This window comes from Channa argus, chromosome 1 (assembly GCF_033026475.1).
Source record: "Channa argus isolate prfri chromosome 1, Channa argus male v1.0, whole genome shotgun sequence".
NCBI lineage: Eukaryota > Metazoa > Chordata > Actinopteri > Anabantiformes > Channidae > Channa > Channa argus.
The window spans coordinates 8,216,518-8,357,797 of record NC_090197.1 but is presented as its reverse complement, the minus strand read 5'-3'; the positions used below and the strand labels follow the sequence as shown (position 1 = coordinate 8,357,797).

The window sequence follows — 141,280 nt, the reverse complement described above, 5'->3', positions numbered from 1 at the left end:
TAACAGGAAATAAGGATAAAACCCAAAAATACCAGTGAGAGAGAACTAAGAAATGATCTGCAACAGTGATGGGAAAAACAGGATACACATATACAGGATAACTGTGGGAACTGTGTGGAAACAGTAAACAACATAACTAAGCAAACTTATTCAAACAATCTGAGTCCTCAAACAAATGCAGACAGAGAGGGACAAACAAAAAGCCAAACCTCAGACCAGAAACAGAGGAAACAAAGTCCAAAGACAGGGGTCAGGCAAACAGGAGAGCACAAAGTCCAGGAGCATAAGTAGACGAAGGAGAAGGCTTTCACAGTCCACAAACACAGAAGTACTAACTGCTGAGAAGGTGAGAGGAGAACTGGTTTGATGAGTGGTTAAGCTATTGGGAGAAACTATGAGAACAGGAAGCTGCTACGAGTGACTACAAAATAAGAGGAACAGGAAGTGAAGTTGGTGAAACTAAGACAAACTGAAGCTCATGACCAACAGTAAAGTTAGTTTTTTTATGTAGTGGAGATTAACAAAAATTATAAGTAATAAACAAATGTGACTATTTGTTCTTTTGGAACCAAAAAGCTTTTCAGTGAATTCTTATTAAATGAACATCATCACTGTGATGTAATATTTGAAGGATTTTCTTCTACAGTAAATAACCTTCTGTTCGGGTTCTGAAAAAAACAGATGATTCTGATGAATAACTGATTAAATCTCTCTACAAAATAAGTTCAGTGACCTTTTTTAAAAACTCTGTAAATCACATCAACATCTATTAATCAAATCTATGAATATGAAAATGCTCTTCTACTGTATCTTCTTCAGCAGATAAATATGAAGACAATCTGAAAGTGTCCAACTCTGCACAAACGTCAATCTCCCTTCAGTCAGAGCAACGTTTAGCTCCTGCTTTCTGGCCATAAGGATCTTTGTGCAGAGTTTCACGCTACAAGCAAAGTTTCTCTTTACAGCACAAACATGATTTTTTTAGATGTCAGATGTGTTCAGTCAGTGAGAAGCTGGTGGGGCAGGAATATCTGGAAAACCAGCAGGACAGGGGGTCTCTGGGACCACAGCTGATAACAATAGTTCTTTGAAATTTCTTGATGCATGGAGGAGACATGTGAACTTCAGTTTTTTAAGGGTGAGTATATTTTATAAAACTAAAAACAGATTTGTTGGTGATGTTTTTAATGTGCTCTAACACACTGGTTTACTCTTTGCTATGTTTGTTGAATTCTTAGTGTTCTCACGTTGTAAACTTCAAAATGGTTCCTGAAAAAGATCTGAATACAAATGGTTCTACGGTTAAAATAAAATGATTTAGACATAAATTAACTGTAAATATAACGACATATCATGTTGTAAATGTGAGTATTTAAACTATAAGTACACAAATCCTGCGTGTTCGGTTTGAGAAGTTTCTTATGTAAAAAAAAGGACAAAATAACCGAACATTATTATGAAAGAAACTAAACTGTAAAAAAAAGTGTGAAGAAATGATCGTTGAGTTTGGGGAAGTGGTTTCTTTTCCATTTATGGCTTTATCATCAGATTTTTGACACTGATGGTCACTTGGTGTTAAAGGGACATGTTGATGGAAACTTTATGAAGAGAGAACTGTAGACTTCTGTAGTGAGTTCTGTATAATATGATCAGACGTTTTTACCTCTGCCTTACTGTAACAAAATATGAAGTATTGTGTGACAGACTATTAGTGACTATATAATAAGTAGATTTGTTTTGAAGTGATCTGTGAGGTTAAAAAATGATGAGCTCATATAAATTATTATCATAGTCAAGAAGCAGAAGAAACAGGGCAACGTGTTTTCTGCTGCTGTTGGTGAAACACGTCATCTTTCAGTAACAGGGGTCAAGTTTTAAAGTGTTTCAGTGTCAACTCAAACTTTAAAAACCTTGTTGCTAACCTCATTCTCACTTCTACAACATTAAACTGAACAAAAATTAAATTCCTCTTCTTTAAGACTAAATCTGAAGATTGAATCATGTTAACTGGACTTCTTTTTCTAGGTTAGAAACGTTTTGCTACTTATATAAGCAGCTTCTTCAGTCTGAATAAAGAGGAACCCAGGTATATCGTCCAGGTTGGACAGGGTCAGGAATGAGGACATCAGAGGGACAGCTCATGTTGCTCATGTTTCCCTGTGGTTGACCCCTGAAAGGGAACAGCCAAAAGGAAATGAAGATGACCCCCTGTTAGAATGACCAGAGGACAAAAAAACAAAAAAACAAACAAACAAACAATTAACTATGTTTGTCCATCCACTGTCTAGTTATCAGTGTTATCACTTGTTCCCTTAAAAACATATAAACACAGTTGGTGTCTGAGAACATGATTTGTTTGTGTACACAAAGAAAGTGAAGCATTCGCTTAAGAGTAAGAAAAGAAAATGCATTTTAGGGAAGAAGATGCTTTTAATTCCTTCCGCAACCCTTAAGTGTCAGGGTAAGTGATCTAACTCTATGTTGCGAGTCTTCTTAGTTCTTCATAAACCACACTGATGGTCACACAGTGGGAAAATGTCCGAACCTGAAGTTTTATATTCTGATGTCAGGTTCACGAGAGCGAGGGGAAATGGCAAAGGTGAGTGTTTAATTCCTTATGTGTCTTAATGATTTATAGAAAGAAAATAAAGATATAAAGTGAATGAAAAAAGGTGTTTATACAGATAACAACTAGTCTTATGTTCATGGTAACATAAAACACACATAAATTAACTTAAAGAGATGCTTCATTTGTTTGACAGAGTTTTGGCAAATCTGAAACATCTGCAATGCATTTAAAAGCTGTTTGCTTTTGTGTTGCAGAGGCCACTTCTTCATCGGAGGAAACCACTTACTCTGAAATCAAGATGTTGAAAACTCAGCCACCTGCAGAGCAGCCTGGTGGGTGATACACTGTATTAATAAACAGTCATCATGAGATAAAGAGACACAACTATTGACTGTATTCACAAAAAATGTGTCAGAGCTCAGTACCTGTAAACAAAAACCATATGATTGTATTACAAACTGGATTCCTTTTGTTGTTTAGTTATTTCAGTGTCTCAAAAGTAAATATTTCTTGCCATTGCTGGAAATATTACATCCTAATACTATAATACAGTTTACTATATACTGCAAGGTTGAGTTCAGTATTTCTCACCTGAACAATGTAAAACTAATGTAAATGAACATTCTCTTTCTATCTCTGTCAATATTCTCTGTTTTTAACAAATGTTTTCATGGAAAAAATGAAAGAACCAGTCAGCTGTCAAGTTTAGTGTGAAATGAAGTGTAGAGAAGAAGTTAGTGCTGAGGAAAACAAATGAGGAAGTGACCATGAAGAGAACTTATGGTACATATACATTTAATCAACTGCTACACAAACTTTCAAACCTGTTTGGTTTCACCTTCGAGCTAAAAACGGATTATGTATAAATAAATAAATAAACTGAAGTTAAAGTTGATCAATGACAATAGAAACAGCTTCCGTTGCTCTGTTGGTAAAACAAACTGTGTCCTGCCACTGTAACAAGTTAAAGGACTAATTACATGCTCTAAACTGTGCTTTAGCTTCAAAAGTACAACTTTAACCTAATTGGGCATTATAATAATAATAATAATAATAATAATAATAATAATAATAATAATAATAATAATAATAATAATTATTATTATTATTATTATTATTATTATTATTATTATTATTATTATTATTATTATTATTATTTTGTATTATTATTATTATTATTATTATTATTATGTTACTCATAAATAACTCATTAATAAAACATTTTTTAAATTATTTGTTTATTTTTGGTAATAAAAAATAAACACACATGAACTTGATAATGTTGATGACATGAACATAAAAATATATTGTGGATTAATTCCAGGTGTCATGTTTTTGCAGAAATCCACTGTTTCCCTCATGTACAAACTCAAAGAGAGAAGAACTTCAAAAGCACAATATCTTTTAATTTACTTCTATAAATTTACAAACACTTTTAAATTATGAAGTGTAATTTAGCTAGTAGCAATAATAAAATCAAATTGGGGAAAAGGTAAAATTTACTAGATGAACTTCATCTCTACTGCACAACAATTTCCATAATAATAAATAGAATAAAAAAGACATAAAACAAGAACAAACAGAAAAAAACCAGCAGGAATCAGTTTTTAAAAGATGTTTAATTTTAATTTAACTTCTAAAGTAAAACAGATGATAAAGATGGCTGCTACAATAACAAGAGGAGGCAACATATGCAGCAGGGACATTTTCATTTGTTTTAATTCGGAGAGAAGAACAAATTTAACATGTTCAAATGTTTATTGTAAAAATTAAAAGTCTGTCACAATATTAATACACTGTGGTTCCTGCAATGAACATGTTTAGTGTCAAAACACAAGGGGAGACAAATTCTGCATTAGCATCAAGTTTTGCAGAAGGGAGATTAGACTTGTAGTGTATTTTTATTTGGAGACTAAAGTTTAACATGTGTTTAGAAGCTTATTGTAGGACTCGAAAGTCGCTCATGAAAGCCACTTAAGAGAGGTTCCTTATGAACTTGTTATACCACATGCACAAGACAACTCCTAATAGATCTGAGTTGTTGTTAATTAGGTTTTGATCATTTCCAAACCAAGAAAACTCTTCAAACAATGAAAGAAAACAATGAAACAATGATGAAAACTCTTCAAACATTGAAAAATGAGAATGAACCAATGATGAAAACTCTTCAAACAATGAAAGAAAACAATGAAAAAATGATGAAAACTCTTCAAACATTGAAAAATGAGAATGAAATAATGATGAAAACTCTTCAAACAATGAAAGAAAACAATGAAACAATGATGAAAACTCTTCAAACAATGAACGAAAACAATGAAACATTGATGAAAACTCTTTGACAAACATTGAAAACTGAAAACGAAGCCATGAAGAAAAATCTCACAGGTAAGACTGTCAGGGTTTGAATCTGTACAACAATCTTTCATCTTTATTTCCAACAAATGACCAACATTAATAGATTATTTTTTTACTTTTTGTTTGTTTTCTGATCTGCTCATTTGAAAAAATTGTAAACAATTGTGTTTTTGTTGAGGTTCATAAAAAAAGTGATAATTCTGATAAATGATTGATTAAAGTAAAATCTTTTTGTCTTCTTTCATAACAGAATGTCTCTCTGAAATAAATCAATGCACCAGGCTGCAGCCTATGTGCCCAGAACCTACTGAAGTTAATACCAGTAAGTTATGGATTTGTCTTTTTCACTGATGATTAATAAACAGTAATAAATAACAGACACAGTGAGTCAGTCAGTGATGTATTTATGTTGCACTAGTTCAGACTGTATACTGCAGTAACTGGAGTTGTGAGATAGTAAAACTGCATCTGTAAAAGAGAAAACTTCACTTTCTCTGATTGTCTCAGTTAAAACTCAAACTTGTGTCACCTGACTGATGTCTTTGCTGTAAACTTTTACAGATGAACCATGTCAGAAGTGTGAAGAAGGCTGGGAGCTACATGGAGGAAAGTGTTATTATTTCTCCAACAATCGTTCATCCTGGAAGCAGAGCAGAGAAGAATGTGTCCATCATGGAGGAGATCTGGTTAAGATCGACAGCAGAGAGGAGCAGGTATAAAACACTGCAGCAGCTTCATGTTCTCACATATTTGATCACATAAGTTTTATTATCTCAGCACAGAAAAGTCACAGAGTCATTTTCACTCCTCTGATTTTTCAGTCATTCCTGGAGGAACGTTTGAGAAACAAAATGAATGAATCTGAGGACAAGTTCTGGATCGGACTGACAGACTCAAAGGAAGAAGGCAGATGGTTGTGGGTGGACGGATCAAAACTGGACACAAGGTTTAACTGTTGTAAAAACCAGTTTGTTTATCTTTAATCTCAGTTTTACCAGTTTTATTGCCCCTGATCTTTGTGTGTCACATCTTTTAGTTTGACTTTTTGGAGCTTTAAGGAGCCAGACAACTGGAACGGAACCAATGGGAAAAATCCTGATGGAGAGGACTGTGTGAGGATGGGGGAGAAAGCAAGAGCTGTTGACCTGAAGTGTTGGTTTGATCAGTCCTGCAACAACCCTCACAAAAGTATATGTGAGAAAGCAGCACAAACTATATGTTATGTTTGTAATTGTAGTTTGTAATACAGTGAAGCTTTAGTCATCAGCTCCATTAACAATCTCAATACAGGATGCAGAACATGGAGCAATGCTGTTTGTAGAAAACTAATGTCACAAACAATGTGAGATGTTGCAAACATTTAAAGATCCACAGTCAAAACTAAAAATACTCAGTTTGATCTTTTTTCACTAAAGAAATTCTGTGACCCTTTAAAAAGTCTGTAAGTCACATCAACATCAAATCTATAATTATACAAAATGTCTCCTACTTTGTCTAAATCGGGGCCTTTGAGTTTCCACATCAAACTTGTCTAAGTTGCATATTTGATGATGAACTGGTTTCTTGGTCATAATCATATATTCACACATTAAACTTCAAAACTTAAGATGAGCACAGAGAAACGTTGTTCTGTTTCCTCTGCAGATCAAAACAGCCTGAAAGTGTCAAAATCTGCATAAATCTCCCTTCAGTCAGAAACATGTTTAGCTTCTGTTTTGTGGTCAGAATGATGTTTGTGCAGAGTTTGACTCTACAAGGAAAGTTTCTCTTAGTTTGTCTGACTTTATAACCTGAAGACATCATTTGTTCAGTCAGTGAGAAGCTGGAGCTGATGACCAGTGTTCTAACCTGTTAAATCTCTTGATGCACAGAAAAAACTGCAGTTTTCAAAGACAATTACATTTTATAAAACTACCACATGTAAAAAAAGACCAGAGGACAAAGACAAATACTGAAGAATCAACAGACTTTTAGTGATGTTATTAACATGTGTTTCAACAACCTGCTTTGCTCTAATAATGGATAATAAACTATGTTTGTTCACACAGTCTAATTTTTCGTGTTCTCATTTTAAAAACTTGTTCCATGCAAACATTTAGACAAAGATGCTACAGTTCATAAAAACAATACAATGTTTTAGACATAAATTAACTGTAGATATAACATTGTTGTATTATGTTGTGTGTAGTAAAAGTGAGTATTTATACTATTAGTACAACAATCCTGGGGGTTTCAGTTTCAGCTATAGAAACAAGAAAAACATAAGTAAATATTCAGAAATCTGGTTTTTGAAGTGATTCTCTGCTTGAATATTACATTTAACAAGACCTGAACATTTTAGATTTCTGCAGGAACTTTATTTATGAAACACATGTGGAACAAATCTGAACCAGAATTAATTCATAGTATCAACATTAATAATATTTCAAATATTTTGTTTTCTTTGTGAAGTACTATGGTACAACATGTACATTTAGGAGCATTTACTTAGTACTTTAACTTGGGAAAAGAATTTAAATGGGTACATCAACCACTACTGGAGCAGGTTGTTAGCAACTACTTCCCTCTTTGCTTGAGTACTAACTAACTAAAAACTAAAACGCTTTGTGTCCGTAAAAAAGGTAAAAATAACCATAAAAAACTTAAAAACAACCATAAAAAAGAAAGTAGCAGTTTAGTTACAAGCTAAATAAAAATAATGCATAATAAATAACTGTGAAGCAAGAAACAGCATAAACCTGAGTTTGGGGAAGTAATTTCTTGTCCATCTTTGACTTTACCATCAGTTTCAAGTGTTTTTTGACAGGAAACTGATCTTTGACACTGACAGTCTCTTAGTGTTAAAGGGACATGTTGATAGAAACTTTATGAAGAGAGAAATTTAAATGTGAGTTCTGTGTAAAAATGCTCATGTTTTTTTCTTACTGTCTCTATTAGTGACTATATAAAAGTAGATTTGTTTTGAAGTGATATGTGAGGTTAAAAAATGATGAGCTCATATAAATTATTATCATAGTCAAGAAGCAGAAGAAACAGGGCAGCGTGTTTTCTGCTGCTGTTGGTGAAACACGTCATCTTTCAGTTACAGGGGTCAAGTTTTAAAGTGTTTCAGTGTCGACTCAAACTTTAAAAAGCTTGTTGCTAACCTCATTCTCACTTCTACAACATTAAACTGAACAGAAATTTACTTCCTCTTCTTTAAGACCATAGTTAGAAGCTAATGAAGTCAGTTCACTAAGTGGAAACAGTAGTCAGTGTTTTTACTGTGTAGGTTTGAGATATTCACTGATCAGTCAGAACTATAACCACCTGGTGGTCTGAATGTTGTGGTGGACTGAGGTCAGGATGGGAAATAAATAAATGTGGCCGTGACCAAGAATCAGAGAACACACCACAGCACAACTTCACCCAAACAGACTAGAACAGATGGCTGCTAACAGGTTTTACCTTAAACACACAAATCCACAGTTTGTTTAATCTGTCTGTTCCACACACACACTGGGAGCAAGGAGCTGAAGAGCAACCTGTCCCAGGTGGGACTGGCTGACCTGTAGGGAGGGGGGAAGCCTAACAAGCCTCATCTGAAGCTTCATCAGGATTTAAGGTAGACTGGCCTTTAAGGTGGACCTGTGTCCACTGCTACAGATGGGACTGAGAACAAGCTCAAGATTCAGCAGAAACTTTATGAGACACATGTAGATGTTCACATACATGGTATAAACATCATCCATAGTGTTTGAAGTTACTTTGTGGAGTACTTACACTTTTGTACTTTAACTAGTTTTTTAAGCATGTACTTAGTAGGTAAACAACTTAAATGGTTACATCTACTAGTGATGAAGTAGTTTTTTTACAAACTTTGTGTTTTTCCCCTCATGAATAAAAAAGCAAAAGTGTTACAGTCAAGACAAACATAAAAAACAAAAAGTGGCAGCACATAATAACTGTCACAATAAACCACAGGGGATCTGAAATGAATTAATGAATATTAGTCACAGTGGTGATGGTCGTGGAGACTAACAGCCGAAAGAGCTACAGGATAAATTGTCCAATTGTTTGTTTGTGCTATTAGCAAAATCTTTTGAATAAAAATTTGTGTGTCAGTGCTGAGGTGGAAAAACCAGTATTTTTAATGCAATGAGTAAAAAGAAGTGTCTCCAATGTTAAACCTCAGAACTTGATTTGAAACAATCAGCAGCAACAAACTGAACCCTTCCAGAGAAAACAGATTTAGGGTTGAACTTTTTTCAATGGACAGTGTTTGATGAGGTAAAATCAGAAGGTTGTTATCATTTCTGATGACGGCTGCATTTTATAGAAGAGCTGCTGATGTTACTGTGTCCACCCTCTGAACTCTTCTGTGTTCTCACATGTGTCTCCTCTAAATGTTCAACAGGTGAAGCTGCTGCGAACAGAAGGTCAAAGGTCACATCAGAGAGAGTGGCCCTGCTGGTTCTCAGTGGTCTCCTGGCAGCTGCTGCCATTGTCATTTACCGTCTCTGTGAGTTTGTACAGTTTTATTCATGTAGTTGTAATTTAAAAATGATGTAAGTAAGTAATAAACAAATTTGCTCTTTTGGAACAAAAACTCTTTTCAGTGAATTCTTATTAAATAATCATCATCATTATGATGTAATATTTGGGGCATCTGCAGCTCAGTTGGTAAAGGCAGTGGTCCACAGACTACAGGGTCAGGGGTTTGATCCCTGTCCCTGGTTATATGTCAAAGTGTCTCTGGGCAAGACACTGAACCCCTAACAGCCCATTCCCCTCCCCAGCTGTGCAGTGCTGGTCCAAGCCCAGTAGAAATTGGGGAGGGTTGCGTCAGGAAGAGCATCCAGAGTAAAAATTGCGCCAAATTAACATGTGGACAATGATCCGCTGTGGCGACACTGAACTAACAGGATAAGCAGAAAGGACAACAACAACATTGTGATGTAATATTTGAAGGTGTTTCTTCTACAGTAAATAACAAATTGTCATCACTGTATATTACAAAGAACTAACATTTACTGATTTTCAGCTTTTGATCATTTCCACAACAAGAAAATTCTTCAAACTCTGAAAACTGAAAACGACGCCATGAAGAAAAATTTCACAGGTTTGTCTGTAAGAGTGTGAAACTGTACAACATCGTTCGTCTTTATTTCCAACAAATGACCAACTTTAATGCATTTTTTTTAACCTTTGTTGGTTTTCTGATACGCTCATTTGAAAAAAAGTGCAAACAATTGTTTTTTTCTGTTCATAAAAAATTGATGATTCTGACAAAAAGATTTAATTTTAATCAGTAATTTATCTTCTTTCATAACAGAACATCTCTCTGAAATAAATCAATGCACCAGGTTGCAGACTATGTGCCCAGAACCTACTGAAGTTAATACTAGTAAGTTATGGATTTGTCTTTTTCACAGATGATTAATAAACAGTGATAAATAACAGACACAGTGAGTCAGTCAGTGATGTATTTATGTTGTACTAGAAGTGGGACACTGAGAGGACTGAAGAGAGTAGACAGGAGTACAGGGAGATACAGCGTAAGGTGAAGATAGAGGTGGCAAAGGCCAAACAAAGAGCATATGAGGACTTGTATGCTAGGTTGGACACTAAAGAGGGAGAAGTGGATTTGTACAGGTTGGCCAGACAAAGAGATAGAGATGGAAAGGATGTGCAGCAGGTTAGTGTGATTAAAGATAAGGATGGAAATGTATTGACAGGTGCCAGGAGTGTGATGGGAAGATGGAAGGAGAACTTTGAAGAGTTGATGAACGAGGAAAATGAAAGGGAACAAAGAGTAGAAGAGGTGACTGGTGTGGAGCAGGAAGTAGCAAAGATTAGTAAGAGTGAAGTGAGGAGGACATTGAAGAGGATGAAGAGCGGAAAGGCAGTTGGTCCTGATGACATACCTGTGGAGGTATGGAAGTGTCTAGGAGAGGTGGCAGTAGAGTTTTTGACTAGTTTGTTTAACAAGATCTTGGAGAGTGAGAGGATGCCAGAGGACTGGAGGAAAAGTGTACTGGTACCAATTTTTAAGAACAAGGGAGATGTGCAGAGCTGTGGCAACTACAGAGGAATAAAGCTGATGAGTCACACAATGAAGTTGTGGGAAAGAGTAGTGGAAGCTCGGCTAAGGGCAGAGGTGAACATTTGTGAGCAGCAATATGGTTTCATGCCTAGAAAGAGTACAACAGATGCAGTATTTGCTTTGAGGACACTGATGGAGAAGTACAGAGAGGGTCATAGGGAGTTGCATTGTGTCTTCGTAGATTTAGAAAAAGCGTATGACAGGGTGCCGAGAGAGGAGCTGTGGTATTGTATGAGGACGTCTGGAGTGGCAGAGAAGTATGTTAGAGTGGTGCAGGACATGTATGAGAGCTGTAAGACAGTGGTGAGGTGCTGTAGGTGTGACAGAGGAGTTCAAGGTGGAGGTGGGTCTGCATCAAGGATCGGCTTTGAGCCCCTTCTTGTTTGCTCTGGTGATGGACAGACTGACAGATGAGGTTAGACAGGAATCTCCCTGGACTATGATGTTTGCAGATGACATTGTTATTTGTAGTGAGAGCAGGGAGCAGGTGGAGGAAAATCTAGAGAGGTTGAGGTCTGCTCTGGAAAACAGAGGAATGAAGCTTAGCCGCAGCAAGACAGAATACATGTGTGTCAATGAGAGGGACCCAGGTGGAATGGTGAGGTTACAGGGAGCAGAGGTGAAGAAGGTGCAGGATTTTAAGTACTTAGGGTCAACGGTTCAGAGCAACGGAGAGTGTGAAAAAGAGGTGAAGAGGCGAGTGCAGGCAGGTTGGAACCGGTGGAGATAAGGAGGCCGAGGTTGGAGCTGCCAGGCAGGAGGTGAAGAGGCGAGTGCAGGCAGGTTGGAACGGGTGGAGAAAAGTGTCAGGTGTGTTGTGTGACAAAAGAGTATCAGCGAGAATGAAAGGAAAGGTGTTCAAGACGGTGGTGAGACCAGCAATGTTGTTCGGCTTAGAAACAGTTGCACTGAAGAAAAGACAGGAGGCAGAGCTGGAGGTAGCAGAGCTTAAGATGTTGAGGTTCTCTTTGGGAGTGACGAGGATGGACAGGATCAGGAATGAGTACATCAGAGGGACAGCTCATGTTAGATGTTTTGGAGATAAAGTCAGAGACGACAGATTGAGGTGGTTTGGACATGTTCAGAGGAGAAACTGTGAATATATCGGTAGAAGGATGCTGAGGTTGGAGCTGCCAGGCAGGAGGTCTAGAGGAAGACCAAAGAGGAGATTTATGGATGTAGTGAGAGAGGACATGAAGTTAGTTGGTGTGAGTGAAGAGGATGCAGAGGATAGAGTTAGATGGAGGCACATGATTCGCTGTGGCGTCACCTGAAAGGGAGCAGCCGAAAGGAAAAGAAGAGTTCAGACTGTATACTGCAGTAACTGGAGTTGTGAGATAGTAAAACTGTAAAAGAAAAAACTTCACTTTCTCTGATTGTCTCAGTTAAAACTCAAACTCTCTCTCTATGTGAATCAAACATAAAGAGTGATTTTGTCACCTGACTGATGTCTTTGCTGTAAACTTTTACAGATGAACCATGTCAGAAGTGTGAAGAAGGCTGGGAGCTACATGGAGGAAAGTGTTATTATTTCTCCAACAATCGTTCATCCTGGAACCAGAGCAGAGAAGAATGTGTCCATCATGGAGGAGATCTGGTTAAGATCGACAGCAGAGAGGAGCAGGTATAAAACACTGCAGCAGCTTCATATTCTCACATATTTGATCACATAAGTTTTATTATCTCAGCACAGAAAAGTCACAGAGTCATTTTCACCAACTCTGATTGTTCAGTCATTCCTGGTGAAACGTTTGAGAAACAAAATGAATGAAGCTGAGGACAAGTTCTGGATCGGACTGACAGACTCACAGGAAGAAGACAGATGGTTGTGGGTGGACGGATCAGAACTGGACACAAGGTTGAACTGTTGTAAAAACCAGTTTGTTTATTTTTAATCTCAGTTTTACCAGTTTTATTGACCCTGATCTTTGTGTTTCACATCTTTTAGTTTGAAGTTTTGGAGCGGAAAAGAGCCAGACAACTGGAAAGGAACAAATGAGGTAAATCCTGATGGACAGGACTGTGTGAGGATGGGGGAGAAAGGAGGAGCTGTTGACCTGAAGTGTTGGTTTGATCAGTCCTGCAACAAACCTCACAAAAGTATATGTGACAAAGCAGCACAAACTGGACGTTATGTTTGTAATTGTAGTTTGTAATACAGTGAAGCTTTAGTCATCAGCTCCATTAACAATCTCAGTACAGGATGCAGAACATGGAGCAATGCTGTTTGTAGAAAACTAATGTCACCAACAATGTGAGATGTTGCAAACATTTAAAGATCCACAGTCACAAATAAAAATACTTTGCTTTGAATCATTTTGTGTCTGATGTTTGTGCAGAGTCTGAATGTACAGGGGAACATTTCTCCGAACATTTCTCACTTTCTCACAGATTTACAGCCCAAATATGTTTTCTGAGACGTCAGTGAGAAGCTGGTGGGACAGGGATGGTTTGAAAACCAGCAGGACAGGGGCTCTAGAGGACTGGAGTTAATGCCCACTGTTTTAATAGTTATTAATAAACTATGTTTGTTTATATACTATCTAGTTATCAGCAATTTCACTATGAAAATGTTTCCTGAAAACATTTGAGAGTCAATATCATCAGAAAGTGTCTTTCAACCCTCACAATACTCACATATTTTGATTTTAATTTACCATTCACTTTCTGTCATGTCATAAATAGTAGACACTCAAGTATATAAGAAATATATTATCTGAGCTCCCACACATTATTTTAGACAATTATGGGCCATTTTTCAGAGCATAAACCATGGGATATGTCCACCCTGTCATGGACATACTGTATATATTACTGTTAAATACATTTTCATTGCAATATTAAGCAGTAAATGATACTTTCTGAAAGGTATAATGTCCAGGGTTATTTGTTTGCTTTTAAATTATAAATACATAAAAGATTTTACGTAAAACATGTGTTTTTAAAGAAACTCATATAATTTGCACATGTATTTTTTTCTTATTTGGAGAAAAAAATTATATTTGGACACACCTAGCTATTGAACACACTGGATTATATAGGTATGTTTGAATTATTATTTTAAATGTTATTTGAAAAGACCAAGATGACAGGGTGGACAAGCACACGACGGGGTGGACACAAAGCAGAACACAAAAAGCAATGACAAAATATGGCAATGAAACATTTAATCAACTTAAAAAAAATAAATACACAAATTAAATTCTCAATCACATTGATATAACGAAACACTTAGAACGGCCTGCTGTAGGGTCATGTCGTCGAATTGGGGAAATGGAGCAGAAGGCCAGAGGTGACTGGTCTTCAGCAGTGTAAAGTGACCCTGTATGGAGAGTTGTCTGTTGGTGGGATCCTCCAAAGTGGACTGCTTGAATTTCCTGGCTGTATTTCACTCATGTGGTTTTAGGGTCTCCCTGATTTTTCTGTAGGCTGTGTATTGCCATCTGATGTTGAAGATGTGTTGCTTAAATCTTGAAATTGTCTAACCAGGTCAGACTCGGTTGTTACGAGATCTCTTTTGACTGTAATCATGGAGGATTTGTCTTCTTTATGGATCCTTCTTGTGGTCCATTGGTTCACACAAACCTCTGCTTCCCCAGGTTGTTTAAGGGTTTGATATGCATTGAGCAGGCTCCCTACACTCACTGTAAGCACATGCCTTTCCCTTTGAATCACACACGACTGAATCTGCCATATCTTCTATACTTTTGGTAAACAATATACCACGACTGTGGAGGACATTTGCCATGAGTTGTGTGTTCTCATGTGTTTTGCACAAACACGTGTTGTGGTCAGCGTCTGTGGGTGTAACAACCCAAAATGGCCTAAGCCAGCGAAACGTGCTGTGTGACAGTTGGCCCTGCTGCTCAGACAAAAAGTTTACTGTGTAGACTATTTAATGTGAGTAAGCGTTTTTCAGTTTTTTCTATTGTCGTGTGATTGTTTGTCATACAGCTAACATCATAAAAAGAGAGAGAGATAAAAAGACCTCACTTTCCTCTTAATCTCCAGAGCTGCACCACTTTCTTTTCTCTTCACGGTTTCACAAAGATCCAAGAGTAGCCAAAAGCCATTTGTGTGTATTTCTGGAGTTTTTTTTCCTTTGTGAACATTCTCCTCTATGTGTGAGGTCATTAATAGCTTTCTTCTTCCCTGTATCTCTTTCTTTCCTCCATCTCTCCTTTAATTTCTTAAACTATGCCTCTCTTTGTTCAGGGTTTGCATCCTGTGATTTTCTGTATTGCCGTGCACTTTCTGCCGCACTCAGAGCCATGTCCTGAGAACAGCAATGATTTTATGTTTTTTAATTTACAAAATATTATCTACAGCAGATGTTTTCTATAAAATGTAACATAACATTTCTATAAATTACAATATTAACTTCAAATGAATGCTATGTCCACCCTGTCATATGTATGTCCATCCTATAGAGTCTAAGGGGCCGACAGGGTGGACATTTTGGATATTTTTCAATTAGCATATTACTTTACAACAAACTGTGACTAGTTAAATAGTTAGTCTGGTTGTTGAAGAGAATTTGGTATATTTAAACTCACATATTTTGAAAATATTGTATTTTACTCACTGCTAGTATATTTTATACCGACAGGGTGGACATGTTAAGCTTTGGCAAAACAAGTAAGCAAACTCATATGAATAAAATTTGTCAGTTGGAAAGTCAGCAGCTTATTCACCTCAGCAGTTGAAATTCCCGCCACTGAAGAAATAAAAAAAATCTGTTGTCCTGATGTCACTAATGGCCTTTTCTTAAAGGGGCAGATTCTGCAATACGACAGGGTGGACAACCATTCAAGGGACATGGACAGTGTTTTTATTACACATGATCAATACACTCAATGTGAGTAATATCTTATTTAACAAAATATTAATAAGAATTATTATTTTTTTGACTGGCCTATTTTAATCTTATTCAGATTTAATGAGCAATGCCTGGGACATAGCAAAATAACATACATCCTCTTATACAAAACAAAAAAATATCTTGAAAATGTATCTAAAGAGCCAAGTAATGCTTCTGTTATGAATAAAAAACTTACCCTAATACAACACACACCTTCATAGTCATTTGTATGTTATCATGGCAAATTACTTACTTATGTTCAGGACACCAAAAGGCACCTTACAGTGATATTTACCTTTTAATACAACTGGTGCTACAGTTCATAAATACAATAAAACAATTTAGACATAAATTGATTAAAATGTAACCACTGTGTATCATGTTGTGTGTAGTAGTGTGAGTATTTATACTATTGTGAGTACGCAAATCCTGTCTCCTAAAGCTCACGGTGAACAGATGGGGCTGCAGGTCTGGTTAGAAATCAAAATAACACAAGTACATTTACAGCATACACCTAGTACTTCAACTTAGTAGTTCTTTTTACCAAGTACTTGCACCTTTGCTTGTGAACTTCCCCTCATGATCAAAAAGGAAAAACAGTTAGGGCCAGTAAAAACAGCTGAAGAACACAAGGCGGCAGCACATCTACATCTGCTTTACAAAGGCTGTATGACAATAGAGTTTTGTCCATCCATTATCTGTAACTGTTACAAAAAATGATCTTTAACTGTCATGGGGGGCTGGAGCCTGTCCCAAGCTGTCATAGGGCGAGAGGATGGGTGCAGCATGGACAGTTCTCCAGTCTATCTCACAGTGAGACATACAGAGACAGACAACCATTCCCACTTTTAGAGTCACCAATTAACCTAAAACGCACGTCTTTGGGAGGAAACCAACACAACCATGCAAACATACAAATTCAACACAGAAAGGCCACGTTCAGCCGGGGAGCAAATCAGCAACCTTCCAGCTGTGAGGTGGCAGCTACAACTGTGCTGCCCGAGTTTTGTTCCAACCTAAACAAAAATCCTCTCTAATAAATGTCAGCAGTAACCTTGTTGTTACAGACTAGAAACTGTGAATTAAAACTCGTTTAATTCAAACACTGCAAAACCTGTGTTTGGGGAAGTAGAGCCTTGTTTCTATTTTTGACTGGGACTTTTTTCTACAGAGATCTGTCGGATCTGTGACACTGATCGTCACTTGTTAAAGTGACATGTTGGTATGTGCTTCACAGTACTGTTAATTAGTGTGAGAGCTGTAAGCACAGCTCTCACACTATTGAGATCCTTTTCTTTATTATTATTATTAGTGTGATTGCTTTCAGCAATCACACTATTGTTGTTTCCAGTATTTAATTTTATTATTATTATTATTCCGGATTCTTCCGTCCGTTTTTCGGCATGCTAAAAGTCCTAAGTGCTAAAAGCTGTAAACATGGTTCCAACTGTAATATGTTCAGCATGGTTGGGAGAGGTGTGCTATTACCCTGTGTGCTGATAGCTAATGTACTGTAATTATTATGAATATTAATATGAATTTTTTTTTGAATGGAAAGTCTATGGGAGTGATGTTTAAACTGCAATATCTCAAAAACTACACATGGTAGCATGATGCAGCTTTGTGGGATGCTGTCCCATGATGAAGTGCTTCACATGTTACAGCGTGAGCTCCATAGCGCCACCGTGTGGTCAGCTATCAGCATGTTTTTGTGCGTTTTTTGACATGCTACTACTCCTACACGCTTACAGCTAGAAACATGGTTCCAACTGTAATATGTCAAGTACAGTTAGGAGAGTAGATGTATTACTCTGTGGGCTGACAGCTGATGTACAATAATTGTTATGAATATTTGTATGATTTTTACTTTGCATTGCCGTCTATGGGAGCAATCTTCACATGGGTATATCTCCTAAACTACACGTGATATCGTTATGAAACCTTGATTACTACTGCCCCATGATGAAGTGCTTCACATGTTACAGCGTGGGCTCTCTAGCGCCACCGTGTGGTCAATTGTCAGCATGTTTATGTTAGTTGTTTTGACATGCTACTAGTCCTACACGCTTACAGCTAGAAACATGATTCCAACTGTAATATGTTAAGTACAGTTAGGAGAGTTGATGTATTACTCTGTGGGCTGACAGCTGATGTACAATAATTATTATGAATATTTGTATGATTAGTTTTTTGCCGTCTATGAGAGCAATCTTCACATGGCTGTATCTCGGAAACTACACGTGATATTGTTATGAAACTTTGACTCATGATGCCCCATGATGAAATGCTTCACATGTTACAGTGTGGGCTCTCTAGCGCCACCGTGTGGTCAGTTATTTAACTCGTTTTTTAACTCCTAAAAATTGTTTTTTTTTTTCTGATTTCACTTCTATGTTGTACAGGGCCTTTAGTACTACCACGTGCGCCACCTGGCGGCCGTTCGCGGTACTGCAACTGTTTCGATATTTTTTTTTAAGCTAATGCAATGACTGACTTGAATGAAACTTTACAAATATGTGCAGGACACTGCCCTAAACACGCGTGTTAAACGTTTATCCACTGGGGGGCGCTATTGTGGGTGGTTTTTTTTTTTGGTATTTTATCCTCAGAACTTCATTAGTGTTGAGAGGGCAAGATGGCAACAGTTGATTCCTTTGGACAGGCTGCCATCTGCTGGAGAGTTGGTGAATAACAATTGAAAACTTCTTCATTGTTTCATGAGCTTTCACTAGTTGTTTAATATTTTAAAAAACTACACATGTTACAGTGTTGCCTGTCGCTTCTACAACTTTCAGAGCTGCAGATTCGGCGATGGCTGCAGCAGGTGCAGCGGCTGGCTTTCAGCAATCACACGCATTTTCTGCAGGAAATGCCCATTCTAGTTAGTGTGATTGCTGAAAGCAATCACACTATTGTTGTTTCCAGTATTTAATTTTATTATTATTATTATTATTAGTGTGATTGCTGAAAGCAATCACACTATTGTTGTTTCCAGTATTTAATTTTATTATTATTATTATTCCGGATTCTTCCGTCCGTTTTTCGGCATGCTAAAAGTCCTAAGTGCTAAAAGCTGTAAACATGGTTCCAACTGTAACATGTTAAGTACAGTTAGGAGAGATGATGTATTACTCTGTGGGCTGACAGCTGATGTACAATAATTATTATGAATATTTGTATGATTTTTACTTTGCATTGCCGTCTATGGGAGCAATCTTCACATAGCTATATCTCCTAAACTACACGTGATATTGTTATGAAACCTTGTTTACTACTGTCCCATGATGAAGTGCTTCACATGTTACAGTGTGGGCTCTCTAGCGCCACCGTGTGGTCAGTTATCAGCATGTTTATGTTAGTTGTTTTGACATGCTACTACTCCTACACGCTTACAGCTAGAAACATGGTTCCAACTGTAATATGTTAAGTACAGTTAGGAGAGATGATGTATTACTCTGTGGGCTGACATCTGATGTACAATAATTATTATGAATATTTGTATGATTTGTTTTTTGCCGTCTATGAGAGCAATCTTCACACGGCTCTATCTCCTAAACTACACGTGATATTGTTATGAAACTTTCAGGAAAGCTGCCCCATGATGAAATGCTTCACATGTTACAGCGTGGGCTCTCTAGCGCCACCGTGTGGTCAGTTATTTAACTCGTTTTTTAACTCAAAAAACATTTTTTTTTCTTTCTGATTTCACTTCTATATTATACAGGGCCTTCAGTACTACCACGTGCGCCACCTGGCGGCCGTTCGCGGTACTGCAACTCACTAGTTGTTCAATATTTTAAAAAACTACACATGCTACATTGTTGCCTGTCGCTTCTACAACTTTCAAAGCTGCAGATTCGGCGATGGCTGCAGCAGGTGCAGCGGCTGGCTTTCAGCAATCACACGCATTTTCTGCAGGAAATGCCCATTCTAGTTATTATTATTATTCCGTATTCTTCCGCCCGTTTTTCGGCATGCTAAAAGTCCTAAGTGCTAAAAGCTGTAAACATGGTTCCAACTGTAATATGTTCAGCATGGTTGGGAGAGGTGTGCTTTTACCCTGTGTGCTGATAGCTAATGTACTGTAATTATTATGAATATTAATATGAATTTTTTTTTGAATGGAAAGTCTATGGGAGTGATGTTTAAACTGCAATATCTCAAAAACTACACATGGTAGCATGATGCAGCTTTGTGGGATGCTGTCCCATGATGAAGTGCTTCACATGTTACAGCGTGGGCTCTATAGCGCCACCGTGTGGTCAGCTATCAGCATGTTTTTGTGCGTTTTTTGACATGCTACTACTCCTACACGCTTACAGCTAGAAACATGGTTCCAACTGTAATATGTTAAGTACAGTTAGGAGAGATGATGTATTACTCTGTGGGCTGACAGCTGATGTACAATAATTGTTATGAATATTTGTATGATTTTTACTTTGCATTGCCGTCTATGGGAGCAATCTTCACATGGGTATATCTCCTAAACTACACGTGATATCGTTATGAAACCTTGATTACTACTGTCCCATGATGAAGTGCTTCACATGTTACAGCGTGGGCTCTCTAGCGCCACCGTGTGGTCAATTGTCAGCATGTTTATGTTAGTTGTTTTGACATGCTACTAGTCCTACACGCTTACAGCTAGAAACATGATTCCAACTGTAATATGTTAAGTACAGTTAGGAGAGTTGATGTATTACTCTGTGGGCTGACAGCTGATGTACAATAATTATTATGAATATTTGTATGATTAGTTTTTTGCCGTCTATGAGAGCAATCTTCACATGGCTGTATCTCGGAAACTACACGTGATATTGTTATGAAACTTTGACTCATGATGCCCCATGATGAAATGCTTCACATGTTACAGTGTGGGCTCTCTAGCGCCACCGTGTGGTCAGTTATTTAACTCGTTTTTTAACTCCTAAAAATTGTTTTTTTTTTTCTGATTTCACTTCTATGTTGTACAGGGCCTTTAGTACTACCACGTGCGCCACCTGGCGGCCGTTCGCGGTACTGCAACTGTTTCGATATTTTTTTTTAAGCTAATGCAATGACTGACTTGAATGAAACTTTACAAATATGTGCAGGACACTGCCCTAAACACGCGTGTTAAACGTTTATCCACTGGGGGGCGCTATTGTGGGTGGTTTTTTTTTTTTGGTATTTTATCCTCAGAACTTCATTAGTGTTGAGAGGGCAAGATGGCAACAGTTGATTCCTTTGGACAGGCTGCCATCTGCTGGAGAGTTGGTGAATAACAATTGAAAACTTCTTCATTGTTTCATGAGCTTTCACTAGTTGTTTAATATTTTAAAAAACTACACATGTTACAGTGTTGCCTGTCGCTTCTACAACTTTCAGAGCTGCAGATTCGGCGATGGCTGCAGCAGGTGCAGCGGCTGGCTTTCAGCAATCACACGCATTTTCTGCAGGAAATGCCCATTCTAGTTAGTGGGAGAGCTGTAAGCACAGCTCTCATTAGTGGGAGAGCTGTAAGCACAGCTCTCACACTTATGAGATCCTTTTCTTTATTATTATTATTATTTCGCCGTTTTTCGGTCACTATCTCCTCCTAGACGGTTTGTCGTAGAAACTTCGTTCCACTTCCTAAACGTAGGTCTCTTTTAGGAGATCTATGCTATTACTTTTCTCATTAATAACTTTTATACTTTTTATTATATTTCACTTTTTATGAACTTTTTTTCCCATAGAAAATGAATGGAAGGCACTTAAAATTTCCCTTCAACTTGCCACTTTTCATCTGCCTCTTGTGTCGTCATACTTTGGAGTAGAAACTTCATTTAAACTTTATACGGGTCTAGTCCCTTTCAACTTTTTCTGGGTGGATCAGCTTCTTTCTATCTTTTATACTTTTTGAATAATCGCAGTTTTAGTTTTAGGCAACTTTTGGAGCTTTTTCAACTTTTCCATTAGTGTGTATTGCGGAATGTTGGAGCAGCTAGAGTGGGTGACATCACACGCACTCTAACTTTTCAGCTTCCACTTTTAGCAACTTTTTTCCTTCTTTTCCTTCTTTCCTTCAGTCAACTTTAATCTTACATAAACAAACTATACATCAGAATGTAGGTATTTTTGTCTTCTTTCAGTAAATGTAACTCTCATAGTGACAGGACTGACGGTTCTTTCTCCAAGTGTCCAGAAGCAGAGAGAGTGCCGTCAAAACTCCCATTGGAGCCCATTATAACAGAGGTTCTTAAATTCTAATCAAATCACAAACGGGGGGCTGTTTTAAAATCGCCACCACGCCTTCATTTTATGGAGTATCTTCAAATAAAGTACATCAGTGTGTTCATTGAAGCCTTTTGTCACTCACAGTTTTTGAATTGTTTCGATAGGACTAATACTTTTTCATATTTTGAGCATTTTGCGAGGCATAGTCTCAGCACTTTTCCAGCCTGCCTTTGCATTTGGCTCACATGACTCAGCAGGCGGGCAGCGGGCAGCAGTCATTGTCATGGTAACGGACACAGCTGCATGACGTCATGTAATCAGCCTCAGAGCTGTGTCCACACACTTTACCTGAGTTTTTCTCCCTCAACAGACACAGTGGAGACACACACAGACACACACCCTCACAGACAGGAAATACCCTTTCAAAATAAAAGCCTTTCATAATACTTTATCCACTTTTTAGCATTTAAATGCTAAAATGACTTTGTGGTGAAGTTTCCCTACACACACACCCTCACAGATAGGAAAAACACTTTCAAAATAAAAGCCTTTCATAATATTTTATCCACTTTTTAGCATTTAAATGCTAAAATGACTTTGTGGTGAAGTTTCCCTACACACACACCCTCACAGACAGGAAACACACTTTCAAAATAAAAGCCTTTTATCATTCTTATTTTAATTATTTAGCATTTAAATGCTAAAATGAGTTTGTTTTGAAGTCTCCCTACAGTGGACACACAAACTACCACACAGACACAGACAGGAAACACACTTTCAAATTAAAAGCTCTTTTCAACTTTTTTTTCTCAACAGTTTTTCAGCATTAAAATGGTTCCTTCATTTCTAAGTAGTTACTTCTAGCTTTTTTCTTTACACTTTAATAGCAACTTTTTTACTTTGCTTCTTTTTTTGTTTCTTTTAACTTTGGGAATATTTACCTTTTCCTTTGTTTCTTACTACTTCTTTCCACTTTTGTTAATCAAGTTGTTGCTTTTTCACTTCTTCCTTTACACTTTTAATAGCAACTTTTTTACTTTGCTTCTTTCTTTGTTTCTTTTAACTTTGGGAATATTTACCTTTTCCTTTGTTTCTTACTACTTCTTTCAACTTTTGTTAATCAAGTTGTTGCTTTTTCACTTCTTACTTTTTTCTTTACACTTTCAATAGCAACTTTTTACTTTGCTTCTTTTTCTGTTTCTTTACACTTTAAATATCACCTTTTTAGCTATTTACTTCCTCCATTGTTACTTTCTACTTTTTTTCTTTTCTGAATTCAACTTTTCTTGGTATTTTGGATTTTTTCTTTTATTGTCATCTTCTTTCTTTCTCTTTTTGTTCGTATTTATCTCTCTTCAGCGTTTGCGGCTTTGAACGTGCAAACGCCTCTGCTCTCAGCAGCTTCTGAGCGGTCGGCCTCTACCGGGCGACTTAACAGCTCTCCCACGTAATTTCCTTGGAAATTGCCTTTTCTAGTTATTATTATTATTATTATTATTATTATAGCCCGTTTTTCGGTCGCTATCTAGTCCTAGACGGTTTGTCGTAGAAACTTCGTTCCACTTCCTAAACGTAGGTCTCTTTTAGGACAGGGGTGGTATTACTTTTCTCATTAATAACTTTTATACTTTTTATTATATTTCACTTTTTATGAACTTTTTTTCCCATAGAAAATGAATGGAAGGCACTTAAAATTTCCCTTCAACTTGCCACTTTTCATCTGCCTCTTGTGTCGTCATACTTTGGAGTAGAAACTTCATTTAAAGTTTATACGGGTCTAGTCCCTTTCAACTTTTTCTGGGTGGATCAGCTTCTTTCTATCTTTTATACTTTTTGAATAATCGCAGTTTTAGTTTTAGGCAACTTTTGGAGCTTTTTCAACTTTTCCATTAGTGTGTATTGCGGAATGTTGGAGCAGCTAGAGTGGGTGACATCACACGCACTCTAACTTTTCAGCTTCCACTTTTAGCAACTTTTTTCCTTCTTTTCCTTCTTTCCTTCAGTCAACTTTAATCTTACATAAACAAACTATACATCAGAATGTAGGTATTTTTGTCTTCTTTCAGTAAATGTAACTCTCATAGTGACAGGACTGACGGTTCTTTCTCCAAGTGTCCAGAAGCAGAGAGAGTGCCGTCAAAACTCCCATTGGAGCCCATTATAACAGAGGTTCTTAAATTCTAATCAAATCACAAACGGGGGGCTGTTTTAAAATCGCCACCACGCCTTCATTTTATGGAGTATCTTCAAATAAAGTACATCAGTGTGTTCATTGAAGCCTTTTGTCACTCACAGTTTTTGAATTGTTTCGATAGGACTAATACTTTTTCATATTTTGAGCATTTTGCGAGGCATAGTCTCAGCACTTTTCCAGCCTGCCTTTGCATTTGGCTCACATGACTCAGCAGGCGGGCAGCGGGCAGCAGTCATTGTCATGGTAACGGACACAGCTGCATGACGTCATGTAATCAGCCTCAGAGCTGTGTCCACACACTTTACCTGAGTTTTTCTCCCTCAACATACACAGTGGAGACACACACAGACACACACCCTCACAGACAGGAAATACCCTTTCAAAATAAAAGCCTTTCATAATATGTTATCCACTTTTTAGCATTTAAATGCTAAAATGACTTTGTGGTGAAGTTTCCCTACACACACACCCTCACAGATAGGAAACACACTTTCAAAATAAAAGCCTTTCATAATATTTTATCCACTTTTTAGCATTTAAATGCTAAAATGACTTTGTGGTGAAGTTTCCCTACACACACACCCACAGACAGGAAACACACTTTCAAAATAAAAGCCTTTTATCATTCTTATTTTAATTATTTAGCATTTAAATGCTAAAATGAGTTTGTTTTGAAGTCTCCCTACAGTGGACACACAAACTACCACGCAGACACAGACAGGAAACACACTTTCAAATTAAAAGCTCTTTTCAACTTTTTTTTTTTCAACAGTTTTTCAGCATTAAAATGGTTCCTTCATTTCTAATTAGTTACTTCTAGCTTTTTTCTTTACACTTTAATAGCAACTTTTTTACTTTGCTTCTTTTTTTTGTTTCTTTTAACTTTGGGAATATTTACCTTTTCCTTTGTTTCTTACTACTTCTTTCCACTTTTGTTAATCAAGTTGTTGCTTTTTCACTTCTTCCTTTACACTTTTAATAGCAACTTTTTTACTTTGCTTCTTTCTTTGTTTCTTTTACCTTTGGGAATATTTACCTTTTCCTTTGTTTCTTACTACTTCTTTCCACTTTTGTTAATCAAGTTGTTGCTTTTTCACTTCTTACTTTTTTCTTTACACTTTCAATAGCAACTTTTTACTTTGCTTCTTTTTCTGCTTCTTTACACTTTAAATATCAACTTTTTACTTATTTACTTCCTCCATTGTTACTTTCTACTTTTTTCTTTTCTTAATTCAACTTTTCCTGGGATTTTGGATTTTTTCCTTTTCTTGTCATCTTCTTCTTTCTCTTTTTGTTTGTATTTATCTCTCTTCAGCGTTTGCGGCTTTGAACGTACAAACGCCTCTGCTCTCAGCCGCTTCTGAGCGGTCGGCCTCTACCGGGCGACTTAACAGCTCTCCCACGTAATTTCCTTGGAAATTGCCTTTTCTAGTTTACTGATCATTTTCTCTTTTGATCGTCCAGTTTCTAAAACATTCACACCTTCGAGGTTTGTTCTAAAGATTAAAAATAGCAAAGGAAAATAATTATTAGATTTCCTGCATCAAAACCAACAGTGTCAGTCGACCTCACACATTAGAACCATCGTCCTTTACAAAGACTGAGACTAAAAATCAGGTTAATTGACTCACTGATCCTCAGTCAGCTGCTTTTCTCTGTCACTTCATTAATGTGGATTCTGACTTAAATTCACTCGATGCTTGTTTCCCTCCCAGTTCTTCTTCACACTGACTTACCGTCACATTCCTGCTTGTTGCCTTCTCTGTAGCTCATTGTGCTCAGTCTTCAGGATCCTGCCTTCAGTGAAAACTTTCTCTGCAACAAAAAAACACCATTTAACAACATTTAACAAATATCTGACAGACTGGGAACCTGTCCAGTGTGTCCTCCTGGACAGCTGAAATTATGAGCATCATATTCAGAACTCAACTTTCTTCTTCTTCTCCCGTCTTTTTATTTTAAATTAACAGTCATGTGAAGCACATATCAACACTTCACTTTAACACAAAGTGAGCGTCAGTGTCACAGACCTGATAGGTTACTGTAGAAAAAGTACTGATGATAATCTACTTCCCCACTTGTTTAATTCAAAAACTTGAGCAACTCGTGTGCTCAAGTTTTTGAATTAAACAAGTTTTAATAGTTTTTGTTCTTTACAACAAGGTTTATGATGACATTTATTAGAAATTATTTTTATTTAGCTTGAAATAAACCTGTTTTATTTTTACAAACAAACTTTGCAAAGCAGATGTAGATGTGCTGCCACTTTTTGTTTTTATGTTTGTCTTGACCGTAACACTTCTGCTTTTTTATTCATGAGGGGAAAAACAGAAACTCTTTAAAAAACTACTTCATCACTAGTAGATGTAACCATTTAAGTTGTTTACCTACTAAGTACATGCTTAAAAATGCAGTTAAAGTACAAAAGTGTAAGTACTCCACAAAGTAACTTCAAACACTATGGCTGATGTTGATACCATGTATCAGGTGAGGCTTGTTAGGCTTCCCCCTCCCTACAGGTCAGCCAGTCCCACCTGGGACAGGTTGCTCTTCAGCTCCTTGGTCTCAGTGTGTGTGTGGAAGAGACAGATTAGACAAACTGTGGATTTTTGTTCTTACATTTACATTACATTTACATTTTGTCATTTAGCAGATGCTTTTATCCAAAGCGACTTACAAGTGAGTTACAAGGCAGCAAAATCTAAGTCAAGGAGAAAACATCAAAGCAAAGTCCTATCAGAAAAGTGTTCACAGTTCATGAGATGCAAGTGCAAGAAAGAGCAGAAAGGAATTTTATTTACTTATTTTTTTTAAAGAGATTTAAGTATATAGGAAGATGCGGAAGAGTTTTGTTTTCAGCAGTTTTTTGAATATTGGGAGAGATTCTGCTGAGCGTGCAGAGTTTGGTAGCTCGTTCCACCATCGTGGAATCATTGCGCTAAACAGTTTTGCTTGGTGTCTTCTGTGCGGTGCTGGGACCACCAAACGTCGTTCGTTGGCAGATCGCAGCGGGCGAGAAGGATTGTAGACTTAAGTGAGTGAGTTGAGGTAAGCGGGAACTGTCAAATTAACCACCCTGTGAGCAAGAGACAGAGCTTTGAACCTGATGTGAGCAGCTACAGGAAGCCAGTGTAGAAATCTAAGGAGTGGTGTGACATGGGTGTAACATGGGTGTTTAACACCATCAGTGTCAAAGATCAGTTTCCTGTCCAAAAAACCCTTAAAACTGATGGTAAAGTCAAAGATGGACAAGAAATACTTCCCCAAACTCAGGTTTATGCTGTTTCTTGCTTCACACTTCATATTCTGTAAAAAGGTCACTGACATTTATTACACATTATTTTTATTTAGCTTGTAACTAAACTGCTACTTTCTTTTTTATGGTTGTTTTTACCTTTTTTACGGACACAAAGACTTTTAGTTTTTAGTTAGTCAGTACTCAAACAAAGGGGGAAGTAGTTGCTAACAAACTGCTCCAGTAGTGGTTGATGTACCCATTTAAATTCATTTCCCAAGTTAAAGTACTAAATGCTCCAAAATGTACATGTTGTACCAAAGTACTTCACAAAGAAAACAAAATATTTGAAATATTATTAATATTGATACTATGAATGTAAAGTCTGGTTCAGATTTGTTCCACATGTGTTTCATAAACAAAGTTCCTGCAGAAATCTAAAATGTTCAGGTCTTGTTAAATGTAATATTCAAGCAGAGAATCACTTCAAAAACCAGATTTCTGAATATTTACTTATGTTTTACTTGTTTCTATAGCTGACACTTCTCAAACCAAACCCGCAGGATTGGTTTACTCATAGTATAAATACTCAAATTCACTACACACAACATGATACAACAATGATATATCTACAATTAATTTATGTCTAAATCATTGTATTGTTTTTATGAACTGTAGCATCTTTGTCTAAATGTTTGCAATGGAACATTTTCAAGTTTTTAAAATGAGAACACAAAAAATCATCACTAAAAGTCTTTTGATTCTTCAGTATTTGTCTTTGTCCTCTGGTCTTTTTTTACATGTGGTAATTTTATAAAATGTACTCGTCTTTGAAAACTGCAGTTTTTTCTGTGCATCAAGAGATTTAACTGGTTAGAACATTGGTCATCAGCTTCAGCTTCTCACTGACTGAACAAATGATGTAAGACAACACATCCTCCTTTCTCCCCCATCCTCACACAGTCCTCTCCATCAGGATTTTCCCCACTTTTTCCTTTAAAGTTGTCTGGCTCTTTTCCGCTCCAAATCCTCAAACTAAAATATGTGAAACAGAAAGGACTAAATCAATAAAACCACAAATGTGGATTTTAGAAAAGAAAATCGTTTTTACATCAGTTAAACCTTGTGTTCAGTTCTGATCCGTCCACCCACAACCATCTGTCTTCTTCCCGTGAGTCTGTCAGTCCGATCCAGAACTTGTCCTCAGATTAATTCATTTTGTTTCTCAAATGTTTCTCCAGGAATGACTGAACAATCCGAGGTGGTGAAAATGACTCTGTGACTTTTCTGTGCTGAGATAATAAAACTTATGTGATCAAATATGTGAGAATATGAAGCTGCTGCAGTGTTTTATACCTGCTCCTCTCTGCTGTCGATCTTAACCAGATCTCCTCCATGATGGACACATTCTTCTCTGCTCTGCTTCCAGGATGAAGGTTTGTTGGAGAAATAATAACACTTTCCTCCATGTAGCTCCCAGCCTTCTTCACACTTCTGACATGGTTCATCTGTAAAAGTTTACAGCAAAGACATCAGTCAGGTGACACAAGTTTGAGTTTTAACTGAGACAATCAGAGAAAGTGAAGTTTTCTCTTTTACAGATGCAGTTTTACTATCTCACAACTCCAGTTACAGCAGTATACAGTCTGAACTAGTGCAACATAAATACATCACTGACTGACTCACTGTGTCTGTTATTTATCACTGTTTATTAATCATCTGTGAAAAAGACAAATCCATAACTTACTAGTATTAACTTCAGTAGGTCCTGGGCACATAGGCTGCAGACCTTTTGTTATGGAAGAATATAAATTACTGATTAAAATTAAATCTTTTTTTCAGAATCATCACTTTTTTTAAGAACAGAAAAAAAACTATTGTTTGCATTTTTTTCAAATGAGCAGATCAGAAAACAAACAAAAAGTTAATAAAAAATACATTAATGTTGGTCATTTGTTGGAAATAAAGATGAAAGATTGTTGTACAGATTCAAACCCTGAAAGTCTTACCTGTGAGATTTTTCTTCATGGCTTCGTTTTCATTCTTCAATGTTTGAAGAGTTTTCATCATTGTTTCATTGTTTTCTTTCAGTGTTTGAAGAATTTTCTTGGTTTGAAAATTATCAAAACCTGATTAACAACAAAGAAACCACATAGATCACAGCACCTTGTATCACATCCCCCAAGTATCTTTACTGCAAAGTAAAGTATTCAAGTGGACTGACACTTCCAAAATGTCTGGAAGTGACAGTGTATGAACTGCACTAGGTTTCATTCCAGAACAACACAAATAAGAACAAGAATTTCTTTGGTTTTGTTTGTTAAATGTCCCCTAAAGTCAATTTCCACGTAACGACACAACTCACAGACAACGCAGAGACCAATGACAGCAGCTGTGAGGAGAACACTGAGGACCAGCAGGGGCACTCTGTCTGATGTGACCTTTGACCTTTTGTTTGACTCCACTTGTTGGGAAGCTGCTGAAAAGGTCAAAAAGACAGAAAATGGTAAAGATTTAATAACGTGTCCTCCCCTTGTGTTTTGACACAGGAACCACAGTGTACAGACATTTAATTTCTACAATAAACATTTGAACAAAAAACTCACGGATCTTTTGGTAAAAGAAAAACTAAAATGAGACTACAATGAGCTGTAGACAAATTCTACTGTGGGTCAGCAGAGCAGAGACACAGTCCCCTCCCCCATCTACACCTTTAGGGTCAAAAGGATCAGGGTATGATTATATCTCCTCCCCTATACCATAAAGTATAGAACCACCCACCACCACCTTCACAGCTTCAACCTTCACTGTTTTCAGACTCATAGTGTTTGGCACAGAAAAAAACACTGTGTACATATCGATTTGCTCACTATTAATAATTTATTATAATATCAACAAACTTCTATTTACTACACTTGAACTTTCATTATGTCAGTATGAACACAGCCCATGTTCCCATACAGAATGTAACTATTCTTCATCTTCTTCTTACTATAATTATTATTACTGTTACTGTATTGGGACTATACCACATTGACCAAGTCGCCCCAAAGCAAAATTACCTCATTTGGTTTCCTCTTTTTGCTACAACTTCTTACCCAGAGTCTGCTGACAGTTCTGTCTTTTGTTGTCATTTCCTTGTTGACTTTTAAATTATGTGTGCTGTCAGTTTCAATCACACTCAAATGACAAATAACAAAACTTTTTTCATAGATCACACATCTGTTTGTGAAAATGGTAAAAATAACCAAAAGAGCATCATAATTAGGACTTTTAGGAAGGAAGGAAGTTTAGTTTTCCTTCACTGCTTTTTTTCCGATGTTTAATACAGTTTATCTGTTTAAATAAAACAAAATGATTCAAAAGCACGGTGCTATGAGAAGAAATGTTTCTGTTTCATGAGACACACATGCTGGATCTGACAGATTGGAATTTTATTTTAATAGTTTAAGTGCATAGGAAGTTTTGTCTTCTTAAATACTGGCAGTCAGGCTGCAGACTGTGGTGGCTTGTTCCACAGTGATGGACCACTGAACTGAAGAGGTTTGCTCAGGATCTTTTACTGTGTGGTGTAGGGACCACCAGAGGTTCTGATGTTGTAGAAGTCAAATCTGCTGCCTAAGAGATCAGTAAAACTCACTTGGTCATCATTGATGACCCCGGACTTTGTAGAGACAATCACTGAGGTTCCTAACTTGGTGTGGATGCTGTACTGAAGGTCTGGCTGAGACTAGAACTTCTGTCTTTGTCAGAAGTTAGGTTTTTTGTTTCTTTAATTAAGATTTTATTTGTTTCTGTCTCTTTGTTTTTTTATCTTGTGTCTGTATGTCTCCCCGCAGTTCTCCTTGCTTCAATGATTTCAGATAGTTCTAAAAAGTTTTCTTAAAGGGGAGTAAACTAGTGTATTTGAAGTTAGTATTAATCTGCTTTTACGGGTGAAACTCAAGACTATAAAAATATTCAAGTAATTAAAATTGTGTTTAGAGCTAAGTAAAAGAACTCAGGGCCCCTCATACACCTAAAAGAGAGTAGACGGGCTACATAAGGACAGTTGCCACAGACCGGAAACAGTTGCACAGGTTCTTAGACTTTGCAAACTTTTACAGACGATTCATCAGGGGCTACAGTAATGTAGCGGCCCATTTGTTTCCTGTGTGTGTTGGCATCTCACAGTCTTGGGGGGGATTGAGTTGAAGATGTTCCCCTCTCATCCAAACGGACATCAAGTGGAAAGGACAATGGGAGCCTTGTGTCTCCTGCACGACAATAGGAAAATCTGAGTAAGTGGACTATGGAAGGCAGGGATGACCTGCAGCACACAGGTGGAGAAGCTGTGAGGGTTTGAAATGTGCCCCTGTCAAGAAACCTTGAAGATTCATCCAGATGGATAAGACCTGAGCCAGGTCAGAGCTGCACCAGTGATGCCAAAGTCAGAGTGTGGACAGGAGGATCTGGTAGTTCACATGGATTAAAAGGATGACGCTATTTCCAGTAGTTGGCAACTAGAGCCTGTTTAAATGTGGGGAAGGTGTCTGCTGTGAGATATTTTTTAAGGATTTCTGTAATGGTTTGGATTTAATTTTAATTATTTTTAATTATTAATCATTTGCTAAATTTTGTTCACACTTCAATCAAATGAGCAGAAAAGAAAACAAAACAATGAAAAATAGATTGATATTGATCATCTGTTGGAAATTAGTATATAAAAAAAAAAAACTCTGAACCTTGTTACCTGGTAAAGTTGTAAGACAACTATGACAAACTGAGATTTTTCTTCATGTCTTTGTTTTAATTTTTCATTTTTTGAAGAGTTTTATCAGTTTGGAAATGATCAAAATCTGATTACTATCAAAGGAACTCAACTATCTTTACTGCAAAGTAAAGTACACAAGTGGACTGACACTTCCAAAATGTCAGGAAGCAAATAAAAAGTTGATAAAATAGATTAATATTGATCATCTGTTGGAAATGATTATTTAAAAAAAAAATTAAGTCTGTAGTTCACGTGGTAAAGTTGTCAATTCAAAAATATTGTTTTACTATTTATGAAGACAATGGTGAAATCGTGAGCATTATATTCAGAACTCACCTTTCTTCTTCTTGTGTCTTTAGGAGTTTTATTGTAAATTAACAGTACTGTGAAGCACATACCAACATGTCACTTTAACAAGTGACGATCAGTGTCACAGATCCGACAGATCTCTGTAGAAAAAAGTCCCAGTCAAAAATAGAAACAAGGCTCTACTTCCCCAAACACAGGTTTTGCAGTTTTTGAATTAAACGAGTTTTAATTCACAGTTTCTAGTCTGTAACAACAAGGTTACTGCTGACATTTATTAGAGAGGATTTTTGTTTAGGTTGGAACAAAACTCGGGCAGCACAGTTGTAGCTGCCACCTCACAGCTGGAAGGTTGCTGATTTGCTCCCCGGCTGAACGTGGCCTTTCTGTGTTGAATTTGTATGTTTGCATGCTTGTGTTGGTTTCCTCCCAAAGACGTGCGTTTTAGGTTAATTGGTGACTCTAAAAGTGGGAATGGTTGTCTGTCTCTGTATGTCTCTCTGTGAGATAGACTGGAGAACTGTCCATGCTGCACCCATCCTCTCGCCCTATGACAGCTTGGGACAGGCTCCAGCCCCCCATGACAGTTAAAGATCATTTTTTGTAACAGTTACAGATAATGGACGGACAAAACTCTATTGTCATACAGCCTTTGTAAAGCAGATGTAGATGTGCTGCCACCTTGTGTTCTTTAGCTGTTTTTACTGGCCCTAACTGCTTTTCCTTTTTGATCATGAGGGGAAGTTCACAAGCAAAGGTGCAAGTACTTGGTAAAAAGAACTACTAAGTTGAAGTACTAGGTACATGCTGTAAATGTACTTGTGTCATTTTGATTTCTAACCAGACCTGCAGCCCCATCTGTTCACCGTGAGCTTTAGGAGACAGGATTTGCGTACTCACAATAGTATAAATACTCACACTACTACACACAACATGATACACAGTGGTTACATTTTAATCAATTTATGTCTAAATTGTTTTATCGTATTTATGAACTGTAGCACCAGTTGTATTAAAAGGTAAATATCACTGTAAGGTGCCTTTTGGTGTCCTGAACATAAGTAACTCATTTGCCATGATAACTTAACATACAAATGACTATGAAGGGTGTGTTGTATTAGGGTAAGTTTTTTTTATTCATAACAGAAGCATTACTTGGCTCTTTAGATACATTTTCAAGATATTTTTTTGTTTTGTATAAGAGGATGTATGTTATTTTGCTATGTCCCAGGCATTGCTCATTAAATCTGAATAAGAATAAAATAGTCCAGTCAAAAAAATAATAATTCTTATTAATATTTTGTTAAATAAGATATTACTCACATTGAGTGTATTGATCATGTGTAATAAAAACACTGTCCATGTCCCTTGAATGGTTGTCCACCCTGTCGTATTGCAGAATCTGCCCCTTTAAGAAAAGGCCATTAGTGACATCAGGACAACAGATTTTTTTTATCTCTTCAGTGGCGGGAATTTCAACTGCTGAGGTGAATAAGCTGCTGACTTTCCAACTGACAAATTTTATTCATATGAGTTTGCTTACTTGTTTTGCCAAAGCTTAACATGTCCACCCTGTCAGTATAAAATATACTAGAAGTGAGGAAAATACAATATTTTCAAAATATGTAAATTCTTCAGTTTGTTGTAAACTAATACGCTAATTGAAGCTCAAAATGTCCACCCTGTCGGCCCCTTAGACTCTATAGGATGGACATACATGTGACAGGGTGGACATAGCATTCATTTGAAGTTAATATTGTAATTTATAGAAATGTTATATTACATTTTATAGAAAACATCTGCTGTAGATAATATTTTGTAAATTAAAAAACATAAAATCATTGCTGTTCTCAGGACATGGCTCTGAGTGCGGCAGAAAGTGCACGGCAATACAGAAAACGCCAGGATGCAAACCCTGAACAAAGAGAGGGATAGTTTAAGAAAGAAAGGGAGAGATGGAGGAAAGATAGAGATACAGGGAAGAAGAAAGCTATTAATGACCTCACACAGAGAGGAGAATGTTCACAAAGGAAAAAATGGAAGGAGGCAAAGAAAGCTGCCAGAGCTAAAGCCAGGACAATTGTGGAGTTGTCCTGGATCCTCCTCCAACTCCAGAACCACTGGAGCTGAACTGTCCTCCACAGCCAGGTCCCTCAAGGCAACGCCTTCAAGGAGAAAGGATTCGAGAAAATACAGAAACGCAAAAACTGAGAGAGAAAGACAATCGATTGCCAGGGTGACTTCTAGAAGTATTTTTAAAAAGTACAAACTCAAGAAATATACACAAATGGCATTTGGCTACTCTGAAAAAAATAAATGCAACCCTCAGTGTGGATCTTTGTGCAACCGTGAAGAGAAAAGAAAGTGGTGCAGCTCTGGAGATTAAGAGGCAAGTGAGGTCTTTTTATCTCTCTCTCTTTTTATGATGTTAGCTGTATGACAAACAATCACACGACAATAGAAAAAACTGCAAAAACGCTTACTCACAGACACATTAAAAAAACTACAAAGAAACTTTTTGTCTGAGCAGCAGGGCCAACTGTCACACAGCACGTTTCGCTGGCTTAGGCCATTTGGGTTGTTACACCCACAGAGGCTGACCACAACACGTGTTTGTGCAAAACACATGAGAACATACAACTCATGGCAAATGTCCTCCAGTCGTGGTATATTGTTTACCAAAAGTATAGAAGATATGGCAGATTCAGTCGTGTGTGATTCAAAGGGAAAGGCATGTGCTTACAGTGAGTGTAGGGAGCCTGCTCAATGCATATCAAACCCTTAAACAACCTGGGGAAGCAGAGGTTTGTGTGAACCAATGGACCACAAGAAGGATCCATAAAGAAGACAAATCCTCCATGATTACAGTCAAAAGAGATCTCGTAACAACCGAGTCTGACCTGGTTAGACAATTTCAAGAAAGGCTCAGCAGATTTAAGCAACACATCTTCAACATCAGATGGCAATACACAGCCTACAGAAAAATCAGGGAGACCCTAAAACCAGATGAGTGCATGCTGCATATTGATTTTAGTGAAATACAGCCAGGAAATTCAAGCAGTCCACTTTGGAGGATCCAACCAACAGGCAACTCTCCATACAGGGTCACTTTACACTGCTGAAGACCAGTCACCTCTGGCCTTCTGCTCCATTTCCCCAAGTCGACGACATGACCCTACAGCAGGCCGTTCTAAGTGTTTGGTTATATAAATGTGATTGAGAATTTAATTTGTGTATTTATTTTTTTAAGTTGATTAAATGTTTCATTGCCATATTTTGTCATTGCTTGTTGTGTTCTGCTTTATGTGTCCACCCCGTCGTGTGCTTGTCCATCCTGTCATCTTGGTATTTTCAAATAATATTTAAAATAATAATTCAAACATACCTATATAATACAGTGTGTTCAATAGCTAGGTGTGGGGCAATAACATGTAAACAAAAAATTGTGTCCAAATATAATTTTTTTCTCCAAATAAGAAAAAAATACATGTGCAAATTATATGAGTTTCTTTAAAAACACATGTTTTACGTAAAATCTTTTATGTATTTATAATTTAAAAGCAAACAAATAACCCTGGACATTATACCTTTCAGAAAGTATCATTTACTGCTTAATATTGCAATGAAAATGTATTTAACAGTAATATATACAGTATGTCCATGATAGGGTGGACATATCCTATGGTTTATGCTCTGAAAAATGACCCATAATTATCTAAAAAAAATGCTCAGATAATATATTTCTTATATACTTGAGTGTCTACTATTTATGACATGACAGAAAGTGAATGGTAAATTAAAATCAAAATATGTGAGTATTGTGAGGGTTGAAAGACACTTTCTGATGATATTGACTCTCAAATGTTTTCAGGAAACATTTTCATAGTGAAATTGCTGATAACTAGATAATAAATAGACAAACATAGTTTATTAATAACTTTTAAAACATTGGTCATTAACTCCAGTCCTCTAGAGCCCTGTCCTGCTGGTTTTCCAACCATCCCTGTCCCACCAGCTTCTCACTGACGTCTCAGAAAACATATTTGTGCTGTAAATCTGTGAGAAAGTGAGAAACACTCAGAGAAACTTTCCCCTGTACATTCAGACTCTGCACAAACATCAGACACAAAATGATTCAAAGCAAAGTATTTTTATTTGTGACTGTGGATCTTTAAATGTTTGCAACATCTCACATTGTTGGTGACATTAGTTTTCTAGAAACAGCATTGCTCCATGTTCTGCATCCTGTACTGAGATTGTTAATGGAGCTGATGACTAAAGCTTCACTGTATTACAAACTACAATTACAAACATAACGTCCAGTTTGTGCTGCTTTCTCACATATACTTTTGTGAGGGTTGTTGCAGGACCGATCAAACCAACACTTCAGGTCAACAGCTCCTCCTTTCTCCCCCATCCTCACACAGTCCTCTCCATCAGGATTTACCTCATTGTTTCCTTTCCAGTTGTCTGGCTCTTTTCCGCTCCAAAAAGTCAAACTAAAAGATGTGAAACACAAAGATCAGGGTCATTAAAACTGGTAAAACTGAGATTAAAAATAAAAGAAACAAGTTTTCACAACAGTTAAACCTTGTGTTCAGTTCTGATCCGTCCACCCACAACCATCTGCCTTCTTCCTCTGAGTCTGTCAGTCCGATCCAGAACTTGTCCTCAGCTTCATTCATTTTGTTTCTCAAACGTTTCACCAGGAATGACTGAACAATCAGAGGTGGTGAAAATGACTCTGTGACTTTTCTGTGCTGAGATAATAAAACTTATGTGATCAAATATGTGAGAACATGAAGCTGCTGCAGTGTTTTATACCTGCTCCTCTCTGCTGTCGATCTTAACCAGATCTCCTCCATGATGGACACATTCTTCTCTGCTCTGCTTCCAGGATGAACGATTGTTGGAGAAATAATAACACTTTCCTCCATGTAGCTCCCAGCCTTCTTCACACTTCTGACATGGTTCATCTGTAAAAGTTTACAGCAAAGACATCAGTCAGGTGACACAATCACTCTTTATGTTTGATTCACATAGAGAGAGAGTTTGAGTTTTAACTGAGACAATCAGAGAAAGTGAAGTTTTCTCTTTTACAGATGCAGTTTTACTATCTCACAACTCCAGTTACTGCAGTATACAGTCTGAACTAGTGCAACATAAATACATCACTGACTGACTCACTGTGTCTGTTATTTATTACTGTTTATTAAATATCGCTGAAAAAGACAAATCCATAACTTACTAGTTTTAAGTTCAGTAGGTTCTGGGCACATAGGCTGCAGACCGGTGCATTGATTAAATTCAGAAAGACGTTCTGTTATGAAAGAAGATAAATGACTAAATAAAATTAAATCTTTTTATCAGAATCATCACTTTTTTATGAACAGAAAAAAACAGTTGTTTGCACTTTTTTCAAATGAGCAGAAAACAAACAAAGGTTAAAAAAATGCATTAATGTTGGTCATTTGTTGGAAATAAAGATGAAAGATTGTTGTACAGATTCAAACCCTGACAGTCTTACCTGTGAGATTTTTCTTCATGGCTTCGTTTTCAGTTTTCAATGTTTGAAGAGTTTTCATCACTGTTTCATTGTTTTCTTTCATTGTTTGAAGAGTTTTCATCATTGGTTCATTCTCATTTTTCATTGTTTGAAGAGTTTTCTTGGTTTGGAAATGATCAAAACCTGATTAACAGCAAAGAAACCACATAGATCACAGCATCTTGTATCAGATCCCCCAAGTATCTTTACTGCAAAGTAAAGTACACAAGTGGACTGACAGTTCCAAAATGTCTGGAAGTGACATTGTATGAACTGAACTAGGTTTCATTCCAGAACAACACAAATAAAAACAAGAATTACTTTGGTTTTGTTTGTTAAATGTCTCTTAAAGTCAATTTAAATGTATTGACACAACTCACAGACAACGCAGAGACCAATGACAGCAGCTGTGAGGAGAACACTGAGGACCAGCAGGGGCACTCTGTCTGATGTGACCTTTGACCTTTTGTTTGACTCCACTTGTTGGGAAGCTGCTGAAAAGGTCAAAAAGAAAAAATAATAATACAATAATAAAGATTTAATAACGTGTCCTCCCCTTGTGTTTTGACACTAAACACGTTCACTTGCAGAAACCACAGTGTATTAATATTGTGACAGATTTTTAATTTCTACAATAAACATTTCAAAATGTTAAATTTGTTCTTCTCTCCAAATAAAAACAAATGACAATGTCCCTGCTGCACATGTTGCCTCCTCTTGTTATTGTAGCAGCCATCTTTACCATCTGTTTTACTTTAGAAGTTAAATTAAACTTAAACATCTTTTAAAAACTGAATCCTGCTGGCATTTTTTTTTCTTTGTTCTTGTTTTATGTCTTTTTTATTCTATTTATTATTATAGAAATTGTTGTGCAATACAGATGCAGTTTATTTCCCCTGTAGACTAAATAGTGAATATGGGGACAAATATACAATGAAGTTCATCTAGTACATTTGACCTTTTCCCCAATTTGATTTTTTTATTGCTACTAGCTAAATTACACTTCTGAATTTAAAAGTGTTTGTAAATTTATAGAAGTAAATTAATAGAAATTGTGTTTTTGAAGTTCTTCTCTCTTTGAGTTTGTACATGAGTGACACAGTGGATTTCTGCAAAAACATGACACCTGTATTTAATCCACAATATATTTTTATGTTCATGTCATCAACATTATCAAGTTCATGTGTGTTTACTTTTTATTACCAAAAATAAACAAATAATTTAAAAAAAAAATTATTAATGAGTTATTTATGAGTAACATAATAATAATAATAATAATAATAATAATGGGTTAGGTTAAAGTTGTACTTTTGAAGCTAAAGCACAGTTAGAGCATGTAATTAGTCCTTTAACTTGTTACAGTGGCAGGACACAGTTTGTTTTACCAACAGAGCAACGGAAGCTGTTTCTATTGTCACTGATCAACTTTAACTTCAGCTTATTTATTTATTTATACATAATCCGTTTTTAGCTCGAAGGTGAAACCAAACAGGTTTGAAAGTTTGTGTAGCAGTTGATTAAATATATATGTACCCTAAGTTCTCTTCATGGTCACTTCCTCATTTGTTTTACTCAGCACTAACTTCTTCTCTTCACTTCACTTCACACTAAACTTGACAGCTGACTGGTTCTTTCATTTTTTTCCATGAAAACATTTGTTAAAAACAGAGAATATTGACAGAGATAGAAAGAGAATGTTCATTTACATTAGTTTTACATTGTTCAGGTGAGAAATACTGAACTCAACCTTGCAGTATATAGTAAACTGTATTATAGTATTAGGATGTAATATTTCCAGCAACGGCAGGAAATATTTACTATTGTAACAAGGTGCTGTGATCTTGTTACTTTATCTCACGATGACTGTTTATTAATACAGTTTATTACCCACCAGGCTGCTCTGCAGGTGGCTCAGTTTTCAACATCTTGATTTCAGAGTAAGTCGTTTCCTCCGATGAAGAAGTGGCCTCTGCAACACAAAAGCAAACAGCTTTTAAATGCATTGCAGATGTTTCAGATTTGCTTAAAACTCTGTCAAACAAATGAAGCATCTCTTTAAGTTACTTTTATGTGTGTTTTATGTTACAATGAACATAAGACTAGTTGTTATCTCTGTAAATACCTTTGTTCATTCAGTTTATATCTTTATTTGCTTTCTATACATCATTAAGATACATAAGGAATTTAACACTCACCTTTGCCATTTCCCCTTGCTCTCGTGAACCTGACATCAGAATATAAAACTTCGGGTTCAGACATTTTCCTTCTGTGTGACCATCAGTGTGGTTTATGAAGAACTGAAACATGTTTCACAGAGTAGAGTTAAAATACATCTTTAGTCTGAGGAAGGAAGAAAACGAGAGCTTTGTTCCTAATAATATCTCCTTTTTTCTTACTCACCAAGGTTTCTGAATAAATTTTTCACTTCCTCTGTTTACAAAAATCATGCTATCTTACATCTATCGGAGATAATAGAAGAAGTGAACTGTAAAAATAGTTGAGGGTTGGGTTTGCAGTTTTTCTTCTCTATATTTAAACAAAAAAACTCCCTCCTCCGCTGATCCAGAGACTAACAGTCTGCAGAGGAAGCTTTTGGTAAAAGAAAAACTAAAATGAGACTAAAATGAGCAGTAGACAAATTCTACTGTGGGTCAGCAGAGCAGAGACACAGTCCCCTCCCCCATCTACACCTTTAGGGTCAAAAGGATCAGGGTATGATTATATCTCCTCCCCTATACCATAAAGTATAGAACCACCCACCACCACCTCCACAGCTTCAACCTTCACTGTTTTCAGACTCATAGTGTTTGGCACAGAAAAAAACACTGTGTACATATCGATTTGCTCACTATTAATAATTTATTATAATATCAACAAACTTCTATTTACTACACTTGAACTTTCATTATGTCAGTATGAACACAGCCCATGTTCCAATACAGAATGTAACTATTCTTCATCTTCTTCTTACTATTATTATTATTAATGTTACTGTATTGGGACTATACCACATTGACCAAGTCGCCCCAAAGCAAAATTACCTCATTTGGTTTCCTCTTTTTGCTACAACTTCTTACCCAGAGTCTGCTGACAGTTCTGTCTTTTGTTGTCATTTCCTTGTTGGCTTTTAAATTATGTGTGGTGTCAGTTAGTTAATTTCATTTTGGTTAAAGTCAGCGTTTAACCGGAAGATTTGTCTCACAGTTTGTGTTCCTCTTCCTGTTGATCTTATTTGTAGTGGAGGCAGTCGCTGAGAAAATGTCGTCGGCCACATAAAACATTTCACGCGTTTCAATCACACTCAACTGACCTCAAACAACTGTTTATGAAACAAATGGTATAAACAACCAAATGAGCATCATAAGTAGGACTCAAGTTTAATTTTTGTCCGATGTTTAATAAAGTTTATCTGTTTAAATAAAACAAAATGATTCAAAAGCACGGTGCTATGTAAAGAAATGTTTTCTGTTTTATGAGACACACGTGCTGGATCAGACAGATTGGAATTTTATTTTAATAGTTTAAGTGCAGAGGAAGTTTTGTCTTCTTAAATACTGGCAGTCAGGCTGCAGACTGTGGTGGCTTGTTCCACAGTGATGGACCACTGAACTGAAGAGGTTTGCTCAGGATCTTTTACTGTGTGGTGTAGGGACCACCAGAGGTTCTGATGTTGTAGAAGTCAAATCTGCTGCCTAAGAGATCAGTAAAACTCACTTGGTCATCATTGATGACCCCGGACTTTGTAGAGACAATCCCTGAGGTTCCTAACTTGGTGTGGATGCTGTACTGAAGGTCTGGCTGAGACTAGAACTTCTGTCTTTGTCAGAAGTTAGGTTTTTTGTTTCTTTAATTAAGATTTTATTTGTTTCTGTCTCTTTGTTTTTTTATCTTGTGTCTGTATGTCTCCCCGCAGTTCTCCTCCCCGTCAGCTGAGGCTTCCCATCACTCAGTTCAACCCCAGTCTGTCTCCAGTCCCTCTTGGCTTTCTGTTCCTCAGCTGGCACCGGTCAACACACCTGTTTCACATCATCCATTGATTCATGTTTTATAAGGACTTTAATCCCTATTGTTTGCTGCTAGTGTGTGTCTCCATGTGTCCTGTTTCCCGACCAACAGCTTTAAAAACCTTCCTAGTGCGTTAGTCAGTCTTGAAGTTTATTTTGTTAGTTATCATAGTGAGTGAGTCTCGGTTTTGTTAGTTCCTCCTACTTTCTGTAATGAGCCTTTTCTGTTTGTTTAATTTCCTTTTCTTGCCTGATGTGAGTTCATTTTATATTCTTTGTTAATAAATCTTCTTCTGCACTTCCGGTCTCCTGTTGGCTCTTGCACTTGAATCACTGAACACGAACTAACCTTCGTGTTCAACCCGTCAGCGCCTCGCAGAGTAGCAGCGTCCAGGAACGTCAGAGGGAGCGTGACTCGGAGGGACGACCGAGTAAGTGTCGTCAGGTTACGGATCCACCTTCCGCTCGCTCCACACTATTTATTCCTCAGCCATTCGAGCGAGTCAAACCCCCTCTCGAGGAACCCATGCAGGTGGGGAGGTCGAGGCTGCCTGCTAGCGAACGACAACGACGGCTAATCAACGGGTTGTGTCTTTGTTGTGGGGAGTCTGGACACAGAGCTCATCAGTGCCCGTTAATCGGCCAGACCAGCCGTTCCTCTCAGCTAAACTCCCCACAAAGACCTGCTGTTCCAGCCCTCATCACTGCTCCCCTGGCATCCAAGGAGTGTGCTGCCTTTATGGACTCTGGCTCTGATGCCAACTTCATCGATGGAAGTTTCTGCCTGACTTAAGATAAAAGCTTCAGATAATCGTGTAAATCACCACATTCAGTTTATTACTAAACCTGCGAAAATACCATCACTAACTGAGTTCACTATTTGTGTACAATTGCCCAAATACACCGCTGTTGCTAGGTTCTCCTTGGTTATTCATTCACAACCCACAAATTAGTTGGCTGAGTCTTGTCCCAGTAATGTTAGCCGTAAACCTGATGAACCCATTGACCTGTCTAGTATCCCCATGGACTATAATGATTTAGCCAAAGTTTTTGGCAAGACCCCTGCTAAATCCTTACTTCCACGTAGACCTTACGATTGCACCATTAAATAGTTGCCTGGTACTAGGCCTCCCCAGGGTCGGGCTTTTCCAGCCTCAGAAAGAAGCTATGCAAGAGTATATTGACAGATATTCACTCAAGGTAGGAAGTATTAGTCCTTCTTCCTCGCCAGCTGGGACAGGGATTTTTTGGGGGGGGCTTAGACCATGTATAGATTACCAGGGAGTAAATTACATTACTACTAAGAATAAGTATCCCCTTCCCCTTATGTCATCAGCCTTTGAGTTGCTGCACGGTGCTACCATTTTCACAAAGCTTGATTTATGCAACGCAACCACCTTTCTGGAACTAGTCATTGCCCCGGGACAGGTCTCTATGGATGATTGTAAGGACAGTTGTGGAGTGGCCAGTTATCACAGTCCGGAAACAGTTGCAAAGGTTTTTAGGCTTTGCAAACTTTTGCAGACAATTCATCAGGGGTTACAGTAATGTAGTGGCCCCTTTGCATGCACTCACCTCCACCAAGACCTCCTTTGTGTGGGGAGGAGGGGCAGATAGAGAGCATTCAACCACCTCAAGACATTATTCCCCCCTACTCCTATCCTCACACTCCCAGACACCAACAAGGCAATTCATTGTCTGAGATTTTTCTTCATGCCTTTATTTTAATTTTTCAGTTTTTGAACAGTTTTCTTAGTTTGGAATTTATCAAAATCTGATTAACATCAAGGAAACCACATAGATCACAGCACCTTTTGTATCAGATTCCCCAACTATCTTTACTAAGTAAAGTACACAAGTGGACTGACACTTCCAAAATGTCTGGAAGGAAATAAAATTTGATAAAATACATTAATATTGATCATCTGTTGGAAAAGATAATTAAAAAAAAAATTAAGTCTGTAGTAAGCCTGGTAAAGTTGTCAATTTAAAAAAATTGTTTTACTGTTTAAGAAGACAATGGTGTAATCGTGAGCATCATATTCAGAACTCACCTTTCTTCTTCTTGTGTCTTTAGGAGTTTTATTGTAAATTAACAGTACTGTGAAGCACATACCAACATGTCAGTTTAACAAGTGACGATCAGTGTCACAAATCCGACAGATCTCTGTAGAAAAAAGTCCCAGTCAAAAATAGAAACAAGGCTCTACTTCCTCAAACACAGGTTTTTACAATGTTTGAATTAAATGAGTTTTAATGATGGATGGACAAAACTCTATTGTCATACAGCCTTTGTAAAGCAGATGTAGATGTGCTGCCACCTTGTGTTCTTCAGCTGTTTTTACTGGCCCTAACTGTTTTTCCTTTTTGATCATGAGGGGAAGTTCACAAGCAAAGGTGCAAGTACTTGGTAAAAAGAACTACTAAGTTGAAGTACTAGGTACATGCTGTAAATGTACTTGTGTCATTTTGATTTCTAACCAGACCTGCAGCCCCATCTGTTCACCGTGAACTTTAGGAGACAGGATTTGCGTACTCACAATAGTATAAATACTCACACTACTACACACAACATGATACACAGTGGTTACATTTTAATCAATTTATGTCTAAATTGTTTTATTGTATTTATGAACTGTAGACCCAGTTGTATTAAAAGGTAAATATCACTGTAAGGTGCCTTTTGGTGTCCTGAACATAAGTAAGTCATTTGCCATGATAAAATACAAATGACTATGAAGGGTGTGTTGTATTAGGGTAAGTTTTTTTATTCATAACAGAAGCATTACTTGGCTCTTTAGATACATTTTCAAGATATTTTTTTGTTTTTTATAAGAGGATGTATGTTATTTTGCTATGTCCCAGGCATTGCTCATTAAATCTGAATGAGAATAAGATAGTCCAGTCATAAAAAAAAAAGTTCCTATTAATATTTTGTTAAATAAGATATTACTCACATTGAGTGTATTGATCATTTTATAATAAAAACAATATTTCTACTTAATAAAAAAGAAGAGTTTGTCCATGTCCCTTGAATGGTTGTCCACCCTGTCGTATTGCAGAATCTGCCCCTTTAAGAAAAGGCCATTAGTGACATCAGGACAACAGATTTTTTTTATCTCTTCAGTGGCGGGAATTTCAACTGCTGAGGTGAATAAGCTGCTGACTTTCCAACTGACAAATTTTATTCATATGAGTTTGCTTACTTGTTTTGCCAAAGCTTAACATGTCCACCCTGTCAGTATAAAATATACTAGAAGTGAGGAAAATACAATATTTTCAAAATATGTAAATTCTTCAGTTTGTTGTAAACTAATACGCTAATTGAAGCTCAAAATGTCCACCCTATCGGCCCCTTAGACTCTATAGGATGGACATACATGTGACAGGGTGGACATAGCATTCATTTGAAGTTAATATTGTAATTTATAGAAATGTTATATTACATTTTATAGAAAACATCTGCTGTAGATAATATTTTGTAAATTAAAAAACATAAAATCATTGCTGTTCTCAGGACATGGCTCTGAGTGCGGCAGAAAGTGCACGGCAATACAGAAAACGCCAGGATGCAAACCCTGAACAAAGAGAGGGATAGTTTAAGAAAGAAAGGGAGAGATGGAGGAAAGATAGAGATACAGGGAAGAAGAAAGCTATTAATGACCTCACACAGAGAGGAGAATGTTCACAAAGGAAAAAATGGAAGGAGGCAAAGAAAGCTGCCAGAGCTAAAGCCAGGACAATTGTGGAGTTGTCCTGGATCCTCCTCCAACTCCAGAACCACTGGAGCTGAACTGTCCTCCACAGCCAGGTCCCTCAAGGCAACGCCTTCAAGGAGAAAGGATTCGAGAAAATACAGAAACGCAAAAACTGAGAGAGAAAGACAACCGATTGCCAGGGTGACTTCTAGAAGTATTTTTAAAAAGTACAAACTCGAGAAATACACACAAATGGCATTTGGCTACTCTGAAAAAAATAAATGCAACCCTCAGTGTGGATCTTTGTGCAACCGTGAAGAGAAAAGAAAGTGGTGCAGCTCTGGAGATTAAGAGGAAAGTGAGGTCTTTTTATCTCTCTCTCTTTTTATGATGTTAGCTGTATGACAAACAATCACACGACAATAGAAAAAACTGAAAAACGCTTACTCACATTAAATAGTCTACACAGTAAACTTTTTGTCTGAGCAGCAGGGCCAACTGTCACACAGCACGTTTCGCTGGCTTAGGCCATTTTGGGTTGTTACACCCACAGACGCTGACCACAACACGTGTTTGTGCAAAACACATGAGAACACACAACTCATGGCAAATGTCCTCCACAGTCGTGGTATATTGTTTACCAAAAGTATAGAAGATATGGCAGATTCAGTCGTGTGTGATTCAAAGGGAAAGGCATGTGCTTACAGTGAGTGTAGGGAGCCTGCTCAATGCATATCAAACCCTTAAACAACCTGGGGAAGCAGAGGTTTGTGTGAACCAATGGACCACAAGAAGGATCCATAAAGAAGACAAATCCTCCATGATTACAGTCAAAAGAGATCTCGTAACAACCGAGTCTGACCTGGTTAGACAATTTCAAGATTTAAGCAACACATCTTCAACATCAGATGGCAATACACAGCCTACAGAAAAATCAGGGAGACCCTAAAACCACATGAGTGAAATACAGCCAGGAAATTCAAGCAGTCCACTTTGGAGGATCCCACCAACAGACAACTCTCCATACAGGGTCACTTTACACTGCTGAAGACCAGTCACCTCTGGCCTTCTGCTCCATTTCCCCAATTCGACGACATGACCCTACAGCAGGCCGTTCTAAGTGTTTGGTTATATCAATGTGATTGAGAATTTAATTTGTGTATTTATTTTTTTAAGTTGATTAAATGTTTCATCGCCATATTTTGTCATTGCTTTTTGTGTTCTGCTTTATGTGTCCACCCCGTCGTGTGCTTGTCCACCCTGTCATCTTGGTATTTTCAAATAACATTTAAAATAATAATTCAAACATACCTATATAATCCAGTGTGTTCAATAGCTAGGTGGGGGGGCAATAACATGTAAACAAAAAATTGTGTCCAAATATAATTTTTTTCTCCAAATAAGAAAAAAATACATGTGCAAATTATATGAGTTTCTTTAAAAACACATGTTTTACGTAAAATCTTTTATGTATTTATAATTTAAAAGCAAACAAATAACCCTGGACATTATACCTTTCAGAAAGTATCATTTACTGCTTAATATTGCAATGAAAATGTATTTAACAGTAATATATACAGTATGTCCATGACAGGGTGGACATATCCTATGTTTTATGCTCTGAAAAATGACCCATAATTATCTAAAAAAATGCTCAGATAATATATTTCTTATATACTTGAGTGTCTACTATTTATGACATGACAGAAAGTGAATGGTAAATTAAAATCAAAATATGTGAGTATTGTGAGGGTTGAAAGACACTTTCTGATGATATTGACTCTCAAATGTTTTCAGGAAACATTTTCATAGTGAAATTGCTGATAACTAGATAGTATATAAACAAACATAGTTTATTAATAACTATTAAAACAGTGGGCATTAACTCCAGTCCTCTAGAGCCCCTGTCCTGCTGGTTTTCCAACCATCCCTGTCCCACCAGCTTCTCACTGACGTCTCAGAAAACATATTTGGGCTGTAAATCTGTGAGAAAGTGAGAAATGTTCGGAGAAATGTTCCCCTGTACATTCAGACTCTGCACAAACATCAGACACAAAATGATTCAAAGCAAAGTATTTTTATTTGTGACTGTGGATCTTTAAATGTTTGCAACATCTCACCTTCAAATATTACATCACAGTGATGATGTTCATTTATTAAGAATTCACTGAAAAGAGTTTTGCTCCAAAAGAAGAAATAGTCCTATTTGTTTATTTATTTATTTTTGCTGATCTCCCAGATGTGAAAAAACCTTGTGCTTTATCATATTCAAAGTAATACTACGTGAATAAAACTGTACAAGCCCTGTAAAATTGTTATTGTGTTTTTAGAAGAAAATCCTGTTTATTTAAAAAATGTTTGGATCTTTAAATGTTTGCAACATCTCACATTGTTTGTGACATTAGTTTTCTACAAACAGCATTGCTCCATGTTCTGCATCCTGTACTGAGATTGTTAATGGAGCTGATGACTAAAGCTTCACTGTATTACAAACTACAATTACAAACATAACGTCCAGTTTGTGCTGCTTTCTCACATATACTTTTGTGAGGGTTGTTGCAGGACTGATCAAACCAACACTTCAGGTCATCAGCTCCTCCTTTCTCCCCCATCCTCACACAGTCCTCTCCATCAGGATCTCCATTGTTTCTTTTCCAGTTGTCTGGCTCGTTCCTGCTCCAAAAAGTCAAACTAAAAGATGTGAAACCCAAAGATCAGGGTCAGTAAAACTGGTGAAACTGCGGTTAAAAATAAACAAACAGGTTTTTACATCAGTTAAACCTTGTGTCCAGTTCTGATCCGTCCACCCACAACCATCTGCCTTCTTCCCGTGAGTCTGTCAGTCCAATCCAGAACTTGTCCTCAGCTTCATTCATTTTGTTTCTCAAACGTTCCTCCAGGAATGACTGAACAATCAGAGGTGGTGAAAATGACTCTTCTGTGCTGAGATAATAAAACTTATGTGATCAAATATGTGAGAACATGAAGCTGCTGCAGTGTTTTATACCTGCTCCTCTCTGCTGTCGATCTTAACCAGATCTCCTCCACGACGGACACATTCTTCTCTGCTCTGGTTCCAGGATGAAGGTTTGTTGGAGAAATAATAACACTTTCCTCCATGTAGCTCCCAGCCTTCTTCACACTTCTGACATGGTTCATCTGTAAAAGTTTACAGCAAAGACATCAGTCAGGTGACAGAATCACTCTTTATGTTTGATTCACATAGAGAGAGAGTTTGAGTTTTAACTGAGACAATCAGAGAAAGTGAAGTTTTCTCTTTTACAGATGCAGTTTTACTATCTCACAACTCCAGTTACTGCAGTATACAGTATACTGACTGACTCACTGTGTCTGTTATTTATCACTGTTTATTAATCATCTGTAAAAGTGAAAAAGACAAATCCATAACTTACTAGTATTAACTTCAGTAGGTTCTGGGCACATAGGCTGCAGCCTGGTGCATTGTTTTATTTCAGAGAGAAATTCTGTTATGAAGAAAGACTAAAATATTTTACTTTAATCAGTCATTATCAGAATTATCACTTTTTAATGAATAAAAGAAACAATTGTTTTTTTTAATTAGCAGAAAAAACAATTCAACAACAATCATGACTTTTTTATGAACAGAAAAAAACAATTGTTTGCACATTTTTCAAATGATCAGAAAACAAACAAAGGTTAAAAAAAATGCATTAATGTTGGTCATTTGTTGGAAATAAAGATGAAAGACTGTAGTACAGAGTCAAACCCTGACAGTCTTACCTGTGAGATTTTTCTTCATGGCTTCGTTTTCAGTTTTCAATGTTTGAAGAGTTTTCATCATTGTTTCATTCTCATTTTTCATTGTTTGAAGAGTTTTCTTGGTTTGGAAATGATCAAAACCTGATTAACAACAAAGAAACCACATAGATCACAGCACCTTTTATCAGACCCCCCAAGTATCTTTACTGCAAAGTAAAGTACACAAGTGGACTGACACTTCCAAAATGTCTCGAAGTGACAGTGTATGAACTGAACTAGGTTTCATTCCAGAACAACACAAATAAGAACAAAAATTACTTCGGTTTTGTTTGCTAAATGTCACTCAATGTCAATTCATATGTATTGACACAACTCACAGACAACGCAGAGACCAATGACAGCAGCTGTGAGGAGAACACTGAGGACCAGCAGGGGCACTCTGTCTGATGTGACCTTTGACCTTTTGTTTGACTCCACTTGTTGGGAAGTTGCTGAAAAGGTCAAAAAGACAGAAATGGTAAAGATTTAATAATGTGTCCTCCCCTTGTGTTTTGACACTAAACATGTCCCTGCTGCACATGTTGCCTCCTCTTGTTATTGTAGCAGCCATCTTTACCATCTGTTTTACTTTAGAAGTTAAATTAAAATTAAACATCTTTTAAAAACTGAATCCTGCTGGCATTTTTCTGTGTTTGTTCTTGTTTTATGTCTTTTTTATTCTATTTATTATTATGGAAATTGTTGTGCAGTACGGATGCAGTTTATTTCCCCTGTAGACTAAATAGTGAATATGGGGACAAATATACAATGAAGTTCATCTAGTACATTTGACCTTTTCCCCAATTTGATTTTATTGTTGCTACTAGCTAAATTACACTTCAGAATTTAAAAGTGTTTGTAAATTTAAGAAATAAATTAATAGAAATTGTGTTTTTGAAGTTCTTCTCTCTTTGAGTATGAACATGAGTGAAACAGTGTATTTCTGCAAAAACATGACACCTGGAATTAATCCACAATATATTTTTATGGTCATTTCATCAACATTATCAAGTTCATATGTGTTTACTTTTTATTACCAAAAATAAAAAATAATTAAAAAACGTTTTATTACTGAGTTATTTATGAGTAACATAATAATAATAATAATAATAATAATAATAATAATGCCCAATTAGGTTAAATTTGTACTTTTGAAGCTAAAGCACAGTTTAGAGCATGTAATTAGTCCTTTAACTTGCTACAGTGGCAGGACACAGTTTGTTTTACCAACAGAGCAACAGAAGCTGTTTCTATTGTCAGTTTATTTATTTATTTATACATAATCCGTTTTTAGCTCGAAGGTGAAACCAAACAGGTTTAAAAGTTTGTGTAGCAGTTGATTAAATGTATATGTACCATAAGTTCTCTTCATGGTCACTTCCTCATTTGTTTTCCTCAGCACTAACTTCTTCTCTTCACTTCACTTCACACTAAACTTGACAGCTGACTGGTTCTTTCATTATTTCCATGAAAACATTTGTTAAAAACAGAGAATATTGACAGAGATAGAAGGAGAATGTTTGTTTACATTAGTTTTACATTGTTCAGGTGAGAAATACTGAACTCAGCCTTGCAGTATATAGTAAACTGTATTATAGTATTAGGATGTAATATTTCCAGCAACGGCAGGAAATATTTACTATTGTAACAAAGTGCTGTGATCTTGTTACTTTATCTCACGATGACTGTTTATTAATACAGTGTATTACCCACCAGGCTGCTCTGCAGGTGGCTGAGTTTTCAAAATCTTGATTTCAGAGTAAGTGGTTTCCTCCGATGAAGAAGTGGCCTCTGCAACACAAAAGCAAACAGCTTTTAAATGCATTGCAGATGTTTCAGATTTGCTAAAACTCTGTCAAACAACTGAAGCATCTCTTTAAGTTACTTTTATGTGTGTTTTATGTTACCATGAACATAAGACTAGTTGTTATCTCTATAAATACCTTTTTTCATTCACTTTGTATCTTTATTTTCTTTCTATAAATTATTAAGATACATAAGGAATTTAACACTCACCTTTGCCATTTCCCCTCGCTCTCGTGAACCTGACATCAGAATATAAAACCTCAGCTTCAGACATTTTCCCGCTGTGTGACAATCAGTGTGGTTTATGAAGATCTGAAACATGTTTCACAGAGTTAAAATACATCTTTATTCTGAGGAAGGAAGAAAACATGAGCCTTGTTCCTAATAATGTCTCCTTTTTTCTTACTCACCAAGGTCTCTGAATAAATGCTAGTTGAGGGTTGGGTTTGCAGTTTTTCTTCTCTATATTTAAACAAAAAAACTCCCTCCTCCTCCGCTGATCCAGAGACTAACAGTCTGCAGAGGAAGCTTTTGGTAAAAGAAAAACTAAAATGAGACTAAAATGAGCAGTAGTCAAATTCTACTGTGGGTCAGCAGAGCAGAGACACAGTCCCCTCCCCCATCTACACCTTTAGGGTCAAAAGGATCAGGGTATGATTATATCTCCTCCCCTATACCATAAAGTATAGAACCACCCACCACCACCTCCACAGCTTCAACCTTCACTGTTTTCAGACTCATAGTTTTTGGCACAGACAAAAACACTGTGTAGATATCGATTTGCTCACTATTATTTATTTATTATAATATCAACAAGCTTCTATTTACTACACTTGAACTTTCATCATGTCAGTATGAACACAGCCCATGTCCCCATACAGAATGTAACTATTCTTCATCTTCTTCTTACTATTATTATTATTACTGTTACTGTATTGGGACTATACCACATTGACCAAGTCGCCCCAAAGCAAAATTACCTCGTTTGGTTTCGTCTTTTTGCTACAACTTCTTACTCAATAGTCTGCTGACAGTTCTGCCTTTTGTTGTCATTTCCTTGTTGGATTTTAAATTATGTGTGGTTTCAGTTAGTTAATTTCATTTTGGCTAAAGGTCAGTGTTTAACCGGAAGCTTTGTCTCACAGTTTGTGTTCATCTTCCTGTTGATCTTATTTGTGGAGCAGTCGATGAGAAAATGTCGTCTGCCACATAAAACATTTCACACGTTTCAATCACACTCAAATAGATCACACAACAAATTTATGAAGAAAATGGTTTAAACAGCCGAATGAGCATCATAATTAGGACTCAAGTTTAATTTTCCTTCACTGCTCTTTCCACAATGTTTAATAAAGTTTTTCTCTTTAAATAAAACAAAATGATTCAAAAGCATGGTGCTATGAGAAGAAATGTTTCTGTTTTATGAGACACACGTGCTGGATCAGACAGATTGAAATTTTATTTTAATAATTTAAGTGCAGAGGAAGTTTTGTCTTCTTAAATACTGGCAGTCAGGCTGCAGACTGTGGTGGCTTATTCCACAGTGATGGACCACTGAGCTTGAAGAGGTTTGCTCAGGATCTTTTACTGTGTGGTGTAGGGACCACCAGAGGTTCTGATGTTGTAGAAGTCAAATCTGCTGAGGTTCCAGTCCATCTTGGCTTTCTGTTCCTCAGCTGGCACCGGTCAACACACCTATTTCACATCATCCATTTATTCTTGTTTTATAAGGACTTCAGTCCCTATTGTTTGTTGCTAGTGTGTGTCTCCATGTGTCCTGTTTCCCGACCAACAGCTTTAAAAACCTTCCTAGTGCGTTAGTCAGTCTTGAAGTTTATTTTGTTAGTTATCATAGTGAGTGAGTCTCGGTTTTGTTAGTTCCTCCTACTTTCTGTAATTAGCCTTTTCTGTTTGTTTTATTTCCTTTTCCTGCCTGCTGTGAGTTCATTTTATATTCTTTGTTAATAAATCTTCTTCTGCACTTCCGGTCTCCTGTTGGCTCTTGCACTTGAATCCCCGTGTGTGTTGGAGTCTCACAGTAAACACTAGCAAACCATGGATTCAGCAGAGTCAGGACGAGTACAGGGAGCATGACGGCCCCAGGAGGCTCAACTGAGCCCAACACAGCAGGAGTAGAGGAAAATTCTGGTAAGTTAGATTCGTTGTGCGGGGGTTTTGAGCAGGCGCGTCTAGTTTTGTTGCTTCCTCCGAGTGTAGGATGGCACCACCTGAACGCTTTTGTCGAGATGCCAGTAAATGCCGCCCGTTTGCTTCTTGGAGCCGCAGCCCCTTACACCCCCCACGGAGCGCAGCAGGGTGACATATATACTATCTCCCTACTCTCGGGGAAAGCGCGCGCTTGGGGGACGCGGAATGGGAGAACAGGTCCGCGTGTTGTCAGTCTTTTGAGGCATTTGGTAACGAACTAACCTTCGTGTTCAACCCATCGGCGCCTCCCAGAGTAGCAGCGTCCAGGAACGTCAGAGGGAGCGTGACTCGGAGGGACGACCGAGTAAGTGTCGTCAGGTTACGGATCCACCTTCCGCTCGCTGCACACTATTTATTCCTCAGCCATTCGAGCGAGTCAAACCCCCTCTCGAGGAACCCATGCAGGTGGGGAGGTCGAGGCTGCCTGCTAGCGAACGACAACGACGGCTAATCAACGGGTTGTGTCTTTGTTGTGGGGAGTCTGGACACAGAGCTCATCAGTGCCCGTTAATCGGCCAGACCAGCCGTTCCTCTCAGCTAAACTCCCCACAAAGACCTGCTGTTCCAGCCCTCATCACTGCTCCCCTGGCATCCAAGGAGTGTGCTGCCTTTATGGACTCTGGCTCTGATGCCAACTTCATCGATGGAAGTTTCTGCCTGACTTAAGATAAAAGCTTCAGATAATCGTGTAAATCACCACATTCAGTTTATTACTAAACCTGTGAAAATACCATCACTAACTGAGTTCACTATTTGTGTACAATTGCCCAAATACACTGCTGTTGCTAGGTTCTCCTTGGTTATTCATTCACAACCCACAAATTAGTTGGCTGAGTCTTGTCTCAGTAATGTTAGCCGTAAACATGATGAACCCATTGACCTGTCTAGTATCCCCACTGACTATCATGATTTAGCCAAAGTTTTTAGCAAGACTCCTACTAAATCCTTCCTTCCACATAGACCTTACGATTGCACCATTAAATAGTTGCCTGGTACTAGGCCTCCCCAGGGTCTGGTTCTCCCAGCCTGAGAAAGAAGATATGCAAGAGTATATTGACAGTTCACTCAAGGTAGGAAGTATTCATCCTTCTTCCTCGCCTCCTCTTCCTCGGTTCTTAGGCTTTGCAAACTTTTACCAATGATTCATCAGGGGTTACGGTAATGTAGTAGCCCCTTTGCATGCACTCACCTCCACCAAGACCTCCTTTGTTTGGGGAGGAGGGGAAGATAGAGAGCATTCAACCACCTCAAGACATTATTCACCACCGCTCCTATCCTCTCACTCCCGCACACAAAGAGGCAATTCATCGTGGAGGTCGATGCCTGTGGCATTGGGGTGGGAGCGGTGTTGTCCCAACAATCGGGAGCAGACAACAAGGTGCATCCCTATGTCTGCTTCTCTGATGCTTGGAGGCTGAGAAGAACTACGACATTGGAAACTGAGAGGTCCTCACTCTCAAACTGGCTTGAAGAATGGAGGCACTGGCTAGTTCATGCCTGGACTGACCTGGACTTTATTTCATTTGCCTGTCTGCTGTAAGTTCATTTAATTGTCTTTGTTAATAAATCTTCTTCTGCAATTCCTGTCTCGTGCTGGTTCTTGCACTTGAATTCCTGTGTGTGTGTGTGTGTGTGTGTGTGTGTGTGTGTGTGTATTGGCATCTCACAGTCTTGGGGGGGATTGAATTAAAGATGTTCCCCTCTCATCCAAACGGACATCAAGTGGAAAGGACAATGGGAGCCTTGTGTCTCCTGCACGACAATAGGAAAATCTGAGTAAGTGGACTATGGAAGGCAGGGATGACCTGCAGCACACAGGTGGAGAAGCTGTGAGGGTTAGAAATGTGCCCCTGTCAAGAAACCTTGAAGATTCATCCAGATGGGTGAGACCTGAGCCAGGCCAGAGCTGCACCAGTGATGCCAAAGTCAGAGAGTGTGGACAGGAGGATCTGGTAGTTCACATGGATTAAAAGGAAGAAGCTAGTTCCAGTAGTTGGCAACTAGAGCCTGTTTAAATGTGGGGGGAAGGTGTCTGCTGTGAGAGATGTCTTAAGCATTTGTGTCATGGCTTGGATTTAATTTTAATTATTTTTGATTAAAAATCATTTGTTAAAATCTAAATTTTATTGACAGTCTAATCAAATGAGCAGAACAGAAAACAAAACGGTGAAAAATAGATTAATATTGATCATCTGTTGGAAATGAGGATTAAAACAAATACAAATTAACTCAACCTGGTTACCTGGTAAAGTTGTGAGACAGTTTCAAACTCTGATACTTAGCTGTGAGATTTTTCTTCATGGTTTTGTTTTCATTTTAGTTTGGAAATGATCAAAACATGATTAACAACAAGGAAACCACATAAATCACAGCACCTTTTTTATCAGATCCCCCAACTATCTTTACTGCAAAGTAAAGTACACAAGTGGACTGACACTTCCAAAATGTCAGGAATCAAATAAAAAGTTAATAAAATAGATTAATATTGATCATCTGTTGGAAATGATTTTTAAAAAAAAAATACAAATTAAGTCTTTAGTTCACCTGGTAAAGTTGTCAATTCAAAAATATTGTTTTTCTGTTTATGAAGAAAATCGTGAAATCGTGAGCATCATATTCAGAACTCACCTTTCTTCTTCTTGTGTTTTTAGGAGTTTTATTGTAAATTAACAGTACTGTGAAGCACAAACCAACATGTCACTTTAACAAGTGACGATCAGTGTCACAGATCCGACAGTTATCTGTAGAAAAAAGTCCCAGTCAAAAATAGAAACAAGGCTCTACTTCCCCAAACACAGGTTTTTGCGGTGTTTGAATTGAACGAGTTTTAATTCACAGTTTCTAGTCTGTAACAACAAGGTTACTGCTGACATTTATTAGAGAGGATTTTTGTTTAGGTTGGAACAAAACTCGGGCAGCAGAGTTGTAGCTGCCACCTCACAGCTAGAAGGTTGCTGATTTCCTCCCCGGCTGAACGTGGCCTTTCAGTGTTGAGTTTGTATGTTTGCATGCTTGTGTTGGTTTCCTCCCAAAGACGTGTGTTTTAGGTTAATGGGTGACTCTAAAAGTGGGAATGGTTGTCTGTCTCTGTATGTCTCACTGTGAGATAGACTGGAGAACTGTCCATGCTGCACCCATCCTCTCGCCCTATGACAGCTTGGGACAGGCTCCAGCCCCCCATGACAGTTAAAGATCATTTTTTGTAACAGTTACAGATAATGGACGGACAAAACTCTATTGTCATACAGCCTTTGTAAAGCAGATGTAGATGTGCTGCCACCTTGTGTTCTTTAGCTGTTTTTACTGGCCCTAACTGTTTTTCCTTTTTGATCATGAGGGGAAGTTCACAAGCAAAGGTGCAAGTACTTGGTAAAAAGAACTACTAAGTTGAAGTACTAGGTACATGCTGTAAATGTACTTGTGTCATTTTGATTTCTAACCAGACCTGCAGCCCCATCTGTTCACCGTGAGCTTTAGGAGACAGGATTTGCGTACTCACAATAGTATAAATACTCACACTAATACACACAACATGATACACAGTGGTTACATTTTAATCAATTTATGTCTAAATTGTTTTATTGTATTTATGAACTGTAGCACCAGTTGTATTAAAAGGTAAATATCACTGTAAGGTGCCTTTTGGTGTCCTGAACATGAGTAAGTCATTTGCCATGATAACATACAAATGACTATGAAGGGTGTGTTGTATTAGAGTAAGTTTATTTTTTATTCATAACAGAAGCATTACTTGGCTCTTTAGATACATTTTCAAGATATTTTTTTGTTTTGTATAAGAGGATGTATGTTATTTTGCTATGTACCAGGCATTGCTCATTAAATCTGAATGAGAATAAGATAGTCCAGTCATAAAAAAAAAAGTTCCTATTAATATTTTGTTAAATAAGATATTACTCACATTGAGTGTATTGATCATTTTATAATAAAAACAATATTTCTACTTAATAAAAAAGAAGAGTTTGTCCATGTCCCTTGAATGGTTGTCCACCCTGTCGTATTGCAGAATCTGCCCCTTTAAGAAAAGGCCATTAGTGACATCAGGACAACAGATTTTTTTTATCTCTTCAGTGGCGGGAATTTCAACTGCTGAGGTGAATAAGCTGCTGACTTTCCAACTGACAAATTTTATTCATATGAGTTTGCTTACTTGTTTTGCCAAAGCTTAACATGTCCACCCTGTCGGTATAAAATATACTAGCAGTGAGTAAAAAACAATATTTTCAAAATATGTGAGTTTAAATATACCAAATTTTCTTCAACAACCAGACTAACTATTTAACTAGTCACAGTTTGTTGTTAAGTAATATGCTAATTGAAAAATATCCAAAATGTCCACCCTGTCGGCCCCTTAGACTCTATAGGCTGGACATACATATGACAGGGTGGACATAGCATTCATTTGAAGTTAATATTGTAATCTATAGAAATGTTATATTACATTTTATAGAAAACATCTGCTGTAGATAATATTTTGTAATTTAAAAAACATAAAATCATTGCTGTTCTCAGCAATGATTTTATCTCATCAGGATTTTCCCCATTGGTTCCTTTCCAGTTGTCTGGCTCGTTCCTGCTCCAAAAAGTCAAACTAAAAGATGTGAAACACAAAGATCAGGGTCATTAAAACTGGTAAAACTGGTTTTTACAACAGTTAAACCTTGTGTCCAGTTCTGATCCGTCTGCCCACAACCACAACCACAACTTCCTGTGAGTCTGTCAGTCCGATCCAGAACTTGTCCTCAGATTCATTCATTTTGTTTCTCAAACGTTCCACCAGGAATGACTGAACAATCAGAGGTGGTGAAAATGACTCTGTGACTTTTCTGTGCTGAGATAATAAAACTTATGTGATCAAATATGTGAGAACATGAAGCTGCTGCAGTGTTTTATACCTGCTCCTCTCTGCTGTCGATCTTAACCAGATCTCCTCCATGATGGACACATTCTTCTATTCTCTGTTTCCAGGATGAAGGTTTGTTGGAGAAATAATAACACTTTCCTCCATGTAGCTCCCAGCCTTCTTCACACTTCTGACATGGTTCAGCTGTAAAAGTTTACAGCAAAGACATCAGTCAGGTGACACAATCACTCTTTATGTTTGATTCACATAGAGAGAGAGTTTGAGTTTTAACTGAGACAATCAGAGAAAGTGAAGTTTTCTCTTTTACAGATGCAGTTTTACTATCTCACAACTCCAGTTACTGCAGTATACAGTCTGAACTAGTACAACATAAATACATCACTGACTGACTCACTGTGTCTGTTATTTATCACTGTTTATTAATCATCCGTGAAAAAGACAAATCCACAACTTACTAGTTTTAACTTCAGTAGGTTCTGGGCACATAGGCTGCAGCCTGGTGCCTTGATTTATTTCAGAGAGACATTCTGTTATGAAAGAAGATAAATGACTGATTAAAATAAAATATTTTTATCAGAATCATCACTTTTTTTATGAACAGAAAAAAACAATTGTTTGCACATTTTTTCAAATGAGCAGACCAGAAAACCAACAAAGGATAAAAAAAAATGCATTAATGTTGGTCATTTGTTGGAAATAAAGATGAAAGATGTACAGATTCAAACCCTGACAGACTGACCTGTGAGATTTTTCTTCATGGCTTCGTTTTCATTTTTCAATGTTTGAAGAGTTTTCATCATTGTTTCATTGTTTTCTTTCAGTGTTTGAAGAATTTTCTTGTTGTGGAAGTGATCAAAAGCTGAAAATCAGTAAATGTTAGTTCTTTGTAATATACAGTGATGACAATTTGTGATTTACTGTAGAAGAAACACCTTCAAATATTATATCACAATGTTGTTGTTGTAAATGGTAAATGGTCTGTACTTATATAGTGCTTTTCTACCTACTGGCACTCAAAGCGCTTTACACTGCTTCTTATTCACCCATTCACACTCACACACCAATGGGGGAGCTGCTATGCAGCTGGCCAACACTCACCGGGAGCAACTAAGTTGGGGTTCAGTGTCTTGCTCAAGGACACTTTGACATGTGACCAGAGTAGCCGGGGATTGAACCAACAACTGCGAGATTGGTGGACAACCGCTCTACCTTCCTGCACCATAGTCCTTTCTGCTTATCCTGTGAGTCCAGTGTTGCCACAGCGGATCATTGTCCACATGTTGATTTGGCACAATTTTTACACTGGATGCTCTTCCTGACACAACCCTCCCCAATTTCTACGGGCTTGGACCAGCACTGCACAGCTGGGGAGGGGAATGGGCTGTTAGGAGTTCAGTGTCTTGCCCAGAGACACTTTGACATATAGCCAGGGACGGGGATCAAACCCCTGACCCTGTAGTCTGTGGACCACTGCCTTTACCAACTGAGATACAGCTGCCCCAAATATTACATCATAATGATGATGTTTATTTAATAAGAATTCACTGAAAAGAGTTTTTGTTCCAAAAGAGCAAATGTGTTTATTACTTACTGCTGCTTTATCATTTTTAAAGTAAAACTACATGAATAAAACAAACTCACAGAGACGGTAAATAACAATGGCAGCAGCTGCCAGGAGACCACTGAGAACCAGCAGGGCCACTCTCTCTGATGTGACCTTTGACCTTCTGTTCGCAGCAGCTTCACCTGTTGAACATTTAGAGGAGACACATGTGAGAACACAGACGAGTTCAGAGGGTGGACAGAGTAACATCAGCAGCTCTTCTATAAAATGCAGCCGTCATCAGAAATGATAACAACCTTCTGATTTTACCTCATCAAACACTGTCCAGTGAAAAATGTTCAACCCTAAATCTGTTTTTTCTGGAAGGGTTCAGTTTGTTGCTGCTGATTGTTTCAAATCAAGTTCTGAGGTTGAACATTGGAGACACTTCTTTTTATTGTATTAATAATATTGATTTTCCACCTCAGCACTGAAACACACATTTTTATTCAAAAGATTTTGCTAATAACACAAACAGACAATTGGACAATTTATCCTGTAGCTCTTTTGGCTGTTAGTCTCCATGACCATCACCACTGTGACTAATATTCATTAATTCATTTCAGATTCCCTGTGGTGGCCTACAAAGACCAACTGATGAAAACTGTTACTGTCCAAACACATATGAAAACACCTTGTCCGGTTTCTTCTGCTGTTTGACTGTGATGATATTAATAGTTTATATGAGCACATCTTTAGACGCCCTATCACGCTGCTTTTTGTGTGTTTGATAGTCAGACATGGACTGGTCATCTGGCTGCTCCAGGTTCAGTGAGCTGCTGCCGCCTCTAATGAACCAGTCACATCGTGCTTTGACCAGCTCCCTTCTCCTTCTCCAAGTCTCACTCACACACACACACACACACACACACACACAAAGCTTTGCAGCTGGAGACAAACGTGTTTTCTAACATTACTTGTGCAGTAGCCACCTTCCAATCTGCATTAGTTTAACAAAACATGAACAGCAGAGTGATGAGGGAGAAAGACAGGGACAGAATCTTCTGTTGGAGACGGAGACAAAAGGACACAGCAGCAGTTGAACAGGCAGCAGTAAAGAGAAGCAACAGGATCAATAAACAGCAGCTGTTGACTCTATTTGCTCAGAGAAAAACACTTTAACTGGTACAAGAATTAAACAACCTTTTGATGTTTGATGTACAGAACATTACTGAGTTAGTGTAAGTGCTGAATTGTAGGTATAGTACAGTGGTAGAAGAACTAATACTAATAAAACTGTGAAAATACTCCATTACAACAACAAGTCCCACACTTGTAGGTTTAATCAGGAAAATGTACATAAAGTATTAAAAGTACTGAAAATATCCACTGTGACTTTTATACTATTTAATATCGTGGTCGTAGTTTTACTCATGCAGAAAGTATCAGCAGCACTTTACTGTTGTAGCTGAGGTGAATTTTAACAATCTTGTGCAGGACAGTGGGTGAATAGTTTACTTTTATTAAGGATTAATGTACTGATCATTTTCTCTTTTGATCGTCCAGTTTCTAAAACATTCACACCTTCAAGGTTTGTTCTAAAGATTAAAAATAGCAAAGGAAAATAATTATTAGATACTTGATTTTTATCAGAAAGCATCATATCGTCACGTTCAGCTTCATACAATTGAGGTAATCTAGTGGAAAGAAACCTTAACTATAAGAAGTAAGTAGCAAGTAAAGCTGGTCAAACATAGCTGGTGAACGGTCGACTGTGAGGAGCCCGTCAGTCCAAAAGTCCAGGACTGATCTTTAATCCCAGTGATAATTACAGTTCTGATCATATATTAACTATGATATTTGAACAAAACCAACAGTGTCAGTCGACCTCACACATCAGAACCATCATCCTTTACAAAGACTGACAATAAAAATCAGGTTAATTGACTCACTGATCCTCAGTCAGCTGCTTTTCTCTGTCACTTCATTAATGTGGATTCTGACTTAAATTCACTCGATGCTTGTTTCTCTCCCAGTTCTTCTTCACACTGACTTACCGTCAGATTCCTGCTTGTTGCCTTCTCTGTAGCTCATTGTGCTCAGTCTTCAGGATCCTGCCTTCAGTGGAAACTTTCTCTGCAACAAAAAAACTCCATTTAACAACATTTAACAAATATCTGACAGACTGGGGACCTGTCCAGTGTGTCCTCCTGGACAGCTGAAATTATGAGCATCATATTCAGAACTCACCTTTCTTCTTCTTCTCCCGTCTTTTTATTTTAAATTAACAGTCATGTGAAGCACATATCAACACTTCACTTTAACAAAAAGTGAGCATCAGTGTCACAGACCTGACAGTTTACTGTAGAAAAAGTACTGATGATAATCTACTTCCCCAAACACGAGTTGCTCAAGTGTTTGAATTAAACAAGTTTTAACAGTTTATGTTCTGCAAAAACAAGGTTTATTATGACATTTATTATGTGCTGCCACTTTTTTCTTTTTTATGGTTGTCTTGACCGTAACACTTCTGCTTTTTTACTCATGAGGGGAAAAACACAAAGTTTGTAAAAAAACTACTTCATCACTAGTAGATGTAACCATTTCAGTTGTTTACCTACTAAGTACATGCTTAAAAATGTACTTAAAGTACAAAAGTATAAAAACTCCACAAATTAACTTCAAACTTCACAATGATGATGTTTATTTAATAAGAAAAAAGTTTTTGCTCAAAAAGAGTAAATAGTCACATTTGCTTATTACTTACTATTGCTTATCATTTTCAAAGTAAAACTACATGAACAAAACTGTACAAACTCACAGAGACGGTAAATAACAATGGCAGCAGCTGCCAGGAGACCACTGAGAACCAGCAGGTCCACTCTCTCTGATGTGACCTTTGACCTTCTGTTTGCAGCAGCTTCACCTGTTGAACATTTAGAGGAGACACATGTGAGAACACAGAAGAGTTCAGAGGGTGGACACAGTAACATCAGCAGCTCTTCTATAAAATGCAGCCGTCATCAGAAATGATAACAACCTTCTGATTTTACCTCATCAAACACTGTCCAGTGAAAAAAGTTCAACCCTAAATCTGTTTTCTCTGGAAGGGTTCAGTTTGTTTCTGCTGATTGTTTCAAATCAAGTTCTGAGGTTTAACATTGGAGACACTTCTTTTTACTCATTGTATTAAAAATACTGATTTTCCACCTCAGCACTGAAACACACATTTTTATTCAAAAGATTTTGCTAATAGCACAAACACACAATTGGACAATTTATCCTGTAGCTTTTTCAGCTGTTAGTCTCCATGACCATCACCACTGTGACTAATATTCATTAATTCATTTCAGATTCCCTGTGGTTTATTGAGACATTTATTATGTGCTGCCACTTTTTGTTTTTTATGTTTGTCTTGACCGTAACACTTCTGCTTTTTTACTCATGAGGGGAAAAACACAATGTCTGAAAAAAACTACTTCATCACTAGTAGATGTAACCATTTAAGTTGTTTACCTACTAAGTACATGCTTAAAAATGTAGTTAAAGTACAAAAGTGTAAGTACTCCACAAAGTAACTTCAAACACTATGGATGATGTTGATACCATGTATGTGAACATCTAGTCCAGATTTTTCCACATGTGTCTCATAAAGTTTCTGCTGAATCATAAGCTTGTTCTCAGTCCCATCTGTAGCAGTGGACACAGGTCCACCTTAAAGGCCAGTCTACCTTAAATCCTGATGAAGCTTCAGATGAGGCTTGTTAGGCTTCCCCCCTCCCTACAGGTCAGCCAGTCCCACATGGGACAGGTTTCTCTTCAGCTCCTTGCTCCCAGTGTGTATGTGGATCAGACAGGTTAGACAAACGGTGGATTTGTGTGTTTAAGGTAAAACCTGTTAGCAGCCATCTGTTCTAGTCTGTTTGGGTGAAGTTGTGCTGTGGTGTGTTCTCTGATTCTTGATCACGGCCACATTTATTTATTTCCCATCCTGACCTCAGTCCACCACAACATTCAGACCACCAGGTGGTTATAGTTCTGACTGATCAGTGAATATCTCAAACCTACACAGTAAAAATACTGACTACTGTTTCCACTTAGTGAACTGACTTCATTAGCTTCTAACTATGGTCTTAAAGAAGAGGAAGTTAATTTTTGTTCAGTTTAATGTCGTAGAAGTGAGAATGAGGTTAGCAACAAGCTTTTTAAAGTTTGAGTCGACACTGAAACACTTTAAAACTTGACCCTTGTTACTGAAAGATGACGTGTTTCACCAACAGCAGCAGAAAACACGTTGCCCTGTTTCTTCTGCTTCTTGACTATGATAATAATTTATATGAGCTCATCATTTTTTAACTTCACATATTCAATTCAATTCAATTCAACTTTATTTATATAGCGCCAATTTACAACAAAGTCATCTCAAGGCACTTTACAGAATAAAGTCCAGACTACACAAGTATGTAGAGGCAACCCAACAAATCACCCTTGAGCAAGCCCTAGGCAACAGTGGAGAGGAAAAACTCCCTTTAATGGGAGAAACCTCCAGCAGAACCAGGCTCAGGGTGGGCGGCCATCTGCCTTGACCGGTTGGGGTGAGTGGAAAGTGGAGAAAGAAAAGAAAAGAGCAACGAAAAGCAACAAAAAAACAACAACAAAAATCAACAACAAAACAACAAAAAAGCAACAACAAAGCATTGTACAGGTTGGTAGGACACAGAATTAATGGCATACAGTGGTGACAAATAAATTTATAGAGAAAAGCTAGTTCAGGTTGAGTGAGCAGTTTTAACTATAAGCTTTATCAAAAAGGAAAGTTTTAAGCCTAGTCTTAAAAGGAGAGAGGGTGTCTGCTCCCCGAATTTGGATTGGAAGCTGGTTCCACAGGAGAGGAGCTTGATAGCTAAAGGCTCTGCCTTCCATTCTACTTTTGCAAAGTCTGGGAACCACAAGTAGGCCTGTATTTTGGGATCGAAGTGGTCTAATCGGGCGATACAGAATTATGAGATCTTTTAAATATGATGGAACTTGACCATTAAGAGCTTTGTATGTAAGAAGCAGGGATTTGAACTCTATTCTAGATTTTATGGGAGGCCAATGAAGAGAAGCTAGTGAAGGTGAAATATGATCTCCCTTTCCTAATCCAGTCAGCACTCTTGCTGCAGCATTTTGGATTAATTGAAGGCCATTAGAGAGTTACTAGGACCCCAAAAGTCGGGAATTACATTAGTCCAACCTAGAAGTAACAAATGCATGGACCAGTTTTTCGGCATCACTTTGAGACAGGATGCTTCTAATTTTAGCAATGTTCCGTAGGTGGAAGAAGGCTGTTCTAGAGAATTGTCTTATATGTGACGTAAACGCCAAAATCCTGGTCAAAACTAACTCCAAGGTTCCTCACTGCAGTACTGGAGGCCAAAGTTATATCATCTAAAGTAACTATATTGTTAGACAGCATATTTCTCATGTTTTTAGGCCCAAAGAGGATGATTTCAGTTTTGTCTGAATTTAGAAGTAGGAAATTGTAGGACATCCAGGTCTTTATGTCTTTTAGACATGCTTCAAGTTTGACTAATTGGTTATTATCTTCTGGTTTCACAGATAAATAGAGCTGGGTATCATCTGCATACCAGTGGAAGTATATGGAATGTTTCCTAATAATTTTGCCTAAAGGTGACATATACAGATTGAAAAGTATTGGTCCTAACACAGAGCCCTGTGGAATTCCATAACTAACCTTTGTGCAGAAAGAGGATTCATCATTAACATGAACAAATTGGAATCTGTCTGTAATGTGGTTCCTTTAATCCCAAATCCATGTTCTAGTCTCTGTAATAAAATGTTGTTGTCAATGGTGTCAAATGCGGCACTAAGGTCTAGTAATACGAGTACGGACACAAGTCCATTATCTGAAGCCAGGAGAAGATCGTTGGTGACTTTTGGCGACTGTGGCGCAGGAAGATAGAGCGGTTGTCCACCAATCTCACAGTTGTTGATTCAATCCCCGGCTCCTCCGGTCACATGTCGAAGTGTCCTTGAGCAAGACACTGAACCCCAACTTAGTTGCTCCCGGTGAGTGTTGGCCAGCTGCATAGCAGCTCCCCCATCGGTGTATGAATGTGTGTGTGATTGTGAGTGTGAATGGGTGAATAAGAAGCAGTGTAAAGCGCTTTGAGTGCCAATAGGTAGAAAAGCGCTATATAAGTGCAGACCATTTTACCAGTGCTGTTTCTGTACTGTGATGAGCTCTAAATCCTGACCGAAAGTCTTCATACTAATTATTCCTATGAAGGTGATCACATAATTGTTTTGCTACTACTTTTTCAAGGATTTTAGAAATAAACGGGAGATTAGATATTGGTCTATAGTTGGCTAAATCACCTGGATCAAGACAAGGTTTTTTAAGTAATGGTTTGATTACAGCAACTTTATAGGCCTGTGGTACATAGCCTGTTTTTAAAGATAGATTAATCAAATCTAATATGAACGTGTCTATTAAAGGTAGAACATCTTTAAGCAATTTGGTTGGAACAGGGTCTAAAAGACATGTTGTTAGTTTTTAGGAGGCGATAGTTGAACTTAGCTCAGTGAGATCTATGAGTGTAAAGCAGTTTAAGATGGATTGGGTCTTATTGAGGATTCTATAGATGTTGTACATGAAGATTTAGCCGTAATATTTGTAGGGAGGATCTGGTGAATCTTTTCCCTAATGGCTACAATTTTACTAGTAAAGAAAGTCATAAAGTCATTGCTGCTCAGAGTTAAGGGAATACTAGGCTCAGCAGAACTATGGCTCTTAGTCAGTCTGGCTACAGTGCTGAACAGAAACCGGGGGTTGTTCTTGTTTTCCTCTATTAATGCGGAATAATATGCTGTTCTGGCATCACGGAGAGCTTTTTTGTATGTTTTTAAACTGTTTTTCCAGGCTAACCGGGATTCTTCTAAATTAGTGGAACGCCACTTCCTCTCTAACTTTCGTGATGCCTGGTTTAAGCTGTGCATTTGTGAATTGTACCATGGAGGTCGGCTCCTCTGATTCACTGCCTTCTTTTTCAGAGGGGCAACTGTATCTAGTATCATAAGCAGTGAGGCTGCAGAATTGTCAACTAAATAATCAATTTGTACAAGAGTAAGATGGCTACTCACCATAGTATTGACACATGTTGGTGAAAAAGATGAAGAAATAATTTCTTTAAATTTATTCACAGCATTTTCAGATAAACATCTTCTGTAGTGGAATTTTTTCCTAACTGCTGTATAGTCCGTTATTGTAAATTCAAATGTTATTAGAAAATGGTCAGACAGAAGAGAATTATGAGGAAATACTATTAAATTATCAGTTTCAATGCCATATGTAAGGACAAGGTCCAAGGTGTGACTAAAACAGTGAGTGGGTTTATTTACATTTTGGGAAAAACCAATTGAATCTAGTAATGAATTAAACGCAGTGCTCAGACAGTTACTGTCAGCATCTAAGACTTCACTTCAAAACAAATCTACTTTTTATATAGTCACTAATAGTCTGTCACACAATAGTTCACATTAAGAAAAAAACATGAGCATTTTTACACAGAACTCACATTTAAATTTCTCTCTTCATAAAGTTTCTATCAACATGTGCCTTTAACACTAAGAGACCGTCAGTGTCAAAGATCAGTTTCCTGTGAAAGAAAACACTTGAAACTGATGGTAAAGTCAAAGATGGCCAAGAAACTACTTCCCCAAACTCAGGTTTATGCTGTGTCTTGCTTCACAATTATTTATTATATATTATTTTTATTTAGCTTGTAACTAAACTGCTACTTTTTTTATGGTTGTTTTAACCTTTTTTACGGACACAAAGCCTTTTAGTTTTTAGTTAGTCAGTACTCAAACAAAGGGGGAAGTAGTTGCTAACAAACTGCTCCAGTAGTGGTTGATGTACCCATTTAAATTCTTTTCCCAAGTTAAAGTACTAGATGCTCCAAAATGTACATGTTGTACCATAGTACTTCACAAAGAAAACAAAATATTTGAAATATTATTAATGTTGATACTATGAATGTAAATTCTGGTTCAGATTTGTTCCACATGTGTTTCATGAATAAAGTTCCTGCAAAAATCTAAAATGTTCAGGTCTTGTTAAATGTAATATTCAAGTAGAGAATCACTTCAAAAACCATATTTCTGAATATTTACTTGTTTCTATAGCTGAAACGTCTCAAAGTGTCAGGGTCTTGTTGCACTTCCTGTCCCTGGACTTTTATTTTGTGGCCCCTTCTCCTTACTTCCTGTCCTTGGTTCTTTTCCCCAGCTTTGCCCTCGTTGTCCCACATTGTTTGCACCTGTTCCACCCTCTATTTAAGTTCAGTCTTCCCTTCACTCCCCTGCCAGATCCTCGTCATTGTTAATGTGGTCTCTCCCATCGTGGTTACTGTCTTCCTCGTTGTCATTATTATCCTCACCAACCCCACAGTAGACTCTGGACTTTTGGTAAAGCCTGAAACTTATGTTTCTTGAACTCTTGGGAGATCTGGACTCTAGAATCTTGGACTTTGGTATCCTGGACTCCGTGTTTCCTGTGTGGTTTTGGTCTGAGGTTTGCCTTTTGTTTAATTCAGTATTTTGGTCTAGTCCCTAGTTTTCTCCGCTTGTTTTATCCTGTTTTTTTCATGTTTTGGTTTGCTCGTGTGCTCTTCAGTTTGCCAGTGCTTTATGTTGAGTTTGTTTGTGACTGCCTCCCCTTAGTCCTTGTGTGTATGTGCTCCCCCAACTCTGTTACTTTGGTATTTTTCCCTTCCAGTGTGTTTAAGTTGTGCTCCGTTTTACTTTATTCATTATTACGTGTTATCCTTTGTTCAGTAGTTTGTCCATTGATATTTCTTAGTCCCCTTAGCCTTAAACCTTGTTTACCCGCTTTAGTGGTTTAACGTTTATCTGTGCCTTATTTATTCAGTAGCCTGTTAGTTCTTTCATTACCAAGTCTAACTTGTCCCCTGAGCCTTAGCTGTGTTTATTCTGGTAATTCTCTTCCCCTCTTGTTTTCAAGTTAACTCCTTTCGTGTGCTGGTCCTGTTCACCATTTACATCTCTGTCAATAAAAACCCCTTATTTGCGATCCCTCTTACAGTCTCTTCACTTGGGTCCTCCCTTAACCTAAACGTGACACAAAGCAAACCCACAGGATTGTTGTACTCTTAGTATAAATACTCACATTCACTACACACATGATACAACAATGTTATATCTACAGTTTATGTCTAAATCATTGTATTGTTTTTATGAACTGTAGCATCTTTTGTCTAAATGTTTGCAATGTTTTTAAAAGTTTATAAAATGAAAACACAAAAAATTTGACTGTGTGAACAAACACAGTTTATTATCCATTATTAGAGCAAAGCAGGCTGTTGGAACACATGTTAAAAACATCACTAAAAGTCTGTTGATTCTTCAGTATTTGTCTTTGTCCTCTGGTCTTTTTTTTTTTTTTTTTTACATGTGGTAGTTTTATAAAATTTACTCGTCTTTGAAAATTGCCGTTTTTTTCTGTGCATCAAGAGATTTAACTGGTTAGAACATTGGTCATCAGCTCCAGCTTCTCACCGACTGAACAAATGATGTCTTCATGTTATAAAGTCAGATCATTCTGACCACAAAACAGAAGCTAATGTATGATTTTGACCTAGAAACCAGTTCATCATCAAATATGCAACTTAGACAAGTTTGATGTGGAAACTCGAAGGCCCCGATTTAGGCATAAAGTAAGAGACATTTTGTATAATTATAGATTTGAGATGTTGATGTGACTTACAGAATGTTTACAAAAGGTCACAGAATTTCTTTAGTGAAAAAAGATCAAACTGAGTATTTTTATTTTTGACTGTGGATCTTTAAATGTTTGCAACATCTCACATTGTTGGTGACATTAGTTTTCTACAAACAGCATTGCTCCATGTTCTGCATCCTGTATTGAGATTGTTAATGGAGCTGATGACTAAAGCTTCACTGTATTACAAACTACAATTACAAACATAACGTCCAGTTTGTGCTGCTTTCTCACATATACTTTTGTGAGGGTTGTTGCAGGACCGATCAAACCAACACTTCAGGTCAACAGCTCCTCCTTTCTCCCCCATCCTCACACAGTCCTCTCCATCAGGATTTACCTCATTGTTTCCTTTCCAGTTGTCTGGCTCTTTTCCGCTCCAAAACCTCAAACTAAAAGATGTGAAACACAAAGATCAGGGTCAATAAAACTGGTAAAACTGAGATTAAAAATAAACATGTTTTTACAACAGTTAAACCTTGTGTTCAGTTCTGATCCGTCCACCCACAACCATCTGTCTTCTTCCCGTGAGTCTGTCAGTCCGATCCAGAACTTGTCCTCAGATTCATTCATTTTGTTTCTCAAATGTTTCTCCAGGAATGACTGAACAATCAGAGGAGTGAAAATGACTCTGTGACTTTTCTGTGCTGAGATAATAAAACTTATGTGAGAACATGAAGCTGCTGCAGTGTTTTATACCTGCTCCTCTCTGCTGTCGATCTTAACCAGATCTCCTCCATGATGGACACATTCTTCTCTGCTCTGGTTCCAGGATGAAGGTTTGTTGGAGAAATAATAACACTTTCCTCCATGTAGCTCCCAGCCTTCTTCACACTTCTGACATGTTTCATCTGTAAAAGTTTACAGCAAAGACATCAGTCAGGGGACAGAATCACTCTTTATGTTTGATTCACATAGAGAGAGAGTTTGAGTTTTAACTGAGACAATCAGAGAAAGTGAAGTTTTCTCTTTTACAGATGCAGTTTTACTATCTCACAACTCCAGTTACTGCAGTATACAGTCTGAACTAGTGCAAAATAAATACATCACTGACTGACTCACTGTGTCTGTCATTTATCACTGTTTATTAATCACCTGTGAAAAAGACAAATCCATAACTTACTAGTTTTAACTTCAGTAGGTTCTGGGCACATAGGCTGCAGCCTGGTGCATTGATTTATTTCAGAGAGACATTCTGTTATGAAAGAAGATAAATTACTGATTAAAATTAAATATTTTTTTCAGAATCATCACTTTTTTATGAACAGAAAAAAAATATTGTTTGCACTTTTTTCAAATGAGCAGATCAGAAAACAAACAAAAAGTTAATAAAAAATGCATTAATGTTGGTCTTTTGTTGGAAATAAAGATGAACGATAGTTGTACAGATTCAAACCCTGACAGTCTTACCTGTGAGATTTTTCTTCATGGCTTCGTTTTCAGTTTTCAGTGTTTGAAGAGTTTTCTTGGTTTGGAAATGATCAAGACCTGATTAACAACAAAGAAACCACATAGATCACAGCACCTTGTATCAGATGCCCCAAGTATTTTTACTGCAAAGTAAAGTACACAAGTGGACTGACACTTTTAAAATGTCTGGAAGTGACAGTGTATGAACTGAACTATGTTTCATTCCAGAACAACACAAATAAGAACAAAAATTACTTTGGTTTTGCTTGTTAAATGTCCCTTAAAGTCAGTTTACATGTATTGACACAACTCACAGACAACGCAGAGACCAATGACAGCAGCTATGAGGAGAACACTGAGGACCAGCAGGGGCACTCTGTCTGATGTGACCTTTGACCTTTTGTTTGACTCCACTTGTTGGGAAGCTGCTGAAAGGTCAAAGAGACAGAAATGGTAAAGATTTAATAACGTGTCCTCCCCTTGTGTTTTGACACTAAACACGTTCCCTTGCAGGAACCACAGTGTATTAATATTGTGACAGACTTTTAATTTTTACAATAAACGTTTGAACATTTTAAATTTGTTCTTCTCTCCAAATAAAAACAAATGACAATGTCCCTGCTGCACATGTTGCCTCCTCTTGTTATTGTAGCAGCCATCTTTACCATCTGTTTTACTTTAGAAGTTAAATTAAAATTAAACATCTTTTAAAAAATGAATCCTGCTGGCATTTTTCTGTTTGTTCTTGTTTTATGTCTTTTTTATTCTATTTATTATTATGGAAATTGTTGTGCAGTACGGATGCAGTTTATTTCCCCTGTAGACTAAATAGTGAATATGGGGACAAATATACAATGAAGTTCATCTAGTACATTTGACCTTGATTTTATTATTGCTACTAACTAAATTACACTTCTGAATTTAAAAGTGTTTGTAAATTTATAGAAATAAATTAATAGAAATTGTATTTTTGAAGTTCTTCTCTCTTTGAGATTGTACATGAGTGAAACAGTGGATTTCTGCAAAAACACGACACCTGGATTTAATCCACAATATATTTTTATGTTCATGTCATCAACATTATCAAGTTCATGTGTGTTTAATTTTTATTACCAAAAATAAACAAATAATTAAAAAAATTTTTTATTAATGAGTTATTTCTGAGTAACATAATAATAATAATAATAATAATAATAATAATAATAATAATAATAATAATAATAATAATAATAATAATGCCCAATTAGGTTAAATTTGTACTTTTGAAGCTAAAGCACAGTTTAGAGCATGTAATTAGTCCTTTAACTTGTTACAGTGGCAGGACACAGTTTGTTTTACCAACAGAGCAACAGAAGCTGTTTCTATTGTCACTGATCAACTTTAACTTCAGTTTATTTATTTATTTACACATTATCCGTTTTTAGCTTGAAGGTGAAACCAAACAGGTTTGAAAGTTTGTGTAGCAGTTGATTAAATGTATATGTACCATAAGTTCTCTTCATGGTCACTTCCTCATTTGTTTTCCTCAGCACTAACTTCTTCACTTCACTTCACACTAAACTTGACAGCTGACTGGTTCTTTCATTTTTTCCATGAAAACATTTGTTAAAAACAGAGAATATTGACAGAGATAGAAGGAGAATGTTCATTTACATTAGTTTTACATTGTTCAGGTGATAAATACTGAACTCAACCTTGCAGTAGATAGTAAACTGTATTATAGTATTAGGATGTAATATTTCCAGCAATGGCAAGAAATATTTACTTTTGAGACACTGAAATAACTAAACAACAAAAGGAATCCAGTTTGTAATACAATCATATGGTTTTTGTTTACAGGTACTGAACTCTGACACATTTTTTGTGAATACAGTCAATAGTTGTGTCTCTTTATCTCATAATGACTGTTTATTAATACAGTGTATTACCCACCAGGCTGCTCTGCAGGTGGCTGAGTTTTCAAAATCTTGATTTCAGAGTAAGTGGTTTCCTCCGATGAAGAAGTGGCCTCTGCAACACAAAAGCAAACAGCTTTTAAATGCATTGCAGATGTTTCAGATTTGCCCAAAACTCTGTCAAACAAATGAAGCATCTCTTTAAGTTACTTTTATGTGTGTTTTATGTTACCATGAACATAAGACTAGTTGTTATCTCTATAAATACCTTTTTTATTCACTTTATATCTTTATTTTCTTTCTATAAATCATTAAGACACATAAGGAATTAAACACTCACCTTTGCCATTTCCCCTCGCTCTCGTGAACCTGACATCAGAATATAAAACTTCAGGTTCAGACATTTTCCCGCTGTGTGACCATCAGTGTGGTTTATGAAGAACTAAGAAGACTCGCAACATAGAGTTAGATCACTTACCCTGACACTTAAGGGTTGCGGAAGGAATTAAAAGCATCTTCTTCCCTAAAATGCATTTTCTTTTCTTACTCTTAAGCGAATGCTTCACTTTCTTTGTGTACACAAACAAATCATGTTCTCAGACATCAACTGTGTTTATATGTTTTTAAGGTTTTCAAAGTGATAACAATGATAACTAGACAGTGGATGGACAAACATAGTTTATTGTTTGTTTGGTTTCTTTTTTGTTTTTTTGTCCTCTGGTCATTCTAACAGGGGGTCATCTTCATTTCCTTTCGGCTGTTGACTTCCAGGGGTGAACCACAGGGAAACATGAGCAAGATGAGCTGTCCCTCTGATGTCCTCATTCCTGATCCTGTCCAACCTGGACGATATACCTGGGTTCCTCTTTATTCAGACTGAAGAAGCTGCTTATATAAGTAGCAAAACGTTTCTAACCTAGAAAAAGAAGTCCAGTTAACATGATTCAATCTTTAGATTTAGTCTTAAGGAAGAGGAATTTAATTTTTGTTCAGTTTAATGTTGTAGAAGTGAGAATGAGGTTAGCAACAAGCTTTTTAAAGTTTGAGTCGACACTGAAACACTTTAAAACTTGACCCCTGTTACTGAAGATGACGTGTTTCACCAACAGCAGCAGAAAACACGTTGCCCTGTTTCTTCTGCTTTTGACTATGATAATAATTTATATGAGCTCATCATTTTTTAACCTCACAGATCACTTCAAAACAAATGTACTTATTATATAGTCACTAATAGTCTGTCACACAATACTTCATATTTTGTTACAGTAAGGCAGAGGTAAAAACGTCTGATCATATTATACAGAACTCACTACAGAAGTCTACATTTCTCTCTTCATAAAGTTTCCATCAACATGTCCCTTTAACACCAAGTGACCATCAGTGTCAAAAATCTGATGATAAAGCCATAAATGGACAAGAAACTACTTCCCCAAACTCAGCGGTCATTTCTTCACACTTTTTTTACAGTTTAGTTTCCTTCATAAAAAAGTTCCGTTAATTTTGTTCTTTTTTTTACATAAGAAACTTCTCAAACCGAACACGCAGGAGTTTTGCACTCATAGTATAAATACTCACATTTACAACATGATATGTCGTTATATTTACAGTTAATTTATGTCTAAATCATTTTATTTTAACCGTAGAACCATTTGTATTCAGATCTTTTTCAGGAACCATTTTGAAGTTTACAACGTGAGAACACTAAGAATTCAACAAACATAGCAAAGAGTAAACCAGTGTGTTAGAGCACATTAAAAACATCACCAACAAATCTGTTTTTAGTTTTATAAAATATACTCACCCTTAAAAAACTGAAGTTCACATGTCTCCTCCATGCATCAAGAAATTTCAAAGAACTATTGTTATCAGCTGTGGTCCCAGAGACCCCCTGTCCTGCTGGTTTTCCAGATATTCCTGCCCCACCAGCTTCTCACTGACTGAACACATCTGACATCTAAAAAAATCATGTTTGTGCTGTAAAGAGAAACTTTGCTTGTAGCGTGAAACTCTGCACAAAGATCCTTATGGCCAGAAAGCAGGAGCTAAACGTTGCTCTGACTGAAGGGAGATTGACGTTTGTGCAGAGTTGGACACTTTCAGATTGTCTTCATATTTATCTGCTGAAGAAGATACAGTAGAAGAGCATTTTCATATTCATAGATTTGATTAATAGATGTTGATGTGATTTACAGAGTTTTTTAAAAAGGTCACTGAACGTATTTTGTAAATGAATCAGACACATTATTCAACTTCAGTAGGTTCTGTTGCCTCTTTTTATTTAAGAGAAACGTTCTGTTATAAAAACAAAAATGAGAGAGAGATTTAATCAGTTATTTTGTCATGGCAAAAATGATCATATCTGGTCTTAGACACCTCACGTGTAATCAGTAAAGAAGCTTCAACACCCAGTTTGTCTTTCAGGGTTTTATTATCTTGCAAGAGAGAAGTACATCAACAGAGTTTCAGTTCTCCATCCTATGCAGTTTTTAAACTTTTTACATCACACATTAGTCTTTTAACTTTCTGTTGCTGGGCAGAACATTCTCCACCCTCAGGCTACTGCTCCCAGCCCCTTACTCCTTTTATGGAAACCTTTTGCCTTTTCAGCACTTTGATAAGCACCTGTGAGCATGGAGTGACTCTGGGTCACTACAGTGTGGGATGGTCTGCTGTTAGACAATAACTGACCTTGGAGCAGTTCTGCAAACACCTCAAGACAAAACATGTATAAGAGACAATCTTTTAAACATTCTTCAAAAGTACACTGAGTACAAGTTGCTATTATAACTAGGTAAAATGCTAAGGATTAAATGTAATCATCATTTAATATTACTTGATTTTCTCATTACATATTTATCAGAATCATCACTTTTTCTCAGAACCTAAACAGAAGGAAAAAAGTGACAATTTGTTATTTACTATTGAAGATAACCCTGCAAATATTACATCACAGTGATGATGTTCATTTAATAAGAATTCACTGAAAAGCTTTTTGGTTCCAAAAGAACAAATAGTCACACTTATAATTTTTGTTGATCTCCACTACATAAGAAAACTAACTTTACTGTTGGTCATGAACTTCAGTTTGTCTTAGTTTCACCAACTTCACTTCCTGTTCCTCTTATTTTGTAGTCACTCGTAGCAGCTTCCTGTTCTCATAGTTTCTCCCAATAGCTTAACCACTCATCAAACCAGTTCTCCTCTCACCTTCTCAGCAGTTAGTACTTCTGTGTTTGTGGACTTTGAAAGCCTTCTCGTTCGTCTACTTATGCTCCTGGACTTTGTGCTCTCCTGTTTGCCTGACCTCTGTCTTTGGACTTTGTTTCCTCTGTTTCTGGTCTGAGGTTTGGCTTTTTGTTTGTCCCTCTCCGTCTGCCTTTGTTTGAGGACTCAGATTGTTTGAATAAGTTTGCTTAGTTATGTTGTTTACTGTTTCCACACAGTTCCCACAGTTATCCTGTATATGTGTATCCTGTTTTTCCCATCACTGTTGCAGATCATTTCTTAGTTGTCCCTCACTGGTATTTTGGGTTTTATCCTTATTTCCTGTTACTGTGTGACCTGTTAGTGCTTGCACTTCTTTGTCCTCCTTAATGTAATAATATTAGTTTATGTGACCACGTCACTTGACTCACTGAGCTTCCATCAGCTGCTTTTCTCTGTCACTTCATTAATGTGGATTCTGACTTAAATTCACTCGATGCTTGTTTCCCTCCCAGTTCTTCTTCACACTGACTTACCGTCACATTCCTGCTTGTTGCCTTCTCTGTAGCTCATTGTGCTCAGTCTTCAGGATCCTGCCTTCAGTGGAAACTTTCCCTGCAACAAAAGCATTATTACCATTAGAAGCTGTCCCGGCTGTACAATGCCGGTTGCCCAGTGACAGCTGGGATAGGCTCCATCCCACACAACTCCAAAACAGGATAAATGCTTTTGAATGAACAGTACTGTGAAGCACAACACACAGCAGTACCTGTGTCAGCATGTCACTTTAACACCTAGTGACCATCAGCGCCACAGACCTTACAGTTTACTGTTGGTAAAAATAAAACTTATGCCACAGTCAAAAATAGAAACAAGGTTTTTGAACAATGTGTTTGAATTGAACACGTTTAAATTTTAAATTTTTTGTTTATATTCTGTAACAACAAGGTTACTGCTGACATTTATTAGAAATGATTTTATTTAGGCTGCAACAAAACTTTTATTTTCATAATTTTCTCTTTGCAAAGCAGATGAAGATGTGCTGCCACCTTCTGGTTTTTATGGTTGTCTCGCAAATGTTTTTCTTTTTCTTTTTTGATCATGAGCAGAACTTCACAAGCAAAGATGCAAGTGTTTGCTAACTGTTAGAAACTACTGCACTGCTAAATGTACCTTTTCAAATCTTTATCTAAGTTGAACTTTTTATGAACTGAAGCACCAGCTGTATCCAAATGTTTTCAGGAAACAGTTGCACATTTTCAAAATTAAATCACTAATAATTAGACATTACAGGGGCAAACATAGTTTATTAATAACTATTAAAACAGTGCTCAACCAACCCTGCCCCTCTGAACACAGAGGCTGGTAAGAAACACTCAGAGAAATCTTACCCTGTACATTCAGACTCTGCACAAACATCAGACACAAAATGATTCAAAGCAAAGTATTTTTATTTTTGTCTGTGGATTAAATGTTTGCAACATCTCACATTGTTTGTGACATTAGTTTTCTACAAACAGCATTGCTCCATGTTCTGCATCCTGTACTGAGATTGTTAATGGAGCTGATGACTAAAGCTTCGCTGTATTACAAACTACAATTACAAACATAATGTCCAGTTTGTGCTGCTTTCTCACATATACTTTTCTGAGGTTTGTTGCAGGACAGATCAAACCAACACTTCAGTTCAACAGCTCCTCCTTTCTCCCCCATCCTCACACAGTCCTCTCCATCAGGATGTATTCCACTCCAGTTGTCTGGCTCGTTCCCGCTCCAAAACGTCAAACTAAAAGATGTGGAACATAAAGATCAGGGTCAATAAAACTGGTAAAACTGAGATTAAAGATAAACAAACAGGTTTTTACAACAGTTAAACCTTGTGTTCAGTTCTGATCCGTCCACCCACAACCATCTGCCTTCTTCCCGTGAGTCTGTCAGTCCAATCCAGAACTTGTCCTCAGCTTCATTCATTTTGTTTCTCAAACGTTCCTCCAGGAATGACTGAACAATCAGAGGTGGTGAAAATGACTCTGTGACTTTTCTGTGCTGAGATAATAAAACTTATGTGATCAAATATGTGAGAACATGAAGCTGCTGCAGTGTTTTATACCTGCTCCTCTCTGCTGTCGATCTTAACCAGATCTCCTCCATGATGGACACATTCTTCTCTGCTCTGGTTCCAGGATGAACGATTGTTGGAGAAATAATAACACTTTCCTCCATGTAGCTCCCAGCCTTCTTCACACTTCTGACATGGTTCATCTGTAAAAGTTTACAGCAAAGACATCAGTCAGGTGACACAAGTTTGAGTTTTAACTGAGACAATCAGAGAAAGTGAAGTTTTTTCTTTTACAGATGCAGTTTTACTATCTCACAACTCCAGTTACTGCAGTATACAGTCTGAACTAGTGCAACATAAATACATCACTGACTGACTCACTGTGTCTGTTATTTATCACTGTTTATTAATCATCTGTGAAAGTGAAAAAGACAAATCCATAACTTACTAGTATTAACTTCAGTAGGTTCTGGGCACATAGGCTGCAGCCTGGTGCATTGAGTTATTTCAGAGAGACATTCTGTTATGAAGATAAAAATATTTATTTTTAAATATTTTTAATTAATAGTTATTAATTTGTTAAAAGCAAAATTTTGTTCACACTTTAATCAAATGAGCAGAACAGAAAACAAAATGTTAATCAAAAATAGATTAATATTGATCAACTGTTGGAAATAAAGATCATAAAACTGAAAATGAAGTCTGAACCTGCTGGAGACAGTTTCAAACCCTGACAGTCTTACCTGTGAAGTTTTTCTTCATGGCTTCACTCTCATTTTTCATTGTTTGAAGAGTTTTCTTGGTTTGGAAATTATCAAAACCTGATTAACAACAAAGAAACCACATAGGTCACAGCACCTTGTATCAGATCCCCCAAGTATCTTTACTGCAAAGTAAAGTACACAAGTGGACTGACACTTCCAAAATGTCTGGAAGTGACAGTGTATGAACTGAACTAGGTTTTATTCCAGAACAACACAAATAAGAACAAGAATTACTTTGGTTTTGTTTGTTAAATGTCCCTTAATGTCATTCATATGTATTGACACAACTCACAGACAACGCAGAGACCAATGACAGCAACTGTGAGGAGAACACTGAGGACCAGCAGGGGCACTCTGTCTGATGTGACCTTTGACCTTTTGTTTGACTCCACTTGTTGAGAAGCTGCTAAAAAGGTCAAAGAGACAGAAATGGTAAAGAAGCTTCGTGACTAAATTGAGTTGTGGTAGATTTGCAGAAGATTATGTAACATTGTATTTGCACACACTAAACACTTTCAGCCACAGGAGTCAAAGCGTACTGTCTCAACCCAAGGGGCGGGGGGGGGGGGGGGGGGGGGGGGGGGGGGTTGGCTGAGACTGAGAATTGTGGGCGCTAGGGATCGTGGGAGTTGCTTTCTTTTTCTGTCTGTGGGTTATTCTGTAGGGTTTAGCCAGTGGGTGGAGTTTACATTGACACCATGCCGACGTCCACTTGCCGTGTCTAATGTCTTGTACTCAGATCTATTAGGAGTTGTCTTGTGCATGTGGTATAACAAGTTCATAAGGAACCTCTCTTAAGTGGCTTTCATGAGCGACTTTCGAGTCCTACAATAAGCTTCTAAACACATGTTAAACTTTAGTCTCCAAATAAAAATACACTACAAGTCTAATCTCCCTTCTGCAAAACTTGATGCTAATGCAGAATTTCTTTTGCCTCCTACTGTTATTGTAGCAGCCATCTTTACTGTCTGTTTTAGTTTAGAACTTCAATTAAAATTAAAAATTATATGTGAAATTTATATGTGAAATTATGCTTTAAAAGTTTTGCTTTTAGTTAATTTACTTATTTTTACGTAACCTTTTGTGTAGAACAAATGCAGTTTGTTTCCTCTGTGGACTAAAGAGTAAATAAGGGGACAAATAGACAATGTATACTCAAAGTTCATCTAGTAGGTTTTACCTTTCCCCCAATAACACTTTATTATTGCTTCCAGCTAGATGACACTTTTGAATTTAAAATAGCTTTTAAATTCATAGAAGTAAATTAATAAAAATCACATTTTATTCTCTCCTTGCATTTATACACAAATGACAAAATAGATTTATGAGAAACAGAGAACTATCTGCACTTTTATGTCCGTGTCATTAACAATATTAAGGTTATGTGTGTTTACTTTTTATTGCCAAAAGATAACCACACCTTCAAAAACACTTTTTATTACTTTTATTAGTAACTCAGTCATATTAGATACTTTTGTGACTAAACACAGTTTAGAGCCTGTAATTAGTCTTGTAACTTGTTACAGTGACAGGACACAGTTTGTTTTACCAACAGAGCAACAGAAGCTGTTTCTATTGTCACTGATCAACTTTAAGTTCAGTTTATTTATAGAACACATTATCCATTTTTAGCACGAAGGTACTAAGCAGAAAACAGGTGATTTTCATGTGTGTAGCAGTCGACTATGTAACCTCCTCCTCGTCACTTCCTCATTAGTTTTCCACAATATCGACTTCTTCTCTTCACTTCATTTTACAGTAAATATAAACATTGACTGGTTCCTTTATTATTTCCATATTAGCATTTGTGATAATAAATATTACAAGAAAGAATGTTTGTTACCACCAGTTCAGGTGAGAAACTGAACTGAACTCAACCTCACAGTATATAGTAAACTGTATTTGATTAGGATATTATAATGTAATATTTGATTTATATTTACACAGTTTATGTAATATCACTAAAGTCAGGAATGTAATTTCTTGGCAGTCAAATTCTTCTCTGTTGTAAAAGATTTTTTGTTCATGATGAGGACTGTGACTAACAATTGTTTTCATCATTTAACTGGACAAATATCTTCTCATTTGATAAATCACATAGTATGAAACTTTAAAAAGTGGAAAATGTTTGTGCTATTCAAAAAAACAGCATCAAACCTAAATATATTCAGTAAAGTCTAATGTAGTGTGTTACCAAAGTCGGAAAATATTCACTTCTGAGACGCTGAAACAACTAATCCACAATTTTCACGTTTTTCATACAATCAGACGTTTTTGCGTTTATAAGAACTGACCTCTGAACTGCTGACAAATACACATTTTTGGGGGATACAATTAATAGTAATGTGGCGTATTTTTATCTCAGGATACAGTTTATTACCCACCAGGCTGCTCTGCAGGTGGCTGAGTTTTCAACATCTTGATTTCAGAGTAAGTGGTTTCCTCCGATGGAGAAGTGGCCTCTGCAACACAAAAGCAAACAGCTTTTAAATGCATAGCAAATGTTTCAGATTTGCCCAAAACTCTGTCAAACAAATGAAGCATCTCTTTAAGTTTTTTATTGGAAAACCTTGGTAGTAGAGTAAACAGCGTTACCATGAACAAAAGAATGGTTGTTCTTTTTCCACAAATTACTCTATATCTTTATTTCATCTTTCTATAAACCATTAAGATACATAAGGAATTTAATACTCACCTTTGCCATTTCCCCTCGCTCCTGTGAACCTGACATCAGAATATAAAACCTCAGGTTCAGACATTTTCCCGCTGTGTGACCATCAGTGTGGTTTATGAAGAACTGAAACATGTTTCACAGAGTAGAGTTAAAATACTCTGAGGAAGGAAGAAAACATGAGCCTTGTTCCTCATTATATGTCCTTACTCACCAAGGCCTCTGAATGAACGTTTCACTTTCTTTGTGTACACAAACAAATCATGTTCTCATATACACTGTGTTTATATGTTTTTAAGGGAACATTTTCAAAATGGGAGATCATAGAAGAATTCAAACTGTAAATAGGAAATTGATATTGTTTTAGTTCTGACATATAAATAGAAGAAAAAATAGTTGAGGGTTGGGTTTGCAGTTTTTCTTTTCTATATTTAAACAAAACAACTCACTGATCTTTTGGTAAAAGAAAAACTTCTATTTACTACACTTGCACTTTCATCATGTCAGTACGAACACAGCCCATGTTCCAATACAGAATGTAACTATTCTTCATCTTCTTCTTCTTCTTTTTCTTGTTTTTCTTCTTCTTTTTCTTCTTTTTATTAATGTTACTGTATTGGGACTATACAACATTGACCAAGTCGCCCCAAAGCAAAATTTCCTTGTTTTGTTTCCTCTTTTTGCTACAGCTTCTTACTCAATAGTCTGCTGAAAGTTCCGCCTTTGTTGTCATTTCCTCGTTGGCTTTTAAATTATGTGTGGTGTCAGATAGTTAATTTGATTCTGGCTAAAAGTCGGTGTTTAACTGGATGCTTTGTCTCACAGTTTGTGTTCCTCTTCCTGTTTATCTGCCGTCTAGTTTTTTTGTAGTGGACACAGTAGATGAGAAAATGTCATCTGCCACATAAAACATTTCACACGTTTCAATCACACTCAGATGACTTCACTGTTTTTTTTTCCGATGTTTAATAATTTATCTGTTTAAATAAAACAAAATGATTCAAAAGCACGGTGCTATGAGAATAAAGACACACGTGCTGGATCGGACAGATCGAAATTTTATTTTAATAGTTTAAGTGCAGAGGGGAAAAAAGGGCAGAGGAAGTTTTGTCTTCTTAAATACTGGCAGTGTCAGGTCTGCATAGTGCTGCAGAGAATAATAAGAAAATCTGAGTGAGTGGACTATAGAAGGCAGGGATGTAGTATAGATGGAAATATGAGGACCAAGAACAAAGACCTGCAGGCCACAGGTGAAGAATCTGTGAGGGTTAGAAATGTGCCCCTGTCAAGAAACCTTGAAGATACATCCAGATGGGTGAGACCTGAGCCAGGCCAGAGCTGCACCAGTGATGCCAAAGAAAGTGTAGACAGGAGGATCTGGTAGTTCACATGGATTAAAAGAATGCAGCTAGATCCAGTAGTTGGGGAAGATGTCTGCTGTGAGAGATGTGTGTAGGATTTGTGTAATGGCTGGGATCCGTGAGGGTACAGTTGCTTGAAGGAGAGTGCAGAGGATGGGATCTAGAGAACAGGTCTGAGAAGAGGAGTGAGGATGTGTGGTCCTCAGAGTGGGAAACAGAGAGAGTGATGTGCTGTTTGATGAAGTTAGCAGGATGAGGGAACTAGGAGCTGAGGCCTGCAACCTTGTTAGTGAAGAAGCTGGGAAAGTCGTCAGCAGTGAGAGACGTGGACGGGGAGTTGAAGGAGTGGAGGGTTGATGTGAAAGTGGAGAACAGTTTCGGGAGAGTTGCTAAACCTAGATGTTTCAATTTTTTCCTTGATGACACTGTGAGGAAAAAGACACATACAGGACATCTAAGTGTGGGTAGGATTACAGACCGGGGAAGAAAACTCCACAGGAATGAGAGACTTGAAACTCAGGTGGTGTCTCAGTATGAGAAGGTCTGAGTATAAGAAGGTCTGAGTATGAGAAGGTCTGAGTATGAGAAGGTCTAGAGGGGGAAGATCGTGAACTAATGAAGAAATGATCTGATGCAGAGGAGTGACTGGATATTGTCTGTGGTGCAGTTTTAGGTGAGAATGAAGTGTAAGTGGATGCCAGATTTGTTGGGTCGGGGGAGTGGGGACCAGTGAGAAAAGTTCCTTTTTAAAAGTAATAAATAAAACTACAGATGTGTTTAACAGGAGAACAACATCAATAGCAAATGCTTTCCAATACATTTATCACACAAAGTGATACAATTTAAATTAATTAGCATTAAAAGGTCTAAGAAGTCACACCAGTTGTGTTGTATTTATTTAATGAAGGATCCGTTGTTTCCAGCCAGTTTTTGTGAGAACAGAACAAATGAGACGGTTTAAGGTTAAACATCATTCATTAAACATTTTAAGAGCAGTGCAGCTATAAATATTACAGTAACAAGCTGGTTACTTTTGTTGTTCTCACTGTCAGCTGTTTGCTACATGGCACAGTTTCCTACATTATTTAACACCTTAAATAAATGCTTTCAAGGACAAAATTACTTTTGGTTTGGTTTTAAAACAATTAATCTTTGCTGTGCAGTATAACATACAGTGTGTGTTCAGTGTTATCATTAAATGTTTGCAACATCTCACATTGTTGGTGACATTAGTTTTCTAGAAACAGCATTGCTCCATGTTCTGCATCCTGTACTGAGATTGTTAATGGAGCTGATGACTAAAGCTTCACTGTATTACAAACTACAATTACAAACATAACATATAGTTTGTGCTGCTTTCTCACATATACTTTTGTGAGGGTTGTTGCAGGACTGATCAAACCAACACTTCAGGTCAACAGCTCCTCCTTTCTCCCCCATCCTCACACAGTCCTCTCCATCAGGATGTTCCCCATGGTTTCCTTTAAAGTCGTCTGGCTCAGTTCTTATCCAGAAACGCAAACTAAAAGATGTGGAACAGAAAGATCAGGTTCAATAAAACTGGTAAAACTGAGATTAAAGATAAACAAACAGGTTTTTACAACAGTTAAACCTTGTGTCCAGTTCTGATCCGTCCACCCACAACCATCTGCCTTCTTTCTCTGAGTCTGTCAGTCCGATCCAGAACTTGTCCTGTTCATTATCCATTTTGTTTCTCAAACGTTTCTCCAGGAATGACTGAACAATCAGAGGTGGTGAAAATGACTCTGTGACTTTTCTGTGCTGAGATAATAAAACTTATGTGATCAAATATGTGAGAACATGAAGCTGCTGCAGTGTTTTATACCTGCTCCTCTCTGCTGTCGATCTTAACCAGATCTCCTCCACGACGGACACATTCTTCTCTGCTCTGCTTCCAGGATGAAGGTTTTTTGGAGAAATAATAACACTTTCCTCCATGTAGCTCCCAGCCTTCTTCACACTTCTGACATGGTTCATCTGTAAAAGTTTACAGCAAAGACATCAGTCAGGTGAAAAAAATCCTCTTTACGTTTGTTAAAAAAGACAGGAAAGTTTTTGAATTTTAACACAGTAAGACAAAGGGAGGTTTGTTAGACGTTACCTGTGAAATTTCTCCTCCGAGCGTCGTGAAGTTTTTTCTTGATTTGTAAATTGTGAAAAACTGAAAAAAGTGGTAAATAAAAGTTAGTACTTTATAATGAACAACAAGGACAATGTGATTGTTAAGTAAACGTCTTTACAGATTAATTAGGAGGGATTCAAAAGTATTGAATGGGGACTGTACTGAAGTTGAATTTGGGTTTGAGATGAAAATATGCATGTGCACAAGTTCAGAGTTTCATTTTTTTCCTGGTAGGTAGTTTTAGATGTTTTAAACAACATAAAACAAAATACTTTTTGTGTGACTGCACCCAAATATCTTCAGTGCACAACTAATGCAAATAAATTGGTCTTAAATCTCTGATACTTTTGGAAATTACTGTAATAATTACATGTGGCGACTGCAAAGCTTTCCTGAAAATAGAACCCACTGTTAAAATGAAGGGTTTACAAGCAACAAGTGAGATGAAATGAACTGCATTGTTGTAAATTCTTGCTTTTATGCACACAAACAGGGGAAAACTTAACAGTCAGCGCAGTACATGTGCGTTTATTCCATTATTGAAAATTGAAGTCTTTTTCTAGCTTTTCAAATGTACGAAATCAAAATCTTATAAACTTACAGACAACGCAGAGGGCAATGACAGTAGCTGTGAGGAGAATGCCGAGGACCAGCAGGAGCAGTCTCTTTGATGTAACCTTTGACCCTTTGTTTGACTCCACATGTTGGGAAGCTGCTGAATGGGTCAAAGAGACAGAAATGATAAAGAAAATTGAGAATTTGCGTGTCATCAAGAAAGAATTATGGTAGTTTGTAGTAAATTACTTAATATTTTAATAAAGTCTCCTTCCCAACAGAACATAAGCAACATATCGGATGTTGAAACTGAGACATTTTAACATTTCATGGAAAATATTAGCTCATTTTAAATTTGATGGGAGCAACACATCTCAAAAAAGTTGGAACAGGGTGATGTTTACCAATGTGTTGCATCCCCTCATCTTTTAGCAACTGTCTGTAAACATCTGGGAAGTGAGGAGACCAGTTGCTGGAGTTACAGGAGAGGGATGTTGTCCCATGATTGTCCGATGCAGCATTCTAGCTGCTCAACAGTCCTGGGCCTTTGTTGCCAGATTTTCTGTTTCATGATGCACCAAATGTTTTCTATTGGTGAAAGGCCTGGACTGCAGGCAGGCAGTTCAGCACCTGGACTCTTCTCCTGCAGAGCCATGCTGTTGTAATGGATGCAGTCTGTGGTTTAGCATTGTCCTGCTGAAATCCAATGAACCTAATTAGTTGTCAAATGCTCTTCCATTTGTTTCTGATGTGCAGCAACTACTTTTCCAGCCTTTCGTTTCCCCTTTTCCATCTTTTTTGAGATGTGTTGCCGCCATCAAATTCCAAATAAGCTAATATTTTCCATGGAATGGTAAAATATCTCAGTTTCAACATCTGGTATGTTGTTTATGTTCTTTTGTGAATAAAATATGGGTTGATGAGATTTGCAAATCATTGCATTCTGTTTTTCTTTACATCACAACTTTTTTGAATTGGAATTATATTTGCACACACTAAATAAACACTTTCACTTGTAGGAACCACTGCATATTAATTCTATAATTTGGCAGCAGATACAGAGTTTCATTTTTTAAATTTCAAACAAATTCAGATCTGTCTGCTGCATCACATGATGCTAATGATGTTTTCTTGTTACCATCTTTAGTTTTGTATTATGTGTATGTTAGAGCTTTGTACACACGTAACGGATCTTTACACAACATAAGCCTACTGGCATTTCTCTGCCTTTGTTGTTATCTAATTTGTTCTTTTTGTGTAAACTTTATTATATAAATATACTACATTACATACTACATATTACATTTTATCATCATTATCCATTTAAAATCTGAGTAAACACATAATACAGTAGAAACCCAAAACACAAGGCTTTAAAGTTTGTGTAACAACAGACTAAATGTATATCTATCTATATAGATATAAGGAGATATATATATATATATATATATATATATATATATATATATATATATATATATTTACTCCAGTTGAAGCCTGTGTCATTGTAATGCAATTACAGTATTACTGTACAATATTTGTAAAATACAGCCATCCTCATTTTTTTAAATTTCAGTGCTGAAATATGTCTCAAATTTAGCTATAAATTGATTTCTGACTGAAGTTTATTACCCACCTGGCTGCTCTGTGGATGGCTGAGTTTTCCGATTCATGACTTCAGAGTAAGTGGTCTCTGTGGATAAGGACGTGATCTCTGCAACACAAAACCAAACGGCTGGTAATGAAAAACTATATTTTTGCTTTAGAAAACTCTGGCAGTATCTTTAAAACTTCAGGAGAGGAATAAACGGACACATTTCAACTTGTACAGTTCACTTCTGTTTGTTTCGATACAACTTTCAGACATATAAGAATTTAGGACTTACCTTCAGTGTTTCCCCTAAATTCTGCGAACGTGACATCACAGTACAAAACCTCAGCTTCTGTCATTTTTCTGCTGTGTGACCATCAGTGACTTTTAATGAGACATAAATTAAGTTATACTGTTCTACTACTGTGAGACAGGGTGGCGAAGTACCAAGTGCCAAATCAAGAACAAGACTTCTCAGTTTTTATCTGTACGGTTATTTGAAAGAATGTGCCACTTCCTCTTTGTGTAGAAAAAACAAACGATGCCTTCTTACAAAGTCAAAGATCAATGTGTCGCAAACTAAGTGTGGTATGATGTGAAATCGGGGAAGTTAGTTTGAAGGATAGGTTTACTTTTTTTTTTATTTGCCCAAGCAGTTTCACACTGGAGTCTTTGAATCATTCATTCCTTTTTCCGTCACTGTGTTGATTCCCCCATCTACACCTCCAGGGTCGGAAAACAGAAATCCAAGAGGAAAGAACATGCCTCCCTTTTGCCAACATCTCCTCCAAAAACTCCCCTCACAGAGAAAATCAGCCTGGAAGGCCCCTGAAACAAGACCCACCAACTCCACTGGTTTAGTCCCCAGGAACACAGTACACCGCACTACAACATGTACTGTACATGCAAGTTGATTTAAACTCACTATCTTCTGTTTATTATTGTTATGTCAACACACATATGTTTCTTATATTTTCTTATTAATTATGGTCATTATTACCAATTATTACTACTACTACTTGAATCGTATATATTTTTACCATGTTGATGATATTGATGTTGTGCTTTCTGTTTGATCTAGACACTTTTTTCTTCAGACACACTTAGACTGTGAGGTTTTAAATTACGCATATTTAGTGGAAATCACCCAAAGTTGCAGAACTTGTTAGTACATAATTTCCTCTTGCTGACATTTCTGACTTTTGTTGCATTTTCTTTTTTATATGCTGTTAACATACTTTATATAATACTATAATATTATAATATACTTTGTTAATACTGTGTTGTACTCAATGAGTCCCTTGTATAAATGTATAAAAGTCAATTATTTCACCTTGATTTTGGCTAAAAGTTAGTGTTTAACTCTTGCACAGTTCCTCTTCCTGTTGATCTACCATCTAGTTTCTCTGCAGTGGATTAAGTTGATAAGGAAACTTTTATTGCCACAATCACCCACTTTTCAATCACACTCCGATGGCTCATGAAAACAATGTTATAAAAAGTGATATTACCGTGATAATTAGGACTTAGCTTTTAGGTTCCTCCACTGCTGCTTTTAGAAGTTTTAAAACAGTTAAAACAGAAACTCTCTCACCCAAAAACAGACACTACTTTAATGCTGAATGGTCTCTAAATTACAACAATGACAAAGACCATCTTGATGTTTGCCAGTAAGTTTTAAACAGCTGCTGTTTAGTCCAAAGCGCCTAAGACTTTGTCCTTTCTCCCTGTCTTGACTTGGGTCTATTTCTACTGTGGGCTATTTCTAATTTGCTCACAGTAAACCATTGTAGCTTAGGCGTTGTGGTGCCTTGGTACCGTGTACGTATATGCAACACACTCTTATAAAAAAAAGGTTTAAAGCTCCACAGAAATGTGACCAGTCCCTCGAAATTCTTACAGTTTAACAAATAGGAGGTTGAGAGAAACTTACAAATGTACATGCTGTCTTTTAATTCATCAGTTTGTTGACATCCAAAGAAAAGAGGTTCATGTACTTGTCATAATACAAAGCTACATATTTAATCAACATGAACAGGACATCAGTAGACAGGAAATGCTTTTCAATAAACACATGATACAAATGGAAAGCAACAATACACGTTTTTGAAATTACATTGTTTGCCATATTTATAGTCTGATTATTTTTAATAAAGGAGTACAAAACATATGAGCCACAAGCAGCGTATTTGTGGTTGTCTGATGAATATTCATTTGGCTCATAATTTAATCTTACCTGGAATACAGACACACGTGACCTTAAAGTCCAGTTTCTGCTGACTTCTCACAAATTCTTCTTAGTTCAATGTCACAGGGTCTATCATGCCACCTGCTCAGGTCAAGAACTTCTCTTTTCTCTCCCATCATCACACAGTCCTCTTCATTGGGATTTTGTCCTGCCCAGTTAGTCGGCTGACCCGGGCTCCAAAAAGTCAAACTGAGAGATGCGGAACAGAGTGACCTGGATCAATAAAATTTATAACTTTCATGCAGGAAATGGAATAAAATGTTTTCAATTTAACCTTGTGCTGAGCGGTGATCCGTCCACCCACACCCATTTGTCTTCTTCTACTGAGTCTGTCAGTCCAATCCAGAAGCTGTCCCTACCATGCATCATTTTGTTTCTCACTGTTTCATCTAGGAATTTCTAAACAGGAAGAGTTTCACTGTGATCATCATATATGTGATCAAATATGGGAAAATGTGAAGGTGTTGCAGTGTTTTATACCTGCTCCTCTCTGCTGTCGATCTTAACCAGATCTCCTCCACGACTTTCACAGTCGTCTCTGCTCTGTTGCCAGGATGAAGCATTCAAAGAAAAATAATAACACTTTCCTCCATGGAGCTCCCAGCATCTTTCACACTTTGGGCATTGTGCATTTTTGCCAGGTATTGCTGTTAGATAGTATAGCAAAGACTTCAGTCAGGATGAAGAAATCACTGTTTACATTTACATCTTTAATTTGAAGAGTAAAAATTTGTGAAACATTCACACAAAGTTAATTAATGTGTTTCTCCTAATGTACGACTGTCTTACAATGCTTACAATACTGTATGTGAGCAAAGCTCTTTCAGACTTCAATCAAAGGACAGAGAAATAACGTGAACTTATACTAAACAAAAATGGTCATTGAAAAATAAAATCCAAATTCAGTCCAAAATGTGTGGAATTTAAAACCCTGACATTCTTACCTGTGAGATTTGCCTTTATTGTGTCATAATGTTTTTGTAGTCTTTGGAGATCGTCCTTGGTTTTGAGATAATAAAACGCTGATTTAAAAGACAAAGAATGTCAGTGAGAATTTGCTAATTTAAAATCTAGCTATTAGAAAAAAACTCCTTTAATAATAAGTCAGAGTGATGTGATGATTTAATGACATCAGATTATTGCTCTGAAAGCAATAAAAACTATAAATTGCAGTAAAACAAAATGAATGTTTCTGATGATAGACATGTTGGATGTTTAAAATGTGTCTATTTCTGGTTTTAGACACCTAATTGTCATGAAAGTCAATCTACACATATGGACAAAATCTGATTAACTCACAGACAACGGCAAGACCAATCACAGCAGCTATGAGGAGAACACCGAAAACCAGCAGAGATACTCTCTCTGTTGTGACCTTTGACCCTCTGTTTGACATCACTTGTTGGGAAGCCACTGAATAAGTCCAAGAGACAGAAATGTAAATGAAATATGAGAATTTGTATAAGCAGATTATGGACACAATGATAGGAAAATTACAAACTCAATATCTTCTTGCATAAATGGAACCCTAACATTCAAATGCTATAAAGTACATCCACTTTTTTTATCATACTGTATATCACATATCAGTCAAATGAAATGCAGTTGTGGAATTAATTTTTCACATCTGTGCTGATGATACTCACCTGTATGTTCCCATGAAGGCAGATAACCTCTCTTGGATTATTAAATTTGAGAGCACTTAGTACCTAAACTGTTTTTAAGCAACTACTTGCACTTTTACTTGAGTAATGAGCTTGTGTACTTCTCGTATTGTATTGCTATGGTTACTGACATAAACACACTAAACCAACAGACAACCACAGTGTAAAATCAGTGGAGAAGTTACAAACAGGAAACCTGCATTTTGACACCTTGTGTAACAATTGACTAAACAGTTATAAACACCTTTTTTTAATGCCGAGTTCCTCAGGCATGAAGACACTATGATTTCTTCATGCCTTTTTAATTTAACACGTGTTTTTTATTTGCCAATATTAGTTGGTGAAAGCAGAAGATCTCAAACAAAGTATAAAGAAAATAAATTAAAATCAGACTTTCAGGTTTGGATCAGGTTTTTAAATAAACACAATTCTTTTTAAGTACTGTGACTACCTGTCTGATTTGTTGTAATATTTAATTAGCAGGGCTGCAACCATCTAACTTTATTATTGCTTACTCTGCCAATTAATTTGTTGATTTATAATTTGGACAGAAAACAAAGAAACCATCAAACAAACAACAACAACAAACAACTGAAAACTGTGAAATTAGTTCTCAAGCTGATGTCCTTAGATGTCTTTTTCTTTGACTAACAGTCCCGTACCCACAGACACTCTCATTACTTTTATAAAGGTGTATGAAAATCTGAGATATTTACGTGTTAAACTAAAACTTTTACCACTTACCACGGATTTGAAAATTACATTAACATTAACATAATTACCAATACATTTTCTGTTGATAGGAAAATCAATGACTATTGCAACTGTACACACATGCAATCAAATGTTTTGTGTTTCCAATTCATGGTATTATTTTGGGGAAAAAAAGTATTATGTGTTGTCCATTCCACTCATCCATCCATCCTTCCATCCATCCACCCCTTATCTTATCTGCTAAGGCTACGAAGGACAGAGGGCTGAAACCTATTCCAGTTTATTTGTTAACATATTACCCACCTGACTGCTCTGTGAATGGCTGCAATTTTGAGATCTTCACTTCGGAGTAAGTGGTTTCGTTCAAAGAAGCATTGTCTGTAACACAAACCCAAACAACTGCTGAATATGATGCAAATATCTGCTCAGTGCTCATACATTTGTAAGATTTGAGTCAAATTCTGATAACCAAAACAAAAAACATATAACTCTAAAATTTCTTGCATGGCTCTATTTACATTGTTTTCATTGAAAAGCTCTGGTAGCATATAAGTGGAGTAAACAGATATTATCATGAACATCTGACTTTTTCTTTGCTCAGTTTACTGTTATTTCCACATGTTTATCTGTACAGTCACTCTACATCTCTGCTTCAATCTGCTTTTAACTTTAAGACATACAAAATGTTCAAGACTCACCTATGATGCGTTCTCTTGAATTTGTGAACATGACATCACAGTACAAATCAGCTTCAGACATTCTTCTGCTGTGTGACCAACATGAGAACTAAATACCAAATGTTAATCTTCAAGGTTTGTGAAAGGAATTTAAAAGCTTCTTGTTCCCTAAAATGTGATGTTTTCAAAATTGTTAAGTCATTTAGAAATGCGTCGCTTCCGTTTTGTTTGGCCATAACAAATGGTTTACGGCAAATTAACTCAAAAAAGTTGCTTTTTTTTCGTTTGATGCTTTCATTGAGGAAGTGGTGGGAAACCAATGTTTGTTGCATAATTATGGTGATGGAAAAAAAATAAGAAACACTTTGGATTTGACACTATTTTGTGTGGCATAAGTGTGGTAAAAACATATTCTGATGTCAATAGGTGTGTAATTTGGCATAAAGTTTTGAAATTATGATTTTGCTTATAGCATACATAACATATAGGTATACACAACTCAGTGTTTTGCCAGTTGTAATAAAGTGCAACATCTCTGTACTTCTCCCACCTCTATCCGAATTAGAAATATTTCAAGAATAAAATCCATAATACTAGAAAATGATTTATACCTCTGCACACATTTTATTGAAGCCTTGTTCGGAAGTTACGCAAGGTACAAAATCCATCCAGTCATTGAACACAATTCTTGATAGAAGAGTCCAATAACCAATCAAATGCCGAATTATCTAACATGGGCGGGGTTTAGGTGATGTAACGAAAAGAAGGTGGTGGCGCTTCCTTTCCGGCCAACTTGGCTGAAGTGTCACCAGTACGATACGAGACTGTCATTGAAAGTTTCTGCTCCGGTGGTCTCCCTGTCCAGACATGGCCCCCAGCACGCAGCTGAAGGAGGCAATAGCCGATGTGCATGAGGGGATTCGTGCCATCCTGCTCGGACCGCCCGGAGCTGGGAAAGGAACTCAGGTACCAGAGCTAGCTGTTAGCCGTTAGCTAGAGATGACGTTAGTTTAAAGCGCATGGTCGGTTTTAGCACAATCTGATGCTAATGCTAATTCCAATGCTAATGCCAAAACCAATGGCACTTCACTGGTGTTGGTCTTTACATGCCGGTTCCATTTGTGATTGTTGTCAGGCTATCTGCCTAATTTCTAAATAATAGAAAGGAACTATTGTCGTTCTATATCAGACACCGTAGAGTAAAGGTGTATATGCAATATTTGTTTTAGTGGAAGTTGAAGTTACTAGTCAAAGCCCTGTTTCGGATTTGTGAAACTTTAAATTCTCTTAGTTAATGGCGTGATCTTACTTCCCTCCCATCCAGACATCATTGGACTCCGGATTAAAAAAACACTACCCAGACTTATCAAATCTGAGTGTAAAGGTCGTTTCCGTGTTGTACAGAAAAGAAATGGCCAGTAGAATATACAATTAAATGGGCAGCAGCAGATGGCTAATATATAGTGCATGTATACACTATAAACTTTATGGATAATGAGGACAATGTCTGCATGCAGGTGGGATGGTTCAGGTGATGGTCACATAAACAGGAATTGAGGATAACTGTGAGGAAAGGGGAGAACAGCTGAGAGAAGAAAATGTCTTTCATTTAAGACATTGATAATATACAAAATCTAATCGAACCTAAATTTATGGCTTAATTTTTAAATAATGTATCTGTATTCATTCTTATAACCCTGAGCAAAGCCTTGCATTTGCACCTTTTTCCCAAGCCTGCGCATTAAAGTGTGTGCACCAATTCTTTTTTGTAATTGGTTCAGTTATGGCTGTGTGGGGTATAAATAACTTCTCTGTGGTAATCAAGTTACATAAGTGAATGATTAGTGTTTCAACTTCCTTTTGAGACGGAAACCCAGACTTCCAGATTTCAATTTCTCTTAGACAACTCTACATGGTGTAATAGCCTCAGAGCAGTCACACATGCACGCACATGGGCAGTGTCTGTGTTATAATCTTCGTCTGTCGTCTGTTGTTGCTAACCAGCACTGTGGCAATACCACTTTGTAAATGCTTTCTAGAGTCACTGGCTCTGGAAAGGTGGATTGTTTTATTTTAATGCGTTGAGAACTAATAATTGGGAGGTATTTGATCATTGGTTTCAGTCTTTTTTATTATTTTTTTCAAGCATGTTTCATCATTTTCAGATTCCAGCTCCTCAGATGTGTCTTAGTAAGTCGAAATAGCTTTAAAAGTTATTTTCTATCATATTTTCTATCATGATTGGTAGATTGAAGTTAACTACTTGCATGCGTCGTCCTGCTGTGTTGCAAGTGAAGCAATACGCAAAATACTACTGTTCTGCTTCTGAATACATAACATGTTTGGTACCTTATTTGTCAGATTTTTTTTTTACGTGATTCTAATGAGCTTAATTGCCAAACTTAACAGTTACAAACATAAATTTGTAACTTATTTCTTTTACTTTATTCGAAGAGATGTTCCCAATAATTACTAGACTGAAACTGTTGAGTTCTGTATATGACAACTGAATATGCTAGCCATAGCCTGCATAGCTAATAATTTAGGTTTTGAATTTGAGTTGGTTCAGCGAAAGAGGGGATCTGTGCAACTTTGCTAATGATTTAACAGCTGAACTGTACAAACTGCTTTGATGCTTTCAGCATCTTCGACAAAACAGTTGGCAAAAAGACGCGTAAACCCTTGTTATATTTACGTAGGTAGTGGTGATGATTTCTAGCTTTGTTTAAAATAGAATGGTAACATGAGTGGTCTTTCTGTTCCCGCAGGCCCCTCGGCTAGCAGAGCAGTACTGCGTTTGCCACCTGGCCACTGGCGACATGCTTAGGGCCATGGTGGCTTCGGGCTCCGAGCTCGGCAAGAGGCTCAAAGCGACCATGGATGCTGGTAAACTGGTAATATTTCCGCTCATCTGGTTCTCATGATCTTTGTGTTTTTCTTTCTCTGCCCCTCTGCTTCCTTTAAGACTCTGTTGACTTTACATCCCTTTGTGTTCAGTCCCACATGACCACGTTTCATGTTATGTTTATCTTCAGTGACACTTGCATCCGCCAAGATGACTTGCATTGACGTTGAAAAACACAAGTGTTCAGAGTACCAACCTAATATGGCAAACTAGAGTTTTATTGGCAGAATTTATTTTCTTTAGGTTAGACTCATCCATAGTTGGAGGAATATAAAAGTGCCGTGAAGCTGCCTAAAAAACAATACCATGAAAAGTGTAATTGCTTAACTTCATACAAAGTACAACCCCAATTCAAATAAAGTTGGGATGATATGTACCTAAATAAAAACAGAATTCAATGATTTGCAAATCTCCTCAACCCATATTTTATTCACATTAGAAAATAAACCACGTAAGATGCTGAAACTGACACATTTTACCATTTTACCACAGAAAATATTAGCTCATTTTGAATTTGATGGCAGCAACACATCTCAAATCAGTTAGAACAGAGACAATAAAATGTTGGAAACGTAATTGCTACAAATAAAAAAACAACTAACTAGGTTAACTGGTAACCAGTCAGTAACACTATAAATAGAATATATAAAAGGAGCATTTCAGAGATGCATAGCCTCTTAAATGTAAAGAAAACTATTTGTATAGACATTGAAGAAATTACATATATAAAAAAACTACTTAACGTTAAATATGTTTCTAGTCAAGATCATAGTATAGACACTGATGTCACGTTGTGTTAACTGTTGGACACTGACCATTTTGTGAGATTCTCCTGCCTTTTTATTGATGAGATGAAAGTCTACATGACGTTGACTGTATAATTTTTCTGAAAGTTTTTTTCTATTGTAGACCACCTTCATCTAAGATCTGGACAGAGTTTTTACTATACAGGATTTTGCAGTTTGTTGTTTGACTTAATGGCTACAAAGTATTTGTTCTCTTGCAGGTTGGTGATGAAATGGTGGTAGAGCTCATAGAGAAGAACCTAGAAACCCCGGCCTGCAGAAATGGATTCCTTTTGGACGGATTCCCACGGACAGTCAAACAAGCGGAGATGGTTTGTGCAAATGTTTTGCTTTTTGGAGCTATCTGGCTATCTGGGAAGCTTTAAGAAGCTAATGGAAAAGGAATCCGGTGTACATTAAACTTTGTTTTTCTCTTCCAGTTGGATGACTTGTTGGACAAGAGAGAGGAGAAACTGGACTCTGTGATTGAGTTTGAAGTCGATGACTCTCTGTTGGTTCGCAGAATCTGTGGCAGGTAAGAGCCAGCATGAGAGAGAATGAATTATTCAAGACCACAGAGAGGATTCAGTCTGTCTTATCCCCAGGCACATAGCCGGTAGTCAGCAGTGGTTTATAATTTGGCAGGCTGGTGTTTCTCCATTGATGGAGAAGCTCCTCATTCTGTTTGTGTGTGAAATCCACCGGGGCAGGTAGACTAATTCATGTGAACAGAAGTGTCTGGGACAGTAAGATAATGTTGGAGGGAAGTGGAGCATAAAAGCGTGTGATTAACAGAAGGTGGCCTGAGGGGTTTGAGAGCAGCTTGTGGTGGGAAGGTCACAGGTCGAACCTTTCAGGAATTGGATGCGTCAGTCCCTGATGTGATGTGCTGCTCCGGGTTTGTTTGTACTTGAAAATGTGCAGAGAACCAATACATTTTTTGATTCCCCAAACGGACGTATTCACGGAAATATAATGTGCAAATGTTCAGTCAAGAGTAGTTTGTTCCCATGACCACAAGGGGCTGCTCATAGTTTGTAATCCACTGAAAGTAATGCACTTTCAGTGTTGTTTAGGTGACTTTTTTTAGTTTTTAACTAGAACTTGAGACAGTGTTTCTGGACAGGACGGATAAAATAGAGGTCTTCACAAGGTGACGAAAACACAATTCAAGAATGAATTGAATGCTAATGCTGCTCCATGCCTGCTATTTCTTCCACTGCCATTTGGTCATCGTAATTGTTTTTGGAATTTAGCACATTTTGTGGCCTTCAGTGTCCATATGTGCACTTTAGCAAGCACTTTAGTGCTTTAGAAAACGTTGGTTATGTATTGTATTGATGTTTGTTATTGCAGCACAGCGTCTGTCCTACTTCTTCACAATAACTGTCTCTACATTAGAGACACTTAATAAAAGACCCTTTGCAGAAATCTTTTTTTCTCTGTTCGCGGTGGTCCTTTTGTGAGGAGGAGGCCCGCTGCTGCTTTTTCAAGCTCAAGTAGGACAAGGGTAACATGTGGGATGCGAAAAAAGACAGTTAAGTAGTTAGTGAGTCACTGCGGCCATCTAACCCTCATCTGTTCTCCCCTCCTCGCTCCTAATTTTTATTTTTTATATCTTTGTCCTGTCCTCCACCTCCACTTAGTCTTCTCTCTGTGTCCCCAGACTAATTCATCAGCCAAGTGGCCGCTCCTACCATGAGGAGTTTAACCCTCCCAAAGAGCCCATGAAGGATGACGTAAGTATTTTCACCATCAACCCACTTAGAAACCGCTTGTAGCCAAACTGCCACCTACCTAACATGCCTGGAGACTGCTGACTATCCGCCAGCTTCACACCAAGAGTTTGATGTGCTCTGTATGTGTAAAATACAATAAACAATAAATTATTCGCAGGAACTCTTTTTTTTTTTTTTTTTTCCACTGTTTAAAACTTAATGAACATGTTGGGATCATTTTCATGTAAGGTGAAGTTGGGGCAGGGATTACTGTGGTAAAAAGACTGTAAAACTGAATGCACAACACACGCAATCTCCTTTTCTTTTTTTTTTTTTTTCTTCTTTATTTTCCCCTCTCCTTTTTCTTAAATCATTCTTTTTACTTGTTGCTCATACGTGTGTTCTCCCTGTCTCTTGCTCTCAGGTGACAGGTGAGCCACTGATCCGCCGCAGTGACGACAATGAGACAACGCTGCGCTCCCGCCTGGACGCCTACCACCGGCAGACGCGCCCTCTGGTCCAGTACTACACAGCCAGGGGCCTGCATACAGCTGTTGACGCAGCTCAGAATCCAAATGTCGTCTTCGCCTCCATTGTAGCTGCATTCACTGCTGCCACAGAAGTCCCCCTTCGTGCCACTGCCTGTAAAGACCAAGTGTTCTTTACTTAATTTATCTACCTTCCTGTATTCCTATCACCGGGTTCTTTTCACCACTGTGGTGAAGATTATACAAGAGTTCATCAAGTGTCACAGTGGCAACAAAATGTAACTTTGTGAGGTGTAAAATGGAACGTGGAGACTCAGCTATTCAAGAAATTCATCGTGGTCCAAGTTGAGTTAGAGTTGAATTTTTATTTTATTTTTTCTCGCTCGTCATCAAAGTCAAGTCTGAAAGAGCTCAAGCCAACAGAGAACTGATCAATAACCACAAAAGAGGTTTGCGTTTATTACCATGCTGCTGCTGCTGCTGCTTCTGCTTTTTCCACTTTTCACCGTAGAGAAATTAAATGTAGGATTTTGTAATTTTGCAGAGCAGAATGCTAAACCACAAACTATGCGTTTCACCAGATGGAATTTGAAAATACTGTTGCATATTGCTTGCCTTCGCTGGACAGGTTTGCTCTTGTTTAATCAGTGACTTTCACCGTTCACCCTCCTCCTTTCTTCCCTTCCCAAGAAAGGAACGTACTGGTCATTTTAAGCTGCATCCTCAACTAGCTTATAATTTGTAGCACCGAGTGAGAATTGACAGTTGAGTGAAAGAAATCATGTTATGTCATGAGTCCAATAATTAAATTACTGAGAAACAGGATTTATGACAGTTGATCAAAGTCTTGAGCTCCTGCAATGTGCTGCTGCACATGACTGAAGACTTGAATGTGTTTTGATAGAGAAACGGAAGGCAGATTGTTTATGAAGCAGATGTTTGCAGACTTTGAAAGCCCCTAGTGTTTCCATAGAGCAGACGGTAAGAGACCAAAATCTTAGTTGCGTATAAGAAAATGGGTTTCTCATTCCAGCAGCAGGTTTTACTGCTACTGGTGCTTCGTTCTCTTCTACCACAGTAGTGATGGATGAGGTTAAAATGTCCTGTAGACTCTTTCTGTCCCTGTTACCCCAGTGTAATCTCAAGTGCTGCTGTCATTCTCTTAGAGTGAACAACCTTTTAGACATTAGAGAGACTGTACTGTTGAGAAATACTTCCTCATTTGATTAATGTGACTGATTGCCAAATCATTATGCACTTCATTGCCAAACATACTGTGTGCAGGGTTTCCACTGAGGGTAAAACCTTAGTGTTACCTGCAGAAATAATGTGGCCTCACCTTAGTGTGGCTGAAAGCCACCACTGGATTAGAGTTTTAGTTGCAACAAGCTGCTGTAATGGTCCTCCAGGCAGTGCAGGTGATTTCATGTCAGAAATTTCTGGTAAAGAAGCAGAAATTTCCCTAAGGAGGTGGTAGAGACCAAACATGGAGCTAGAAGTGAGACGGTTGGATTAGATTCAGAGACAGAAACATGACTCCAAATTAGGAAATCTTAGTAAATTTCTCGCTCGCATGCAAGGAGAACAAATGTCACAAACGTAGGCATATTTACAGGTTCAAACATCTGGAAGTGTTTAATTCATTTTTCTATTTTAATGTCTTAATTTGGGACTAGAGGTGGCCCTCATGTCACTGTTGGTGTCTGTGTTAATCTGCTGGTTTGCCAGCATCAGTTTGTGTGACAAAAATTGTGAACAATCAAAACGACAAGCTGAAGGATGTAGGTCTCTCCTCACAAACAAACATGCTAGAGACTTGTTGAGCTCAGGCTTTTGTTTCTGCTGCTCCCCAGGGTTAGTTTGAACTGTCTGAACTTCTGTTTGTTCCAGTGAATTGGACTTTCTGTACTTGTTTGTTCTGTTATTTAGCGACAGTTATTCCCTAAATGGTTTACTGAAGTGAGTTCTTCCTCTAAGATGTTCCTGTGAAACAGGGCTTTGTGGATTTTTCCTTGATTCCTGTCCCTCTGTGACCTGTTGGTTTCCTCCCTACTCTGTAGTCAGCTGGTGTTTGTGTTTAGTGGAAACATCTTGCATGCAGACTGTGTTTCCTGCACTATACCTTGAATACTGGTCTGTTCTCTTTCATAACTGCTACGAGGAAAAACAATAGCGCATGTTACACAGTCCCAGGAGGCAAATTTTCTTCTTTTACTCAGCACATTGAGACAATTTCATGCTAAATTTCTCCTAATAGTCTGTAGTGTGCTCAGTTATGCCTTAATTTTCTATTTTCGTCATCATATACATGTAGAATTTAAACCTCACAGAAAGCCTTGCTGCTGTTCTGTCTGAATGCATGTGACTGACTGCTGGCCATCGAATAGCACTGTGAGATGGACTGGGTGGTATTTTTATTTTTTTCCTTTTTTTTTCTCTAAGCCAGGATTTTCATTTCCTGCATTTAAATGACCCAAAAATATTCTTAGTCATGGCTTGTTGGATTTTCTTTGCAATTTACCCCGAATCTCTCTTCCCCTCTTTCCCCCTTGTCTTCCAGCTGGTTGAATCCTGAGCTCCTCCATTTCCACTGAGGCGAAGGATTGGAGCTGAAAAAAGGACTCGGGTGGGTGGACAGGTGGAGGGCTGGGGATTTAGACAGTAGGGAGATCCCTTAAACTTCTTATAGTTAAATGTGCAGCATTGTTGGGATCAAGGTGTCAACACATTTCTATACCTAATAGATTTTTGCAGGAAATGAGCAAAGCCATCTAATTGTTTAATTCCTCATGTTTCCCTTCTAATAAATCTCTTGCTTTTCTACAATGATCACATTTTGTGCCTTTTCTCCACCTCTGTAATCCACACATTAGTAGAGGTAGATTAGTGTCTAACCCTTAAAAAGGTTAATGCTCATTTCTTTTTTAGGCCTTTTTTTACTCAGAACAGAAGAGAGAAATTAAATAGCCAAGTTTACATGTGTCACCTTTCAGGAACAAGGCTATTCAATATTCTTTAGATGTACAAACAAGATTATCTTATCAACCAGGAATATGAGACAGCAGAAAAAAGCCCCAGGCTGAATGTGCGTCACTTGCATTTTGGTTAATTTCCTTAAATCATCAAATTACTTCAAACTATGTGACTCCGAGAAGGAAGCAGTATTCCGGTCTTACAGAGTGTCTATGCAAAACACTGTGAACCTTCTACTGTGTAGGTGTGCTGTGTAAAGTTTATTTAATGGAAAATCTGAGACAATAGTGGCCTAACAGACATTTGTTTTCCACGCCCCCCCCCCCCCCCCGCCCAAGCCTGATAATGGGATCATGCATTTTATTCATAAAAACGGTATTTGGATCTTTAAAAGAAACTAATGGCAATAGGTAAAGACATCAATAAAATTTTAAAAGCATTTGAGAGAGGACTTTATACTGTAGATTGATTATTTCTTAATAGTTTTTTCCAAGAAACAATTTAATTTGCTACAATTCTCCTGTAATTAGTTAAAGGAACATTTGTGTTTACTCCTGACTTCTATGTGAATTTCCATTGAAGCCACTGCTCTGTTGAAACCTCAGGGCATGTATATTATATATTAGTGCTAACTTGTTTGTGGACACATTTTATATGTTGCGTGTTTAGCGTCTCTACTGCTCGGATAAAATTCTAAAGGTTGTTCTAGTGTAGAATTAAATAATTGGACCGTCCTCTGTTTGAATTGAAACATTTTCTAGGAAGCTTCTTAGGAGATTTTTTGGATATAAAAAGATGATTTCAAGAAGGTTTGATTGAAGAAAAAAATTGCTTGATTTTATTTTATTTACTTTTTAACCCATGTCAGACATGAGACACCTTGTCTCCACATCTAGATCCAAATGGACTTGGTCATTGACTTTGTGTACTTCTGTCACACAGCTGGACTAGAGAATGCGTTAATAAAGGTTTTATTGTGTCATGTCTTTACAACACATTCACATCATAGGTTTTTATATTGAACATTTTCATGTGAGGAGTAATTCACCGCACAGGTGTGCAAAAAACAATGGTGTAAATTAATTCTAAACTTGTTCAAATACCTAATGTTTTTTATGACGGTGGATAAAATGTCCTAATATTTTAAATTGGAAGAACCACCTCGAGCTCCTCAGGGGATGTGACGATAGTGGGAGGGGCTTGTACCGGGGCTTTCCTTCATGACGTCAGAGGCCGTCGGGGCGGCAGCCACAGAGAGCGAGAGAGACGAAGCGGAGCGAGCTGCGGAGATTTTCCCCAGAGTTTCAGTGCTACGCTCCCGAAGACCAGAGGCCGCCGACATCTACCAGAAGTCGACGGGCACGGTAACGGAGGACTGTTCGGACCAACGTTTTCATATTAGAAAGAGGACGCACGGAGGGAGCCAGGGTAGGAGCCGTAGCGTGCGCCGCAGCGCTCATCAGCCTCTCCCGTGGAAGAAATCCGGTCCTGAGCGGGTAAGTGCCCGGTGGTGAACCCTCCTCTGTGTGAGCGGTTTGCCAGAGATGTCATGAATTTAACGGGCCCTTGTCCACGTTTCAATCACCTGCATATAAACAAGCGGGGTCGTATTAAAGGGAGCGCATCCTTTGGCTTCTATAAACCCTAAGATTACGGGTTTAAGAATAATTATTAAAAAGCAAAAGAGTCAAACTGTCTTTATCTGGCCAGTCAGCTCAGACCAAAACCGCCCAGATCATCATTACTGGAAGGAGAAGGCATAAACGGGTGGGCAGGAGCCTGTCACACACACAGGAAGGACAGAAATCAGTGCAGTCGCGTCTAAAAAGCTCTGAGGACACATCAATACACAATGTCTTTATCTTCATTTGAGCTGTCTGAGAGTTAAAACCCATGGGGTGTCTCTTCAAAAACACATTCCTGTCTGCCGTGCCACTCCCCTGGCACTTTGCTTTGAGGACACGGGGGATTCTCCTGTAAAGAAAGAAAAAAAACATAGCCTCTGTTAAACTAAATGGGAGTTTAAAAAAAAAATACCTTGCTCTCGAGTTATTATGACGAAATGGACCTTAAGAGGAGTTGTTCTAAAGTCACCCAGCTCCACAGACACTAAAAAGCCCAAATATGAATATTTCAGGCATTTAGTTCCATTCAAAAGCAGAGATTTCGGATCGTGCTACTCGGGGTGAAAAGGTGTGGTGAAAATGTCCTGCGGTGTAATGTTTTTACAGCCTTGGATTAAAGGGAAACCTGCCCAGATATACTGTTGGTTTTATGTGAATAGTGGAGCTATGAAAACATCTAATATTTGTTATGTCCTCAGCACATTTTTAACTCTCAAACCCAAAACAAGCTCATCAGATAAACACCCGATTTGTGTAGTAGTTCATACACTGTAGATAGGCGCCTGTTGAGCCATCAAGGAGCTCAACTGTGATGATTTCATCCTCTGCGTTCGTAAATAATGTTTAACGTATCACAGAGAACTTCTAAATTACCATGTAGGATTCAGTAAATTACACAGGCAAGTAGTGGTAGATCAGTATTGGTCATTTGCTCCCCTCAGGTTTTCCCTTAATTCTAAGGCATAGCAGTAATAATCAGTATTGACATATGTTTTCATGTTGTTAGAACAGCAAATGGATGGGAGTGGTCATAATGAGCCACATCTACACAAAGAGACAGACACAGGCTTAATGTTGTGGCTATTTGAAAATGAGTTATTCTGTGACTAATATCTCTCACAGGCTGAAAAGTTAGGTGATGCAGTAAACCACACCCTGACTTCTCCACATGAGTAAAACAAACAGTTTTTCTCCCACAGTGCGACAAGTATCGTGAAGTTTGATCAATTGTTGGCCATGAACTTTATGGTTTTATTCCAAACTGGCACGTCACATTTTATAAATGTATTCTAACCAACCAAAATGGCTGAAATTCTATATAATTGTCAAACATAAGTCCAGCGGAGAGCACCGTTGAGTTTGTTTTGCATCTGCACAATGGCCCACTCACTATATAATGGTCACATTTTTTATAACTGCATATTAAATACCTCTTTAAAGATCACTGTAGGTGGCCCAGACTTAACTTTTAAGCTTTCACAGTTTGCTATTAACTTCAAGGGAAGCACTACGGTTAAGGTTTTAAGTTGGTATTGGCTGATATCCAGTACCAACAGCAGATTTTATGCCAGTTATGTCAAGACTATTTGCTGATCTGATAAGAGCTGTTTACATAAAATGAGGAGGCTGCGCTGACGTCCATACACCAATATTCTTGAAAAAGGCTTTATTATTCCAGTGGTTTTATGAAATGGCATGTTACAGTTTTATGAAACATCCAAGCTGTTTATTGACGTCAAAATCGCCGCAGCACAAAAAAATTATTAAATTCAGAGCTGTTTTGATTAATGAGCAGTAACGCTGAAACTTGTATCTTGGTTTGCATCTTGTTATGTTTGAAAAATTCTCCCCAGAATCGTATGCAGAGCTCACAGGAGACAGGATCAGCCCAGGAGCTATCACTGCACAGTTTCTGTTATAATAAAACAAATACGAAATACCAATATTATTTAATGCCATTGAAATTGCTGCAATTAACAAATATCTGCGATTCATTTTGGGTATGAAAGGACAGCAAACATGGCCTTTTGACATTTCCAACATGCATAATAAAGCAAACTAATCAAATGTTTTGATTTGTCAACTTGTATCATTTGAAGAAATCATCACATTGTCTTATTTCAGTAGCTGAAACATACAACATTGGACATTTTGACATAAAAATGGATAAAAGACCCAATAACATCTGACTTGAAGGGTATTTGCCTGTCAAAACCGTTGCAGATTAACTTTCTGTTTAATGATCAACAAATTGTTGATTAAATTGTTAAGTAGTTGAACTAGACACAAACATCAATGTGTTACTTCTCCAAACTCAAGTCATCTGTAAATTCTCTGTCCCTGTAAAACAGTATGTATGTACAGTAAGTTAATTCAATTAACTATAAGGGACTTTAGCCAGATTCCAATCAAAAAACAGCACATTTTGCACAAGATGTGAGGTGTCTGATTGTAGTTTTTCTCAGTCTGTGTGTGGAGCAGTTTCTCCTACATGTGTTTGACCATTACTTCATCCAGAGGAGCTTTGCATTCTCGTGTCATTACGGAGCTCGGGTTGCAGACAATAGCCGGGAAGTAAAAGCTCCGTTGTCAGATGTAATGTTTCTGTGCCTGCACATTGTGCTGCTGTTTCCTCCCGGAAACCTGACTCCACTTATCCTCTTTTCTACTGTTACCGTTGTCACTGTGCAGGCCTCAGTTTGTGTGTGTGTGTGTGTGTGTGTGTGTGTGTGTGTGTGTGTGTAGTTAAGAGGTGGCATGAAGGAGCTCAGTGGTTCGCTCTTTGTGCCTGCAGGGCTGCCATTAAACATTCAACATCTCAGCAGTGCGGCCCCTCAATGCTCCTCTAATTATAGAAGCTCCCAGCCTCATTCCCTATATACCTCCACCTTCCAGTGAATTACTCTGCATTACTGGATGTACTCTGTGTGTGTGTGTGTGTGTGTGGGAGAGGGAGAGAGAGGTGTTGATGAGAGTCAGTGGGAGAGAGAGAAAATGTTCACACTCTCCATTTGTGTACCCATATGCCTCCCACTGCATTTTCCCTTTAGAATATAGTGTTTAAAGTTATTAGATAAATACACACGCCCCATAGCTGTTATGATCTTTGTTGATGGAAAAACTACTCATGATTGGTGACCATTTTTATAGACCATTAGCTTTTACTCATGAGTTATTTTCTTAAAAATCTGCTCATCATTAGAAATTATTACAGTCAGTTGATTTGTTGATGCACAGAGCATTAATTAGGAACATTCATTTATTTGGTAAATGTAAATATTTGCTGTTCTCCTCAGACTTGGCAGTAAACTAAATGTCTTGGTAGCTGTAGAGTTTACACAGTTGTTACTGACATTTTTTACTGTCTGACATTTTATGGACTAAGAAATCAGTTTAAAGTAGTCAACCAATTGAAAAGACATAGAAAGCTTTTAAAAAATATTTTTATTGTAACTTGGCTGTTGTGATTATGAGCGACCATATTAAATAGCAGAGTTGAAATCATCTCACAAAATGTCTATTTTGTGTGATTTTGTTTAGAGTCAGCATGCTCACAATGCACAGTTACAACCACCGGCTCTCATGTTACAACCGTGACTCGCCACTCTGCTCGGACCACCGGCAGGCTTCTGTAAACCAGAGTAGAGGGGACTTGGGTTCAGGGGGACGGCTCAAAGAGACGGGCGCTAAATCAAACTGTTGCTTGCAGAGCTGAAGAACAAGTGCTGCATAAAGGCCAATTAAAGGAAATAATGAGCAGTTTCTGGATTGTAAATTGTCCAACACTATTTCAGTAGACCATCAGAATGAAAACACAAACCTGAAATTATGTAAAATAATTTTAAGTGATTGTGAAAATAAGTATGCGCTGCCACCAAACTGTTTAGTTTGACTGTTGAATGTTTCTTGTTTCTGGTTAATATGGCCTTTGATCAGCTCTGTCTCTGTAAGGTTGGCACTTATTTTATTTAAAAAACATTCTCAATGCTGTTTGAACTGTGTGGTTTTGTAAAATGATCATAAGTGTTTTATAATCAAGTTAGTTTAAAAAAATGCAGTTAAAAATACAGTTTTTATATTTGGCCCCGGGCGATTTCAGCTGTTGTTCCTCTGTGCAGCTGGAAAAGGAGTTGGTTCAGGATGCTTGTAAAGATCCAAGCGAGGTCATCTGCAAGATGAGTCATGTAGTTTTGGATGAGTAGTGAAATCAGTAAAACTAAGATTAAAACAAGTTCAGTTGACAAGACTCAATTTCCAGATAAATGGCAACAGGCATGGCTGAGATACACTTTATTGTGCTCCAGCCCCTACAACCCTGAACAGGATAAGTGGTTACAGATAATGGATGGATGGTTGGATGTGAAGGCACGAGATGGGAGGCAGTCCCCTGGGATCCACAGGCTAGTGGTGGTGGAGGAAGCACGAGGAGGGAAGTCGGAGCTTCGTAGCTGACATGTGAGGGGTAATCATAGGTATGAAAGGCAGAGTGATGTTTAAAGACTAGTTTGGGCAAAATGACAAACATGTTGAACTTGTCTTGGCTAGCAGTGGTGACTAAAGTAGTGATAGCGAGACAACCTAATTGTGTGGGAAAGAGAAATTAGGCCATATTTAGCTGGTATTCACAGAGATTCAGAGGAATAACTTTTCCTTATTGAACGTTTGCCAGAGCTTTATTTGATGGCACAGCAGGAAAGTGGAAAACGTTCACCTCCTGTGACTGTAAGATACAAGTTTGGCTGGTATTAACGTGGTGGGCACGGGCACATTCACCTCCTGTGACTACAAAATACGAAGAAGAGATCAGCAGCTCATTGAGATTGGTGAAACGAAATCAATACAATGAGCTCAAGGAGGCTAATTAATTATGCGTAGGTTAATCGCTATCGTCACCGTAATATATACACTAATGTTATCATAAAAATATTAGGCTATGCAGCTTGAAATCAGGAATTTTCTTGCAATAACATGTTAACTGACTGCGGCTTTTGAAAACGAGGGCAAAAAAGCACATCACTAATCATTACTCAGCGAAAAGTCACCCCACCCTGACCAACCTCAGTGGAAAACAGCTGCTATGAACATAGGCTGACTAGTGAAGAGAAAATAAGTCCAACTGAGTCTAGTTATCAGGCCATATCACGCTGATGGCTTTCTGAAACCCGTACAGGTGCTGCTTATCATTTTTGTATTCCAGTTTTATTCACAGATAATCTTTGCCGTTTAGATAATTGGCTGATTATCCTACACTACAATGATTCAGCTAACAACTTAGTCTGAAAATGTGGCGGCTTTCAATTGGTATAGAATTTTAGTCTGAATCAGTCTGATCACAGAGGTAGAGAAGAGTCATCCTAGCTCCTCCAACAATGGATGCAGTCATTAAAGTGTTGATGTGGAAGCTGGCCAACTATGTACTCAACTTCCAATGAAAATGGGTGTGTAAACATCAGCAGATAACACACATTCACCCACATAAATTCAACACACGTGTTTTAAATATATTATTCAAATGAGCTTGGCATACACTTTAAAAGTAAGCAAACATCTCTGGGTGAGCAACATTTTACCAGATGTCTGGATGGTTTACTGGCTGAGAGTCCTGTCTAAACACACACACACACACACACAGTGCAAAGATCTTGTCTGTGAGCAGGGTTCCAGGGAAAAAGGCCATCGTCTAGTTGTCATGGTGGTTTTTCCACAGAATCATGGCTCCATTATGAATGATATCACTCTATTAACTCAGCCTCACAAACACTAGTCGTACAGTATTACGGGTGGGTTTCTCTGCTAGTGGGAAAGTTTTTCTTGTACTGAGGATGTGTATTGACAGTACTTTGTGAACCATTTGAGATTAAAATAATTTATTGTTCACTAAAAAAGCAGATATTGATTTCCTCATGATCATATGCCATTAATCAAAGCGAAAGGGCTTTATTTTGTTGGAGTTTTTGGCTCATGACAGCCCACGGCAACTTTCAAATCATGAGAAACCAACAATATGTGAAAGATTTAAGATCCCCAGCATCAATCTTTTATAATGACAGATGATCTGTTCTGACTGATCTGTTCCAACAGGTGTGGTTGATGGGACTTTTCTTGTTGATAATCATATAAAACCTGTCGTTAGTCATAGTCCCAGTTTATATTAACAAAAAAACACTTTGCATTTGTTTCCTACGTGTCTGTGCAGACCTGGCACAATCTTTAAAGTGCAGTTTAAAATCTGAAGTTAATGGCTATAGGCCTCTACCTGCCCGTCCCTGACAAACTAGCAATAAAGAGACAAATAATTGTGCTGTTGTGGCTTTGGATGTTCCTTTTATTGTGGAAACTTTAAAGCGTCGGTCGCTCTAGAGATAGCCTGCTAGCTTATTTAGCAGTAACCCTCATTAAGGTAGAATTGATCTTCTCCTCTAATTCTAGGCAGGGTTAGGGGTTAGGAGGGTTTCACTTGTTAGTTTTGGTTTAAATGTCGGCTTAATAATGACTTTTGTGGAGCTTTCGACGGCATCTCCCGGTTTTCATCCAGCATTAGAAGTTGGCAGGTTTCATGCGTGAATCTTTGAAAGTGGGCATCCATTTGTATGTGACGTTGAAAGACAGGACGAGGCCCCTCTGAATTGTTAATTTAACAAAGAAACGGTCCCTGAGTTTTGCGGTGGTGTGATAAAAGCAGTAGAGTGGGAGGCGGCTGTGAATCAACACTGAAACATGATGTTGGCACTTGTTTTTTTCTGCTCTCATAACCCATTTATCCTCATGAATTATACGTGACTCAGCCAGTCCCTCCGTTCATTGGATCTTCCCACAAAGACGCACATATCCTCCAAAATGAAGACATTTTACTCAACCTCGCTTCTGTTAAATGCACTTTTAGCCACCAGTAATGTAGATCTGTGGTTAAATTTAATACATCAAGCTCTTTTATTTATACACGCATTTTGCAAATAACCTTTTTTTTATCAGAGCATTGCCACTAGAAACAGCTTATATGTCGTGTAGTTATGTCTTCTGCCTTAGGATGAGCTCATATTTTTCTGTATTACGCACCAAGTTTGTAAAAGCCCAAGATTCGCAGAGAGAGAAAAGCATCTTCAGAAGGGTCAGCCAGCAAGGATTTCACTTACCCTAGTGCCTATTAGCAGATTGACTAATTAGTTCGCCTCCCCAAAGACCCCCACCCCCCACCCGCCCCCATACACACACGCCCATAATGAACCATTAACTCCTGGTTGAGTAAAGAGACCACCTGTCCTGTCTAGAGAACGCGAGCCCCTGGCTCTCAGATTAGCAGGGTTTAGTCAGCGTCGCAATTTCTTTTCCTTTGGGCTGTTTCCTTTCACGGGTTTACCACAGCGAATCATGTGCCTCCATCTAACCCTGTCCTCTGCACCCTCTTCACTCACTCATACTAACTTCATGTCCTCTCTCACTACACCCAGACACTACATCCTCCTGCATGGCAGCTCCAACCTCAGCATCCTTCTACCAATATATTCACAGTCTGTCCTCTGAACATGTCCAAACCACCTCAATCTGTCCTCTCTGACTTTATCTCCAAAACATCTAACATGAGCTGTCTCTCTGATGTCCTCATTCCTGATCCTGTCCATTCTCGTCAGTTCCGAAGAACTTCAACATTTTCAGCTCTCCCTCATGTCCCTACCGTCAGTCCTACACTCTTGGCTTTCCTCTTCTCTCTCTGCCTACGAACACGCCTTCCTTCTCTCCTTCTTCAACCAACAGTAGCCAAATTTCCACCGGCACCCTGTAGGTCAAGACACTGGCTTGTGCCACTAAATACAGACGATTAGAACCTAGTGTGTTTATTATTTTTTTATGGGTGAAGCTGCATGCTTGTGCATCAGCGTGGGTGCGCTGTGCACATTTTCAGCATTTTAAGCCGATTCCACAAAAGCAGATGTGCATCTTCCTTAACAACAGAAGTTTGCAGCAGCAGCAAGAAGGAAAACCTTCACAGCAGCCAAATTGTTTTCACTGGAATCTGCAAAGACAAAGTGTTCTTAGGAAAGATGTTTTATAAATATTATGTTTGGCAGAAATGCTGAATAGGGAGACATGTTTTCAACACTATGATAGACTGTCAACATAAGTTGTGGTTACTCAAGTAAAACACTGAGCTTCTTCTGTATTTCATGCAAATTTTTTATTTAATTTTATTTACATGGTAAAAAAAACTTTTTTCCTTCAAACTATTTACCTAAACCTTGTCCAGTGAGTTAAATATTTTAGGAAATATACAGGTGGACATTGTGTGTCTCACTAATGTTATTGTCACATCAACCAAATGTTAACCATTAACTGTGTAGGTGCACAGTATAACCTCTGTGTTAAAGGTTTCCCTCAATAAAAACATTAACCTTTTGGTGAAACTGACAGGTTCAAGTGGCACAACACGTGTGTGTTTGTGTGTATTATCACATAGTTTCCTTCACCTCTGTGTGTAAGTTCTGTGCAGACGTGTCGGAGCTGGCAGTGAATCATCTTGTTGCATAACAACAATGGGCTCTCTCAGCAGCACACCTATAGCACGCAGCTGATTACTCTCAAGTCTGTAGGTGTGTGTGTGCGCGTGTTCGCGTGCAATCAGTCTTCATTACTGCCTCCTTAATGTGGAAGAATAACCTGCCAGTGGAGCCCACGCTTGCTGAATCAGTCCCGTCTTATTATCTGGTTTTATTATTTATTTATCGTATTTAATCTGCCTAATGGCTTCTGTGATTCTAAACGTATGTATTGTGTATTTTATATTTTGTCCTCTGTTTCTTTGTCATTTGAAAGCTCTTTTTTTAAGAAACTGGTCCATTGCTGTTCATAAAATATAGTTATCAGGTGTTAGTTTAATTTATTTATAATGTTTAGTTTGTTTGCTGATGTTCATACTAGTTCATACTAGTTCCCAGAGGCCTAGTTTATTAACCGCCCAAAACTGACTTAAAAGATATCATCAATTCTCATTGTATGAAACAAAGCAAAAATTCACATTTAAAAACCAAGAACAAAAACTGACTGTTTCATTTTAGCTTGGTCTTGAGGATCCCAGAGTGCTGAGGCATAAATTCACTGAGAAGTGCTGAGAACAGATTACCTGCAGAACGCAGCTCCAGCTGTCTGTCTGGAGTCTGATTCAGGAAAACCCAACCGGTAAAACTAAACCGTGAGGTTTCATTGCAGTCAATTTGTTATGCTGATTTCCAAGTTCCCGTGAAGAGACATTGTTATAGCATGCAATACAAATGTGTGAAATAAACATAAAGGCGTCCTTTGCTAATCACACCCAAAGCGATAAAGCAAACTGAAACGTGACTGTGTCACACTCAGCGAGCATGAAAACGTGCATCCACCTCAGGCTTTGGTCCTTTGAATATGTGTAACAACAGATCACGTCTTATTTGTTTCTTTTTAGATTCAGGTAAAAACTGGATGTGATCAACAAATTTTGTCATATTATCATTCTAATTTAAGGCAGGCCTTTGCTGATCTGTGGGTTAAACGACCCCGACCTGCATGTACAGTCATTAAAATTATTGTAATGTTTACCTGCTGCAATATAAAAAGGGTTTTCACATTTTAATACAAAATACTTTTAGATACATCAATGCTGTGGAATTCCTTCTTGTGCTCTAATGTACTCTTCTACCATCTGCTTCATACAGTATCACCTCAACATGCACGGCTCTTCAGCTATTAGTCCTAAACAAATTTCCATGAATAAGAAGCTGCAAAACGTCCTGAAGCAGAAATTCTCAGAGTAGAAGCGTGAGCCTCGCTCAAAAACAATTAGAGGCAAATACACCTATTAGCCCCAACATTACAAGGGATTGGTTTAATATAAAAATCTGATGCGTTTAATGAACCAATAAATACTGACGTATCATTACATGTTAAGCACCTGTCTGCACATAAAGAGATTATCAACAGTGACCTTTGACCCCTATTTAATTGCTAAAATCAGTATTGTTTAAAATAAATAGTTTTCTTAGTGCAGAGCTTTTAATTTGGCACTTTAAGTAAGATCTGCTTACTTAACTTATCTGCTTGCTCATATGCAAGAAAAGTACTCTTTTACTTGGGTAAAAGAGTTGAAGTCGTACTTTTAGTGTTAATCTACTATTGTGTACTTCTTCCACCTCTGTACACAATGTACTACGTTTTGCTGTGTATAAGGTTGTGTAGCTGCAGACTGCTCAAAGTGACCATGCTGACCCTTGTCCTCCATGACACTAAGACCACTGGCGTTAATGTTGTTGCTGTTTTGTTATATTTGAGCTGCTGCTCTGTGGGTCTGATTTTACAGGAGACGTCACCAGGGCGTCTCTAAAATAAGCAATTTTTTTTTACAAAAAAATGTTCCAGAAATGTAGCTTTAAGTAACATTTTCAATTCACGACATCTACTTATTCTTCGCTATTTCTACTTTAAAGATATGAGCATATCTTCCGCCACTGGTAGGGAGCTAAAGTGAACATCAGGAAGTCATCTAAATCATCCTCAGGGCACCATGAAAACATTTTTACTACTGAATTTCTTGGGAATGCGGCTGATGGCTGAACAGATGTGCAGATGGAGTCAGATTGCAAATGGGAATTGAACTTTCTGACCTGTGGACACAGATCGTTGCTGTTCGTTTCACCCTGTTAGATAATTAGTTGCACTTAACTGCACTCAATTGGTTCAACTGGTAGAAATCTAATTTAGCAACCTTTTAGTGGTAGAAGGCAAGATTATCTGTGCATTGTGAATCCACATCAGTGATATTTGTAATACTACATGTTTGTCTACTGTACAAACCAACATGTGCACAAAAACATGCACATGTTCAAGAACCTCTCGGTGAAACTGAGCAAACCTTGACCACACGTGTTCCTTCTACTTTGATTTAGAAAACACGGTGAAAGGAAAAGATTAAAACAGACGTGCAGTGCTGGAGAGTCTGGAGGGCAGCAGTATAAAGCAGCCTGCTGTGTGTGCATGAAAGAGAGGAGAAAGAGGAATGCTTTGTCAGTGAGAGTGTGTTGGGAGGGAGGTTTTTAGTGTGTGTGTGTGTGTGTGTGTGTGTGTGTGTGTGTGTGTTAGTGCTGAATTGAGCAGCAGTGGAGTAGGAGGACAAGTGTGGAACAAAGTGTGTGTGTGTATATGTGAGTGTGTGTGTGTTGATAACAAATCAAGTCCAGATTGTGACATTCTCAGGCTGATCAGGCCCATCTGCCAAACAACGGCATGGCGTCAACACACACACAAACACACACTCGGTTTTGCCTTCTCTTGTAAGATTTGTCTGTCCTAATACTTGGAGCATCAGCGTCGTTATTCAATCCTCCGTGCATGTCTTCACCACGTGAACGCCTTAACAGACATCTGATCTCTCATTATGTAAAGCTCGTATTTACTGTATTTCTGACATATTATATAAACCTTTAATTACCTTCAATTACACTTTGCAGTTTGACAAAGACGTACGTTAATCTGTGAGACCAGACTGAGGGAAACATTACACAACTACAAATGTTGCATTGTTGTTTTTGGTGACTTTGAGTCTGTCTTTGGTTTGTGTGACACTTTATGAGTTGCATCTCTTTTTGGTCAGTCTCTTGGCTGGAGTCTTTGAGTGGACCTTGGACCGTGTACAGCACTTTTTGGTTTTGTTGCTTTTGCTCATTTGCTTTCGTGCTTTTTTTTTTTGGTCCTCTTGTGTCTCTTTTGTTGTTTTGTTTTGCATCTTATTATGTTTTTTTAGTTCTTGTGTCTCTTTTGTCTGTTTTTTTTTATGTCCCACTGTGGTTTGCTCTCTTGGTTGCATTTTTTTGTAAGTCATTTTCTTTTTTATTTGCTTATGTTACAGACAATTACAGATAATAAAAAAACTCTTCATGGTAATTTTGTGTCCTTTGATTGAGCTATATGACTTTCACACAGATATCTTGACTCTATATTTGACACAGTAGCTCTGGCCCAGGGGCCTAAGAGCCATGGATCTGTTCTTATTAATACCAATTGATAATCCATCGATGCCAAAACACACACCACTAGGTGAGAGTATCATGACTTGTCACAATGTTTTTAATGAAAATCCATACATGATAGATACTGTATGAGTAACACGTTCTCCTACATATCACTGTGTTGTATTTGTGTACAGTCACACTTCTAGGCATCAGTATTTAAAGTGGAACAGTAGAGCAACATGAGATGACGATAGTTCACTTTTAAAGCGTTTTTTTTCTCCCTTGTTTCAGTTTATCAGCCTTCAAAAATCTTGCCTCTGTTTCTTTCTAAAAACTAACCAAAAAAAAAGTTGCGGAGGAGTTGTGTTTATGTGTGTGTGTGATTTCATTGAAAACATCTGTCAGAGAAAGAGGCGATTCTTCATAGGAGGTTCTTTATAGGAGGTTTTATTTTTTATATTTTTTGAGCGATGAACACATAAAAAGGCAGCTACAGTCAAGTCCATCTATATTTGGACACAGTTTTCATGATCTTAGCTCTGTACGCCACCACAGGTGGTTTTAAATGAAATGATCAGATTGTGATTTTAGTGTAAACTGCCAGCTTAAATTTTTGAATTTCTCAAATGATTGTATGACCTGTGTTGCCACTTATTCACCGACATTCACATTTAGGCTGTTGTTACCTCATTAGGTTATTTACATTTCTTGTTTCATTGCCCAAATACCTATGGATCTCTGACATGCACAGATGGCAGCCTTTGTCTGTGTGATGAGAGGGCTATTAGAAACTTGGCCGGTGTGCTTATATATTTAGTAACCGTCGGTTTTATTATACTCGAACACACATTTCATCCATTTTAACCCAGAGAATACAGTGAGTAACTGCTGCCATGGTAACTGTTATTGGATGTTTTTGGACATAGTGTAGTTATGTGCAGAAGTGTGCACAAAGGTGTCGCTGGTTCCTCTGATCCTCCGGCAGTATTTTCCTTCCTCTTCCCGTAGCCTTGTGAAGCATTGGCACAGTCATGTAGGCTATAAATATGTCACCTCTGTTTAACAGGTACAAATAATGAGCATGACAGCAAGTTGATAAGGGTGGTAAAGTGTGAGTGTCACTGTACTCGAGAGGAAATGGCGTGAATAATCAAATTGGCCACTGTAGTTAAAGCTAATGATGGGCTGTTTGTAGTGGTTATAATGAACATAATGAGCATATGTTATGTTTCCTTTTATGTCCAAATTGTGTCCAAATGTGATGCCTGATGGAGGAGTTTGTGTTGGTAGAAAAACAGTGGGAGCGGTTTATGTCTATGATTGCTGGCTGTTGGTCTGAGTACCACCGGGGGATGCTATTCTTTTTTTAAAGACTGCATTCTAATACAATTTAGCATGTAATCAGTGTATTTGTACCTGGGTTCTGTTTTCTTTTTGATCCAGGAAATTATATCACGGCTTTTCAGCTCAGCCAGGAGTCTTTGCTCCTCCTCCTCCTCTTCACACTCTGTAGAGTTACAGTGTCCTGAATGGCCTGGTGTTCACTGGGTCATCAGTACCGTGTGTGTGTGTGTGTGTGTGTGTGTGTGTGTGTCTGGCCTTTTCTAGTGGCCACCATAATCAGATTTGCAGACACTAAGTCAGACTGACAACATCTGCACAGCTGTGGAGTGTATTTGTGCCTCTGTGGGTCTTTTTATATTCACTTTACAGTTGACTTTATTATCTGAAACACAATTTGCTTTCTCCTGCTGATGGTGATGAATTTATACAGGTTTTCCTTTACATTATTAAATGTATTAAACCATAAAGAGAGAGAGATTTCCACTCAGGAGAAATGTCTAATCCAAATATTACATGTAACTTACAGTAATAATACAACTCACGTAACCTGTAATTGTGGTAAGCACACAGGATTTAATTAACATGCACGTGTGTTTTTGTGTGTACGTAATTATTCGTTTAATTCATCATTCGGAGATATGCACATGGAATTTGTATGTGTTGCTCTTGATTTCAGCTTTTTTAAATATTGTTCTTGCATGAGTGTGTCTGTTCAGATATTAATGTTCACATCATTGTGAATTCATGTACCAGTTTATGCTAAACTCTGTGTATGTGTGTGTGTGTGTGTGTGTGCGTGTGTTTGCGTCTGTGTGTTTGTCTGAGTACCACCGGGGGGTGCCATTCTTTTTTAAAGACTGCATTCTAATACAATTTAGCATGTAATCAGTGTATTTGTACCTGGGTTCTGTTTTTACAATACATTCACCTGTTTTTATTCTACTTTTACAAGGTTATAATCTCTCAGTTTTTAGGTTGAAACAGAAAGGTGATAATTCTACTCAGTTTTTTTATGAGGTGATAATAGGTGCTGGAGTTGTACTTGAGGTGGTTCTAATGTTTTGGCCACCCTATTTAAAACCAATAAGGGGGCCAAAACATTAGATCAGAATCCTTTTTATCAAATAACTATATTTGCCTATCAAAGGACTTTGACTCTGCTTTCTAAATGTACATCTTCCACACCGGAAACAACTAGAACACAGTGGCTAAGGGCCCTTTCTGATGTTTTCTCATAATTTGTCCGTTCACATCTGCAGTATGTTAGATTTTTAGTTAGTCTGTGTGTATGCTCTGTGTGTGTGTGTGTTTTCTATTGTGTACCATACGTGTGTGTGTGTGTGTACTTGATTGTATGCATATATTTGTGGTGTGTGTGTGTGTGTGTGTGTGTGTTTATATCTCCTGCGTTTTTGTGTTCAAAAGTGTGTTTATGTCACTGAATATTTATATCAGTAAGTATCCATTTACCAGTCTATGCTCAACTGTGTGTGCGCTTCTGTGTGTGTACACATAAGTGCCAGAGTCACAGAGTGGGTTGCTGTTTGCCTTGCTCATAGTGTGCGTCACCATGGCAACGGCACTAGCAGCGCAGTGTGAAGTGGAGGAAGAGCTTGCGGTGCTCAGCGTGACGGAGACCAATAGAGACTGGTTTCACATGAGCACACGATTGGTCCGACTGGTCGTCGATGCCATGGATTTAATCTGTTCTGTGTAACCTGTTAAATATGGCTGCTTAACACATACATGTAGTGTCAGCATGTGCGCATCCGTGTATTTAAATGTAATTAACAGAGATTATACGTCCAGGGTCACACGAGTTACTGATCAAATCGAATCCCACAAAGAGAAAATGACAGAGTCAGAGGGAGGCAAGAGAAAGGCAGAGGGAGGGCGAGAGGTGTGTGTTTAACTGAGCATGCTCTGGGTGCTAACTTCCTGCTCTCTTCTTCCTGACAGAAAAGACTGTTCAGAGAGCCCGGCGTTTAACCAGAACGAGAACAAGACGAGCAGAGGGAAGGCTCTGAATGCGGCTGAGGAGAGTCGGATCTAAAGTGAGGCATTACTTCAACGTTCAAACTGAATTCTTCTCTGTGGGTTTTTCCTCATATCTTTTTTTGTTTTGTTTGGTTTTTTTGCCCTCGCTTTTTTTTCAAAGGGCGAGTCATTCACTGAGGCAGATATCCATCTTTTGGTTTGACAGCGAGAATTACAGCGATGTGTGACCTCGATATCTGCCTAGGAAGTGGAAGAATTTGTACTTTTTCTTCTTTGTGAACCTCCAACTGCCTAGATTGACAGAAACTCTTTTTTTTTCCACTTTGAACTTGTGCAATATCTTTGGTCTTCTGTTTTTGCCTCTTGGTATCACACTGCCTTTTCCTGATAACTTTTTGTTTCCTATAAACAGAAGAGAACAAGGTGACTGACTCAATTTCTTTTTTTATCAGGGGTAATAGCATTTGCATTCCAGTTTGTTTTTCACAAGGGGACAGATCCTCCCTTGTGTGTGTGTGTGTGTGTGTTTGTGAGACAGTGTGTTTTTGTGTAGCTCACTGTCCATCTGCAATACTTTGTCTATCAGGGGACATTACCATTACCAACCATCTGTGTCTCTTCTGGGAAAATGGGATCGGAGAAGGACTCTGAGTCGCCTCATTCATCCGTGAGCGGCGTTCCCAACCCCAAGTGCCGCGCCGCAGGCAAACGACGGAGCCGCATCTCCTTCCACAGCCTTTTCCACAGCAAACGTGGCTCTCGCGCCGCCAGGGGCCCCAAAGCAGGAGCAGCCACCCCTTTATCTCATCTTCACCAACATCAACACGCACAACAACTTCTCCCATCTGCCTTGAGCTCAGCTCCCACTGCAGCCTCTGCTACACCCACAACAACAACAACCACAGCTTCTACGACCCCCCAGGATGCTGCCTCCACTACACCATCAAAGCTGCTGTCCTCCAGCCAGCCATCCTTGGGTGGAGCCCCTTCCTCCGGTGAGTCCAATCTCCTGGAGTGCCCCCTGTGCCTGGTGCGTCAGCCAGCCGACCAGCTCCCCGAGCTGCTGGGCTGCAGCCACCGCTCCTGCCTCTGCTGCCTGCGCCAGTACCTTCGCATTGAAATCACAGAGAGCCGAGTCCAGCTCAGCTGCCCGGAGTGTGCAGAGAGACTGGCCCCGCGGCAGGTAGCGGACATCTTGGATGATGCGGCTCTGTTGGAAAAGTATGAAGAGTTTCTGCTGCGGAGGTGCCTGGCCTCTGACCCGGATTGCAGATGGTGTCCTGCGCCCGACTGCGGGTAAGAAACATTCTGTTCTTTATTCATTGTGCTTGTGTATCTGCATGGCTGTGATTTGTGTTTTCATTTTTCAGTTTCTATGATATAACCTGGTGTAAATATCTGATCAGGTAGCTGATCAGATATTAAAAAGCAGCTCTGTTTTCTGTCTAATGTGAAATCATTCTCTATTTCTTACAATTAAAAGGTGAAAAATGCCCAATACAAGCTCTGTTTGTTGTGACCTTCCAAGAATTAAAACCTTATGATTGTCCAGTTCCTATGAAATCAAAACCTGGACAAGCAACAATCTGTTTAAGCCTGTGAATATTTGACACGGTCGCTTGATAAATGACACAGGCAAATTATTGTTTATGAAAACTGTAGATGATTGACTTTCTGTTTGTTCAGTAAGTGATTCATGCAGTGTTTAAGCAGTAGTTCAGTGGACTGAGTGTCCTCATAGGAAAAAATAGGGTTAGAACAACTTGTGTCACTTAGATTAGAATAAGCAGTTACGAGTTTCAGCTTCCTAATATTATCCAGTTATCTGACCTGAGATTAAGCTGACAAATAGAAAATAAGATTTGGAGCTTATACTTTATCTGGGATATGCTCACAGGAATCTCCCAGAACTCAAGGGTATTCACCTTGTGCGATGACAAAAACAAATGTCTGTTTCTCACAAAAGGTAAATTTAACTACTATGAGTGACACAAAAATAAAAATAGAGCAAAGCTGGAGGGTTTTTTTTTATTTTTTTTAATCTATGGCAGATCTTTGAACACACACACAGGAAATCTTACCTGATTCTCATTGCTCTGTGAGAGAACTTGTTTCTCAAAGGCTGAAACATCTGGTTTTGACCGAAAAAGCTGTGAGACATTAGCTCATCTTAGCTGTTGTAAAACCTTTAAGGCCTGGCTGAAATATAATTTACTGTAATCAAATCAGTTTTTTTTTTTTTTCTTTTTTTTTCAAAGTCAGGGAGTGAGTGACCTCAGCTGCCAGTTTTTAGGGCTTGGTTTCAGAGGAAAGTAGCCTGGGTTGAAAAAGTGTAATGGCCGTGCAAAGAACATAGGCTGGGTGTATTTTTTAACGAAAAATGGCGAAGATGTGACTACAACAACAAACATACCTTTATTGAACCACCTGACAACATTATATGAAGTTATGTACATGGAGAATAATTAAAAATGGGCCCTTTCCAGCGTTTTCAGCTATGAACTCTGTCACACTCACAAGTGAACTGACACATGACACAATTCAGACCGACACTATGGAAGCAGAAAATCTTTGTCTTTTCATCTTCCTCTTTTCTGGTCTGACATATCGGGTCACCCGCTTATTTGGTGTTCGGTTACTCCCTCACTCTCTGGTTTTTGTTTTTTCTGTAAGTGCCAGGATTTCAGATGAACACTATTGCCTCACAATCCACATCAATGACTGCATTTCTCTGTCTGGGTTAAAGAAAACAGGAACCAGTGCCAAACCGTCAAGAGCAAGGCAAATTTGAAAGTGGAGGAGAGAAACTGTAACTGGGTTAGAGGGGATGTGAGCTCGCCCTGTGGTCAGAGGAGGAGGAGGGGGAGGTGGAGGAGAGTCAGATGGTTTTGGAGGTAGAGCTGCTTTCGTTCGGCTTCTGGAACAAATGAGAGGCGGGTGTTTCACCAGAGGAAAACAGGAGAGTGATTCATTGTGTTTGTGTTTCTGTGTGTGTGTGTGTGTGTGTGTGTGTAGGATGCAGGGATGCAGAGAAATTCTCTGCTGTGGTTTTGTACAGTGACAGGGGAAGTCTGATGCATCTGAGCGTTATCTTTGCATAAATCTGTACGTATGTGCCTGTATGTGTGAGCTGTGTTTGTTCCTGTTTGTGCGTGATAGTATGTCAACGGGCCCCTATGCATTTGTGACCTTAAATTAAGTGTAGGGGAGAGTATTTTTTACATTTTTCTTTGTGTGTGTATTTCACACTGCACTGCTGACAGCATTAAATTCGGAGCATGCAACAAGTCTGCAGACTATGAAACCAGAGACGTTGTGAGACTTGATGTTGGCATCGGACCAATTACAGGAAATTCACGATAAACTATTTTTGTAATCGCTCTGGGAAATCTTTAATGCAAAAGAGTCTGCAAACTTAAGTACACAAACAATAACTTTACTCACATGGCACAAATAGACCCAAGAAATATGAGTATGACAATGTTTGAAATGATAAAAACACAAAGCTTATTTGTGATTCCCAGTCTATAACTAGTCAGACTCAAGAGTCAAATGTAAAATGAAAGAATAAAAGAAGCTCCTCCTCTTGAGAGCATTACTGTGAGGCTGTGACTGTTGAACAATAAAAAAAAAAAAGCATTCTGTCTGTAGCTAAATGAAAAGTGGAATTCATAAACAAAACATCCATTTGTTTTACTGCTACAGCTTTATTTGTTATAAGCAGAAGGTTAAGGTTTGCTAAATATTGGCAATCTTTAGATGTTTTTGTGGACTAAAGTACATAAATATGCCCATCCATTCCTCCCAGCAGTTTTGTGAATGTTTAGTCTGTCTCTCTCGCTTTAGTCAAGATTGGTGTTTTCACTGCCCTTATTGTGAGACTTAAATGTGTTGGTATCAGTGTTATTATGCTACTTTCACTCTGGGCCGACTATGGTCAAACTGCATTCGGACCATAAAGTATTTTAAGGCTGTAGTTGAGATTAGTGTCATTGTTGAAGGCTGTATTAGTCATGCACTTTGTGATGACTAAGATAAACACAGCGGGGAGAAATTTTAACTTCATATGATTTCCTGACAAAAATAACCCCAGACCAAAGTGTGTGTTTGCATGTGTAGTATCAGAATAGGAAAGACTGCTGACCTACATATTCACCGGGACAGTCCTCTGTGACGCCAGCAGTGACTCACCCCCTGTTTAAGTCATATAGGTTGACTAAATACACAATTAATATTCACTACAAACAACTCCGGCTGGAAACAAAACACACACACATACACACACTTACCTGACATACATACTGCTGGAGAGGAGCTTCCACACAAACAGCTCAATAGTTGTGAATTACTTATATATAACTGTGTATGGAGTGTCAAAAGCTGGTTGTGTGTGTGTGTGTGTAGGAAAGTTGTGAATCTGTAACTTGATGTTTGTGTCATCTTTTCCAGTAGACTGTGTATAACAGCAGAAGATGAAAGTGAAGAGTGAAACTGTCTTTTAGAAACGTAGCGCCAACATAAATTAAAAATGTAAAGAATTTGATAGAAACTGATGATTGTAGTTATCAAGATGTCATCTGAATTTCAGGGTTTCACTTGGTGCATGAGGCCAGTGTGGTTAGAAGACCATTAAAGAGAAAACCATGTCTCTAAACTCCTGTTTTTCAGTTATATTTAGTGGTGTTAAAGCTGCATTCATCAGTGTTTTCCTCCTTCCTCGGCTCTTTGTTTGGGTTTCATGGGCCATAATCCTATTTTTTTGTTGTTGTCCTTTTTAGACATAAATGACAGCGAAAGATTCTAACCCTGCCAGGAGCCTTTTATTAGAGGCTTGACTTTAACAGCATGTCGTATAGCGCACACAACAAATAAATTAACACAGGAAATAATTCAAAACAATAACATTGGATAAACAACGTTTGAATGTGCCTTTGCTTGTCTTGCACATTTACAGTATGATTCAGAGCCCACCTCTACTTATTGTGTGTCTCTTTTGGGTCTTTAGAAAGGAGTTTCGCTTGTGTTGTTTTAATTTGCTCCGTAATTTAGTGACTTTTTGCGGTAATCTTGTGTCTATTGACTCAGAGCAGAGCCCTTTAACTTTCAAAAAATAAATAGGAGCGTTCACATTGTAGAAAGGCTCTGTGCTTGTACCACAGATCCATCCACAAGCAATGGTTCTGTGCGCCATGTGCAACATTTAATGATTACGGTCACGCGTTTGTTCTCCTCCATAAGGAGACAAAATTAAGCAATCTAATATTATTGCTTAAATTCAAATCTGTGACCATAGTCACTCATATTTTGTAACCAACGCACAGCAGCAGTGCTTGAGTCTGAATTGTGTTGGGAAATCCAGTTTCATCTTCAGTGTATATGGGGGCGTCCAGGAAAAACCATACCTTACTGAAATAAACCGGTAAACCCCAAGCTAACTTCCTTGTTTTACATAGAAAATGAGCCTGCAGGGATGTGGCAATTTTACTAGATAGTGGTGACATAAGGGAGGGGCTGTCAGATATGCTGGACTTTTTCCAAACGACATCTTAAAAGCACCAGGAAGTTTCACTTAATAAAAATATAATGAATGTAGCTTTTGGTTGGCAGAACCAGTTTAGATAGATATCTTCAACCAGATGAGTGACACAGGCATCTGTAACAAAAACACAGACTTTCAGTCTCATTTTATTCCTCTGCATTCAGAATGAAAGAAAGAAAAGGAAAAAAAAAAAGTCTCAAAAAAGAAGTTCTGACTGTCACCTCTGACCTGCTGTCTCAGTCTGTACGTGGAGGATATGGTGAGAAACAAAGAGTGGCGCTCCGCCATCTCCTCTGGTTGTCAGTTGCTATGACGACCATCGATGCGGCATAGAGGAAGCGTTGTCAGGGGTAACAGGAGTTGAGACCTAATTAAACAGATCAATATGTACCTACCGGACTTGGTGTGCATGAATGTATGTGTGTGTGTGTGTGTCTGTTTGTGTTCGCTTGTGTTTTTCATGTCTCTCAGTGAGTCGGACAGATGCGTGCTGAGCTCATGCTGCTGTTAAATACAGGCTGCCATTGCTGTGCATCTGTGTGCATGTGCTGTGACTGTGCATTTACAGCCTCAGCAGGACTCCCAGGTAGAGTAGCTCTCAGTGGAGCTGAGGACTGACAGGAGCGTCCGAGCATGTTTCCTCTCAACAAGCAGTGTGTCAGCACTCAGAAAAAAACTCCTCCCATCTGTCAAATCCCCGAGTGACTTCATTGTAAAACCGAAACGTTAAGACTTAAAACATAAGCTGGTGAACATTGGGGGGTTTCACTTGGTGGTTAGAGTGAGTTTTGAAACAAGGAAATGGTTAACGTGTTTCTGTTTTCTTGTGAAGGGCTGGTTCATTGCTCATTCGACACCCTGCTGTTTGCTTTCTGTTTCTCTTTGAAAGGGCTTGAACAAGACATTTGTGTAGCAGCAGCGTGTTTATGTCACGCTTGAGCGGAAAACCTTCTGAAAAGAATTGGAGTCATCATCACAGTAGAAGCTGTTTTGCAGATGTACTGTAGGTTTTCAGATGCCCAAGATTTCTGAGATGAGGGCAGAAGTGTCTCTGTAGACAGTCAACTTCATTTCTCATCTTGTGGGCCGGGAAACCAAGCTCTTGTCTCCTCTGATTTTCATGAATTTCCATCTTTCTTTTTTTTTTCTCTCTCTCTGAGAGCAAGCCTGTCACGGCGTTCGAAGAAGTGCTAATGAGGGGACATGTTGGGGCCGCCATGCTGGAGGCGTGCCAAAACAATTCCCTCTGTCATGTTATCACGTCTTCCACGCTCTTCTTCCTTTTAATAGTGTACCTTAAAAACACGACTGGTTTGCTGGAAAGCGGCAGCAGCATCTTTGTTTTGTCAGAGTAGGAAGAAGCACTAAATAAATAAATAAATAAATCTCTGCCTGCTTTTGTTTTCACTCCTCCAACATGTTTTGTCCCGCTTCGCCTGGTGACAGAATTTAATGCCAGGCCTCCTTTGTGATTTTCTCCCCAGTGATTGACTTCCTCTTGTACCTCAGTTTATGTCCCTCTTTTAATTTCCTGCTTTGTCCTTGTTTTAGCTTGAAATTGCGTTGGCTAAGCTTCAGTGCATGAAAACAAAAAAGCTTAGTCTGTGATAGTTTCACAGACATGAATATGAAAAAATATTTGCACTTGAACATTACGGACATCGAAATGTTTTGGGAAACATTTTGGACATTTTTGACCATGAGGTTGTTCTTCCTGTTAAGTTCTCTCATGCCAAACACAATGCAAGTTAAAATTACACATAAACTACCTGTTGGTTAACTCATTTTAATGAGAGAAAATTTGCGTCACCCTCTAAAAATAACTCTATCACAGCTGCATGTTCACACACACCTCTGCTCCTCTTTGTCTCTTTTCTCCATATTGATTGACCTCATGCCGTCTCCTTCCCGTTCTCCCTCAGTGTTCTCCCTTATTAAGTGATTACTGCATCGATCAGATCCTCTCTCTCTCTCTCCTCAGAGATTTCAGGCTTCACTTTGTACCCAGTAGTGGTCACATTGGAGATTTCCTTCTCTTGAAAACTCTGACCGAGTTAACGTTACAGCTCACTTGTGTAATTTGTTGCCAAACATGGTGGTTTGGTTGCTTAGTTTTTACCCAGCATCACATGAGTTCAAGGAAGTGTCAGAAGCAGCAGATACAGTACACAAGCATGTTTTCAGACAAAGCAGAGTCACATACTGTAAATGTGGATTGTGCAAAACAGCCAATACAATACATTTCTCCACTTTGGAGTATTGCAATTTTTATTTCTCAGTGGAGCAGTTTTGCATGTTTAGGGTCACTTGGTCTATTGTGAGTCCTGCAGCAAGTTTTGTAGGAGCTCAAATATATTTAAAAAAAAAAAAAAAAAAAAAAAGCATCTATCACTATGCAGTTAATTTGAACTTTTATCCAATGTTGCAATTATTACCAATAAATATACCTATTTATATGTGAGTGGCTACCTACAGTTCTGGTGTAGGTGTGACAGGTAAACTACTAACAATGTATTTCGATTATTTGGTTTGAATGTTAACAGAACAAACACTTAACGAAGCCTTTTTGTCGGTCAGCCATCTTATTTCAGCCTTCAGTTTCTTCAGTTCCACGTTACTGATCGCCCCTCTTCTTCCCTGTCTCTGTCTCGCACAGGTTCGCTGTCATCGCCTCGGGCTGTGCCAGCTGTCCCAGGCTGGTTTGCCGCAGAGAGGGCTGCGGCGCTGAGTTCTGCTACCACTGCAAACAGGCCTGGCATCCCAACCAGACGTGCGACTCGGCTCGCCAGCAGCGGGCGCAGTCTCTGCACACCCACAGCAACCACTCACCCAGCTACACACAGGAGCAGGGACCTGGTGAGTGCCTGGAAAACACGCCTCTCAGGCTACCTGCAGACTGATTAAATCAATCAGACACAGTCACCACAGTTTCATGCACACACTTCTCGTGCAGATGTGTGTGCAGACATATAAGCAGATACAATCTTCCCCAGCATTTCCGACCTCAAAAATGTTTTTTTTACACCTTTTTTGAACTCTGTGCCTCTGCCTGGCTCTGTCTCTGTCAGTCTTTATCACATGTCTGTCACCTCCAACTGTCAGAGCACTGAGTCAAACTTGTCCCACGTCTGTTGTGCTGGCTCCCTGGCATTCCCACCGCTGGGAAATGGGTTTAGTCAAGCATGAGACACTATTTATATCACCTCCGCTCTGTAGTTTCATGACTGCAGTTTCGGCTCCGTCATACAGCTCTGAAATGTCTCATAAGGTTTTAATAAGCTAAATTAAATAGCTTTCCTGACTGAAATGTTGTAAAGTGTAATTATAGTCTCCTTGTCAATAAAAAGACATCCACCTCAGTGGCTCAACCGCAGACAATGATGTTGATGCCATCGTCCTGACGGTGTAGATGTAGGTGTAGGTGTAGGTTTTGGTCTGTATCTGACAAAAAAAAATAGTTTCACAAGAGTTGATTTCCAGACAGTCATTTGTAATCTGAGAGAAACTTTTCAGGAATTGGTGGGATTACTGGACCCTACACCTAAATAGTGTAATAAAAAGATGTTGGGACAGTTAGTATTTACAGACCCTGGGACTTACTTGTACTTCTAGACAAGAAACTGTTTTGCAATAGTCATAAAAACGCAGACGATGTCTTAAAACGTATTTTCACATAACATATAGAAATATATAACATGTATAAATTAATGCTACAACTGGAAAAAAAAATAATTTTCACAAATATGTATTTATCGCAGAGATAAAAACATTTAAATTGATGAAACCTATGACTGAACAGTTAGGTTCTCACGAACATGGTATTTTATGTTTAAGTGAAATGCATTTTTATCCTTAAATGGTCACCTCAAAGATAAGTTTGCGTGGAGAAACTCTCAAAGTTTAGATGAAAACATTGATAAACTTCTCATATCTCTGCCTTTAAAAACATCATCAGTAAACAGTTTGCTTTCAGCTTAACGCAGACATACTAGTTTTTTACAAAGTGGTGTAAAGAATCTAAGTACATTTAGCATTTATTTATTTATGCATTTAAGTATATTTTTTTAAGGGGGTACGTTCCATTCCATATTTTACAGTTTTTTCATTACCAATTAATTTGTGACTTTAGATACATGTAATATTATTGGTAAACCAAAAGGAAATTTAAATAAAAAGTAATAAGTATATTTACAATAGCTGATATTAATAATTATATCATATAACTACGCAATTGCTACTTCTCCCAACACTGTTTTTACACTTCAGTTATTTGTTAGTGAATACATGCAAACTGTACGTGTTACTTTGTTGGGTACATCTGTACAATCTAATCTAATCCAATCCAATACAGCAGCTCCGCTATAAATTCTATTTTTCTATCAGTTTTTAATTGAATGGACTCCAGTATGACTCCGCTACCCACTTTGAGTTATCACCTTTCTGACTGTTTTAACTTAAAAAATTAGACATTCTACATTTGAAAAGGTAGCATTCATGGCAAATTGCATTAGATTTTGTACTTGATGAAGTGGACAAGAACAGAAAAGCTAAAGACATATAAAAACATATTTCCATAAGTGATGATGTTGTAGTTTTGTGGTAATGATCATAGATACGAACACTCAAGCCTGTGCCTGCAGACATTGCTGCATGTGTGTGTCTTAAATCATATTTTGATTAAAAATCTATCAGGTAAATCCCCCTAGCTTTCACTTCTTGATTCTCCACTTACACTCGGCCTGTCCCTGCCAAGTTTTCAGAAGAACTGACAGCAATCCAGAAGGCAGAAAAAAAATCCCGGCCGCTCCCTCGATGTGTCCGTGTCTGTCTGTTCTTGCATGTGATCTCATCTAGTGGGTACAGCCAGATGCTCAGAGACAAAAGGAGAATTAGAAATGTGTACACGGATTTGTGAGGCAGGCGAGAACAGGAGAAAGAAAGGAGTGGGAAAATTGGAAAAAAGAAAGAAAGCGAATGTGAAAGAAAAGCGTAAACGAATAACTACTTGTACAGTTCCCACTGCGTGAAGTTGAAATGCCAAAACATCTTTTAATGAGCAGAGAAAGTTCCTGAATCCAGAATTTAAACACACAGCAAATTGACTTTTGCCTTGTGAGCTTCCTTTCCCTTAAAATGCATTAGAGTACAAAGTGCTTCAACCCATTACTCTAATGAGGTTTGATATTGTTACCAAGAGATAAGAAAAAACTGAATAGGACAGTTTTCACTTTAAACTATACTGGCACTTCAGGACTGATGTCATTTACGGAAATCAAAATTGAGTCCATCTGAATGGTCCCTTAACAAACCATCTTTGTAACCAGATGCACACAATTATAAACAATTCATGAATGCAGGTGGATGTTTGTGCGAGACGTGAGGAAATTCCTTCTAAGTCTTCCATTGTTAAGAGTTCTTTATGTCACTGAATGCTTTTTTGTTTGTTTGTTTGTTTGGTTTCCAGCTGATGACATCAAGCCATGCCCTCGCTGTGGTGCTTACATCATTAAGATGAATGATGGGAGCTGCAATCACATGACCTGTGCCGTCTGCGGCTGCGAGTTCTGCTGGCTCTGCATGAAGGAGATCTCTGACCTGCACTACCTCAGGTACTAAAATGTGTAATTTCGCTGTTTTTGTCAACTCTACAGTAGATTTAAACAAGATGTCTGTTCTAGTCTTATCACATCTAAATGCTGTGTACTGGGAAAATGGTTTGGGCTCTCAGGACACTGTGCAGATGTGGTTTACGTCACATACTAAAATAGAAATTGTTTTATTCAGTTGGAAATTATACAGACAGAACTTCCTGCTCCATTTGTGCCACATTCTACAAGTCACCTATCATACTGTATGCAGATGACACCCACATTTACTTTTCTCCGTCATCCATTGAGTTCAGTCATTCACATTACGCATTTTTCTCTTTTTCCCACTTCCGATTATCTGTGCTGTGTCTTTGTGTCTCATCCCTTTCTTTGTGTTTCCCTCCTTTAGCCCATCTGGCTGTACGTTCTGGGGAAAGAAGCCTTGGAGCAGGAAAAAGAAGATTTTGTGGCAGCTGGGCACTCTGATTGGGGCTCCAGTCGGCATCACACTTATCGCAGGCATCGCAGTTCCCGCCATGGTCATCGGCATACCTGTTTATGTCGGCCGCAAGGTGAGGAAGCTGCAGAGGGTCAACCCATAGAGTAAAAGCTACATTGAATCTGCAATTCATTTATCTAATTGCCTAATAATTCTGTGTGGCTTTGTAATTTAAATCATCATAAAAACATTGCAACATTTGTCACCTTTTTTTTTTTTTTTTTTTAGAAATGCTGTTGCAAAATCTGGTGTTTGAGGCCACAAAAATAAAATAAAAATTCCCTCGAAATCCTTGAGGAACTGAGAAATTCTGCTGTGAACAGTGCAATTCTGTGGTCTTTGTATGTCATGCGTGTTACTTAAATAATTGTTGAAAGCTTGTATCAAAAAATTATTTGCTTTTTTTAGCTTATTGAATGTAGATATTTTTAGATATTTGACATTTCCAGGCTTTGGGTACTTGTGATAGGCATTTTCTACTATTCGCTCACATTTCAGAGACTAGACTACACAATTCTAAATTAATATAAATAATATATATGCTAATAAATTCACAACATACATAATGAAACTACCAAGTAATTTGATGCTGACTTGCTTTTTGTTACTATTTTGTTACTGTTTTTATACAAAAGTACTGGTTTGTAAAAGTCAAATTAGGTTGAGAATTTTTTAAACTAAATACAAAAAGTTGACTTAAGGAAAAAGAAGCCACCAGAGAGACATGCAGGAAACTTTTTAAGAGGAACAGATAAGGTGCTTTTTGTAACATCATGCATGTGTTCAACATTTTGATGAGGCAGTTTATCTTTACACCAAAATTTCTGGTCATCAACTGAGATGTGTTTCACACTGAGCTTAAAGATAAAAACCTTTTTTTATCTTTATGGTCATTTCACTCAGCGTTTATCTGGAGTACTACAGAAACCAGAAGTGGAAAACCACAAAGAGTTTACAACACTGCCACAGTTATTCTTTCACAATCCTCCTCTGGTAATTAACTGGAATTTACAACAGTGCAGAACCAAAATGCTTTCTGTCCAAGTTTCAGTATGTTGCTCTTATTTTTACACAATAGTAAAAGTTTTGTAGAGTAACGTGCTTTCGGTTCAGTTTCAATTCAGTGGATTACCACAGAGTTTCCATTAACACTTACAGTCACCCTGACGTCAGCTGCAAAAGTCTAAAATGATCGGAAGTTATTGAAATCTAAGGTCTTAAAGCTCCACAGATATGTGCAAAATTTGAATTATTTAGAGTTTATCTTCATAGTGCTATAAAGTGAGACCGACTCAGAGATTGCTGAGATTAAATTATATTTAACTCGGGTACAGTTTGAACCTTATAAATGACACGAGGATGCAAGTGGGAGCAAGAATATAGAGTTTTCCTGTTCTTCCTACATTAGGCTCACAACCTCATGTTTCATTTTATTGAAAACAGCCTGGGTTCGGGTGCTACTTCAAACATACTTTTATTTCACGACATTTATTGGATAATGTTCTTTATCAACCTATAATAGAATTAGAATTTGGGCTTTGTTAAATGGTTGTTAAAATAAGCCCCGTCATTACAAGTTGAAACATTAAGTGATTAATATAATTCAGGTAATGTTTAATGAGACATTCAGCAGAAATGCAGCACCCGTTACTGCAAGTATGCTTGAGCTAATTATTTCTACTCTGTAGTACTGTTTCCTTTACTTAAGTAAATGATCTGAGTGCTTCTCCCAGTGCTGCTCTTTTGACTCCGTACATGTTTTGTCATGTTTCTACAAATAGCTGTGCTTTTGCACTGGTAGACATAAGACCCTGAGAGACAAAATGACATTTTGCTAAAACACATTGGTAGTTACACGAGCGTTTGGAAGCTGTGTTGTGGAGTAGGAAGCTACTTGAGAGCTGTCTTGTGGATGCAAGTGAAATTACACATTTAGATTAAAGCCTCTTTAAGATTTGGCACAGCATGAAGCACTGGAAGTGGTTGACTTACTAGATTAAGTGGAGCCTACGATACAGCAGCTTCCCCTCACACAGTTTGTTTTCTTCAGATTAAAATCCTTGCAAGTGTTTAGGAGCTTTGGTTATTTCAGTCGAAGAATTACCAGCTGAATCTTTTACGGAAATGTTTCAGTGCTACTGGAGGCTGTGAGAGCAAAGAAGCAGCATTCTCCCCCCGACACGTTGGAACACATTCTGCTCTCTAGAATAAAAATTGAAAAATAAACTATGAAATAATCCAATACAATACAGCAGCTCTGCCACGAATTCTACATTTACAAGGTTATTATTTCTCAGTTTTTAAGTTAAAGCCAAGACGTGGTTTTATTTAAAATATATGAATTTGACTGTTCAGTTGGTTTGAGAAGCATTTGTGAAATGTAAAACCATTAAGCGCTAAATTGCCTCCTTCCCCCTCCTCTCATGCAGATCCATGCCCACTACGAGCTTAAGAAGACGTCACGTCACAGGAGGAACCTGGCCATCACAGGAGGCGTTGCCCTGTCAATCATCACCGCTCCGGTCATCGCAGCTGTCAGCGTGGGTAAGAAACCTGAAATACCTGACAATCTATTATGCACCACAAGTCTCTGGGGCTGACGGCCAAAACCAGCTGGGGACAGTTTGTTTATCAGTGTCTAGACACAATGATCGAGCATCATTGTGCACCCAGAACATCCAAGATCAGAAATTCTCTGGGGGAGATTTGTGATTTGAGACGTTAAACAACATTTAAAAACCAAAAAAATATATGATCGATTTTAATGACGCAGACTTGGTTACGGAATAAGGCAAATACAAGAATCGAGTGACTGATGTGCATTCTTCATAACTCTTCTTTCCTCCCGTCTTATTTCCTTCAGTCCAACAGAGAGTTACATAAGCATTGTCTCTGCACCTTTTTCAGGTATCGGTGTGCCCATCATGTTGGCCTATGTGTACGGCGTTGTGCCGATTTCCCTGTGTCGAGGAGGAGGTTGTGGCGTCAGCAGAGGGCAGGGTCGAGGTGTCCGGATTGACTTCGATGAGGACGACGGACCAATCACAGGTTAGGATTATGCTGCAGAGTCCACGCCCTCTCCTGTGTTTTGCTTTTCTACATGCTCTGATAACACATCCTCTCTGATTCTGCAGTGGCAGACGCGTGGCGAGCCCTCAAGTCTCCGAGCCTCGGGGAGAGCAGTCTGGACGGGGCGGTCAGCGGTCTGAGCACCACCTCCCCCAGTGAGGGGCTCTCCGTGGCCCCTGGGGCTCTGGGTGACACACCACACTTCAACACCTTGGCAGGAGGGTCCCTGGGAACCCGCGCCGGCAAATACAGCAGGTGAGAATTAGACATAAAGTAGCTGAGGCTGAAGTGCTCCACTCCCAATTCATTCTGCACTATTAGCATCCTGCTAAAGCAGAGCTCATAAGAAAATGCTTTTGAATTGTTCCATACTGAGATAATTATGAACATATTTCATCATGTATTGGTTTTGCTCAATCTTTGATCGATTAGTTCAGCCCAAAGCCAGTAAATGGTAATGATGAAGGTTTCATGCTCTGAGTGCAGTGTCTGTGTTGGTGGAACATTTTTATTGATCTTTGTAAATGTTTGTTTTGCACCAGGCTGGAGGTTCAGGGAGGGGAGTTGGCCAAAGAGTCAGCTCAGAGGGAGACGGGCAGCCTGGGAGCAGGGAGTGACTGTGCCAGCACCCGGGGAATGGCCGGATCCATCATCTCCTCCTACACGCTACCTGACAGGTGAGAGAGAAGGCTTCTGTCTCGTCGCATCTATTGAATCATTTCAGCTAACCTGCCTTCGTTAGGCCGCCCCACCCACATGTATTTCTGTTTCAGTGGGTTTTTTACAACAGTAGTAGTCCCACGCTGAGTCTGATTGGCTGTGTTTCTGCAGGGAGTGCACCAACCTGGAGATCCAGGTGGACATCGAGACTAAACCCAGCCATCTCTGCCTGACCAGCGAAGAGGACCTGACCCCTGCCCCGGGTTCGGCTGCCATGGCGACAGCCTCAGGGGGCGAGGAGCCTCAGGACTGCAGCTCCAGAAGGGGCGGGGCTCTGTCTGGCTCAGCGTTGGGACTGTCACCAGGAATGTCTATCAGGGAGGGTCTCCGAGACATCACCCTGGCTCAGCCAGAGAGCATCCGCAGTGACCTGGAGATGTCAGACACTCAGTCAGACGACATCGCCGAGCTGACGTCGGACGACTGTGACTCGCCTCACCCTAAAGCCTGTCACCCTGTTGCCAGCCAGCAGCCGCAGCCCCCCTCCTGCCGAGTCCTGAACCCCTCCACTGAAGGCCTCCACTGTCCGGCTGACGCCAACGTCATCCTCTACGTCTGAGTGAACAGAAGCTCTCAGGATTGCACAAAAACTGCCCAACAGTTGCATTTAAACTTTCCCTTAATTCATAGCTTTTCTTCTGTTGCCATTTCTCATTTGCTGCTTTTCTGCGACTCCAACACGGACAGCATTTGTTTACTAGTTTCTGTCAGTCTTATCTATCTACCTGTCAATCTCCTCACTGAGTAAATTGTCAGGGTTCTACCTCTGAGATTTATAAGATGATGATTTATGTTTACTCCTTGGTGCAAAATGCCTTGGCTACTTCAGCAAAAAAAAAAAAAAAAAAAAACATAAAGCAAGGGGTTCAAATTTTCCATAAGATATATTGCAAATTATGAAAGAAAATGAAATGTCACCAAGCACAGCAGAGGGGGAAAGTATTGTAGGTAACGCTGATATTTGCTGAGGACAAAGGAGATGTTGACTTTGAACTGTTGTGGCTTTATTTTCCTCTTTTCCTCTATTTATATTCAGATGAAACTGAATTTGTACTATGTGCTGTGTGCATGTGTCTGCATGAGCCCCGAGTGGAAGGTCCTAACGGGGCAGCGAGTTTCTGTGAACTGGTGAAAGCTTCCGAACAGCACAAAGCGGCACTTGAATCTTATTTTTCCCTGCACAGATAAGGAACAGGGCTGGGAGGTTGCAAATGGGGACGAGAAAAAATTTGTCCAGGCTTTCCGAGTTAGACAGAGATCTGACAATGACGCGGCTAAGCCGGAAAGACGCTGTGGTGAAATGCACTAAGAGAAGCCTCTGAAACGAGTGTGACAGGACCTTTTTCACACTTCCTACAGTTTAGGACAAAGAACAGGACACTCCTACTGTTTTGCACTGAGATTTAAATCAAACAGTCTTTTATCATTTCAACAATAACTGAGAAACGTCTTCAAGTATGAACTTATGTAAATATGCTGTTGCCAAAAGGCAGAATCTAAAAGTCCTGCTTGTTTTCTACTCCTGTGAACTTTCTGTAGTCACCGATTTGTACGGTGAAGTAAACACTTAAATACACAAAGGACTTGAAACAGTTCTGGAGAAGCTACAAGAAGGTACAGTGAAAACTACAGCGGCAACATTAGGGGAGTTGAGTACTCGTAACATGCAGTACAGTACAGACAAGACAGCACTTTATACAATGCAACAAATTAATCTAACATAATCTGCAGAAAGGCACCTGATGTTGCTTATGTGAATATCATACCAAATAAGCACTATTTTCGTCTTACATTCATCGTTTTGACTGGACAGATGTTTTTTGCACAATTCAGTTTGGCAGTAAAAGTCCAAACTCGGGCTCCACTCACTCGCTTTTTCTGGAGCTTTAAACCATGCTGTGAAATGTGATGAGGAAAAAACTAGTGAGCTCATATTCAGTGTTTAGATTTTTTATTTTTTTTTTAGGAAGATTTTTCTATAGTATAAAACTCTTGTAACTACAATGAGGAAATAATGTAAAATGTTGCAGTTTTCCAGAGGACTTGTATGACAAAGAAAAACAGTTAATAGTCACATTGGAGAAGCTGGACTTGTTTAAAAGGATTATTTCCTGATTAGCTGTTGATTGATTTACTAATTGATGAGTCACGACATACTGTGATCTTGTTTCAGGATAATTGAATCCACCTGAGAGTAAACACTCAGCCACTTCTCTGCACGCGTGTTGTCGCCGTCATGTCATTGTCAGACCTCGCTCGCCGTTTACTTCAGGTGTGTGTCATGTAACTGGACCGGTGTTTGAGAGTCAGCTGCCTTATAGACACACACTGACAACCCAATAACAACACACCCACCCGGTGTTAAGTGGCTGTCTGACCCTCTTGAATACTCTGTGTGTGTGAATGAACGAACGCCTGATGAATGTTTTTGTTTGTCCCACTTTGTGGTTTTGAATGAGCACTTGTGCACTTTATCAGAGTTTAATCTTATTTATGTGTTGTTGTTTTTTTCTTATTTTTATTTTTTCCTTTTCAATATCTGTTGCTATAAGTAAGTATTCTTTAGTTGCTAACAAAAGTCTGTGGTACAACCAAAACACATCACCTACCAGATGGCCTTTTCTGTTGGATGTAAGGAGAGAAGAGTTTGGCTCCAAACTATTATGTAACCCTTTCTAAAAATACAGACTTTGTAAAGTTTATCAACCAGTATTTTCAACTTAAAGGGCATTCAAGTTTTTCTTAATTAGTTTTGTGACCCAAGGACTATAATTGTCTTCATTTTTTTTTATATTTTATTTTATGATTTTATGTTGTATTAATCATCCGTTACAAGCTAGTGTCACTTTTGGACAGCTCATTTTGGAGCCAAACACTTCAATTATCGATGCCAATAAGCTCTCATACTAACTAGCCTGACTTCTTTCTTAGCTTTGTATCAACTCTGTGCTTCTGTTTGGAAAAAAAAAAAAAATGTTTAGTTTGTTTTGGGTTTTTTTTACCAGGTTTTCTTGCAATCTACAAGGAATAAACTTGGAAGTGTTTTTTCATCTCAGAGTAGCTTTATGGATTTAGCTGCTTATATATCTTGGCAGTGGTTTGTCTGGTCTGGACTTCTCACTTATTTCTGCGTGCCTGCCTGTGAGAAAACAAACGAATGTACCATGGACAGAAACCCAAACTTCCTAAAAGAGTCTGAGTGTTATTGGAAACACAGGTGTTCCTGTCTTTATTTGAAAAAGGTTTTAGAGTATATAGATAGCAATATTTAAGTGTTATTATACTGTTTGTGTATTTCCTGACACTGTTAAAGCTCTGCCTTGTGTGGGGTTGTACATGCAGGACTGTGACAGACAATTTGTGGACTTTGGGGAAAAAAATAAAATAAACACAATCTGATGTTGCACCAAAGACATGAGTTGTTGTCAATTATATCTGGAGAGAATGACTAATCAAAAATGCTATTTCTTATTAGTGCACCATAACTGAAAACGTTAATAAAATACTGCCTTTCCCTAACATTCTGAGTCGATTTAAGAAGTCAGGACAATAACAACAAAAAACAAGAAGAAGGGAAGTTTAGTGAAATTATATTTTCTTCACTCTGTTTTCCTCTATGTTTAACGTTTGACCACAAGGAAGTCAGTCTAATAGTCATCTTACAGCCCACGTTCTTTTAACAGTTTTTAAGGTAAAGTGACTAATTGCAGAAACATTCAGAGACACAGTTTACTTTTCAAACAGGGTATTTGAATCATCTAATGCAGGTTGGAAGGGGACTTTCAATGTGGATCAGTGTACTCCACTGTGTAAACACAGTAATTTGGGCTCTTTTGAACTTTGATGCTGTAGTCTCGACTCTAGTCCAGATTTCTTCCACACATGCTTCTGAAAGGCAGAAATTAAAAATGTTCAGGCTTTAAGGAAACATTCAAAGTATTGGCATCAAAATATTCAATAAAGGTAAAAGTACTTATTATGCCGAATGATGTGTGTTGCGTTATTTCATTGTTATTATTGATACACAAATCAAACGTCATTAATGATAAAACTTATTGAGGAGGAGTAAAATAAATGTAGTGGAGCAAAAAGGACAATATTTTCCCCTTAACTCTAGTGACGTATAAAATACATGTTCATAGTACTAAATGTTCCTGCCGCTTCCCCGCAATCCGATCCAGCAGGTGGCAGTAAAGCGCACTTAGGTCAACAGATGCAGTGAAGAAGATAGACTTTCGTCGCGTCTCTTCGCGACGTGGTTCTTCATTTTACGGCTGTGTTTTTGATCCGCCGTAAAGCGAAACGCTTAGAGTCGGTGGAAGGTTAAAGGGATCCTTCGGAACACGGTGAGTATGGCTATTTGCTGCGTGTTTTTTTTGCATTTGAGCAGCGCATCATTTTGAGTGATGCGTCGTAGAAGTGAATCGTTGTTCGGGAACAACATTAGTGTGTAAGAACCTTTGAATGAACTCGGCCTGTCGTTAGCATCAACACCCTGTCACCCTGAATCTAAAGATCGGAAACAGTTTATACTTACAGAAATATTACAGATTTATCCAACTAAACTAGATGGTTAGTGTCTTTATCGGCAAAACTGAGAAACATACACTCGTTTTTTTTAATTATCTGTACAAAAAAGTTAGCTAGCTACCTAGCTGTCCTAGCTTACTAACGGTTATTCAACAAAACGTAGCTAGCGGTCTACGGGCAGCTATTTGGCTAATTCAATACTACTACTACTAATAATAATAATAACAGTACTATACCCTTAATACACAAGATATCCATGTTTCTTGGCGACACGTGAATCTTTGAATATTGCTCATAATTAAACCAATCCAGAAAAGCAGAGGAAATGATATAAAAACATGTGTCATGTTTTGAGTTTAAGCTTAACTAACGTGTGAATTTGGTCTCTTGTCGTGTATTCAGCGTTGGTCATTGTCGTTGCCGCCCTCTCCTCCTTCCTTTATCCGGCATCATGCCATTTGTGGACCTGCAATCAAAGCTCGGTATCAACCTGGACCGCTGGATGCTGCTGCAGAGTGGTGAGCAGCCCAACAAACGGCCAGCACGCTGTCACGCTTTCGAGAAGGAGTGGATTGAATGTGCCCATGGCATTGGGCAGACCCGTGCCAAGAAGGAGTGCCAGCTGGAGTTTGAGGACTTTTACGAGTGCATGCACAGGCAGAAGACGGTAAGTGTTGTGGTGTGAAAATGAGTTTTTTTTTTTTTAATATAAATGATTTTTAAACGTTTCAGAACCTCACATACACCTACGTGATTTTTACAAGCCAGTGCTTTATGTAGAAACTTATAGGTATTAATATCTAAAATGATATACCAGCCAATAAATAAATGATCTGCACTTGTATAGCGCTTTTCTATCTATTGGCACTCAAAGCACTTTCACTGCTTCTTATTCACCCATTCGCACTCACAATCACACACCGTGACAGCTGGCCAACACTCACTGGGAGCAACTAAGTTGGGGTTCAGTGTCTTGCTCAAAGACACTTCAACATGTGACCGGAGGAGCCAGGGATTGAACCAACCGCTTTGGACAACCGCTCTACCTTCCTGCGCCACAGCCACCCACAGTTTGCCTGTGGGCCTTGCTTTGCTCCAGACTGTTCTGAACTGAGCTGTGATGGAAGACGTACAGTGAAGGGTGAACAGTGGAGTGGCTTTGCTTTCTGTTGAAAGAAACCTGACAATAGTGGCACTGGTAATAGCTCAAGCAATGGTTATTGACTTTTTTCTTATTTATAGTAAATGTCTACCAAGTTATCAGCAGTTAGCTTAAATTGGTTAATAAAATGGACTTGCTGTCCCTTATTTCATAGACTAAAAGTCCAAGAACTAATGTAGTTGTTGTATTTGTTAGGATGAGTTCTACATAACACTTCTTACTCTGCTGATTCAGTTTCATAAATGCTGAGCAACTATAAATAGCACTGTTTTTTGTATGGGTGGATATGATGAGAAGAGAAAACGGCACCTGTGAGGCAATGATAAGACAAATGTTGCAAAGGAACGAGCAGCAGAAGTTTAATCAGAAAGAAATGGCACCATTGCTTAATTCTTGTGTCAGAGTTGAACTGAGTTTGCCCTTGACTGTGTGTGCGTCAGCAGAGAAGGGATTGACAGATGCTGGAGCAGCAGGAAATTCCTTGTCTGGATCCCAGTGTCTCGACTTGTGCTTCCCTCGTTTGCCATGTCTCGTTTTTTTCACACATGGTGGAGACACGCCAGGGTGAAGTGCTGATTAGCGTCAGCTAAGAAAAGTTGCAGGTCTGACATTTAGTTGACCTCCATTTAAGATGAATGTCAGCTGAAATTTTGACAAGCTGTGTTGCCACTGAATTTTTTTTATTATCATAAAAACTGGACTTACATATGACCATATATGGTAAGACTGTCTGCATCTTTGCTGTATTTTTCTGAATGAGAGACTAGATTGAAGCACGATGAGTGTTTCCTTACAGCCAAAAGCAACGACGGGTAGACGTTTTTCTGGCAAAGTTTAAAATCTTGCAGGTTTTCACAGCGAGGGTAACAATAATTAATTTGCATATATCTCTGAATTTTTACTCGCAATAGGCAAAAACAACTAGAAGGTGGAGAAATGTAGAACACTTTCTTTAATCTCTCTTATTATCTCTTCAACGCAACGCTGAACTCTGCTTCTCTTCCTCCCTGTAGCACCAGAGGCTGTACACCATCCGTCAGCAGCGCGACAAGATGATTAAGGAGGGAACATACTCGCCACCATCCTGCCACACAGGGAAGACACAGGAGTCTCTGTGAGGGAACACACAGCTGTCCGCTGTTCAGTTCTTGTGTATAGTAAATCAGATATCACTATTCCCTGTTCTCAAATAAATGTTATCGACTGTCCTCTTCTTCTTGTCTTTTCTTCCACTGTCGGCATCTTCTCTCTTCTTCTCTCCCTGTTTAATGCACTGAGACAAGCACAGAGGTTATGTGTGCGTTCTGCACACATAACAATGATGTTCCATCCCAAGTCACTAGGGGTAAAGGAAGCCACTTAAATAACCAGATGTTTGTGGATATTCTCACTGATTTATTAGAACAGGGTTATTAAAGGATAATAAACAGAAAAAAAAGGGCACAATTCAAATCACTAATTAACTAAGGCCTAACAAATACTCAGGGTGTAGGACGAAGGAAAGAAAAAACTACGTGGCGTCAACAGCAGAAACTCATTACCTGTCAATTCGGGACAGTAATACAGTAGAGCTCACGCTTCA

General features: G+C 38.2%; 11 protein-coding genes across 17 annotated transcripts; 5 read left to right on the top strand and 6 right to left on the bottom strand.

Annotated features, from left to right (window-relative positions):
* Nucleotides 1-5,010: 5,010 nt before the first annotated feature.
* Nucleotides 5,011-6,960, top strand: LOC137102591 (hepatic lectin-like). Its single transcript, XM_067482258.1, has 5 exons — nt 5,011-5,045; nt 5,146-5,246; nt 5,486-5,637; nt 5,746-5,870; nt 5,961-6,960. The coding sequence occupies exons 1-5, from the start codon at nt 5,011-5,013 to the stop codon at nt 6,166-6,168; spliced, it is 621 nt and encodes a 206-aa protein (XP_067338359.1). The 3' UTR covers nt 6,169-6,960.
* Nucleotides 6,961-8,995: 2,035 nt separating this feature from the next.
* LOC137102299 (hepatic lectin-like) lies at nt 8,996-13,322 on the top strand. 2 transcript variants are annotated; one of them, XM_067481711.1, is made up of 6 exons: nt 8,996-9,425; nt 9,948-10,025; nt 10,239-10,310; nt 12,482-12,633; nt 12,743-12,867; nt 12,958-13,322. In XM_067481711.1, the coding sequence occupies exons 1-6, from the start codon at nt 9,254-9,256 to the stop codon at nt 13,163-13,165; spliced, it is 807 nt and encodes a 268-aa protein (XP_067337812.1). In that variant the 5' UTR covers nt 8,996-9,253; the 3' UTR covers nt 13,166-13,322. The 2 variants fall into 2 exon arrangements, with proteins under 2 accessions (XP_067337812.1, XP_067337885.1); XM_067481784.1 differs by lacking the exon at nt 8,996-9,425 and adding an exon at nt 9,441-9,861.
* A 23,482-nt stretch (nt 13,323-36,804) lies between these two features.
* Nucleotides 36,805-40,720, bottom strand: LOC137102586 (C-type lectin domain family 4 member F-like). The gene is made up of 9 exons (XM_067482244.1): nt 40,502-40,720; nt 40,297-40,398; nt 39,993-40,070; nt 38,482-38,595; nt 38,084-38,245; nt 37,805-37,876; nt 37,381-37,532; nt 37,147-37,271; nt 36,805-37,055 (listed from the first exon to the last, which is right to left on the bottom strand). Exons 2-9 carry the CDS (start codon nt 40,358-40,360, stop codon nt 36,848-36,850), a joined length of 975 nt encoding a protein of 324 aa, XP_067338345.1. The 5' UTR covers nt 40,361-40,398; nt 40,502-40,720; the 3' UTR covers nt 36,805-36,847.
* A 7,526-nt stretch (nt 40,721-48,246) lies between these two features.
* LOC137102576 (CD209 antigen-like) lies at nt 48,247-62,500 on the bottom strand. Its single transcript, XM_067482233.1, has 15 exons — nt 62,273-62,500; nt 62,080-62,158; nt 60,121-60,225; nt 59,219-59,338; nt 58,935-59,006; nt 58,511-58,662; nt 58,276-58,401; nt 55,488-55,546; nt 51,600-51,670; nt 51,297-51,374; nt 49,922-50,035; nt 49,566-49,685; nt 48,811-48,962; nt 48,585-48,709; nt 48,247-48,494 (listed from the first exon to the last, which is right to left on the bottom strand). The coding sequence occupies exons 2-15, from the start codon at nt 62,114-62,116 to the stop codon at nt 48,290-48,292; spliced, it is 1,536 nt and encodes a 511-aa protein (XP_067338334.1). The 5' UTR covers nt 62,117-62,158; nt 62,273-62,500; the 3' UTR covers nt 48,247-48,289.
* Nucleotides 62,501-70,168: 7,668 nt separating this feature from the next.
* Nucleotides 70,169-77,466, bottom strand: LOC137102569 (C-type lectin domain family 12 member B-like). The gene is made up of 9 exons (XM_067482222.1): nt 76,873-77,466; nt 74,934-75,086; nt 73,473-74,048; nt 73,170-73,247; nt 71,552-71,665; nt 71,238-71,315; nt 70,951-71,022; nt 70,527-70,678; nt 70,169-70,219 (listed from the first exon to the last, which is right to left on the bottom strand). Exons 3-9 carry the CDS (start codon nt 73,534-73,536, stop codon nt 70,169-70,171), a joined length of 609 nt encoding a protein of 202 aa, XP_067338323.1. The 5' UTR covers nt 73,537-74,048; nt 74,934-75,086; nt 76,873-77,466.
* Nucleotides 77,467-77,769: 303 nt separating this feature from the next.
* Nucleotides 77,770-81,998, bottom strand: LOC137102204 (CD209 antigen-like protein E). 2 transcript variants are annotated; one of them, XM_067481577.1, is made up of 8 exons: nt 81,855-81,998; nt 81,544-81,621; nt 79,452-79,562; nt 79,139-79,216; nt 78,844-78,915; nt 78,447-78,598; nt 78,213-78,337; nt 77,770-78,122 (listed from the first exon to the last, which is right to left on the bottom strand). In XM_067481577.1, the coding sequence occupies exons 1-8, from the start codon at nt 81,916-81,918 to the stop codon at nt 77,924-77,926; spliced, it is 879 nt and encodes a 292-aa protein (XP_067337678.1). In that variant the 5' UTR covers nt 81,919-81,998; the 3' UTR covers nt 77,770-77,923. The 2 variants fall into 2 exon arrangements, with proteins under 2 accessions (XP_067337678.1, XP_067337592.1); XM_067481491.1 differs by having other exon boundaries at nt 79,452-79,565; nt 81,855-81,996.
* Nucleotides 81,999-82,930: 932 nt separating this feature from the next.
* Nucleotides 82,931-88,697, bottom strand: LOC137101870 (galactose-specific lectin nattectin-like). 3 transcript variants are annotated; one of them, XM_067480928.1, is made up of 7 exons: nt 87,776-88,671; nt 87,526-87,603; nt 85,936-86,046; nt 85,314-85,373; nt 85,038-85,189; nt 84,804-84,928; nt 82,943-84,713 (listed from the first exon to the last, which is right to left on the bottom strand). In XM_067480928.1, exons 1-7 carry the CDS (start codon nt 87,837-87,839, stop codon nt 84,506-84,508), a joined length of 798 nt encoding a protein of 265 aa, XP_067337029.1. In that variant the 5' UTR covers nt 87,840-88,671; the 3' UTR covers nt 82,943-84,505. The 3 variants fall into 3 exon arrangements, with proteins under 3 accessions (XP_067337102.1, XP_067337029.1, XP_067336953.1); XM_067480852.1 differs by having other exon boundaries at nt 82,944-84,713; nt 85,936-86,049; nt 87,776-88,670; XM_067481001.1 differs by lacking the exon at nt 87,526-87,603 and having other exon boundaries at nt 82,931-84,713; nt 85,936-86,049; nt 87,776-88,697.
* A 712-nt stretch (nt 88,698-89,409) lies between these two features.
* LOC137102037 (hepatic lectin-like) lies at nt 89,410-92,963 on the bottom strand. Its single transcript, XM_067481111.1, has 7 exons — nt 92,805-92,963; nt 92,410-92,484; nt 91,028-91,141; nt 90,673-90,750; nt 90,209-90,375; nt 90,003-90,127; nt 89,410-89,917 (listed from the first exon to the last, which is right to left on the bottom strand). Exons 1-7 carry the CDS (start codon nt 92,863-92,865, stop codon nt 89,740-89,742), a joined length of 798 nt encoding a protein of 265 aa, XP_067337212.1. The 5' UTR covers nt 92,866-92,963; the 3' UTR covers nt 89,410-89,739.
* A 587-nt stretch (nt 92,964-93,550) lies between these two features.
* On the top strand, nt 93,551-101,505 carry ak2 (adenylate kinase 2). The gene is made up of 7 exons (XM_067481251.1): nt 93,551-93,749; nt 95,552-95,677; nt 96,695-96,805; nt 96,914-97,008; nt 98,140-98,212; nt 98,616-98,835; nt 101,240-101,505. The coding sequence occupies exons 1-7, from the start codon at nt 93,651-93,653 to the stop codon at nt 101,245-101,247; spliced, it is 732 nt and encodes a 243-aa protein (XP_067337352.1). The 5' UTR covers nt 93,551-93,650; the 3' UTR covers nt 101,248-101,505.
* A 1,387-nt stretch (nt 101,506-102,892) lies between these two features.
* On the top strand, nt 102,893-137,417 carry rnf19b (ring finger protein 19B). 3 transcript variants are annotated; one of them, XM_067480627.1, is made up of 11 exons: nt 102,893-103,148; nt 118,553-118,647; nt 119,178-119,887; nt 126,787-126,986; nt 129,595-129,739; nt 130,128-130,290; nt 132,647-132,761; nt 133,125-133,265; nt 133,352-133,541; nt 133,829-133,963; nt 134,118-137,417. In XM_067480627.1, exons 2-11 carry the CDS (start codon nt 118,621-118,623, stop codon nt 134,563-134,565), a joined length of 2,274 nt encoding a protein of 757 aa, XP_067336728.1. In that variant the 5' UTR covers nt 102,893-103,148; nt 118,553-118,620; the 3' UTR covers nt 134,566-137,417. The 3 variants fall into 3 exon arrangements, with proteins under 3 accessions (XP_067336728.1, XP_067336639.1, XP_067336814.1); XM_067480538.1 differs by having other exon boundaries at nt 118,553-118,686; XM_067480713.1 differs by lacking the exons at nt 102,893-103,148; nt 118,553-118,647 and adding an exon at nt 118,654-119,014.
* Nucleotides 137,418-138,987: 1,570 nt separating this feature from the next.
* Nucleotides 138,988-140,906, top strand: ndufs5 (NADH:ubiquinone oxidoreductase subunit S5). Its single transcript, XM_067481368.1, has 2 exons — nt 138,988-139,203; nt 140,712-140,906. The coding sequence occupies exons 1-2, from the start codon at nt 138,988-138,990 to the stop codon at nt 140,814-140,816; spliced, it is 321 nt and encodes a 106-aa protein (XP_067337469.1). The 3' UTR covers nt 140,817-140,906.
* Nucleotides 140,907-141,280: the final 374 nt, after the last annotated feature.

Coding starts and splice junctions, on each gene's coding strand:
- LOC137102591 (XM_067482258.1), top strand. CDS start 5,011: ATGACCAACATTAATAGATTATTTTTTTACTTTTT. Junction 5,046..5,145: donor AGATTATTTTTTTACTTTTT/GTTTGTTTTCTG, acceptor GATTGATTAAAG/TAAAATCTTTTTGTCTTCTT. Junction 5,638..5,745: donor TCGACAGCAGAGAGGAGCAG/GTATAAAACACT, acceptor CTGATTTTTCAG/TCATTCCTGGAGGAACGTTT.
- LOC137102299 (XM_067481711.1), top strand. CDS start 9,254: ATGTTACTGTGTCCACCCTCTGAACTCTTCTGTGTTCTCACATGTGTC. Junction 9,426..9,947: donor CATTGTCATTTACCGTCTCT/GTGAGTTTGTAC, acceptor ACTGATTTTCAG/CTTTTGATCATTTCCACAAC. Junction 10,311..12,481: donor ACCTACTGAAGTTAATACTA/GTAAGTTATGGA, acceptor AAACTTTTACAG/ATGAACCATGTCAGAAGTGT.
- LOC137102586 (XM_067482244.1), bottom strand. CDS start 40,360: ATGTCTGAACCCGAAGTTTTATATTCTGATGTCAGGTTCACGAGAGCA. Junction 38,596..39,992: donor GCCACCTGCAGAGCAGCCTG/GTGGGTAATAAA, acceptor TGACCTTTTCAG/CAGCTTCCCAACAAGTGGAG. Junction 38,246..38,481: donor CATTGGTCTCTGCGTTGTCT/GTGAGTTGTGTC, acceptor GCTGTTAATCAG/GTTTTGATCATTTCCAAACC.
- LOC137102576 (XM_067482233.1), bottom strand. CDS start 62,116: ATGAGCTACAGAGAAGGCAACAAGCAGGAATCTGACG. Junction 51,375..51,599: donor AGCGAGGGGAAATGGCAAAG/GTGAGTGTTAAA, acceptor TTTGTGTTGCAG/AGGCCACTTCTTCATCGGAG. Junction 48,495..48,584: donor GGATCAGAACTGGACACAAG/GTTTAACTGATG, acceptor CACATCTTTTAG/TTTGACTTTTTGGAGCAGGA.
- LOC137102569 (XM_067482222.1), bottom strand. CDS start 73,536: ATGTCTGAACCTGAAGTTTTATATTCTGATGTCAGGTTCACGAGAGCG. Junction 73,248..73,472: donor AGCGAGGGGAAATGGCAAAG/GTGAGTGTTTAA, acceptor TTTGTGTTGCAG/AGGCCACTTCTTCATCGGAG. Junction 70,220..70,526: donor TCGACAGCAGAGAGGAGCAG/GTATAAAACACT, acceptor CACATCTTTTAG/TTTGAGGTTTTGGAGCGGAA.
- LOC137102204 (XM_067481491.1), bottom strand. CDS start 81,918: ATGTCTGAACCTGAGGTTTTATATTCTGATGTCAGGTTCACAGGAGCG. Junction 78,599..78,843: donor ACCTACTGAAGTTAATACTA/GTAAGTTATGGA, acceptor AAACTTTTACAG/ATGAACCATGTCAGAAGTGT. Junction 78,338..78,446: donor TCGACAGCAGAGAGGAGCAG/GTATAAAACACT, acceptor CTGATTGTTCAG/TCATTCCTGGAGGAACGTTT.
- LOC137101870 (XM_067480852.1), bottom strand. CDS start 87,839: ATGACAGAAGCTGAGGTTTTGTACTGTGATGTCACGTTCGCAGAATTT. Junction 85,374..85,935: donor CATTGCCCTCTGCGTTGTCT/GTAAGTTTATAA, acceptor CACTTTTTTCAG/TTTTTCACAATTTACAAATC. Junction 84,714..84,803: donor GGATCAGAACTGGACACAAG/GTTTAACTGTTG, acceptor CACATCTTTTAG/TTTGCGTTTCTGGATAAGAA.
- LOC137102037 (XM_067481111.1), bottom strand. CDS start 92,865: ATGTCTGAAGCTGATTTGTACTGTGATGTCATGTTCACAAATTCAAGA. Junction 91,142..92,409: donor GCCATTCACAGAGCAGTCAG/GTGGGTAATATG, acceptor GGACTTATTCAG/TGGCTTCCCAACAAGTGATG. Junction 90,376..90,672: donor AATAAAGGCAAATCTCACAG/GTAAGAATGTCA, acceptor ACTATCTAACAG/CAATACCTGGCAAAAATGCA.
- ak2 (XM_067481251.1), top strand. CDS start 93,651: ATGGCCCCCAGCACGCAGCTGAAGGAGGCAATAGCCGATGTGCATGAG. Junction 96,806..96,913: donor CAGTCAAACAAGCGGAGATG/GTTTGTGCAAAT, acceptor TTTCTCTTCCAG/TTGGATGACTTGTTGGACAA. Junction 97,009..98,139: donor GTTCGCAGAATCTGTGGCAG/GTAAGAGCCAGC, acceptor CTGTGTCCCCAG/ACTAATTCATCAGCCAAGTG.
- rnf19b (XM_067480538.1), top strand. CDS start 118,621: ATGCGGCTGAGGAGAGTCGGATCTAAAGTGAGGCATTACTTCAACGTT. Junction 119,888..126,786: donor TGTCCTGCGCCCGACTGCGG/GTAAGAAACATT, acceptor TGTCTCGCACAG/GTTCGCTGTCATCGCCTCGG. Junction 133,542..133,828: donor CGCGCCGGCAAATACAGCAG/GTGAGAATTAGA, acceptor GTTTTGCACCAG/GCTGGAGGTTCAGGGAGGGG.
- ndufs5 (XM_067481368.1), top strand. CDS start 138,988: ATGCCATTTGTGGACCTGCAATCAAAGCTCGGTATCAACCTGGACCGC. Junction 139,204..140,711: donor GCATGCACAGGCAGAAGACG/GTAAGTGTTGTG, acceptor TCCTCCCTGTAG/CACCAGAGGCTGTACACCAT.